We start from the raw sequence: 144,179 nt of genomic DNA on the forward strand, positions 1-144,179 counted from the left end.
GCCTGAACCCAATTTCTATTTTTCTTGGAGTCTTTAGATGCAGGAGCTTGTGCTTCCTCATCTTCAGACTGAGTATTTTGATCCTTCTTGGGCTCATATGCAAAATATTTCTCAATGGTCTTCCTCTTGTTTCTCTGCTTGCTCATTTTCCCAGCCTGGGCCTGGTTTTGCATTGCTCCTGATCTTTTGGGACACTTCCACAAATGTCTCAGTGTGAGGCTCTGTCCGCCCTCCTTGTCTGTGAATGACCATAAGTGCCCCCCTCTACAACGGGGCTGAGGTGGGGGGGGGCTTGCTGTTCTATGGGGGGGGCCTAGATTGCTATCAGGATCTGAATTTGGTCAGAGCCTCAGAGTTCTGTTTCATAGACAGAGGACAGAGCTCTGCAGTCTCTCCTCACTCCCCTCCCTCAGCTCAAGGCTCATGCCCTGGAGGCTCCTGTTTACCAGATCTGCCTGCTTCTGTTTCTGGATTGGGGCTGCTGAAAGACCAAGCTGCTAGCTGTGTGCCCTGTGGGCTGGACTCCACGTGCTCACTCTAGCAGATGTCCCCCGCTGTTCCCCCACTTTGTGCCCGGTGCTCCCTGGGGTGCAGCTCAGGAGACTCCCCCACTGCTGTGAGCTGCGGCTCCCAGCGTACTTGGTGCTGCCTCCAGGAGGCTGAAGTTCTTTTGCTCTGGCGGGCCACCCCTCTGGCAGTCCACCCCCTCCAACCCCAGGGGAGCAGAGCCTTTCTGCTCCTTTCTAGGTTACCTTGAGCAGGAGAATGGCCTCACTGGGTCCCTTTGTGGGTTCTGCCTCTCAAAAGTTTAGTTAGAGTCCTTAGTTTCAAGTTTTATCAGAGAGAGCCTAAGACTGGATCCATTCTTGTTGCCATCTTGGCTCTGCCCTCCAATTGATTTTTAAACTCCTTCCTTATTTCTTCAAGGAAGACTTTCTGTGCTGGAGAACAGATCATATTCTCCTCAGAGTCCCTAGTCTTTCTGAGTTAGTGTCTTTTCTTTCCAAAAATTTTTCTATGGACCCTCCTTTTCTCTGGCCTTTCTTCATTACCCTAAGACCTTGTGTTGGAGTGGGGTTGGTTCACAGAGGTTTTGTTGGGATCCCTAGAGGCTTTACTCACTGAATGTAATATATTCAGCTAGCCAGTAGTTGTTGCTAGAGGTTTCGCTCACTGGGTGTAATATCTCCAGATGGCCTGTAGGGGTTATAGAGTTTTTACTCCCTGAGTGTAATATCTCCAGATGGCCAGTAAGAGGTGCTGGTTCCTCTTTCTGAAGTGTCTGTGACCTTGATTGAGGCCCTCTCCCTTGACCTGGAGGGAGTGGTTGAAGCTGTTGAATACATTTGTCTTTCACCAATGGCGGGCTTTACCCTGAAGTGAAGTCAACACTCTCCTTATTCACTGTGGCTGTGGTTCTGCTGCTAGGCCTTAACCTGTGGCAATAGATGGGCTCTAATTGTGTTTGGTCTGGGAAATCACTTCAGCTGAATGTCTGAGTTCCTCCATACCAGAGGAGCCCAGCAATTGATGTCTGCAGCTCTCTTACACAAGAATTCTCCCTCCAGTCCTGCCCCAAAGCTCCAGGTAGTCAGTGCCACAACCAAAGTCTTTGCTCTCTAGTTGGCCTGAGCTCCCATGGCTGACCAAGTTCTAGCCCCACCACTGATCAAGGCAGTCCAGTTCTCAGGCCCTCAGTCTCCCAGGCTTCTGCCCTAGGCTAATCAGGCTATTCGGAGGCTAATCCAGGCTCCCAGTCTCTCCTGGTCCCTTGCTCCTGGCAGAGTCTGCCCTCTGGCGCTGGAATCACTCATGATCTCTGAAGACAGATCCTGAGGTGAATGTTCTTCACCTGGCTTTTATTTCTGGGTGTAGATCATGTTTCTGTTAAGAGGTTTCTTTAATATCATATATGCAAGAAGATCAAGAGACCTTTAGTGCTGTGTCGTTCTTCTCTCTACCATCTTAGCCTGAAGTCCCCAGGTTTTCCAATACTTTTAAAAATTTTCCTCTTTTGACCTCTTCCAATCTGATATGAGATAGAATCTCTTGGTTTCTCCAGGTTTTAATTTACATAACTATTAATGATTTATAACTTTTTCTATAGTTGAATGCTTAGGGTTTTTTTTTTGAAAACTGTTTTTGTCCTTTGACCATTTATTTTTTCATATTTCCATCTTAATCTTATAAATTCCATTCTGTTACTTAATATTTTCCCAGTTCGCTGTCCCCCTTATAACATTAGATTTGTTTGTACAACGGTTTTTATCAATTTTCTGCAATCAAAATTGTCATTTTATCCTGTCTGATCTCTATCTCTTCAGTCATTAACTCTTCCCATATACATTTGTCTGAAAACTAGCTTCTTCCTGATTTCTTTAATTTGTTTAAGATATGATCTTTTTTGTCATTTATTTGTTGAATCTAATAAACAACATTAATTTTAAAATTGAACCTTGTGTCGTTGAGCAGTTTTTTGGGGTCTAATTTCATCATCTGTAAAATGAAGACCATGAAAAATAATAGTTCTAATACTTTATGTTACAAAGCTCTATAATTCAATCTTCTAAGGTACTACAATAATGTGAAATGGAAAGAATACTGGATTTGAAGACAGATAATCTTGGTTCAAAATCTTGTTATGTTTCTTCTTGACAATTTGACCTTGATTAAGTCATTTGATTTCTCTAGGCTTCTGTTCTCTTATCTGAGATGACTAGATGTTATTATTTTGAAGGTTACTTTTAGTTTCATATTGTGATCACAAGAACTTCATTCTTCTGTGCTCCTGTGGTCGTATTCCATTCTTCATCCTTGGTTACCTTTCCAGCATATGTAGATAGCTTCCATGTACAATCCAATTATCTGACTATAATATGAAATCTCTTGAGTCTTTCAAAAGCTTTTCAGATGTCCAGCTGAGCTCTCAATTCTACATATCTTTGCTTGCTGACTTATTTTGATTAACAACCTGGCTCAGGAAAGAAGTGACAGCTGTCCAAAGAGAACTTAGCTAGTCCATTTGTTCCAGGAGCTATCAGCTGGTGAGACTAGGGCATGAAGAGTAATAGGGGCAGTAAGAAAGGATCAGCTTCTTTGCCTTTGCCCTTTCCAAGTTTTTCCATGTGAAAGTCTGGGAACAGCACTTCTACTCATATCAGACTAAATAAAAATTAAATGACTATGACTTCCATTTTTATGGAATAAAATTTAAACTCAGCTTAACTATAAAATGCTCCTCCAAATACCTCTGTCTATACTTCCAACATTTAAAAAATATTTTATATTCAACTTTCATTCTAACTTGATGTTCTACTCACTGTCCTTCTTAGATACTGTGATTGTTTCCATTTTTTCATTTTTGATTGTTTCATTGTCACTCCTTCAAATAAATATATAACTTTCATTCCCCTCACAAAAAAACTATCAAAAATCATACTAAACCTTGATTTCAATCTTAAAAATCCAAGTCAGTTGGCTAATTTACTACTAATTATTCAAGATCCTTATTCTTCATATTCTCCACAGCACCTTGTCTGATCAGTTCTCCTACCAATGCCTCAAGATGTCTCCCTCTCTATATTCCTATTGCATATATTGTCCATCCATACAACTCCATTGCAACTAACTTCATATTATGCTTATATCATGATGGATTTCAATATTAATTCTGTGAGAAATCAAGAACTAGAAAATACACAGGTACAGGAGATCAGAAAGAAACAATGAATAAAAGTAAAATTCAATAAAGCAGATAAAATGACCATACTATGCTTAAAACATTTACTTTAAGAAATATCATGAGACTCAGAAGAAATAATCTCTTTAAAATACTTCATTATCTTCAATCTTCTATGTTAAATATGTGCTAAAATAATTTAATATTATAATTAATTAATCACCAAGTATTAATTTGTGAGCCATTCTTTTCCTTCTATTTTTAATAATACTAAAAACCTGAAAAACTCAGTAATTCTCTGATGGGTATAATTGACTAAGGTAATGTTCTTTCAAGTTTCTACATGGGCAGGAACCCTTACTTTTGGTTTTCTCCTTAAACAAAAACCAGCCTCAGTCTTGGGGTATAACTCCTTGTTCTTTTCTTCTTCTCCTATGAGTTTGGGACTATGCAATTCATGAAGGAGAAAATAAGCCAGAGAGGATCAGATGAAAATAGCTTCTCCTAAGCAGAATTTTGGAGGCTGCTGTATCACATGATAAAGCCAAATTGTTCACAGGAAATGAAAACTTCTAGCCCACTTCCTCATTAAATGTTCACTAGCTTTGTGACCCATTTCCCTAAGTTTTTTCATCTGTAAAATGAATTGTTCAACTCAAGTTAGGGGAGTTCTCTGTAGGAAGGTAACAGCTGATTTAAGGTGTTCCAGAATCTCATTTAGTGTCTTTGGCTACCAAGAGAAACCATTGGCTATTAATTTATTGATTATTAGCTAGGTTAATTGATACATTAATTATTAATCAACTCAAAACTCTAAGGGGGTTTTATTTACAACAATGCTCCTTTCATGTTATTACAAGGACAAGATTATATATATATATATATATATATATATATATATATATATATATAATTGATAGTGGATAGTCAAATATCTATAGCGGATAGAGTATTGATCTCAAATTCAGGAAATCTAGTTTCAACTCTTCTTTTTTTTTAAGTTTTTGCAAGGCAATGGGGTTAAGTGATTTGCACAAGACCACACAGCTAGGTAATTATTAAGTGTCTGAGGCCAGATTTGAACTCAGGTACTAATGACTCCAGGGTCAGTGCTCTATCCACTGCATCACCTAGCTGCCCATCAACTCTTACTTCTAATATTTGCTACCGGCACTATGAAAATCAAGCCACATACTTGAACACAAACTTGATTTAACTGGTATTGGAAATGAAGTGAGTAATTGAAGTCTGGCACTTTCTCTTCATCTTAAGAAATAAAGATCAATTGCATAATGAGAGGCTCAAAAATCTTACCCATGTTCATACAACTAGTATTTATCAAAGGAGGGACTTTGACAAATAGTCCTGGATCTATACACTAAGCCATCTGTACATGTACATACCTTCATTCTTAAATACATACTCACACATACCATTACAAATATATAGATGTTGAAGAAGATTTGCCATCTACTTTCCTGATGTATTCTAAGAACCATGGACACCTTTCTTGCAATCAAAATCATCTGTCATCTAGATAGATAGAGATAGAGATAGAGATAGAGATAGAGATAGAGATAGAGATAGAGATAGAGATAGAGATAGAGATAGAGATGATAGAGATGTAGATATAGATGTACATGTAGATATAGATTAGATATAGATTAGATAAAGGTTAGATATAGATATAGATATATCTTATACTGCCTATTAGAATGTGAACTCCCTGATAATGGGGAATGTTTTACTTTTCTATTTTTAATCCAGTATTTAGAACAATGCTTTATGCATAGTGATTAATAAATGATTTGTTAATTTATTCATTCACAAATACATATAAGCATATGTGCATTTACAAATATACAATTGCATAGATGCAAATATATTCTAAAATTTTAATACATATATATTGTATATATTAAATATATGTGAATACAGTTAAGTTTTAATATTATGGATATCCATGTTTCTATTCTCTTATTGATACAGATCAGCACCTCTGTGAAACTTATAAAACATGATACTAGGGAATTTTGTGGGCACTGAATGCCATGAATAATAATGAATAGTAAGAACACATTATATAGCAAACATAATGTTTGACCATATCTGTAGGTGGGAGCAGATAAATCATGCTGGGTACATAGTAAGAGAATTAACCTAGAGGGGGAGGAGAAGGATGAGAAGAGAAACACACACACACACACACACACACACACACACACACACACACACACACACACACAGAGAGAGACAAAGAGAGACACAGAGAGAGAGAGAGAGAGAGAGAGAGAGAGAGAGACAGAGAGAGAGAGTGTAATGCTATAAATGAAAGAGTTCTTCATCTCAGTACAATCTCAGTCTAACATGGAACCTGTTATTTCTCTGTTGGTCTAAGCATCATTTCTAAAATTAGAGTTGGAATAGATGATCTTTAAAACATATTTCCATTCTAAAATTTATGAGGGGCAAATTTACATAAATTTGACTCTTGCTACTCTATTCTCTTCAAGAAATGTGTCTTGGTATCTTATTAATGGATTCATAGTCATGTCAATATTTTTAGGCATCTGCTAGTAACTATGACAAATGTTGAGAATACAGATTCCACATGAGGAGTTTACAGTTTAATAAGATCTCAAGACAATATGGAAATAAATGAACAATAAGTGCATGGAAAACACTTTTGAGGTCATATAGTTTGGCCACCAACATTTTACTGATTAAGACACTGAAACTCAAAAAAGTTAAGAAAAAAGAAACTCAGTTTTATACAGTTGGCAAGTAAACAGCTAGGTGGTATAGTGGATAGAGCATTGGAGCTGAAGTAAAGGAGACCTGAATTCAAATTCAAGCACAAGACACTATCTAGCTTTGTGACCCATTTTTCATCTGTAAGATGAATTCGAAAAAGAAATGCCAAACTAGTTCAGTATCTCTGCCAAGAAAACCCCAAATGGAGGCACAAATTGAACAGGACTTAAAACTATTAAAACAACAACAGTACATATTCATGCTAAGTTAAAAACCTAGTACTTCTATTTCTAAACTCGGCATTCTGTTCTAATTTTCCAGAAGTTTATGGTGGAATTCCTTACATCTTACTAAGAATAAATTTCAAGCTTATTTCAGTATGCGACCTGGCATTCCTTCCTTACTCTGCCTGGCTTCCGTTAGTGAAAGGAGCGAGCAATGGGGATATTAATAGCAGAAACAAGCACTCTTCCTGTTCAGCTATTTAAGGAAATGTTCAGCTGCAAGGTGTGCTGATTTATACAGCTTATCTTTGTCAAACCAGATAGAGAGTACAACTCCTCCCTCCCATTACAATCCCTGCTTAATGGATCTTTAACTGACTTTCATTTCATGATATAAAATTTACAAGAAAAAGGGGAGGGGGGGGATCTTTCTTGTTTCCAGGTGCTGCTGATCACATTTACCATGTGGTATGAATACTGTTAATTGAGTTCGTGGCCATAAATGCACCATAAACAAATTTAGAAGACTATCAAGTAATGTTAAAGGAGACCTGGGAAACACTTCTTGTCGACTTGCTGACCTTAAATAGCAATGTGAATAATACTTCATAGAAATTAGAAAAGTTGCCTATTCTTTTGTTCCCTATAATCTCAGAAAAAAGAGAGCTCATCATGAGATGGGCTTGCCAGAACACAACTACTAAACAGTAGAAAAATTAATACTAGTTTATGCTATTCAGATGACAAATTATATTGAACGCCAAAAAGAAAAATGTCAGAGATGGACCTAAACTTAAAATCAAAGACCAAAGAACAAAGATTTGGGGGATTGAGGTAGTCTTAGAACATATATTGTTAGATTTAGAATAAAATTTAGAACATAGAATATTAGAGTGGGCCTTAGTGTTTATCTTGTCTAATTATCTCATTTTACATCTAAAAAACCTCACATTTGCATAACATGATAAATTTATTTGCTTGGCAAATGAAGTTTGCAAAATGTCTTATTCCCCTACTATCAATATATTGTTATATTTACAGAAAAGGGAACTTAAAATACAGAGATGTAAAGCAATTTGCTCATATTAGACTTTGGAAATAAACTTTTGTCTTCACTCCAAGTAGAGTAGTAGCCCTCCTAAAGGACACAGAATTTTAAGTAAAATGCACCAAAATACAAAAGTTGTTAGTGGAACTCAGTTCCTTGGATTATCCATATAGACCAGAAAGGAACTTTTGAGGTAGCCTAGCTAGACATTTTAAATATGAGAAAAGAGGCTATTTGAGGTTAAATGACTTGTCCATGGGCAGATGTACAGGATGAGTCAGAAGTAAGATCAAAAGACAACTCCTCTTTCTCCAGAGCCAATAATACACCATACCCCAAGTTTCCTTCCCTCCCCCCCATCAATAGCAACACAATTTCTCTTTGTACTCTCACTGTTGACTCAGTACACTTACTCCTATACAAAGAGAATTCAGAAGAAGCAGAGGTTAATATGGAATTGGAATTATAAAGGAAAGTTTCTTGATGATAAGAATGAGGGGAAGAAATTGATACAACCCTCAAAGAATAGATGCGATTTATATAGACAGAGAAAGCCACAGAATATCCTGGATAGGGAGAATGGTTCGAGAGGAGAGAGATGAGTTATTCTATAACAAGCCAATTCTGTATTTTAGAAATCTTTTAAAATTTATAACATGGTGCAGTTGATAGGCCTTGGATTCAGGAAATTGAGTTCTATTTAATGGAAATGTGTAAAAGTTATTGACACAACAGTAGAGTTCATATAAATAAGAGTGCAGAATGGATTTAAGGAGATTGTGAAAGACCATTATGTCAACTGGATATTAGAAGACCTAAAGATTCAAGATGGATATATTTTAACATTTGAATATGGGCTATAGTATAGAGGGTCAGTGAAGTTTCTGAATCATGGAAGTGAGATTAAGAGATCGATGTTTTAAATTTGTAAGTTGACAGAATTCTCTATTATTGAAAAGAAACCTAGAGAGTCTCTCCTTTTAGATAATGAAGTTCCCAGATGGGAAAATGAACCATCATTGAGAACAGAGTTGTTTTCCAGGACTGAAAAATGCCATACTCTGGGCTTGAAGTAAGGCAAGGATGATGATTGACTTTCAGAAACACAGATGAAGAGGAGAAAAGCAGCACTCTTTTAAGTATATTTTACTGTGAACCATCCTTTGATTACTTTTTAAGTTTGAGAAAGGTGCTAGCTTCTGTCTCCTCAGTGAATAGAAAATGTGTAATTGCATTTTTTGTCAGTATTTTTCTGGGCTGTCTCCCCTGTCATCCAACCAGAAGCAACTTTTAGGAGAGGAAAGGCTGACTGTGAATCTCTGCCCCAGTAATTCTGAGCTACTTTTTCCTCCAAGAACTTGAATATTTATTGCTCTTCAACACTATTCATTTTGTTCTTCTTTCTTCTGTGAATCTGACAGATTTAAATTATAGGTACAAATAAAGGGATAGAACAAGACTGTCATTGCAATTTCCTTCTAGTTCTATCATTCTACATTGTAACATTGTATGTTCTACGGTTCCTTCTGTTGCAAAGGTTCTATATTCTAATGGCCTATATTACCAAGGAAGAATTCTTTTGTTTTCCACTCTGACATTCTAAATTCCAATATTGTATGTGACAAAGTTCCTTCTATCATTAATATTTTACATTCTAACAGTCTGTGTTACAAAGGAAGAGAGACATTTTCTTTTCAGTTCTAATATTCTCTATGTTAGGCTTTTTTTAATGTTTCTTTCAGTTTCAATTGATATGTTCTAAAGTTCCAATTAATAATGATTTTCTATGAACCTGTGATTTTATAATTCTATGAGATGTATTGGAGAATGGAGACAAGAATGTCTAGTGGATAGAGCTCTTGGTATTACTGTCATAATAGCCCAAATGATCTGTGATAAAATATATATACAAATTCCATCCAACATTAAAGAATATTACTTTATTTGAAAATATTTTGTATAATAAAAATGTAATTAATTTTTCCTTGTGTTATAATTTGGTGTACCATATCTAAAAACTTCTCATTTTTCTCTTGAATCACAAATTATTTATATATGAACACTAACTTCCAATGGAAATTGCAAATTTTTGGTCTCCTTTATCTTTTGTTAATTGATTTATCTTGAATTTTACAATTTTTCCCCTTAATCTTGCTTCCCTCCCCCCATCGCCCCATAGAAGTCAGTCTGTTAGTCTTTACATGTTTACATGGTATACATTGATCTAAGTTGAATGTGATGAGAGAGAAATCATATTCTTAGCCTCCTTTATCTTTTGAGCCATAGTTTCCTGAACCATATTTTCCTGAACCATATTTTCCCATCAATTTATTCATTTTGTCATCTTTCCAATGCCAGGCTTTGCATTGAAGTTACTGAGTATCAAAGAATAAGCTAACTAGGTTTGTTAGTAAATTTTTTCATTGAATTCTTCATAAATCACCTCACTTTCTTGTATTTTAGCACTGTTCTGCACATAACCATCAGATATTTTTATGATGATGGGGGTGGTGGGGGTGGGGGTGGTGTCTGAGTGTATATGTGTATCTACACATATTTTGAGCTCTGTAATGTGATATAACTGACTGTCCTATTAGATATTTTTTCTTATTGATTTCTGGTTTGTATGAAATAAAACCAACTTCTTTATTTACCTTTTTTTTTAGGTTTTTGCAAAGCAAACGGGGTTAAGTGGCTTGCCCAAGGCTACACAGCTAGGTAATTATTAAGTGTCTGAGTCCGGATTTGAACCGGTGAACTAGAAGGCCAGTGCTTTATCCACTACACCACCTAGCCGCCCCCTTTATTTACCTTTCAAAAGGGAATTGAGGAGGTCAACCTGATAAAATAAATGGTCTTTTAAGAAAAAGATCATTTTAACTAATTTCTTCATAGAAGATATTATAGTGCCTGGCTTAGAACTGATAGCTAAAACTGCTTCTTTAGTAATCCTTCTCTTCAAATGAAAATGTCTTGGATTTACTAGTTTAATTTATAGGTGATTATGTCAAAATTGTGTTAATTTAATTCTTTTTGTATAGACCAATTCCTTGGTCACTGGACAGTGACTTCATATTGTAGTACCATCAGCAAAGTTAGCATTTATAATGGACCTGAAAGACTTCTTCTTAGCATACTCTGTCCCCATGTATCCTATTCTACAATTGTTAGATGTTGAAAAAAAAGTCGCAAAGGATTGAAGGTCATTTTGCTTTTCTTTGATGATTTTCTTAGATCAAAGAATTCATCACCAAATGGCCAGCCAACTGGTACAGTATTTCTCTGCACTGAAATTAAGGTGGTCATCAGAAAACAGACAAAATTTATTCTTGAGTCCTTTTCAGTGGGATAAAACATGCAAAATTCTGTGTTCTGCTGGAATAGTCTTCAAGAAATTTTGGCAATAAAGCAAAACAAAATAAAGCAAAACAACCCTTCAGAATCTGATGAACACTTTATAAATATTATCTCTTATGTATCTCTTTCCATTAATCCTAATTCCTCCTACCAAAAATGTTTAATCTGTAAACATATTTATCAAAAATATATATGTATAATGCTAACCTGACTGCCACTGAGTGGAGGAGGGTGAGAAGGGAAGGTAGAAGGAAAATTTGTAACTCAAAAATATACATGTGAACATGGATGAAAAAATAAATAGATTATAAAATAATAATAAAAAAGAAACTTGGGCCACCTCAAGACACATGACACATCTGAGTGGGATTAAGTAAAAATCTACATGATTAAAAGAAAAAAGGAGGCAAATGCCTTAACCATTCCAGATTATTTTAGAGGATGAACCATAGCACTATTTTATATGGAAATAGTACAAAATTATGAATAAGTAGATCTGGGTTCTAATACCAATTTTACATTAGATTATTGTTTGAATTTGAGTTATTCATTTCATATCTCTGGGTTTCACTTGTCTCTTTTGTTAAATGCATGTTATGAAATTTACTTGCCTGAATTCATGGGAGTTTTATTAAATAAAGTTCAAAACAGATATGCTTTTGTAAAAACAATTTTTTGGTAGCCTTTGTAGTCTTATTATTGTATTCTATACTTTCCTTCAGCAGGGATTATTGGGATTCCTTCTTTTTTTTTTTTAAAGACCCACAGAATAAGGGCAGAACAGAGATGGCAGCATGAAGGCAGGAATTCCTGGAAACTCATTCCCCCAAAACTCCAAAAGACATCAAATTATGACCTAGCCAAAATTTAGAGGAACAGAACCCACATAAAGACTGAGTGATAAAATTTCCTAGTGCAAGACAGCTTAGAATTTCCTCGGGAAAGGTCTGTTCCACCGGGATCAAGGATTGGGAAAAAAACTACAGCACAGCCACAGAACAGCATAGCCAGCCAAGTACCTGGGTCTGCAGCAGAGGGGCAATTTACAGATCTCCTGGTCCAGGGATCATTGGGGACAGTCAGAAAGGGTGGTGTGAGAACCCTGTTGTGCCACAGTGAGTGCAGAGCAGAGTTCTGGCCTCAGAGCAGTCCTGCAGTGAAAACATGAAACAGCAATGAGCAGAGCCATCCAACACATTCAGAGCTCTCAGCCCATAGACCGTAAGGAGATTGGGAAAAACTGCAGAGTTCTTTCTGCTTTCCCTGGGACAGGACAAAGCTGTTTGCCCACACTCATATCTTAGTGGTAGTCTGGGCCCACACAACACCACTGTAGCTGAGCAGGGATCATCCTTCCAGCTTCTTGGCAGAGTGGAGGAACTGAACACAGGCAAGAGAGAGTCAGAGCCTATCATAAGACCTTAGAGGAATTAAAATCCCTGTGGGTTGTCCCAAAAAACCCCAAAGGCTTGAAAGTGCAGTAAGTCAGTCATAGGCTGAGGAAATGAACAAACAATAGAAAAAGAAGAATCTGACCATAGAAAATTACTTTGGTCACATGGGAGATAAAAATACATCCTCAAATGATGACAAAATTGAAGCTTCTATATCCAAAACCTCCAAGAGAAATAGAAAATGGGCTCAGGCTATGGATGAGCCCAAAAATGTCTCTGAAAAGCAATTAAGGAAGGTAAAGGAAAAATTGGGAGGAGAAATGCAGATAAATAATGAAAACCAAGTTAGCAGCATAGGGAAAGAAATACAAAAAATACTGAAGAAAATATGTTAAAACCAGTTTAGGACTAAAGGAAAAAACAACACAAAAGGCAAATGAAGAGAAGAATGTCTTAAAAAGTAGAAATGGCCAGTTGGAAAAGGAAATAAAAAAGTTCTCTGAAGAAAATAACTCCTTAAAATGCAGAATGTAACTAAAGGAAGTTGATGACTTTGAGAGAACTCAGGAAGAAGTAAAACTTTACAAAAAATTTAGAAGAAAATGTGAACTATCTCACTGGAAAAAACAAACAAACAAAAAACAACAGAAATTGAAAACAGATCCAGAAGAGATAATTCAAAAATTATTAGGCTCTCTGAAAGTCATGACCAGGAAAAGAGCCTAGACTTCATTTTTTCAAGAAACAATACAACAAAATTGACCTGAGATCTTAGAGAAAAGATAAAATAGAAATTGAGGGGATTCACTGATCACCTCCTGAAAGAGATCCCAAAAGAAAAACTTCCAAGAATATTATAGCCAAATACACACTCCCAAATCAAAGAGAAAATAATGAAAGCTTCCAGAAACAAACAATCCAACTACTGTGGCTCTAAAGTCAGGATTACGTAGGATCTGGAAGCATCTACATTAAGGGTTCATAAGGCTTGGAAAATGATATTCCAGAAGGGAAAAAAATCTTGGTTTACAACCAAGAATTAACTACCCAGAAAAACTGAACATCCTCTTTCAGGAAAAAGATGAATTTTCAATGAAACAGGGGACTTTCAAACTTCCTTGTTGAAACAACCAGAGCTGAACAGAAAGTTTGATCTCCAAGGACAGCACTCAGGGGAGCCATAGAGGAGGTGGACAAGAAGGAACTTTCTCATTTATAAGAGCAGTTAGTAGGGGCATATATAGGCAAGGAACAGGAAAGAGCTAAATATAATGGTATAATATAAAAGATGGAATCAATAGATGATAAAGGAAAGTACTGGCAGGAAAAGAAAGGAGAGGAAGAGAAAGGAGAATAAGAAGGGACTAAGATATTTCACATAAGAGTCAAGAAAAAGCTTTGCCAATGGAGTGTAATGGGAAAAAGACAAGGGGGAATCAATGAGTTTTCATTCTCATGAGAAATGACTCAGAGAGGAAAAAACATACACACTTAATAGGATGTAGAAATCTATCATAACCCAGTTAAAATGTTAGGAAAGTGTTAGGATAAGGGGGATTGGGATGAGGGAATGTGGGAGTAGGTGATAGAAGAGTAGAACAGAGGGAAGATATTGGGAGCCGGTACTCAGATACAATGCAGTTCTGAAAAGGGACAGGATGAAAGGAGAGAGAATGGAATAGTTGAGAGTGGGAAGGAACAGAGTGGAGGGAAATATAGTTAGTGATAGAAACTATGGTAAAATATTGAAGGAACTTCTCTGGTGGAGTTATGATGGAGAAGGCAACTCATCCCAAAGAAAGAGCTATTGGAATCAGAACACAGACTGAAGTATACTCCCCCCCATCACTATTCTTGAAGTTTCTCATCTTTGTTGGCATGGGGGAGGAGGGTTTATGATTACTCTCACTACAAGATTATTGTAACAATATGAAAACAAAAAAAAGTTAATAAATACCAAAAGACAATATCCAAGAAAAGAAAAGAAAGAACCATTGGATACTTGGATTTCTTCCCTCTTTCTATCTCCCTCCTCTTCTACTTTTGGTTAATATTTCTTTTTTTAATTTATTTTTTCACATGACTAAAATAGTCTTATTGTAAAAGTAAACAGAATCACCCTCACCACACACACTCAAAGAGAAACATAAAAAAATAAAATAAAATGAGAGAGGGGAAAAAAGTGTGCTTCAATCTGCATTTAGATACCATTAGCTTTTTCTTTGGGTGGGATAGCATTCTTTATCTTAAGTACATCAGAGGAATTGTTTCACTAATTTTTAATCACAGTTGCTATTGCTAGCTATATTTTCCTTCATCTTATTTCTCTTCATCCCCATTTATTCAGTTCTCCCTCTCATTTCACTCTGTCCCTCATCAAAAATATATTGTATCTATCTAGCCTCTCCCACAGTCTTTCCTCTCTCATCACCTAACACTACACTCCTACCCCTGTCACCTATCTCCCTACCCGTTGTCTCTTATTTTCCTCTAGCTTAAGATAGAATTCTATTCCGAATTGATTGTGCATGTTATATCCTCTCTGAGACGCTTCCAAAGAGAACGAAGGCTCACTCATTTCCCCTTATCTTCCCCCCTTTCCACTCCATTGCAAAAGTTGTCTCTTGCATATTTTTTATAAAATAATTTCACCCATTCCAACTCTCCTTTCCCTTTCTCCCAATACATTCTTTTCTTTCCCAATGATTCAATATTTATAATATATACCTTATATTCAACTCTCTCTGTCTTGTCTCTCCCTCTCTCTCTCTCTCTCTCTCTCTCTCTCTCTCTCTCTCTCTCCATATATATATATATATATATATATATATATATATATATATATATACATATTTATACATTCCTTCTAACTACCCTATTAAATCATCTTTCCATGCAGGGATATAAACAATTTAATATCACTAAGTCCCTCACAATTTTCCCTTCCCGTTCACCTTCACTATGCTTCACCTAGGTCCTATACTTGAAGATCAAACTTTCTGTTCAGTTCTAGTTGTTTTGAGGAAACTTTGAAAGTCCCTTATTTCACTGAATGTTCATTGTTTTCCCCTGAAAGAGTATGTTCAGTTTTGTTGATCCTTGGTTGCCTCCAAGTTGATGAATCTTGGTTGTAATCCAAGTTCTTTTGCATTCCAGAACATCATATTCCAAACAAATGTAGAAACTACTAAATTCTGTGTAATCCTGACTATAGCTTCACAATATTTGAATTGCCTTTTCTAACTGCTTGTAATATTTTGTCCTTGACTTGGTAGTTCTAGATTTTGGCTATAAAATTTCTAGTTTTGTTTTGGGATCACTTTCATAAGGTGATCAGTGGGTTGCTTCCATTTCTATTTTAAAATCTACTTCTAGGATATTAAGGCAATCTCTTTAAATTTCTTTAAAAATGAAATCTAGGCTCTTTTTCTGGTCATGACTTTCAGGGAGTCCAACAATTTTTAAATGATCTCTTCTGAATCTGTTTTCCAGGGCTGTTACTTTTCCAATGAGATATTTCACTTTTCCTTTTAGTTTTTCATTCTTTTGGTTTTGTTTTATTGTTTCTTGATTTCTCATAAAGTCATTAGTTTCCCTTAACTCCATTCTACATTTTAAGGAATTGATTTTTTCAAAGAACTTTTTTATCTCCTTTTCCATCTGGCATATCTGCTTTTCAAAGCTGTCTTCTCTTCATTGATCTTTTCGACTGCTTTTTCCCCTTTGCCATAAACTGGTTTTTAAGATATTGTTTTCTTTAGTATTTTTGTATCTCCTTCACCAAGCTGCTTTTTTGGTTTTCATTATTTTCCCACGTTGCTCTCATTTCTCTACCCAATTTTTCCTCTACCTCCCTTACGTGATTTTCAAAATCTTTTTTGAACTCTTTTATAGCCTGAGACCAACTTATATTTTTTGGAGACTTTGGATATAGAAGTTTTGACTTCATTATCTTCTGAATGTGTATTTTGATACTCTATAGGATCAAAGTAATTGTCTATTGTCATATTTCTTTTTTTTCTGTTGTTTGCTCATTTCTTTAGTCTGTGACTTGATTTTAGCTCTTTGTTTAGTTGGGGTTCTGCTTCCATGGTGGAGGATGCACTTTCACAAGTTGTTGAGGGTTTTTGCAGCTCTTTCTTGAACACTTCCCTGGGTACTCAATTCCTTCAAGGTCTTATGAGAGGCTCTGACTGCTTTCCTTGTCTATTCTCTGATCTGTGAATGACCACAAGCCTTCCCCTCTACCCTGGAACTGTGAGGAGGATCCCTACTCTACTATGCAGTAAAGCTTGCCTTTCTGAGATTGGGATCTGAATATAGGAGTCTTGCTTCAGTGATAACAAAGAGATCTCTATATTCTCCCCTGGACTCTGGACTCCCCCCAACACACACACACAGACACACACACACACACACACACACACACACACACACACACACATACACACCCTGTGCCCTCAGTGCTCTGGAAGCAGCTGCTGAGTGACTCCCTGCCAGGTGACTCCCCAGATCTGTTTCTGTTTCCCAGAGTTGGGGTCCTATGCTAAAGTCTGCAATGGAGTGGGCTGTGCTCACATTTTGGTGTGGCAGTTTTCCTGCTGACCTTCCAAGTTGTCTTGCCAATCCCTGGACTGAGAGATTTGGAAATTGCCCTCCATCCTGCCATAGATTTAGGTGCCCCTAGGGCCCAAGGTCTGCATGTACTGTTCTTACATGGCTATAGCCACTTTGTTCTGTCCAATATGACCTGGACTGGGCTGTGGCCCTTTCTAAGCCCACTGTAACATACCTTTCCTATGCAGATCTTCCAAGTTGTTTGGGTCTAGAAAATTGTTTCACTCAGTCTTTCTGTGGGTTCTGCTACTCTAGAATTTGATTAGAGTCACTGTTCAAAGGCATTTAGTTGTCTGGGGGAGAGATGCCAGGATTTCCTGTCTTCAGTACACTGCCCCCACCACTACCACCTTGGTCAATATTTCTTAAGAAAAATACATGTTGGACTACTTGTGCTGCATATATTTTGCAGGAAATAGTTTCTCAGTCTCACTGTTCTTATCTGAATGGAATCTCTCAGACTGTTTATCTGTTGCCTGGAAATATTTAACTGATAGGGAATAGATGATGAGTAGCAGTGAAAGAAAAACAATTTAGATAATTTAATGTAAAGTTAAACTAGATCCTGAGCCCCTTTGTGATTTAAGAGACCATCAAATTAAGCTCCTGGCTTTAGATAAGACCAGAGTTAGACTATCCATTGCATATCTTATTGTCCATTTTTTATAAGTCTCCATGGAAAGGATTTCCCTGATGATTTCTCTCTCCTCTTCTATATTCTTTCTATCTAGAATTCCTATCCAGAAAACCTATATTTGAATTTTGATTCTGTCAATTTACTTTGTGGAATTGCTTATCTTCTTTGGTACTCAATTCTCTTATTTTTAAGAAAAAGAGATTGGGCTATGTGATTTTTAATGTCTTCCATTTGTAACATTCTATGTATTGTGTTCCAAGGTCCTTTCCAGAACTTATATTTTTGAATGCTATTTCTAATGTTCTAAAGTTCCTTCCAGTTTTATCATTCTTTGCTCCAATAGCTAGCAAGCTATTTTCTAAAGTCTCTCTCATTATGTATCTTTAACTATAAGACTTTTTTGTATGTTTGTTTATTTTTTCCTAATGACAACCAGTTACTGACATTCAACCCTCCCTTTTGGGGATCTCTACCTAGAACCCATTTTGTCTCCTAAATCCTTTCTCTTTTCAGTTAATGTCCTTGAGATTTCTCAGAGAACAATGAAAAATAATGTGGTTGTATAAAGCTTTGAACAAAATGCATATGCTTTCTACTGGCAAAAATAAAACTTTTGCTAAACAGAGGCATCAAAATGTGAATACACAAAACACTCTCTTTCTCAATGTTAAGTCTCATAAAAGGTTAGTTCATGTCCTCAAGGAATCAATTCAGTCACTGTCCCCAATATGGATGTCCTTTAGGTTTTCACATTGGATGAATCTCATTTTATTATTATGTGTAACCAATAAAAACGTCCCAGGCATTCTGCTGGTAGGGGACAATATAAAAAAGGCAGCATCCTGGTAGATAAAAATCTTTCATTATATATGACTGCCATGGCCCACATTTTGCAATGGTGCAGTGTATTTGTGCGTTTTACACATGTGATGTGAATCATTTTAAAAGCCATAATTGCAACTCAGCGGACTCTAATAAATTTTCAATCTGTTTAGCTTTGTTTTCTGTTATGTGGTCAATTGTATCCACCATAGAGATTACTGGAATTCTGATCCTTTAACCTTTCAAGCAGGGTTCTGACTTTTAGTTAATATTTACTAGATTATTTTTTACTCGGATACTAGGAAACTTGAATGAGAAAATGATTTGAGAAAGTTAAGGGTAACACTTGCAGAGGTACATTAATAAAGCATTTCAATGGCCCATTAATCCAATAAATGTACCTTTAAGAAGTTTTCAATAAGTTTTGTAGAAGTGAAAGAGACATAAGAATACATAGCATTAGAGATAAAAGAGGTCTTAGAAAATAGATTGTGACAGAGAATGTCACAGCAGGAAGAAATATTAGTGATAACATAGTTTGAGAGGCAGTATAATAAAGTGAGAGAAATGGTCAGGAAGATATGAGTTCAAGGCTTACTTCTAACATTTACAAGTTATGTGACAATGGGCACATTATTTACCTTTTCTGAAAATCAATTTTCTTATCTGAAAATGGAAATCTGAATAAGTTTGATGTCCACTTTACATAGTTGGTGTCAAGCTCAATTGAGATTAAATTATTATATATGTGTATGTGTATTCATATAAGTATATATATAAACACACACATGCATGTTTATATTTATGTATGTATGTCCTCAAGAATGATAATACTGAGAGAGGGGAATCTGCATCAACTTAACCTGCCCCACCAGCTGCTGATTCCATCACTTCACAAATGTATCCTTATTCCTGGGATATTCTAGCCATGCCTGCCTCACCGCAGGAAAAAAAAAAAAGAAACATAGTTTTCTTTAGAGACAAAAGTATGTAATGGTGATCATCATGATAAAGTATATCAGAAGATTCTAAGTTCAGTAATGGACATACAAACTATAATTTGAACTACAAAGTACATGAAATAAGACATTAGCTCAACAACATACAAATACATCAGTGATGACCTCTCTATCTGAAAAAATATACGATTTTTGAATTTAAAACTATATGGTAAACTATCATTCCTAGAAACTAGATGGCATTTTCTTTCCCTTCCAAAATCCAGTTAGGCATACATGGCTATATATTCATGTGCTGCTGTTGCTGCTGCTGGTTTTTTGCTTGCTTATTTGTTTGTTAGTTTGTTTTATTAAGAACAGTGAATAAAAAATGAGGACAATGGGAGAAGAGCATGGTCATTCTCCAGAATTCAAACAAAGGAAAAGAAAGGGTAGTAGCAAAAGAAGAGAATGAGAAAATCTAAATTCTGCTCCTTGGTAAAATGGGAGATTAAAGGGTATAGGAGTAGGACATGAAGGCACTAGGTCTCATCATAAATCTAATAGACAAATGAGGATAGGTCAAAGGGGAAAAAACCCAGAAGTTCTACTTAAAACTTTTGGGAAAACTAGATCAAACTAGTCCTGTGTCTTTTTAACTGTAATAGCCAGGATCAGTTTGGAATAGTAGGAGTCTGACCTGATTAAGGGAAGAGAAGCTCCCTTCCTCCATCTGGTCTACATGCTGTGTTTATGTGTGTAGGGGGGAGGAGGGACCTCAGTTTTAGTTCTAGAGAACATTTGCTCCTCCTTCTTAATCTCATAATCCCATCCAAGGAATATTGCTACACTGGTAGAGAAAGGTAAGTGAAGTGTAGGTTCTTCAAACATCAGCTCCTGATTAGAATTATTTCATTCATCAAGAACTAGAAGAGAGAAGAGTTGCTCCAACTTTCCTACTGTCCTTATCTCAATTAGCATAGAATATCAGTAATCAATATATAAAGGAAAGTAGAGCTGGTATATAAATATAATTTTTTTGCTTTTGGTTTATCAATTATAATATTATCAAAGGAAATGGAGAGCTGAGGGCACTTATCCTAGTTTATGATTTGTTCATATTCACCAGGGAACATTCCACTATCCATACTATTTCTGCCTGATGGGAAAATTAATCCTACTGAGAGCATGAAGGTTTAAGATCACTCATGTACTCCTGACTCCAAGGCTGGTACTCTATCCACTGAACCACCTAACCTCTCCAACATTATTGTTTTTAAATTATTATTATTATTAGCTCTCTCCCATTTGATTTCCACTTCCAAGAAGTAGAAAACATATTTAATTGATTGAAACTTTATCTGGAAGAAAACAAACAACAACTATTGAATTGACAGAGACTTCTGCTGGAAATTTTCAGAGAAAGAAATTATTCCTAACCTTTTCTAAAATAATGATCATATTTATCATTTCTGAATGATCATGAGTTCCTAAATCATAGAATTTTATTGTTTCCACTGTTGTCTATAAACAGTATCATGCCTCACATTAAAAAATCTCTCTGAAACTCTGTCAAATAGGAAAATAATTCATCTATTTCTTATTCGGAACTATTAGCCCGTTATTTTTGCATTATATAGTAGTGGAAGAAGTAGCGATTGCTTCAACCCCAAGATGCACCACCTGTTTTCAATGTGATCTTGGCAAATAAAAGAGATAGATGAAACTTTCATTGAACTTTTATTACATGCCAGTTACTGCACCAAGACACTATTCATACAAATATAAACAAACCCAGATAGTGTCTTCCTTCAATGAACTTGCAATTAGGAAAGATACTATATAAAGGGGTTCTGAAAAGGTAGGCAGAAGTAGGGAAGTAGTGAGTTAAATTGGGAGGTCAATTAATATAGTTGATCCTCATCATGAAACCATGGTAGAGTGTACCATAAATTAAGAGAATGGAACCATAAGGTAAAGACTTTTTTCTTCAGAGTGGGAAGGCTGAGGTGGTGAGGTTGAGAAAGTAGAGAAGCCTGTAAAGCATGTCAGAAAAAAAGCATGATTTTCTAGAAAGAGAACTAGGTTTGGGCTCAGAGAACATTTGTTTGAATCTAGTTATGTTTATTACCTTGCCCTATCACATTTGGACAGGTCATCATACTTCTTTAGAATTCAACAAGTGATCTTATAAAAATTGAAGGGATTAAACTTAAGGAATTTGGAGATACCTTCAACCTCTTAAATTTATGATCCTAAGATTCCCACGTAATAGTGTTAGTGAGATGTTCTTCACTTATTATAAAATAAACTGATTTCTAGACTGATTATTGGAAAATATTTCCTACAAACACAACAAAGGAAGCAGCTGAGTCATAGTTTGATTTTCTCTTGCTCTCCATTGACCACTGTCATCAGACTCAGATGATTTAGGATCTAGTCTCAACTCTAGTACAACTTTTCCACTTCAGTATAAGTCTTTGTCTCTAGCTCAGGTCTCTTCCACTGACAGCACCAAATCACACTCCTTTTGTTTGTGATGACTTCATTTGCCAGAGGGATATTCAAGTTCTAAATATCCTAAAGAAGTTTTCTTCCTCCATTCCCCAAAGAGAAAGCTTATTTGCATAGATCCGTAGACAATATAGATGCACACATTCACTCCATCTTCAATTATTTACCCATCTAATTTACTACATCAGAAATGGAGAATAGTTTCAATAATAAAATGAAAATGTAGCTGCTTCTGAGTCATTCATTTAGTCATTATTATTCATAAGGGGCCCTAAAAGACATTGTAGTTGAACTAAGTTGCACAGTGATAGAAATAAGTCAGACAATCAATCCCTCATTTTTCACAATTCAGTCTTTTGATTGCAATTTTTAAAGTGTTGAGTCTCCACAAATAGGACTTGATGCACCTTTTTATATGCCTACACAGACATTAAACATCTATTGGTCCAGTAGATGTGTCTCTGTCTCTGTTTCTTTTTTTTCCCTCTGACTGTGTCTCTGGTTTCAGTTTTGTTTTAGTCTCTGGTTATCTATTTCTGTTACTGTCTTTGTCTCTGTTCTCTGTTTCTAGTTCTCTTTGCCTTTGCTTCTGTCTCTCTGTCTCCATCTCTCTGAATTTCTATTTCTCTTTCTTTCTCTCTCTCTCCCATAACCTCATCTCAAAAGAAGCCCCTTTTATAATATTACTCACCATTGTGAAACAGATTCTTCTTGGGGGATAACAAGTGAGAAAATACTTAACTATTAAGTCAGCCCTTCACTCTTTGGGAAACCTCTTAATTAAAATAGTATCCCTGAGAACCCTAGAGAAAGGGACACAAAGGCAGAAAAATGATTTCAAATATTAATCCCTTCTTTTCTATTTCCATCTTTATCATAGGTTACATAGAGCATGGGTCTAGTCTGCTAGCACACCACAGAGTAGCATTCTCATTGACATATCTATATCTATATGTCTGTACATATATATATCTAAGTATATATATATATATATATATATATATATATATATATACTGTAAATAATCATGTCTATATATGTATACATATATCCTTGTGAATATGTATATATGTATCCATATATTTGTGATAACTATTGTTTATAAGGAAAGTCTTAGGGACATAGGAAAGGGATTAGAGGGCAGTGACAGTGAAAGGGATATATTATATATATATATATATATATATATATATATATATATATAGAGAGAGAGAGAGAGAGAGAGAGAGAGAGAGAGAGAGAGAGAACATCAATGACTTAATATTAAAGACATACCACCATGGAAGATAATATATAATTTAGAATAAGTAACAGAAAAACCAACACTACTTTATTAATATTGTGTTTAATTATATATTTGCTAAACATATATGTAACACAAGTGGGTAACTTTATCTACAATTCTCATTTTTACTCTGCAAATTGAAATTTTCATGTTTGTTGATGTTTATTAAATTCATAAAAATACAAAAGAAACTGAGTCTGAGAAGTGAAGAAAGTTGATTAAATTTAGACATGTTGCTCAGTGTTTAGTATCAGAAAGACCTGATTTCAAATGAGACAGGATATGTCACTTTACCTCTATTTGCCTCAACTTCCTCTCTGGTAAAATGAGGATAATAAAATCTCAAGTCACCATGATTTTGACAGCAATCATAATATCAGACAATATTTATTAAACATTTCATAATCCTCCAAGCAATGTATTTTGATAAGCTTGTGTTTCAAAACTAAATTGAATTGGTCCAAAGTCCAAAGATCCCAATGTTATATTAATACCTCTCAGCCATCTTACTCAATTTCCCAGAATTATTGGATTTTTGAATTGGAAAGAATCTCAGTGATTTTCTACTCCAACTCATGCCTGAAAAATAATAATGTTTGTCCTTCATTCTTGGAGAAGACCATGACATCAAGGAGGTGAAGCCATGACAAGCATGTGAATTGGATTTTAGTGAGGGAGTACTATGTTATGTCACCAGGATCACTTTCACCTCCAGAGCCATCTAGGTCCAGTGACCAGATATGAATCAGGACTGGAGATAGCCCTGGACATGGGGCAATCAGGGATAAGTGATTTGCTAGTAAGTGTCAAGTGTCTGAGGTCAGATTTGAACTCCTGTCCTTTTGACTCCAAAGCCCTATCCACTGTACCAACTAACCACCTAAATCAGCAGCCGACCTGCTAAGTAGAAATACAACTTTCCCATTAATCCCTCCAATGGTGAGCAGCACATTATCTCCTATGGGAGTTAAGTCCCCATGGGAACAACTCAACTTGTTAGAATTTATTGTTTCCATCATGACTAATTTGTTTTCTACAAATTCTAGTTTTCTTCAAAGAATCCTCAAATGATATGAACTTTAAGGCTACCATTATCCTGTTTGTCCCTGTTGAGATATGCTCCTTCATATCAATATCCTATCTAAAATGTGTTATCCAGGAGAGAATGCAATATTCCAGCTTTGTTCTTCCCAGTGCAGAGCAGAGCCATGTGTCCTGAAAGTTGGGCCTCAACTAATTCAGTTCAAGATTACTTTCATAATTTTTTTATTAGAAAATTTCTGACTCATAATGGGCTATCAGGCTACTAAAAACCTTCAGATGACTTTTAGACAAGGTGGGGTCTAACTATACCTTCATCTTTCCAGGTACTATTACAATATAAAAAATACTCAAGTAATACATTTAGTCCCATCAGATATTTTCATTTAAATCTGGTAGAAAGTATTAGGTTGTCCTCTTCTTCTCATGTCCTGGATCAACCATTTAGTGTGACAGTCAGCTATCTTTCCTAACTTTGCATTGTCTTTCTCCTATGGATACTGCTGATACCTATGTCTAAGCCTTCAATAAAATTGTTAACCAGCACAGATCCAACAATAGCCATTTTCTGTAAGAAATAAAATACGATTACCTCCATTTTAACTATGAAGAACTTGGGACTAAGAGAGTACTAGAGATATAACCTGGAGCTATATATCTATCTTTCTGTCTTTCTGACTCTCTGTCTGCCTGTTTCTGTCCCTCTATCTATATATAGAGAGATATAGATATATACATATATATGTATATATATATATATATATATATCAGAGACTATATATATAGAGAGAGATTCAAGTATCAAATTCAAATCTATAACACACTTAATAGATGCATATAGGTGTGATATTTATATATCCACATGTAAATATCTGCATATATATATATATATATATGTTTATAGGTGCAGGTATAAATGTGTTTATGTGTACATTCTCATGTCTATAAATGTCTATGTTGGGTTGTGCTTATCTGGGTCAGAGAGGGAGAGAAAGTGACAAAGACATGGAGAGACAGGTGGTAAAAAAAAGAAGAAAGAGACACAGAGAGAGACATACAAATAGAAACAGAAAGGAACAATTTTGGATTTGGGGTCTGCCTGTCCCTACATTTCTATGTACAGGACAACATCTGTTGTATTATTGTGCTTTTCTGAAGAGACACACCTGCTTATGCACCCACCACAATATTTCAGGCTTGTGTCCAAGATTGTTTGGTGGGCCATACATGTCTGCATGTGCATCTATCTTCAGGCCTATGTGGATAGGATGACTCACTCTACCTGTTAAAGTGCAAAAGGAGCAAACATTAGTAAAACAGATAATACGCCTGACGGTGGTGATTCAACCAAAACAAGCACATCTGTTCAGCAGAGAGCAACCTGCCAGGTCTGCATCAGGGGAAAGGCAATTGTATAATAATATCATAAATGCAAAATACCTTCACCAGAATTGAATATCAAATTAAGTCCATCTCAGTTGGGGATATATTTATTAGTATTATATAAATTTGTATGTATGTATATGTTTGTGGTATGCATGTGGCTATGTATATTGCAATATATCTACCCATATGTGCATGTGTATATGAACATGCATAGGTACACTCATATACCCCCAATTTAGGTACATTTTATATATATATATATATATATATATATATATATATATATATGTATATATATGAACATATGTGCCTAATGCATTTTCAAATATATAAACAAACCTATAAATATTATGTCACAAGTATCATGATGCAACTTTAAGATTATACATATGCATGCACACATGTATGCATGTTTTTATAATATGTACGTGTCTATGCCTATCCCCAATTATATGGATTTGATTATACATACTTAGGCACATATATATATATATATATATATATGTATGAAAATTCTCATATATACTTGAAAATATATGAATACAAATATACATATATTCTTACAAATTATTCCATAATTTTATAAATAACTTTAAATTTTAATTTATGTATACACACACATCCATGCACATATACAGACTGCTATGTCTCTTTGTTTGCATCTATATATGTTCAGACTCTAAGTTCAAATCTCATCTCTGACACTCAGTAACAATTCTGAATCTCAGGTTCCTCATCTCTAAAATAATGCTGTTGAACCACGTGATTTTAAAAGTCTCTTCCAGATATAAATACTATGGTTCTTGGATGATATACACATAAACACATATGCATGTATATGTACAAATATATGTCCATAAAATATAAATACACAAATGTACATGTATGGGTATCTATATTTATCCTAATAAACATTTATAAAACAAAACATGATTAACTTACTTATGCACTATTATATTCATGTGTTATGCAAGACGTATAGGAATTGCATTTTATACATAAGATCCTAGACACATACATCTTCAGCTGAGGTAGATCTAATGTGTTTAAACTTGAGTGGCAGTATAGTGTGTAAATCAATTTCTGTATTTAGAATCTGATGAATAAGTGTCAAAGGTCAGTTCTGTTTACAACCCTTGTACCCTCAAGCAAATAATCATAATGACTAATAACTTGAATATATGACACTTTAGGATTTTCAAAACTGTTCTTAAATATTTTATTTAATCTTCACAAAGCCCCTAAAATTCGAAGCTATTATTACTACTGCTTTATAGATGAGGAAACATTCACAAAGAGGTTAAATTATTTGTCCAGTATCACTCAGCGAAGAAGTATGTGAAGCAGAATTTTAACTGAGATCTTCCTGACTCCAAGTCCAGTACTCTTGCTATCTTCTGCTCTGCCTCTCTGAACCTGTTTTTTCATTTGGAAAAATGAGACAGTCGGATTAGAGATAATCTAAATTTCTAAATTTAAAGCTGTAAATGTATATGAACCTAGTATTTTATAATCATACACATTTAGTGACTAATCTTTCACAAGATCTTGACTCACTAAATATTTTAGGGTTTCATTAGATTATAGACATCTTAGATTTAGCTCTCTTCACTCCACTCCATGTAAAATCCAGACAGATTGAATTACTCTATGCATCTATTTTGCCCTATATTTTCTTGTCTTCCTGACAGGTATCACGAGATGATTTATCATTTTAGAAATGTCCAACCTCTTCACTATCCCTTGTTACTCATTAAAAGCTTCAATAATGTATTTTACCCTGTATGAAAACTTTCATGATTCTTCCCTTCCCCACAACCCTCCATTCTCCATCTCAAAACTGCAGTTGAGTGTTCTCTATCCTAGAATCTCTGTAAACATTTTTCATACAAATATATTTTGCATTTATGGATTTTAGAAGAGAGAACTATCAAAGGCTTGTGTCTTCTAACTTGAACCATAGATCTTTGGGTTCATATCTCCCTTCTGGTATTAAAATTCTGAATGATAGGGACAACACATTGGTCATTTTGGAATCTCCAACATTGAGCACAAAGTTAAAGATATAGCAGGTGCTTAAAAATATTTGTTGAATTGAAATTCATGTTTAATCTAAGAGTAATATTTTATAGAACTGTGAAGAGCTAAACTGAGATTCTGGAAACATTATAGAATCATAAACTATTATAGAATACTATAGAATCATGAACTATTATAGATAGAATCTAATCCAAACTGCCCCTGCTTTCCAGTAAAGGGAACTGGGTATATACTTAGGACGGAATGCTAGAATGCAACATATGTGGCAACTAGGTGGTACAGTGGATATATCACTGGCCCTGGAGTCAGGAGGACCCGAGTTCAAAGCCAACCTCAGACATTTAATAATTGCCTAGCTGTGTGACCTTGGGCAAGTCACTTAACCCCCCTGCCTTGCAAAAATAAAAACAAATTAAAAACAAATAAAATGCAACTTGATCCAACATTCCCATTTGACAGATGGAAAAGGTGAGTTCTAGAAAAGGAAAATAACATGCAGCTTGTTCTAAATTCTTTTGATTGTAGATTCAGTGTTTCATCTTCTATATCACAATAACTAGCTACTATTGTTTTCCTTGACTCCTTTATTCTATGTGTTAAATCTTGGCATTTTTTTCATATTCATAGTGAAAGTACCAATAAATGCGCATCTTTAACAACATATGTTTTCATTTGATAATTATTTGGTAATTTTCTCTAATATTAGATATGACATGCTTCTTGCCTTCCTGGAAGTAGTAGTAGAAGTAGTAGTAGAGATTGCCTAATTATAGAAAGCTTAACGATCATTCTAGGGTCTACTATATCAATACTTGTTTGGGACAGGAGCCAGAAAGAGAAAGGTGGAAAAGGAGGTATGTTTTTGCATCTCCAGAAGGAGGTTGTCTCTGGTAAATCTAGAAAAATTAGTAATAAAAGAGAGAAAACATTACTTTTTTAAAACTAAACTCCATAGCTGGAATAATGTCCTGTAATGAGGCAAGAGAACTTCCTCTGAGGATTTTGAAACACTTTAGAGATGTCATTTCATTAATCCTCCCTCTGTTTGGGATTTGGCACCTGGGGTGTAATGTAATATGCAAAACAAATGTGTGACTCTTCATGATTTTCATGGATTGAAGTTTCCTCATGGACGTCAATATTCGTTGAGTAGTGGAAATAGCAATGCATTCTTATCCTATCACTGTGTGATATCAGGCTAGTGACTTTTTAGTTCTCTCCTCCATAAAATGAGAGTTGATTTTTAAATTACTTACAGGTAAAAATTCTAAGATGCTACTTAAAAATATGGAATAACCAACAACAGAAATTACGTTCTTTTTGCTGATCTTCTTTACTATGATCATTCATGAAGGAGAGTTTATCTGAAGTTGGATTGGATCTCAAACAAAATAAATCAATAAAAAGTATCCTGATAGCCATGGATGATGAAAACTGGAAATAACCTTAGATGTGATATAATTCTAGAACCCTCTAGCTCCAGAGCTGCAAAGGAATGTAAGGGTCATTTAATTCAACCATCACAATTTTATAGATGAGGAAACAGGTTAAATTAATCTCTAAATTATTCACCCAAGATCACATAAACAGTAATTACAGTGCAGGACTCCAGCATAGGACTTCAGAAAAAAAGTCCCATGCTCCCTTAAGCCATAATGGGATAACTCAATCTGGTCACTTAGTTAGACAAAGCACTAACTTTGGATTCAGAAGTTCTAGGTTGGAGTTCCTCATCTGCTATTTAGTACCTATGTGACCTTAAACAAGGCAATTATCTTACTTGTGCCTCAGTTTTGTTATTCATAAAATGAAATTCTAAGTTATATGACCTCTAAAGTCTTTTTGAGTTAATAATGTTATGATCCTGTCCAGTCTTATATGCTATTTGCCCTTCAAACAGCCTTCTTCTGTCCCATATATCCCCTTCTCTGTAAAGAAAATAATCAGACCCAATATATTTTCAAAACAAAACTGACTAGTTTATGTATCCTGTAAGTGGTTTAAACTATTTTAAAACTCTGAATTCTCAGTTTTTGAATTCTTGTTCCCGGACCTGACAAAGCTCTGCTCTGAGCCATCTCTTTCCTTTGTTTGGAAAAGTCAAAGTGAATTAATGGGAATGAAGCCCAAATGTTCCCCAATCATTTGCATTTAAATTGTCCAAATGGTGTGTGGTGAGAGCTATTTGATGTCCAAGAAGCCTTTGGAGCCTTTTAAACTTAAAAGCAGGAGGTCAGAGTTAGCCAGCAGTGAGGAAATCTCCGTGTTAAGTGGCAGGGTCTGACTCTGTTCCAAATTCTGAGTCTCAGAAGTCCATTCTAGTTTGAAGGATGGAGGAGGGGAGTCCTTGACTAGTTTACCTCATGGAGAAAGGTAAAGGCTAGTCTATGTAGGGATATTTGAAGTATTGGTTTCTTGAAGTCATTTGATCTACCCACCCCCTCCAGCTGAATTAATGTCTTGCAGGAAAAGAAAATAAATAAGAGAATGAAAGAAATGCAGTAACTCTTCTGAAATTATCTCACTTCTCCTTTGGTCAAGTCCTATTGAAACTGCACAATCTCAAATACACTTTTATGAAAACCCCGATTTGGCCACTACCCATAAAGACTAGATTTTCTTATTCCAATTTTACCCTTCAAGCTTGATTCAACTTAACCTGGACTACCCTTCCTGTGTTCTAAAAAACTGGTCATGATGCTCAATCCTGATTTGTATTTAATCTTTTATCATATGGCATAATTATACCTATAACCAACTCTGACTACATGCTCCAACTGTGACTTTAAATATTGATTCCTATTATTAACCCATCTACCCTACTTTTTAAAAATTAATTAATTTTTTCATTCAGATGCACAAGTATATTTTTAATTTACAAAACCCATATACCATACTTTGAGCTCTTATCCTATCACCACTTATCCCTCACTAATTCCCAAAATATGGATTTTTCTCATCATCTTCAATTTATATTTCTGCTTTTATGCTGCTAAATGCTGTTGGAGGAAGTTACATAAGTATGCTGACTGGGTTCATTACAAATTTGAGTCATGTATTCTCAATTGAGCACCCACTGTTGCATATCATTTCTATCTGCCTATCTGCCTTTACCATCTTTTCTTAACTTTCTCTTCTCTCCTCAATTCAAATAAATCACCTTCTCCAACCTTGATCTCAGAAGAAGCTTGAGAAATACTGCAGAGAGAAAAAAAAAATGAGACTCCCTCTCTTTTCCCCCCAATTACTCTTTGTCCTCTCATTTTGTCCTTTTCAGTTTCAGTCTGAGGGATTTTCCTTTGCAATGCAAATATTCATATCTCTATTTGTGCCCTTGATCTTAAATCCTCCTTTTTTTCATTGCAGCTTTGATTACTCCTGCCCTCTTTCTGATTTTCCATTTCTCCTTATCCACATATTTCTTCTCTAGTGTCTAACAAGTCATGCAGATCTCCCATCTAAAACACACATATACACATATACACATACACACAACTATGTAAAAATAAAACCCTTTATTATCTACCATACCCTTATCTCATATATTATCTCCCTATCACAGTCAAATTCATAAAAATAACTTCCTCATATTATCTGTATTCATTGAATCTGTTGTCTCATCTAGAACTCACTTTTCCATACCTTTTTTTTAGCTATATTTCCTTTTTGAAACTGCTCTTTGTGAGGTTACCAAGGATTTCCTAATTGCCAATTATTAGAGTCTTTTCTCAGTTCTTCTCCTTCCCAAAATGTCTGTGGCTTTTAACACTGATTACTAGCCATTTCTCATAAAAATCCTGCTTTTTTGCCATTTTATTTTTTTTCTTCCTACCTATCTGGTCATGTCTTCACAATCTTCTCTAGAGGATAATCATTTTAGTCCAATTCCTATGTATAATTTAAGCCCAGACTTCTCTCCTGAAACTTCTCTTCAGTCTCTACATTTTTTTTCTCTTGGTTATCTCATCATATCTTTTTATACTAAATACTGAACTCATCTCTCTTCACTATCTCCAAATAGATATCACATAAGAACTTAATACTCAACATGTTCAAAACAGAACTGATGTTCTGTTGCTCAGTATCTTTCCTACTCTCTCTAACTTCTTTGTTTCTGTTGAGGACACTACAAATTTTTTCCAATCACCCATGATGGCTGTGTAAATTATCTTTAACATTTCCCTCTCCTTTACTTCTCACATTCAATAGTTGCCAAGTCTTATCAATTATATCTTCATAACATCTTTTAATTTGTCCTTTTCTCTCCACTTTTATGGCTACTACATAGATTAATTCTTCAACACCTCTGACCAGGATGATTCCAATGACCTGCTTCTAGATGGTGTTGCTAATGAATCCTTAGGTTCCAAAGTAGTATCACTATCTACTTGTTCGATCAAGTCTCTCTTCTATACAGGAAGTTTCAGTGGCCCTCTCTTATTCTATTTGCATTCTTAAGAACTTCACAATCTGCCTGCTGATTGGTTTGTCTACCACAAGTCTCTCTCTAGTCCTTCTGTTTAGGTGTCAAAATGATGCTTCTATATTCCAGTTCTGACAACATGAGAGATAATAAATTTCATTACCTGCCTTATAATATATAGAATCAACTATGAAATCTTATTTTTGACATCCAAAGCACATCATAACCTACAATCTTTTCTTCCACTTTCCCAATTTTACAGTATTTTTACACTTTTCACCCCTTGCCCCCAAAATTCTATGATCCTATGACACTGACCTCTTTTTCATTATTTTTTCCATAAATATATTTTATTTTTCTCCATTACATATAAAAACAATTTTAACATTTATTTTTAAAGCTTTGTGTTCCAAATTCTCTGTTTTTCCTGCCCCACCCCCCTCATTGAGAAAGCAATTTGATATATTGATGTATAAATATATAGTAATACAAAACATTTTGATAATAGTTACATATTGGAATGAAACAGATGGCCCACAAAAAGAAAGCACAAGAAAAATAAAGTTAAAAAAAGTATGCCTCAATCTAGCTTCAGACACCATCAACTCTTTCTCTGGAGATGGATAGCATTCTTCAGCACAAGTCCTTCAGAATTACCTTGGATCACAGTATGACTGAGAAAATCTAAATCATTCACAGCTGATCATTCAACAATATTGCAGTTATTTTTACACAGTAAATTTCACTTTGCATCAGTACATGTAAGTCTTTCCAGGTTTTTCTTTTTTTTTAATTTTTTAAAAAAAATATTTAAGGCAATGGGGTTAAAGTGATTTGTCCAAGGTCACAAAGCTAGGTAATTATTAAGTGTTTGAGGCCGAATTTGAACTAAGGTCCTTCTGACTCCAGGACTGGTGTCTATCCACTATGCCACCTAACTCTTCCTTTCTAGGTTATTCTGAGAGCTACTTGCTCATGATTTCTTTTAGTAGAATAGCATCCCTTCATAATTATAAACCACAATTTGTTCAGGCATTCCCTAACTGATGGGTATTCTCTCAAGTTTCAATATTTTAACAGCAGTAAGAGATGCTATAAATATCCTTAACCATATATAGGTCCTTTTCTTATTGTTTTCCATCTCTTTTGGAATACATATCTGGTAGTGACATTGCTAGGTCAAATGTGGTAGGTATGGTTTTATAGCTCTTTGGGCATAGTTTCAAATTGCTTTACAGAATAGTTGATTCAATTCACAAATCCAGCAGCAATATATTAACATCTCATTTTCCCTACATTAACTCCAATATTTATCATTTTCCTTTTATTTCCTATTATCCAATCTAATAGGTGTAAGGTAGTACCTAAGAATTGTTTTAATTTGAATTTCTCCTCTCCATAATGTGTTAGAACTTTTTTTAATATAGCTATAGATAGTATTTATAATCTCATCTGAAAATTGTTCAGTTCTTTTGATTATTTATCAATTGGGAAATACTTCTTATTTTTATCAATTTACTCAATTCTCTATATGAAAACGAAGGCCTTAATCAGAAAAAATAATTTCAATTTTTTTACAGTTACAATTCCTAATTGTATTTACTTCCTAACATTTCACCACCTCCATTTATTCTATTCTCTCTCTCTCTCTCCTTTCAGCCTATACTTCAGCAAATGTGCTTTGCTTTGAAAAGCCCCTTCCCAATATACCCTCCCTACCATCATCCACCTTTCACTTATCCCCATCCCCTTCTACTTTCCTGTAGTGTAAGATAGAGTTCTATACAAAAATGAGTGCATTAGTATTTCTTTGAGATATTTATGATGAGAATAAGCTTCACTCAGTCCCCTCACCTCCCCAACTTCCACTTAGCAATAAATTTTTTTCTTGCCTCTTTTATGTGAAATAATTTACCCCATTCAACTGCCCCCTTTTCCTTTATTCCAGTATATTCCTCTCTCACCCCTTAATTTTAATTTTTATTTAGATTCCATTCCTTTATATTCAACTCACACCTATGTCCTCTGTCTGTACATACACTTCTAATTTCCCTAAAAATGGAAAAAATTCCTAAGTCATCACTATAATTTTCCAACAGGAATTTGAACCATTCAAGAACATTAAGACCCTTCTGATTTCCCCTTCCTATTTACCTTTTTATGCTTCCATTGAGTGATATATTTGAATATCAAGTTTTCTATTTAGCTCTTCACTTTTCATCAGGAAAGTTTGAAAGACCCCTATTTCATTGAATGTCCTCTTTTCCCTCTGAAAGAGAATGTTCAATTTTGATGGACAGTTGATTTTTGGTTGTAATCAAAGTTCTTTTACCTTTTGAAATATCATATTCTAAGTCCTATGATCCCTTGATGAAAATGATGCTAAATCTTATATTATATTGACTGAGGTTCCATGATAATTAAATTGTTTCTTTCTGACTGCTTGCAATATTCTCTCCTTGACCTGGGAGCTCTTGAATTTTGCTATAATATTCCTGGGAGTTTTAATTTTGGGATCTCTTTCAAAAGATGACCAATGAACACTTTTAATTTTGAGTTTACCATGTGGTGCTACAATATCAGGGCAACTTTTCTTGATCATTTCTTGAAGGATGATACCAAAGTTCCATTGTTTTGAATCATGACTTTCAGGTAGTCAAATCATTTTTAAATTCTCTTTCCTGAATCTATTTCACAGATGAGTTGTTTTTCCAATGAGATTTTTCATGTTATCTTTTCTCCCCCCCCCCCCCAATATTTGGGCCTCATTTTATCACTTCTTGATTCCTCATAAAATCACTAGCTTCCATTTGTCCAATTGTAATTTTAAAGGAATGATTTTCTTCAGTTACCTTTTGCACTTTCTTTTTCATTGGATCAATTCTATTTCTTTAAGGATTTGTTTTTCTTCAGTGAATTTCTGGTCCTCTTTTCCATTTGACCTATTATGCTTTTAAAGGCAATTGTCTTCTCCTTGGCTTCATGTTACTTTTTTGCTATTTGGCCTAGTCTGGTTTTTAAAGTGTTATTTTCATCAGTATAACTTTGTGTCTCATTTACTAAGATGTTGACTAGCTTTTCAGGATTTTTTTTTGCATCACTGTCATTTCTATTCCCCATTTTTCCTCTACCTCTCTTACTTGATTTTTAAAATTCTTTTTGAGCTCTACAATGTCCTGAGATTAATTCATATTTTTCTTGGAGACTTTAGATAAAGGAATTTTAATTTTATTATCTTCTGAGTGTGTGTTTTTAATTTCCTTGTCACCAAGGTTTTTATGATCAGGGTTGTGCTTTTATTTCTGTTTCCTCATTTTCCAAACTATGATTTGATTTTAACTCTTTGTTGAAGTAGAAGTTGGCTTCCAGGGTGTAGGGTGCACTCTCCCAAGCTTCTGAGGCTTTGCACAGCTATTTTCAGAGATCATTCTTGGGACATGCATGTTTTCAATTTTCCCAAGTTTGCATGATCTAAAGAGGGGTTTTTACTGTTCTTCTGAACTGTGTTCTTCTCTGTGAGTGAATACAAACATTCTTCTCTTCTCTGGAACTGTTATAAGGATTGTTGTTGCCCTGCAGCAGCAAGCTCTGGTTTGTTACTGCTACTCCTCATCCTGAGCCTGTCACCCAGGACTGAAAATCAGATCTGACTAAGGGCAAAGCAATAGGTTCTGCTTTGGTGCTAACAAAGAGACCCCTGCATTCTCCACCCAACCTCCTTATTTATAGGGCTGAAAATTCAGGAAACAATTACTGCCACTATTGACTCAGTGGCTCCCATGGCCTACTTCCAGTTTGCTGGGATTAGGACTATGCTGGTGTGACCTGTGATTGACTCTACTGGACTATGCTCTACTCTTACCTAGATGAGATATACCTTTCCTGTCAACCATATAGGTTGTCTTTAGTATCTGTGGGTTGAGAGGTCTGAAAATTATCATGGGTTGCTACTGATTCAGTCACCCAGCTGCCTCCTACTAATTTGATGGGGGCCTATCTACCCTGGTATGGCCTGTACTGTACTTTCCTCCTTTCTCACCTTATTGTAACAGAGCTTTTTTGGTCAATATTCTAAATTGACTTGGATTGGAAAAAAATATTTTACTCCTTTTTGTTGGTTCTTCTACTCTAGAATTTTTAAAATGTTTTTGGAGGGGTTTGGAAGAGAGCTTGGTGAGTTCCTGCCTTTATTCCATCATCTTGGTTTCAACTCCACCCCCCCCCTCCCAATGGTGTCTTTCTTTTTCCGTGAAATTGACAATCAATTTCCAAAATCCTGCCATTTTTGTTAGTAACCCCACATGCTAAGAGTGTTCTCCTTTCTCATCTCTGTCTCTTGGCCCTTCAGGCCCCAGGTGTAATCCTATCTTTTACATAAAGATTTCCCCAGTTCCCTTAATTATAGTACCTTTCTTCTCTTGATAATTTTTAATTTTTTTCTGGTATAGTTTATTTTATTTTCCATTTCGTCTCTCCCATTAGATTGAACTCCAAAAGGCATATGGTATTTTACCTTTGTATTTCCAATGTTTAGCACAATGCCTGGCCCATGGTAAGCTCCTCATAAATGTTTATAGAAAGATTGACTGTTTCATCCATGTCTTCTCCTCCTTTAGAAAAAGGTACAAATGCTCCTATCATTAGCCTGCTTAACAACTCTCCCCATTGTCCAAATCACTTGAAGCATTTTTATAGTAAATCTCTCCTCATTCACTCACTCTCTTCTATTTTGATTTTGCAATTTGACTTCTGATCTAATCTTTAAACTGAAACTGGTCTGTCCAAAATTTTCAATGACATAATCGCCAACTCTAATGGCCTTTCCTCAATCTTCATTCTTTTTTTAAATTTTAATTTCTTTTTTAATTTACTTATTTATTTTCATCCATTTGTACATGCATAACTCCATGTTATAAAATTTCCCTCCCCCTCCCTTCCTACCCCTCTCCCCTCAGCAGAGAATAGTCAGGTTAGCATTTTGTATACATATTTTAAATATATTTTCAAATTAATAATTTTTGGCATGAGGAATTAGGATTAAGGGAAAGAGATGAATAAGAGATAATTTTTATAAAGTATTCATCATATTCTAAAGGTTTTTTATGTGTTTTGTTTCATTTTGTTTTTCTTCCTCTAGTTGGGGATGATATAGTCCATAACCAGTCAAATACAGTTGTCCTAGCTCTCTGGACTGCCAAGAGGAGTTGCTTCCATCAAGGTTGTTCATTTCATAAAGTTCTTGATGTGTACATTGTTCTCCTGGCTCTACTCCCTTTGCTCATCATCAGATCCCATAAGTCATTCTATGATTCTCTAGAGTCCAACCATTTATGGTTTCTTATAGAACAATAATATTCCATAGTATTCTTGTACCATAACTTTTTTTTGCCATTCCCCAATTGATAGGAATTCCCTCAATGTCCAATTCTTTGCCACTAAAAAAGAGCTGCTATGAATATCTGGTAACATGTAAGAGTTTTCCAAATTTTTACACTTTCTTCTGGATGTAGACCTAGAATTGGATTTGCTGGGTCAATGGATATGAAGAATTTTATTGCTTTTTTGGGCATAGCTCCATATTGCTCTCCAGAAAGGTTGGATCTGTTCACAACTCTTCCAGCAATGCATCAATGTCCCAATCTTCCACAACCTCTGCAATATTGATCATCTTCCCTTTTTCTCATCTGGGCTAATCCAATAAGTGTGAGATGATACCTCTTGTTTTAATTTGCATTTCTCTAATCAACAGTGATTTGCAGCATTTTTTCATATGCTTATATATAGCTTTAATTTCTTCATTTGAAAACTGTCTGTTCATTTCCTTTGACCATTTATCAATTAGGGAAATTCCACATTATTTTTTATTTATTTGCTGTATTTTTGAATATTAAGCTCTTTTCTTGCTGGACAAATTACTTCTCTCATATATATGCCTTATTCTCTCCTCCCTCAAATCTTAGTTCAGGTCTTCAATACCTCTCACTTTGACTATCTAATTGTTATTTTCCTGCCTCATCTTTCCTAATTCCAATATATTCTCCAGAATTTTGGCAAAATAATTTTCCTAAAGCTGAGATCTGACCATGTTATCTTCATATACCAAATAGCTCCTTATTACCACCATTATCTATTAAAGTTCCTTGGTTTAGTATTTAGGAAATTTTTTCTAGTCCTTTCTGCCCCAATCTACTTTTCCCTTTCCATAAATGGTCTGTCCTAGCCACAGAGGTTTCCTTGATTTGTTCACACACGACACTCTATCACTCATCTCTTTGTCATTACGTTGTCTTTTCCCTATCCCTGGAATGATTTTCCTAATCTCTTCCCCCTCTTGGTATCTATGATTTCCTTCAAGACTTACCTCAAATGCCACTTTCTGCTACAGATATTTTCTGATCATGTCCCCTAGAGTCTTGCTCTCTAAGGATGTCTCCTTTCTTCCCCTTTCAATATGTTCTATGTACCAATAGTATTCATGCTGTTTTCCCCATTAGGATGTACCCTTCCTTAGGGGAATTGACTATTTTCAACTTACATTGGATAGTCAGTGCTTATTGTAGTTCTTGGCATACATTAAATGCTTGTTGATTGTTTGATTGATAGTCAAATTATTGCAAAAGGCAGAGACACAAGAGACTTTTGCTAACTTGCCAGAAGAAACACTTTTTATTTACTTATTTATTCCTAACAAAGAACCAATTTTGGAAATTGCTTGGTAAATTTTAATTATTAACGAATGTAATAAAAATATTTATAAGAGAACAACCATGAAGTAAATGAACACTCAGATTAATTAGCATTTAATTATAAGACATTGCAAGAGCATTCTGAATGGGATCCTATGTCTTGGAAAGCAAATTGGGGGTGAGAGAAAAGCAGAGTTTAGAGCCATAGTTTTAAAGTAAGACACATAACCAAACCCTTTCATTTTCTAGATAAGAAAATGCAGAGGCATAAAATGACTTTTTTAAGGTCATGAAATAAGTAAAAATCAGAAATATCATTCAAACCTGTTTTCTGACACCAAATCCAAGAGTCTTTTTACTTCACAATATTTTAAGGCAAACCATGAAATTTTTAATGCTTTCTCACGTGTTCTAGAGCAAGACTTCTCACAAGGAAAAGAAATACTTTCCTCCTTAATTAATTCCCAGTCAAATAAATCCTTACATGGACTCATTGTGTTGCCAAAGTTGAGCCCCCCAAATGCTTCTTTTTTCCCTTGGTTCAACTCAATCATAATTAACTGTTTGGTAAGATTCCTTCATACTATAAGGTCTGAGGATTCTAAATGCCCCATTAAAGAGGATCATAAAGTATAACAAAATTGTTGAATTTCATAGCTCCAAGTTTAACCCTTTTTTTCTTTTCTGTTTTTTCCTGATATTTATATCCATCTCAGTCTCTGGGTCTCTGTATTGCCTTTCCTAAAAACAAAATTCTCAGACTAGGTCTTATGTCTAGAGTTCTAAGATATAATTTAGCTTTAGCTTTCTGTATTCAAAGTTCCTTCCAAGCATCTTGAAATTGTTCTGTTGCCTTTGACTCAGCAATTCCAATTCTAAGACTATCTAGAAGAAATTGTAAAATATGGAATAAGTCCTACATGTTCTAAAATATTCATTGCAGCCCTTTTTGTAGTGGCAAAGAATTGGAAATTGAGGGAATGCCCATCAATTGGGGAATGGCTAAACAAGTTATGGTACATGAATACTATGGAATATTATTGTTCTATAAGAAACAATAAATGGTTGAACTCTAGAAAAGAATGGAATGACTTATGGGATCTGATGATGAGCAAAGGGAATAGAGCCAAGAGAACAATGTATACATCAACATTATGAGATGAACAACCTTGATGGAAGCAACTCTTCTTGGTTGTCCAGAGAGCTAAGACAACCGTATTTAACAGATTATGGACTATATTATCCCCAACCAGAGGAAGAAAATCAAAACAAAACAAAATACACAGAAAAATATTAATAATCTGATGAACACTTTATAAAAATTATTTCTTATGTATCTCTTTCCCTTAATCCTAATTCCACATACCAAAAGCTACTAATTTGTAAATCTGTTTAACAAAATATGTATGTAAAATGCTAACCTGACTGTTTCCAATTGAGGGGAGGGGGGTGAGAAGGGAGAGTGGAGGGAAACTTTGTTACTTGGAAATATACATGTACAAATGGATGAAAATAAATTAAAAGAAAAAAGACAAAAAAGAAAAGAAAGTGTCCTGTTTGGTGTTAGATAAGTTGTAGTTTTATCTACAAAATGAAACATTCAGATTAGATGACCTCTGAGGTCATTCCCAGCTATGAACTCATGAGGCCTATGTTATCTTCATATAAGCCCCCTTACATTAATTTTAGGCATCCCTCTTTTCCATTGGACAAATCTGGGTTTCACAGTGGAGACTCAGTATTATTTCTCCTTTCAAATAGTATAAAACTCATAGCTTGTATATTCAGCTTTGTTCCCATCGAATGACATTGAAAATTTTAGAAGATATGTGATGGTCCTTGACCAAGAGCATTAAGATTCTAAATGACACTGACATGGCCCATAAATCACCCAATGATGGAGACCCAAGAAATATGACAGTATGAGTGGGATACTTTAGGAGTGATATAGCCTGACTTCCCCTCCAAGAATTTCAGTTCAAACATAGGACCATGTGGCAAGTAGAATGGGTGTGCTCTAATCCTATAGTAAGCTGGGAGGGAAGGAGAGATAGGGTGACATACTAAGAACTGGGCACAATTACCATTCCTAGGCCATTTTTTTCCTTATAAACAGAGCCAAAAGTACAATTGTAACTACCCAATCTTGCAGGTGAGCTAAACTGGTCTGGTTGAATATTTTTTGTGTTCATGTATACCTCTCCCTCTCTCTTGGTCCTTCCCTCATTCTCCCACTCCTTCCCTCTCCCTCCTTCTCCCCCCCCCATTAGAAGAAGAAGAAAAAGATGAAAAGAATCAACAATATATAACACTTGAAAGTTTGCAGAACACTTTTTAAATTTTTTTTTATTTTTTTAGAGGTAGGCCCTGATTTTTTACATATGAGGAAAAGGAGGCAACATGAGGTTAAATAATATTACTAGGCTTATACAGCTTTTAACTCTCTAAGACAAAATATGAAATAACAGATTTCCGATTCAAGGTTCAGAGTTCTATACATTAAAAGACCTAATTGATGGAAAGAATCCTGGACCTGACATCAGAATATGACCTAGCTCAACTACTTTCTGCAAATGTGACCTTAAACAAGACATATCTACAAGCTTTCTATCTATAGAGACTTCCAGTCTCTCCACATAGAGAGATCTCCAATCTCTGTGTATATAGAGACTTCCAATAAAAGAGTGAAAATCATTTTTACATGACTTACCGCATAGGACTATTGTGATGATGACATGGTATAAATTTTATAACTATTTTGAAAACAACAATATCCTACAAACATGTGTTATTTATTTGTTGATCCTTCATTAGCTACTCAGTTTCACTGATTAAACCTCCCCTTTGTTATTGTTGTAGTTGTTCATTGGGATCTTTGTAACTCTTTAATTAGTCAAATGTTTTGAAATCTAAAATGCCTTTTGTTGTTACCCTTTTTCTTTATTTCCCTGTCTGATACTACAGTAGAAGTCATCATCATTCCTGCTTAGAAAGGTATCTTATTTTTAAAGTATTATGGACAAGCATCATTAGAATTAAGATGAGATAGATACTTGCTGAGGGCTAAAGTTACCCCAAGGGAAAGAGACATTTATGATCTGGCATATGTTGATCATTTTCTCCTGTGCTGTTAATGGTAGGGGGATGTTGGGTATAATTCACAATTAATTGTGCCCAACAGTTCAATAATAATTCAGAGGATAAAAGTGGTGCACAGGATTCACTGTTTATATTGCTGTTGGCTTGACAATAAGGCAGACAGAGACTGAATTTCACTCTTCTACTCAGAGCAGTTATTTTATTTTCCTATGTATTTTTTCATTCTTGACTTTTAAGTATCTGCTTTGAATTAAAAAAGTCAGAATTCAAAAGTACATTGGAACACAATGTTTGAGCTGGATGGAACTTTTGATCAAAGAAAAACAGAGATGGAAAGGAACATCCAGCCCAAAATATTGGAGATGGAAGGACAGAGAATGTTAAAATTTAGAACATAAGAGATGTTCTTTAAAAAGGAAAATTTGATGATTTCTCAGTGACTGGCACATAGTAGGTTCTTAATAAATATTTGATGATTTGATTTGAATTGATTATTGTTAAAATCTAGATTTAGAAGGTCCTTTGCCCAAAGTCAAACACTGAGCTAGTGATAGTGTAAGAATTAAAATTCTTTTTACATTTTAAAATTAATTCTTGTAAAATAAATCTATTAATATATCTCTGGGTTTTAAGAGTCTCTCCCTTTAATTTAGGAGATACACTAGGCTTTACCTGGCATGGAAAGTTTTTATTAAATAGTATTATGTCAAAAATCTAAGAATGGATATGATCTAGGAAAATAAGGAGTAACTACAAGGAGGTCCAATTAGTTAATCTTTCCCTTCTTTCCCCTCCTTTTCCAATTGCCAAGTTGAGAAGCTGGAGGATGATTTGAAAAGGATGGACAGAATTAGTATCTGAAGTGGTTGATAGACTTGTGACTGACATCATTTATGCTGTGTTCAGATCACAAAGAGGGGAAGAGCTCACTCAGCAGTTTCAGTGAAACCACTAACACAGCCAGAAATGCAGGATAGTACATTGCTCAAATAGCAATGCCTCTTAGAAACAAAATCTATGGGGGCTTAGATTGCCCTCTTGTTAGAAGGTTACAAAAGAACTTGTGCTTAGGTACCTGGCTTCCTTAAATTGAAGCAAAGTCCCTAAAATGCACCCATCATGGGAAGGGAGTGCATATCAGTATTTTGGGGCACTAAGGGAAAGATCTTTTAGAAAAAATATTAAATTCCATATCTATAGGGCTTGCAACATTGTCAAACATAGTACATCCAAATTTCCATGCAATGTTCTTTTTGCATGGGATGTAAAACTGAGAGGTATGCTAACTCACATGGGAAGTAGGAATAAGGGGGAAGGATTATGAAAATGACTCCAGGCAATAATGGACAAGTGGGACAGAATTGTGAGTTAGGAAGTGCATTAGTCTTGAAGTATTTAAAGTTTGCATTCAGGTCCTGATTTGGTGGTATCTTTAAGTCTCATTTTCTTCAGCTGTAAAATACTATTAATAATCATTTCATTACCTATCTCATATGGAAGGTAAAGCAAATCAATTGGTAAAGGCTATGCAAATATCACTTCCTCTTTTTTATCATTGGTAAGACCTGGCTTTAATAACAAAAACAGTTTAAAATTACTGTTATTTCTGCCATACATTTCTAAATATGGTTCTAAGCACCTCCCTCATGAAAGACTAGGATATAAAATGTTAAGTGGATAAATCAAGACAGTTGGAACCAGGAGATCTTACTTTGGTCCCTACTTGTAAGGTTAAATTATGTCTGCAAGAGGAATCCCTTTATCATTCTGAACCTCACTTCCATCATTTGTAAAAATGGGTATTACTTTTACCTAATTCATTGTGCTATGTGGAATCAAATGCAGTGAAGAATGTGAACATTCTAAATTACTATAAGCTGCTATTAGATTGCAAATTCTCCTTCAACACATTATCATTATTGGGGGAATATACCTAGATTCTCAAAGGCTATATCAGTTAAGTATAATATCCCATATCTGACATATCTCATAACTCTTGAAAAATAATTAGTAATGAATTGAGAAATGGATTCTGTGTGTAGGCTATGTCAAAACAGAATAACTAAACTCAGAGACAAGTCCAAAAGGTTTACTTTCTAGGTGATGATATTTTGGGGGTGGCAGTATTCTCCATGGCAATTTACAAAGTTCTACATCATTATGGAAGATTTTTTTTCTATCTATATTTTTGAAAGAAAGTACCTATATTAATGAAACAACAAGTCTCTTGAAATATTGCTATAATAATCATGTGATGCTAGACTTTATTGTTAGACAAGACTTTAGAGGTAAGGTAATCACAAAATCACATGACATAGTTGGAAAGTACTTCTGAGGTCATTAAATCCATCTCCAAACCAAAACAATCCCTACAACATACCTGACAAGATTATCTAGTCTTTCCTTGAAGACCTTTGGTGTAGCAGTATTTATGATGTTCTGAATGTAGCCCAATCTCTGCTTTAACAGATCAATGATGTAATTCAAATTGCTACCATGAAGGAGCAAAGTGTCATGAATACAAAGATAAAACAAATAAGTAATCAAACAAAAATAGAAAGAAAGAAACAATCCCTGATTTTAGATTTTGCATTTTGTTGACAGGAATATATAAAATATATTCAAAATTTATAATCTTTTCACTTTGGAAATTGCCTACAATAATGAATACTGCAAACTTTCCATGCCTTTTCAAACTAGTCTGTCCATATACATCCATAAGTAAATCACAGGGGAACCAATATGAAGGGATTTAATTACATCTGGGATTCATAATGTTTCTAATGTGATGATGATGATGATGATGTTTGTCTTTTTTCTCAAAGAAAAACATGCTATCAAGGAGGTGATGCAATAACAAGCATGTGGACTGAATCTGAATGAGGGGGTGCTGTGTTAAATCACCAGTCTCACTTTCTGCTCCAGAGTCATCTGGGTTCAGGGGACTAGATATGAATCAGGACAACAAAACAAGGCAATCAAGGGTAAATGACTTGACCAAGGTCACTTAACTAATGTGTCAAGTGCTTGAGCCTGGATTCAAATTGCTGTCCTCCTGATTCCATGGGCAGTGCTCTATTCACTGCATCACTTAGCTACTCCTCCCTGATACCATGAGGAAAGAGATGAAACTCTCAAATTGTCAATCTTGTCACCCTAGTCACATAAAAATGTCATTTCCTCTTCTTAACATATACTTCCTTTTTTATTGTTTTTTTTTTCTTTTGAATGCCATTGCTGCTATATATTGCAGTCTGTTCAGACCCACAATACACCTCTATGTCGTCTTGAAATTAATTTTCACTTCTTAGGCATCTGGTACATGTCAAGTCTCAACTTTATAACACACAAAAAAATGAACTTTTGTTTCTGTTAGAAACTTGGAATCCTTGAAGGAGTTTTGTAATTTCCTGAAGACAATTAAGGTCACTTTTTTCTTCCTTTTAATTTATTTTTTGTTTATATTCTTACAACCAGTCAGGTTCAACTTGTTAATTTGGGTTAGTTAGCTCAGAATTAAATACCACTTCATGGGAAAATATCTATAGGCTACTATGAAAGGCAGCTATGTGGACCAGTAGATAGAGCACTGCCATTGGAGTCAGGAGGATGGAAGTTCAAATCCAATCTCAGAAATTTGACACTTACTAGCTATGTAAATCACTTAGCACTAATTGTCTCACATCCAGGGTCATCTCTAGTTATACTGATGCATATCTGATCATTGGATGCAGATGGCTCTGGAAGAGAAAGTGAGGCAGGTGAGCTAGCACAGTACCCCTTTACTCAATGCCAATTCATGTGCATGATATGGCATGATCTCCCTGATGTCACAGGTCAAAAGAAGGTCAAAATGTCATCACAAGCTACTATCAACTGCAGGCCATTAATTGGCAAATTGACGATCTAAATGTTTTTTCCCCAGATCAGATCAAATCCTGTTGAGCTGGTTCAAAAAACTTTTAGAAGTTTCTGCAAGATTTTGAATCTTTCTTGATTCAATCAGTTACATTTTTTTCCATCAATAGAAGCATCTAAATACCTTGTCAACCACAGGGAATGCCTCTTCAACTTAATGATCAAAGAGTCATTGAATGAGGTAATTTCTGTTGAAGATAATCTTGCAGATAGTATTTTGCTCTAATGAACAGTTCATCATGAACAAAAGAATAATAACCAGAAAAAAGATCTTTATCTATATATTCTTACATCAATTCGTTGTTACTGTTCTTGTTCTGTCATTTTCAGTCATATCTAGCATTTGACAAAGATAGTTGAGCAGTTTGCCATTTCTGTATGTAGTTCATTTAATAGATGAGGAACTGAGGCAAACAGGATTAAATGATTTGTCCAAAGAAACACAGTTGGAAGTAACTGAAGCTGGAGCTGAACTTAGTGAGATGAATCTTCCTGATTCCAAATCCAAGGCTCTATTACACCATGTACCTAAGCTTTTTAAAGTAATTAGAGATCTCAAAAACCTGAACAATTGTAAAATGGTGTTTGTAAACACATTCTCTGATTATACTACTCTCATTAAGGAGTCCATGGATACATGAATTGATTTTTTTATTTTATAAATTGGAAGATAGAGATGTAAGTCCTAGTTTTAGATTTTTTCTCAGTCACTTCTTTTTATTATTAATAAGGATTGATTTCCCCACACACAGCTTTGGTGTCTCCTCTTCCTTTACATGCATTATGAAGTAGTACAACAATATTCTTACACTTTTGCCACTTCCACCCCCTATTTCCTTCATGTATATACTATCTATTCTGTCTATTTTTCCTTAGTCACATTTCTATCTTTTTAATAAACTTTCTCCTATCTTTTATGGTGAAAACATTTCATTACAAACATTTTTGCAGATCTTTTCCATTTTTCAACTCTTTACTGTCTAGTCATTTTTATCTTCCAGTGTTCCTTGTTTTGTTGAATACCATGCCAAATAGTTTCCTTCACTCTATATCTAAATTAGAAGTAGAGTGGTTATTACCCCACATGGAAGCATTGGCCTGATCCATTTACACCCTGGTGATGCCCAAGATATTCAAGTGAACTTCTGACCCTCTTTAGATCTGCTGGGCTAAGAATTGCAAAAAACTCACAAAATCAATGATCCCTAATGTTCCCAGTAGCAGGAATCATACATGTGTCACACCATGCCCCAAGTTTTCTTTATAGTCCTTTACTTTGCTTCTATCAGTCTTCTGAAGCAATGGTACTGATAATCATTTATCAACTTCAACTGTTTGGTTTAACAACATTTTAATTTTAAACCAGTATTGTGTTTGACCATCATCTATCTCTATTTGGAAAATGCCTAGTGTTTGCTAATTAAAGTGCTTTTTAGACTCTTTTCATCTCGCTTTTATGATAACTGATTTATACTGGTGCAACTGCTGTATGGAAAGATTATAAGCTATTTTGATCTACTATCCATATTTTATTATCTATATTTTATTATCAATTACTTATCAATTACTCACTCAAGAATGAGTTGTTTCAATTACTTATCTTTTTTTTATTCTTATTCATTTTCCTTCTCTTAACTACTTATAATTTCTGGAATCTAAGAAGTTAGTGCCATAACTATACCCAGAAATCTGATTCAGAGACAGCTGCCACATTAATAACACTACTTCTTGTCTCTTAAATGTAATTCCTCACTATGTCCAAAACCTACCAATTTCTCTCCTTTTTTTTAGTTTTGCAAAGCAATGGAGTTAAGTAATTTGCCCAAGATCACACAGCTAGGTAATGTTTAAGTATTGGAGGCTAGATTTAAACTCAGGTCTTCCTGTCTCCAGGGCCTGTGGTCTATCCACTATGCCACCTAGCTGGCCCCTTTTTTTTTTTAAAGAATTCATGATATAAAGTTATGAGATTTCTGTACTGCCTATTTGTCTTTGGTTTTTCTCTCATTTCTCCTTCTTGATCCATGATTTCTCATATATATTTCTCAGCATACCCACATCTATTTACCTAGTGGTATTGAATTTGCCCAAATATAATTTTGGGGGTCCAATCAGGATCTCATATCAAGTTGTAAAATATCTTTAATTTTCTACCACTGTAATCAGTACTGGTTCCTAAATTACAATTGTTTTCATGGTGGTCAAAAATACTTTTCATGAGCATTATAATATGAGATAAAACTGTCCTTGAAATGATGTTCATTAATTTATTGAGGCATATAATAATGTTATCTTTACAAACTTATTTCATCCTGAATTGTAACTGTGCCTCATGTTCCTAATTATCTACAATTTCTGATTTTGTTCATAGTGAGAATGTCAAGTTTGATATGAATCACAGTTTTAGACCCTTTATATACTTTGATATGACAGCAAATTAAGAATGAGATTCTAGTCTAGTAAACAACAAATAGTTATAATTCTAGAAGAGTTAAACTACATCAATAATGAAATAAAAAGATAAATACAATGTAATTTTCTTGCAGCTGAACTAAATACTAGTGAGATTTGAGGGGAGAATTTCAAAAGTCACCTAAAGAATACAATGTTTGACTTGAACGTTGAAGGAAATAAAATTTTCCAATAAGTGTCACTAACAAATAAATGCATTAAGGGGCAGTTAGGTGGTGCAGTGAATAGAGCACCAGCCTTGGAGTCAGAAGTAACTGAGTTCAAATCCAGCTTCAGCCACTTAATAATTACCTAGCTCTGTGGCCTTGTGAAAGCCACTTAACTCCATTTGCCTTGCAAAAGTCTAAAAAAAGAATCAAATAAGTGCATTCGAAGCATAGGGTAGATCATGTGCAAAGAGAATTGACTTAGGTAATGTTATACACATTTTAAATAGCATTACAGCATTGGACACAAATCATTTAACTCCTTCACATTTTCCTGAAGTTACAGAGAAATAGGTGTTCCGTTTTTTCCTCTATTCCCTTCATCTGAAATTTAAAACATAGAAAACTAGATTTGAGGTTTTTACATTTTAGTTTCTACCCTTGTTCTGCTGTTTCCCCTCCTCTGTTTAATTTTACACTATTCCCTTTGCTATAGATGAGAATTGAGGTCTCCAAATAGATATTGATACTTATTGAAAAGTGAATGAATTCACATAAGCCTCGGATTTTAAAGTGCTCAGGATTTATTATAGAAAGCTTACAAAATATACAGATTAAAACTTCTAGAAAAGCAGTAGGCACTTTGAGGACAGGCTAAGAAAAATTTGAGAGAGACAGAGAGAGAGAGAGACAGAGAGAGAGAGAGAGAGAGAGAGAGAGAGAGAGAGAGAGAGAGAGAGTTACAGACAGCCATAAAAGCTGGCTTAGTCCAACTACATGGCATTTCACAGTCCACCAGTACTGCTTGAGTCTGAAGCACATGGTCTAAGAAAGAAAGAAAGAGAGAGCCATTCCTACAAGGTGGAAGGTAGAGTCAAGAAGCTGTAAGAAGTTTAGGCATTTTTTAAATGCAATTCTCTAGTGGCTTGGACAAAAGTTGGCACTTGGGGTGCAATCTAGCACTTTTCTCAGGTATTCTTCATTTATTCATTCATTCATTCATTCATTCATTTATTTATTTTCATCCATTTGTTCATGTATATTTCCAAGTTACAAAGTTTCCCTCCACCCTCCCTTCCCATGTCCCTCCCCTCATCTGGGAACAGTCAGGTTAACATTTTACATATAGATTTTGTTAAACATATTTACAAATTAGTAATTTTTGGCATGAAGAATTAAGATTAAGGAAAAGAGATACATAAGAGATGATTTTTATAATGGGTTCATCAGATTTTTCAGTTTCTTTCTGTGTGTTTTGTTTTGTTTTGTTTTGTTTTTGTTCCTCTGGTTGGGGATAATATGGTCCATAATCTTTCAAATAATGGTTGTCCTAGCTCTCTGAACTGTTGAGATGAATTGCTTCCATCAAGATTGTTCATCTCATAATGTTGATGTGTTAATTATTCTCTTGGAACTACTTCCTTCTCTCAGCATCAGATCCCATAAGTCATTCCATGGTTCTTTAGAGTCTGACCATTTATTGTTTCTCATAGAGCAATGATATTCCATAGTATTCATATACCATTCCTTGTTTAGCCATTCCCCAAATAATGGACATACCCTCAACTTCAAATTCTTTGCCACTACAAAAAGGGATGCCATGAATAATTTGGAACATGTAGAACTTTTTCCATTTTTAGTATTTATTCTAGATATAGTCCTAGAATTGCAATTCCTGGGTCAAAGGGTATGAACAGTTTTGGGTTTTTTTTGCTCTTTAGACATAGTTCCATATTGCTCCCCAGAATGGTTGGATCCATTGGCAACTCCACCAGCAATGCATCAGGGTCCCAATCATCCCACAACCTCTCCAACATTGATCATCTTCCCTTTTTCTCATCTGGCCTAATCTAATAGGAGTGAGATGATATCTCATTGTTGTCTAATCAATAGTGATTTGGGGCATTATTTCAAACACTTATATATAAATATATATATATATATATATATATGTATATATATATATATATATCGATATATATCTTTAATTTCTTCTTTTGAAAACTGTTGGTTCATATCCTTTAACCACTTATCAATTGGGGAATGACTTGCAACCTTATGAATTTGATGCAATTCTCCATATATTTTAAAAATGAGACCTTTATCAGAACTTCTGGTTGTGAAGATTGTTTCCCAGCTTTTTGCTTCTCTTCTAATTTCGTCAGTATTGCTTTTATTAGTGCAAACCCTTTTTAAATTATTATAGTCAAAATCATTCATTTTTCAGTTTATAGTGTTCTCTAATTTTTGTTTGGTCATAAATTTATCTCTTTTCCATAGATCAGATAGATAGAATATTTTTTGGTGTATTGATTTATCTATGGTATTGCTCTTTATGTCTAAAGGTAGTCTTCTAATAAGCAAGTTTTGTACAGGTCTTCCTGTCTCAAGGGAGATGACATTTAAGTTCAACATGTCATTTCCTGTCATGCCAGCATTAGTGGGAAAGGACAGGTTTCTAGAAACCAGAAACTGGGGGAAGGGGGAAGTTGAAGGAAGGGAAAAATCCAAGGCTGCTCTCATTCTGGAATGGAGTCACTTTGAATGACAGAATTTCTCCAGATAGGTACAAATAACATTTTTCCTTCCACAAAATTTGTTCCCAAATCACATCTTCCCTGCATCACCTTCTCCTATGACCTTTAGTTTCATCTTCTAAAAGTTAGGATCATGGATTCTATGACCTCTAAGCTCTCTTGCAATCCCATCTTTAGGATGCTATGAATATATACCTAGTCTTTCTCTTCACAACAATCATATTGTGAACCCAAAAGGCTAAGCCAGACAGAAACATGAAGTAGGGGAAGGACTAAATTTTCTCTAACTGGTCTCCCCCAAAGCATGCAGTGTTCCAAATGATCTCCAAGGGTAATAAGCTTGGTTTGCTTTAGGGTCTCTAATAGCAAGCTTAAGTTGATTTTTTTTTAGGTTTTTGCAAGGCAAAAGGGGTTAAGTGGCTTGCCCAAAGCCACACAGCTAGGTTTAAGTTGATTTTCTTTGCCAGTAGGCCTCCCAAAGGGGTTGTAAACTTCAATACTTAGCATTGTTCTTGCCCAGAAGCTGTCTGACTCTCTATGGAGTCCTTATTCTGATCAACAAGTATACAGTTCCAGTTTTGTATGTTAATTGATAACCTGTTTTTTTTTAATTTATTACTGTTTCCTTTGCAAATTATTTGAGTTATTGCATTGTTATTGAGAGAGTGAGGAAACCAGTGGCAAATACTCATAATTAAGGCAGTAGACCTCAAAATGAGGACAGAGAGATAATTGCAGAAACTTTTTAACAAAATACTGTTTGGCTTTAGGGTTCTAAGAAAAGCAAATCAAAACCACTTTTAAAAACCTGGTATTGTGTTTTTCTCTTGATACTTTAGCTTAATTGTCCCTGTATAAATAAGAAGGACTGAGAAAAGACCCCAAAGAATTATGATCATCCCCCAACAGGAACTATATAATCATATTGAAGCCAATGGCTACTTGGGTTCCATTCTGCCTAAGAGGAATCATTATTCACACTAGGAAAGCATGGGTGGAAATAAAACAAAAAAATTATTAAAAAGGTTACAAGACATAGGAAGGGCTAGAGAGAAAGAGAGAAAGAAAGAGATAAAAGAACATCTAAGCAACCTTCCCTTTGCCATGTTCAGAGAAGACTGAACCAACCCTGAACCAGGATCCTACCCAGGTTTTTGTCTTGCCTCTCATCAGAGGGCAAAAGGTGAACTCCCTTCCTCTATATTGGACCCAGAAGTAGTTGGAGGTTAAATCCCAAGGAGATCAGGATACAAATTTTACTTTAAAAAATGAATCAGTGGTACCTTAAGAATTAGGAGGGTCTCCACCCCAAGCAGCTTTTAATATTGTAATTGTTTCTGTTACAATCATAATTCTCTACTTCAAGTCAATTTATATCTCAAGAGTCAATTCACAACTCCACCCAAATTATTTCTGTTACATTCAAATTCTCTTCATCTTCCCTTGCATCATCATGACTTTCCCTTAGTTAACCACTTTGCAAAGGGTTATTTTCCTAATAACAACAACAAAAATATTTACTCTGAGGAGTGAAACAAAAAATAATATTGCAGTAAGGATTTGCATGCAAAATGATTCTTTTAATCATGATTTAGAATTTGGTGCATAAACTATACCTCAGGAGAACAGAGTACTAAAGAGGGTGCTTGGTCCTCCTTGTGATATGAGAGTCAGGTCTTTAAGAACTAATCCATTATCCCTAATGGATAGACTCTTTGGGTTGGTTCAGGGGAAGCTATTCAATTCCTTCATGATGCAGTTTATTTTGCTCTAAAATGGTCAAGAACATATATTTCGGTAATGAGCTTTGGGATTGGGTGTAGAAAGTAGGTAAGTAAATTTCATGATTACAATACTAACAGTTTTCATTTCATAGGATATAAGAGTATTAACTGTTTAAGATAACCTCTTCTAATCTCTTCAGCTGAAAGAACAGGAAAATGAGATTTAGACATGGGAATTCCCATTTCAGTTCACATAGTGAGTCATTGACAGTATTCTGTCTCAAATTCTTGAATGTGTCTAAGGTTGATAGAGGATACCTTCAGACTGTTGTGGGAGAAATTGGTGTCACCATTATAAAGATGAGAGTTGGCAGGAAGATTTGAAAAACTCACACTGGCCCTGGAAGTAGAGAGTTCAAGATTTTTGTTTTACATACCTACAAATTTTAGATCAAACCTTTTTTGTTTTTTCTGGACAGACAGTAAGCTGCTTGATGAAAGGGTGAATAACCAACATGTAGGCAAGGTACCTGAAGGAAAGAGTGAAAGGAAAGCAGCCAGAAGAGCTGGCTGGACTAATTCTCAAACCAGTCCAGTGTCCACAAGGAGAGTTTAGCCTAGACTTTTAGTCTTGCCCACTCCCTGGACACAGAAGAGTTAGGAGAATTTAGGGAAAGGGGAAATTCCACATCCTCTCTAAGTGATTAAAGTGCAGGAAAGCCTGGGAATTGGAGGGGGAAGGGGGGATGAATTGAAGTTGCTTTTTTCTTGGTGAATTTGCACTTAACAATGGAGTTACATTGAACAATAGGAGGCAATTTACATTTGATTAGGGGTCATTCAGTCCTCAGAAAATATCAGACAGGCACAAATTACATTTTCTTAATATTAAAAACTAGACAGATATTTCTCCTTCTACAAGTCAAATGCCATGTCAAGAAAGATTTCTCAACACAAACTCAACTAATACCATAAAAGTGATTCCCAATTAAAAGAGTGATTCAAAGATAGCTAGGACACACAAAACACAAAAGAGAAGAATACACATTGCCCTACCTTGGTTATTTTTCCAAGGGTCATTGTACCAAGAGAGACATAGAAATGCCCATTTGGAAGAGAGCTGTTCCTAATCCCAGGTTTGAAACCACTGTCTTCCCACACATGGGAAGGTCATCTGGTTCTTAATCTCTCTGTGAAATTAGTCAAAACAATGACAAGATTCTAGAAAGTTGCTCAGCTTATTGGTGCTGGTAAGAACCAGGAAAGTCAACTGATTTCCATAAGTCACAAATATAGCAAGTAGCACATTTCGGGTTTGAAACCATGATCTCTGACTTTAACAGCAGAGTGTTTGACACTGTATGATGTCATCCAGGTCTAATGATTTCTGTAGGACTTAAGTTTTGGAAATATTTTCACAACTTTTATCTTAGTCTAATCTAGGAAATGGAGCTACTGAACAATTTTAACCCCATTTTACTGATGAAATAACAGGCACAGAGAATCTAAATGTGACATTGTTGATATCAAGGTCAAAACTCTTCACTCATGAACATGCAAAGTTTTGAATGAATGATTAGCATCAGAACAGACAATTTACCTAATGGGTCATGGCAAATGCCTTCTACCTTGTTAAACACATGCATGCATATTATAAATATATATATATATATATATATATGCATATATATTACATTTGGTGAATTAATTTATACTATTTTAGAAATATATTGCAGTGGCTTAACTCAACATGTGGGGGAAAAAATCTCAAAAATTACAAATTTTATTCAATTAGAATAAATTTAAATATGTATTAAATACTTGCTTTATACAAGGCACTGTGCCAGGTGCTGGAGATAAAAAGATGAAAAGTGATACTGTCTTTGCCACAAGACATTTAAAATAAAATAGGAAGGAAATAACATAGGGAAAGTTAATATAAGAAGGCCAACATACGGTACTTTGGCCAATATCAGTATAAGTGAGGAGATAAACCACCATTGGGGGAAATAAAGAAGCAAAAGTATGCAATTTCCCAAATAATAATTCTTCTCAAAGATCATAGAATCAATAACTATAAGGGAATCTTAGAGAAGATCAAACCAACAATGTCATTTCACAAGTAAGAAAATTAAGACCTCAGACAGTTAAACATGAAAAACCTTGGAGGGAATTTCCAAAGTCACACATACAATAAATAGCTTAGGTTCATAGGTCTGGTGCTGGAAAAGACCTAAGATGTCACCTAAACCAACCCTCTTATTTTATAAAAATGGAAACTGATGCCCAGGAATATTGAATGAAGCACCTAAGATCCCAAATTAGTAGTTTCAGAGATGAATCTTTATCTGAGATTCTTTTTTTCAAGACTGTTTCATTTTTTTCTTTATACTATTTTGTGAATTGTTCATCTATAACATACTGAAGTAGAAATTGAAGTTTTAAGAGTCAGAAGACAAGGATTCAAATTTTTTGACTGGTACATATTATCTCCATGACATGGAAAAAATCTGCTTAAGTTCTCTCAGGCTTCATTTCTTTATTAAATGTGAATACCAAACCCTGACTTGTCTTTCTTTCAATATCTGTGTGAGGATCAAATCAGATTAATTATGTTAAGAGCATTGTAAACCATGAAACACTATATAAAAAATAGATAATTATTATTATGAACAACCCTTTCCCAGATAACTCAAAGATCACTGAAGTATATTCCATAGCAGATATGACCAAAGTTGAACACCCAGACTGTCCAAATAACATGATAATCTACTAGATGACCTGACATGGGTGTGTATTTTGTTTTTTTACTGATAATAACAATGATGGTGTTAACTCATAAAAATGAGACTTGTTACTATTAAACTTTAGAAAGTTTTTAGAGATAAATATATGTATATAGCTATTCTAGAGGTAAATAAACATATATATTCTCAATATAAATATAGATATAGAGAGATATTATATATATATATATATATATATACATATATATACATATATTTGTGGTTGGACAGATAGCTTGATAGATGGCAGATAGATATTTCCTACTTCTGTCCAATTCTCCTCCCCATCTTGAATTTCTTCTCAATTATCCAGAATGAGTCAGGTATGGTAGGCGGTGCCTAGCATCTTTGCTATCGAAAAAAACAAAACTAGTAAATTACTTGAGCACAGGAATTTTGAGCAACACCAGGACTAGAATCAATTGGGTCTTTACTAAATGTGATGCCAATATTGTGAGCCCCCTGGAACACGTGACCTACAGGTTGTCCAAGATGAAGCTAACCAGTCCAGGTCAGAAAAAGCAGTTCCAAACTCCTATGCCCATCTGTATTTCCACAAATGGCTACTGAATGGATTCTTCAGAAGGCCACTGAGCTTCTAGCAAGGACAAGATAAGTGATCTAATATCCCTCCTTGAGTTGATGAGAGTAAAGTTCAAGCAATACCAACTGAAGGGACCTAGTCTCAAAAAAAAATATCCGAGACAAAAACACATTGTATTAATGAATTAGTACAAATACTTATTTGACTTTGAGTATTACTACTGCCACTACTAGAATCCTCATCTTCCTCTGACTAGTACTACTTCAACTATGAACAACGAAAACTAATAGTTATTTAACTTTTACTATTTGTTAATTACAGGACTAAGTGTTTTACAATTATTATTTCACTTGATCCTCAGAACAATCTGAGTATACAAACAAAATCAATCAAATAACAAAAATTTGTATATAGTGTCATGGATTGAAATATATTGAAAGATTAAGAAAAGTCATTTCATTGGTATGCCAATAAAATATAGAAAAACATATACCAACCTTTAAGAAAGGAAGTAGTCAAATAATAGCTTACTAGCAGTATGATTTACTTTGTGTCTTCATAGGGTCAGTGATTGAAGAGCAATTAACAGTAAATGTGGTAAGAAAAAGTGAAAAAATACAGTTTAATATTCACTGTTTTCTCTAAATTAACAACAGTAATTCACATCTATTTTTGTACATTGATCTTCAAATTGCTATCCTCCCATCATTGTGAGGTTAGCTTTAAAAAATGTACTAACTGTTCCCATTTTAAAATTATAAAATCAAAGCACATAATGCAACTTTTCTGGAGTTATATAATTGTAGAACACATAAGAACTATTACATGTATACGAAGGCCATATGAAATAAACCCTGAAGAATGATTCAGATGTTCTGCATCGCAGTCCTGATTATGAGCTGTATGAAATTGTATGGTCATGTTACATCTTTCATCCATCATTTATTCATTCAAAAACATTTATTAGTTGGTTTCTATTTAAGAATTATCATGCTAAAGATTAGAAGTAATGAAATTATAAAACTCTTGTCCTAAACTTCATTGAACTTACTGTCTAGAAGGGGAAAGAAAACACATAGATAATAATAGCTATTGTATAATTGTAAAAAAGAACATACATAGTTACATAGATTTAAAGTTTAAATAGACCTGAGAGACCATCTACACCAAAGTCCTCATTTTATAAGTGAAGAAACTGACATTTAAGGAGGTTAAGTAACATACCCAAAGTTGAATGGGTTGCTCATATATGGGATATGAATCAATACTTTCTGATTCTTCTTTCTGATTTTTCCTTTTAATAGACTGTCTCACATAGGAAACTGCCAATGACTACATAACGGAAGTAGCACTCTTATTATTAAGCTAAAATTCAACTAGGTTGGAAGGGCATTTCAGGAATAGGAAAAACAAAACCCTAAGTATTGAAATGGAGGTGGAAATGCAAAGCATGTTCTTAGGAAGAGAAGAACCCTCTGGGGCTGGAGTTGAGTACATGGGAAGACCCTTGCTTCCCAATTCTTTCATCTGTAAAATGGGTATATTAACATATGCCCTGCTTATCTCCAGACACTGCTGTGAGAATTGAATATAGTAATAAGTGTGAGAAACTGTAAGTTGTAAAATTTAAAATCCACTATTCAGGGATTCTCAACTAGTTTTCATCCTCCATCAACATCAACTACAAAAAAGATGTTGTGAATTACCCACAGGGTAATTGAATATGCTACTCATAATGTTTTTGACAGTAATTTACTGCTCAAGGTACTATTAAAGAATTTTTTACAAAAACTCCTTGGACAATTCTTGTAATCTCAATAACACCTTCAAGAGACAGGAAAGAGAAAATATTAATAAATAATTTAGTCATAAATTACAATGTTTTGGATTGATTTTGGCAATAGCCTTGTGGAGGAAATGGGCCCTCAAAACCCGGAAGCCCATCTGGAATATAAGCAGAAGCAATAACCTATTGGCTTTCAAACATGTACCTAAACTCCTTGAATGGTTTTTCTCTCACTGGCCATATACTCTCCTAATGGTTTGCAGTGCAGGCTACTCTCTTGGGACTGGGTTATAAACACAAGCCCTCCTATTAATTTCAAATGATGCATTTCTATCTACAGCTATGGATAAAAGCGATCAATGCCAACTGCATGTTTTATTGGACCTCCTATGAAATGAATCTGGAGAGAGACAGCCAGTGGGATGGAGTCGACATGCAGATGAGATTTGTAAGTGAGGACATATTGATTATTTCCATCTCAATTCAGGCAGTAATTCCACCCAACGCTGCTTCCCCTGTTTCACCTCATTATTTATGCCATAAAAACACTATCTCAATGATAATAACAGGCTTCATTTACAAGCCAGGGCATAAAGCATCCTGTAGAAGATTTCAGGAGGTGGATGAAGAGGAGAGAGAGAGAGATTTAACAAGTCCTAGAGAGGCCACAAACTTTGAAGGCACATATTTTATTCCAAGGCACATGTTTTATTCCTTCAGGTAAGAAAATTGACAAGCAGGGGTTAGATTGTGAAACTCTATATTAATAACTCCCAGTTAGGATAAGAGTTGATTGATAGCTCACTTAGAACTTGCTCTACACAGAGAACTCTCACATTGATATTTGATTCTGCCCCTTTCCTCTCCACAGGACTGCCTCCTTTCAGATGCCATAGATATGCTTCTGAGGCCCTCACATGCCCCCACAAACCACCACCCTTGAGTTGTTACTTTAGTGGAATAGTCAAGAGATTGAATGATGCTTATAGATCAAATTAAGAAGAGAAGAAGAAGAAGAAGAAGAACAAGAAGAAGAACAAGAACAAGAACAAGAGCAAGAACAAGAACAAGAAGAATAGAAGAAGAGGAAGAGGAGGAAGAGGAGGAGGAGGAGGAGGTGGAGTAGGAGGAGAAAGCAGCAAAATTAGAATAAGACAATTTTAAAAGCTTGTATTACAGGGACCTAAACTTTTGCTACAGGTAAGTGGGGTTATTTTTTTTGTTTTTGTTGTTGTGTTTTTGTTTTGTTTTATTTTAGTTTTGTGGTCAGAAGACACAAAGCTAAACTTTGCACAATAAATCATAGGAGATACAGAGTGAACCCTCCCAATGAACTGAGGAAAGGGAAGATATTCTTGCATATGTCTGATTGCCGAAGAATTACCAAGAATTACTTCACTGAGTACTAGTTAGATCTGGTCATTCAGATACTAAATAAGTGCATTGAATTCTAATATGTTAGAGCTGGAAGTAATGTCAGAAAATATCTAGTCTAACATATTCAATTTACAAATTAAAAAACTGGGGCTCCTGTAAAAACAATACCTTTTTTCAACTCTTTAAAATTTTTATTATTGAACAATCTTTTAAAATGTCAGTTACACAATCTCTTTCCTCCTGATCTTCACTGGGAATACAAACAATATATCACTTATACTAACGAAATAATGTAAAACATATTTACATAATAGACATTTTTATTAAATCAAGGAAAAATTAAGGTGAAAGTATTATATTTTAATTTATATCTAGAATTCATCAGGTTTCTTTCTGAATGGCAAAAGAATTATTTTATCTTGGGTGTTTTGGAATTGTTTTGGCTAATTGTATTGATCATTGTAGCCCAGTCTTTCATAGTTGATCATTACAACATAGCTATTACTGTGCACAGTGATTTCCTAGTACACATTTCACTTTTTATTAGTTTATGTAAGTCTTAGGAATTTTTTATGAAACAATTCCTTTCATCATTTCCACAACACAATAGTACTCCATCACAATCATATATTAGAACTTGTTCAACCATTCCTCAATTGATGATACTCCCTTCAATTTCCAATTCTTTACACCCTAAAAAGAGCTGCTATAAATAATTTTGTACAAATATTCCCTTCCTTTTTTTTTGATATCTTTGTATTTCATACCCAGTAATGCTATTGCTGGGTTAAAGAGTATGTACAGATTTTCATCCCCTTGTCCTAATTTCAAATTATCATTCAAAATGATTGTACCAATTCATTATTCAACGAATAATTCATTAATTTAACAATCATTCCCTCCATAATTTGTCATTTATAATAGCTATGAGGTGGTATCTCAGATTTGTCTTAGTTGCCTTTCCCTAATCAATAGTGATATAGGGCATTATTTTTAATATGAACCTACTGATATCACTGATTTCTTCTTCTAAACCTGGCTGTTTATACACTTTGTCTATCAATTGGAAAATGATTTCTTATTATATTTTTATATTATATTTTATATTATATTTTATATCTTAATATTTTTTTATAAATATGACTCAGTTTTGTATTGAGTATAAAGTTGAGAAATAAGGTCTTTATTAGAGAAACATTCTTTATATTATTTCATTGACTATGGTACCTTTTAGGAAAATTTGTCCCTTTTAATTAGGTCTATTTTTTTGCTTTTGCTTAGTCTGAGATAATAATTGCTACCCCTGCCTTTCCTTTAGTTAAGTAGAAGCAAATTAAATTCTGATGTAGCCTTTTATTTTAACTCTGTGTCTTTCTATTTCAAATGTGTCTCTTGTTAAATACCTACAGTTTGATTCTAGTTTGTAATATAGTCTGCTATCCATTTCCACTTTACATATGATTACATTCCAGTCATATTCACATTTATGACTAATTTCCTCCATCCCATTTTCTTGGGGGTTTTTTGCTCTTAATTTTTATCCTCTCCCTCCTCACAAATATATTTTGTATCTATCTACAACCTTGCTAAATCTATACTATGTCTTAACTTCCCCTTTTTCTTATCCCTCTCTTCTTATTTTCTTATTTGTGAAATTATTTTTCTATGCATAACTGTCTTTGAATATATACTTCCCTCTTTGAACCAGTTCTGATGAGAGTGAGGTTCAAGTATTGCCCCCTATCCCTGCCCCCATTTTCTCCTGCATTATGAAGGTTCTTTCTGGGTGCATTTTTTTATGTGATTTTTTTTCTCCCATTTTAACTTTCTCTTCCCCCTTCTCTCATTGATTCCCTCTTTCTTACTCCTTCATTCTATGGAGATTATTCCAAAATAATTGACTCTCATCTATGTCTGCTATCTAGGTAAACTCCTTTTTGCTGTTGTAATAATGATAAAATTCTTTGCAGTTACAAGTATCATCTTCCCATTTAGACAGAGGAAGTTAAAAGCTTTTAAAAACTATTTATTTATTTATGTTATCCATATGCACATGTATATTTTTAAGTTAGAAAATTTCCTTCCACCCTTCCTTACCACACCCCACTCCTTAGTGGCAAACAGATTAGCATTAAAAGTACATATTTTGGGTAAACATGTTTACAGATTAGTCACTTTTGGTACAAGGAATTAGGATTAAGGGTAAGAGATAATTTTTATTGTGTTCATCAGATCCTGAAGGGTTGTTTTTTCTTTTTTCTTTTTCTTTTTGTTTTGTTTTTCTTCCTCTGGATGGAGATAACATTGTCCACAGCTAGGTTGTTTTAGCTCTCTGAACTGCTGAGAAGAATTGCTTCCATTAAGGTGGAACATCTCAAATGGTTTTTGTTAATGTGTAAATTGTTCTCTTGGTTCTGCTCCCTTTGCTAAACATCAGATGCTGTAAGTCATTCCATGCTTCTCTAGAGACCAGCAATTTATGGTTTCTTATTGAACAATAATATTCCATAGTATTCATGTACGATAATTTGTTTAAGCATTTCTCAATTGCATCCCCTCAGTTTACAATTCTTTGCCACTAAAAAAAGAGCTACTATGAATATTTTGGAACATATGGGACTTTTCCCATTTTTTATAATTTCTTCTGGATATAGAACTAGAATTGGAATTACTAGGTCAAAGGGTATGAACAGTTTTATTGCTCTTTGGGCATACATAGTTCCATCTTAGTCTCCAGGATCTCTGAATCCATTCACAACTCCAGCAAAAATGCATCAATTTCCCAATCCTCACACAATCTCTCCAACATTAATCATTTTCCCTTTTTCTCATCTTGGCCAATCTGAGAGGTGTGAGTTGGTCAATCTGATAGGTATGAGGAATTTAAACTTTATAGAGACCCTTATTATTATTCTTTAAGGTTTACCTCTTTTTACATTTCTTGAGTCTTCTGTTTAAATCTCAAATTTTCTATTCAATTTTGGTCTTTTCATCAGGGATGTTTGAAAATCCTCTATGTAGTTAAATATTAATTTTCCCCTGAAAGATTATGCTCAATTTTTCTGGATAGATATTCTTGATTGTAATGCTATTTTTCCTTCTAGAATTTTATATTCCAAGTTCTTTTAATAAGGAAACCACTAAAGTTTTGGTGATCCTAACAAAATATTTAAATTTTTCTTATTGGATACTTGAAGTATTTTTTCTTTGACCTGTAAGCTCTGGAATCTGACAATAATATTCCTAGGAGATTTCATTTTGAAGTTTCTTTAAATAGGGTATTGGTGTATTCATTCAATTTCTATTTTACCCTTTTTGCATAACATTCAGGATGGTTTTCCTTGATAATTTCTTGAAATTTGATGTCTAGATTCTTTTTTTTTATTATGGCTTTTAGGTAGCCCAATAATTCCTAAATTGTCTCTTCTGAACATATTTTTCAGGTCAGTTTTTTCAATAAACTACTTCACATTTCCTCCTCATTTTTTTTATTCTTTTCACTCTTTTATCGTTTCTTGATATCTCATAGTATCTTTAGCTTCTATTTGTTTTATACTAAATTTTAAGGATTTATTTTTCTTTAGTGCAATTTTGTACCTTTTTTTCTATTTAGTCAATTTTGCGTTTTAAGGTCTTTTTTGTTAACTTTTATGCCTCTTTTATCATTAAGCTAAGTAAGAATTTTAGATGCTGTTTTCTTCAGTACTTTTTATGCCTCTTTTTACAAAGTTGTTAATTCTCTTCTCATAAATTTCTTGTATCATTCTCATTCCCCTTCAATATTCCCCCTACTACTCATCTCTTTAACTCATCTAGAAATTATTAATGAAATCTGTTCTAATTAGAATTTCTCTTTAAGGCTTTGATGGTAGAGGTTTTCATACTATTGTATGCTTCTGATTTTGTCTTGATCTCACTGTCACCAAAGTAACTTTTTCTAATTATATTATTTTGTTATTGTTATTTATTCATTTTCCTAGTCTATCTCTTGATTTTGAATTTTATGCTACTGTTGGGTTATATTTACATGGTGTGGGGAGTTATTGTTCCAAGTATCAAACTTTTTCATGCCGCAGTTTTCCTGCTGCTTCCAAGGAGATAAAATCTGGGAAGATGTGTGGTCACTGTTCTCTTGATCTGAATTCTTGTCTTCACCCAGGAGGAATCTCTAGTCTCCTGCAGCCACTAGCTCCCCTTTTCTTCCTTGGGACTAAAAGTAAGTTTCCTGCTCCTTTGTTACTGACAAGAATCACTTTTCTGTGTAATAGGAGGACTCAGAACCCCACAGGAGCATTGGAGTTACTAATCAGTACCAGGTGTAACTAGTACTACTTAAGTGTCCCTTGTAATCTCACCATTCTTAATCCTGTAAAGTCTCTGGGTTGAGAGCCCCTGAAGCTACTGCTACTGCTACTGCTGTTACTATTGTAGCTGCTACTGCATATTTAGTCTCCAGACTAAATGGTGACATCCCAGAGACACAAAATTTTCTTGCTGAACTAAGTTTCTTTTTGTTTTAATTTTATTTTTACATTTATTTTCTTCCATTTGTACATGTATATTTCCAAATTAGAAAATTACTACACCCTCCTTTCCCATTCCCCCCTCCCCTCAGTTGGGAACAGTCAGGTTAGCATTTCACATAGATATTTTGTTAAACATATTTACAAATTATTAGCTTTTGGCATGAGGAATTAGGATTAAGGGAAAGAGATACATAAGAGATGAACTCATAAGTGTTCATCAGATTATTATTTTTTCTCTGTATTTGTTTTGTTTTGTATTTCATCCTCTAGTTGGGAATAATATGGTCCATAATCTATCAAATATGGCTGTTCTAGCTCTCTGGACAGCCAAGAAGAGTTACTTCCATCAACATTGTTCATCTCATAAAATTGTTGATATGTACATTTTTCTCTTGGCTCCACTCCTTTTGCTCAGCATCAGATCCTGTAAGTCATTCCATGCTTCTTTTGAATCTGATCATGTATTGTTTCCTATAGAACAATAATATTCCATAGTATTTATGTACCATGCCTTGTTAGCCATTCCTCAATTGATGGGTATTCCCTCAATTTTCAATTCTTTGCCACTACAAAAAGGGCTGCTATGAATATTGTGGAACATGTAGCATTTTTTCCATTTTTTTTATAATTTCGTCTAGATATAGACCTAGAATTGTAATTGCTGAGTCAAAGGGTATGAAAAGTTTTATTGTTCTTTGGACATAGTTCCATATTGCTCTCCAGAAAGTTTGGATCTGTTCACAACTCCACCAGAAATTGATCAAAGTCCTAATCCTCCTACAACCTCTCCAACATTGATCATCTTCCCTTTTTTCTCATCTGGTCTAATCTAAAAGGTGTGAGATGATACCTCATTGTTGTTTTAATTTGCATTTGTCTAATCAATAGGGATTTGGAACATTTTTTCATATGCTTATATATAGTTTTAATTTCTTCATTTGAAAACTGCTCATTTCCTTTGTTCATTTATCAATTAAAGAATAACTCATGACCTTGTAAATTTAATGCAATTCCCTATATATTTTAGAAATGGGACCTTTATCAGAAATTCCTGGTTGTGAAGATTGTTTCCAAGCTTTCTGCTTTTCTTCTAATTCTGGCAGCATTGATTTTATTAGTACAAAAACTTTTTAATTTAATGTAGTCAAAATCATTCATTCCTTCATTTATAATGTGCTCTAATTCTTGTTTGGTCATAAATTTATCCTTTTTTTTTTCCATAGATCAGATAGACTGAATATTTTTTGGTCTATTAATTTATCCATGATATTGCTCTTTATGTCTGAACCCTGTCCCCATTTTGACCTTATTTTGGTATAATGTGTAAGATGTGGATCTATGCCTAGTTTTTGCCATACTATTTTCCAGTTTACCCAACATTTTTTGTCAAATAGTAAGTTGTTATCCCAGAGGCTTATGTCTTTGGGTTTGTTGTTGTTTACCGGGATTTCTTTTGATCCTATCCTAATCCACTGATCCATTACTCTATTTCTTAACCAGTACCAGGCAGTTCTGATGACTGCCACATTATAGTATAGTTTTAGATCTGGTAGAGCTAGGCCACCTTCCTTTATATTTTTTTAACATGAGTTCCCTTGCTATTCTTGCCCTTTGCCCTTTTGTTACTCCAGATGATTGTTATTATTTTTTCTTAGCTCAGTAAAGTATTTATATGGTAGTTTGATTGGTGTGGCACTGAATAAGTAATTTAATTTGGGTAGAAATGTCATTTTTATTATATTAACTCAATGTAACCATGAACATTTGACATTTTTCCAGTTATTAAATATGAATTTATTTGGTTGAGGAGAGCTTTATAATTATACTCATATAGTTTCTGTGTTTGTCTTGGGAGGTAGATTCCCAGGTATTTAATGTTATCCACAGTTATTTTATTTTTTCTCTTTCTTTTTTTTTGAGTTTTAACATTTTATTTGTTTTCCATTTATATACAATAATAATAAGTACCCATCATTTTTTGCAAGGCTCTGATTTCTACAATTTCCACCCCCCCCCCCCTTCCCTCCCCTCCCCTAGGCTGTCTGACAGTCTCTACATTGTTTCCATTCCACACATTGATGTAAATTGAATGTTATAAGAGTAAACATAAGAATAAACATACCCCCCCCAAAGAAGATGGGAAACCTCAAAAATAGAGAGGAAAAAAAAGTACTCTCTGGGGTGAGTTGCTTTCTTTACCATAAGTCTACCAGAGAAGTTGCTTCAATATTTTTCCCTCAGTTGCTATTATTAGCTGTACCTCCACTTTATTGCTCCCCCCTCTCTTTATTCTATTCTCTCTCTCCTTTCATCCTGGCCCTGTCCAATAGTGTATTACACCTGAGTACCCTCTCCCTTGATTTTTCCTCTCTTCTATCACCTATTCCCCCCTCCCTTCCCCCTATTCCCCCTCATCCCTTCCCTTTTCTCCCATACTTCTCCAGGGCAAAACAGATTTCCTCACCCTATTAAGTGTGCATGTCATTTCCTCCCTGAGCCATTTCAGATAAGAATGAAGGCTCACTCATTCCCCCTTGCCTCCCTGGCTCCCCTCCATTGAAATAGCTTTTTTTTTTTTTTATTCTAATGTGAAATCTCTCAGCTTCTTCTTCATCTCCTTTTCCTTCCTCCCACTACTTTCCCCCACTGTCCACTGACTCTATCCCTTTACCACATCATACCCTTATATTCCACTCCTTCCTATGTGCTATCTCTATATGCTCCTTCTAACAGCTCTTATAAATGAGAAAGTTCATATGAGTTATCAGTATCTTCTTCCCATGCAGAAATACAAACAGTTCAACATCATCAAGTTACTCATAGTTAGCTCCTCTCTTCCACTCCCGCTATGGTTCACTGGCGTCCTGAACTTGGAGATCAAACTTTCTCTTCAGCTCTGGTCATCTCGTTAGGAAAGTTTAAATGACCCCTGTTTCATTGAAAATCCATCTCTTCCCCTGAAAAAGAATGTTCAGTTGTGCTGGGTAGTTGATTCTCAGTTGTAAACCAAGATCTTTTGCCTTCCATAATATCCTATTCCAGTCCCTATGAGCTCTTAATGTAGATGCTGCCATATCCTGTGTAATCCTGACTATGAAGCCTCGGTAGTTGAATAGTCTGTTTCTGGCAGATTTTAGAATTTTCTTGATTTGGGAGTTTTGGAATTTGGCTATAATATTCCTGGAAGTTTTTCTTTTGGGATCCCTTTCAGGGAGTCACCAGTGAATTCTATCAATTTCTATTTTACTCTCAGCTTCTGGAATCTCAGGGCAATTTTGCTATATTATTTCTTGAAAAATGAAGTCTAGGCTCTTCTCCTGGTCATGGCTTTCAGACAGTCCAATAATTTTTAAATTATTTCTTCTGGATCTGTTTTCAAGGTCGGTTGTTTTTCCAATGAGATATTTCACATATTCTTCTAATTTTTGGCTTTTTTGGAAGAGTTTCATTTCTTCCTGCTTTCTTACAAAGTTATCAGCTTCCTTTAGTTCCACTTTGCATTTGAAAGAGTTATTTTCTTCAGAGAGCTTTTCTATCTCCTTTTCCAGCTGGCCAATTATGCTTTTTAAGGCATTCTTCTCCTCATTTGCCTTTTGTTTTGCTTCTTCCATCAGGCCTAAACTGTTTTTTTAACATATTATTTTCTTCAGTATTTTTTGGTATATCTTTCACCGAACTTTTGATTTGGTTTCTATGATTTTTCTACATCGCTCTCATTTCTCCTGCCATTTTTTCCTACATCTCCCTTAATTGCTTTTCAAAGTCTTTTTTTGAGCTCATCTACAGTCTGAGCCCATTTTTTATTTCTCTGGGAGGTTTTGGATATGGAAGCTTAGATTTTGTCATCACCTGAGTTATGTGTTTTGATCTTCCTTAGGACTGAAGTAATTCTCTATAGTCAGAGCCTTCTTTTTCTGTTGTTTACTCATTTCCTCAATCTAAGACTAATTTGCAACACTTCCAAGGCTTTGGGGTTGATTTTCCTTTGAAAAACCCCACTACCCCACTGGGACCTTTATTCCTCCAAGGTCTTATGCTCTCTAGCCTGTGCTTTGATATGTAGAAGACCACAGCACTACCCTCCACCCTGAGGCTATAAGGTGGGATCCAGCTATCTTAGTATGGAAGCTCAAACTACAACCTGGGTCTGAGTGTAGGCAAACAGGAGAATCCTACCCCTGGGAGAGCAGAGAGATCTCTGCAGACTTCCCTTACTGGCTCTGGTGATGCAGGCTGATTTCTCCCAATTCTCACTGCAGTTCTGCAATCAGTGCTCCTCACTCCATGCTCACCCAGGTGCAGCAGAGTTCAGGCTGTTGCAGGTGATCTCTGGGCTGTGCCAGGCTGGACAGCTTGGTGTCTTTTTTTCGAACCTCCGTCCTGGTGAAGCACCTCTTTCCCGCAGAACTTCTTAGTTATCTTGAACTGGAAAAATGTATCACTCAGTCTTTCTGTGGGTTCTGCCCCTCTAAATTTTGGCTAGAGCCATCTTTGGTTTTTTGGGGGTTTGGGAGTTGGAATTGTTGGGAAATGCTGCCTTCACACTGCCATCTTAGCTTCGCCTACCTATAGTTATTTTAAATTCAATTTCTTTTTCTATCTCTGGTTCTTGGGCTTTGTTGTTCATACATAGAAATGCTGATGACTTATGTGTGTTTATTTTATATCCTGCTACTTTGCTGAATTTCTTAATTGTTTCAAGGAGTTTTTTAGATGACTTTCTTGGGTTCTCTAGATATACTATCATATCATCTGCAAAGAGTGAAAGTTTTGCTTCCTCATTGCCTATTCTGATTCCTTCAATTTCTTTTTATACTCTTATTGCCACTGCTAGAATTTCTAATACTATACTGAACTGTAATGGTGATGGTAGGTATCCTTGTTTTACCCTTTATTTATCGGCAATCCTCCAAGTTTATTCCCACTAAATATGATGTTTGTTGATAGTGTTAGATACTATTTATTATTTTAAGGAAAACTCCATTTATTCCTATATTTCTAGTGTTTTTAATAAGAATGGATGTTGTATTTTATCAAAGGCCTTTTCAGTATCTATTGAGATAAACATATGGTTTCTGTTGATTTACTATTGATATGTTTAATTATGTTGAGTGTTTTCCTAATGTTAAACCAACCCTGCCTGCCTGGTGTAAATCCAACCTGATCATGGTGTATTATCCTGGTAATAACTTGCTGTAGTCTCATTACTAAAATTTTATTTAAGATTTTTGCATCAATATTCATTCAGGAAATTGATCTATAATTTTCTTTGTCTGTTTTGGTTCTTCCTGGTTTAGTTATAAGCACCATGTTGGTGTCTTAAAAGGAGTTTGGTAGAACTCCTTACTCTCCTTTTCTTAAAATAGTTTTTGTAGAATAGGAAATAATTATTCCTTAAATGTTTGGTAGAATTCATTTGTAAATCCATCTGGACATGAAGACTTTTTCTTAGGAAGTTTATTGATGGTTTCTTCAATTTCTATTCATGAAATCGTGTTATTTATGTAATTTATTTCCTCTTCTGTTAATCTGGGCAGTTTGTATTTTTGAAATATTCATCCATTTCACTCGAGTTATTAAATTTATTGGCATGCAATTTTGCAAAGTATCTTCTAACTATCTCTTTAACTTCCTCCTCATTGGTAGTTAGTTCATCCTTTTCATTTTTGATACTAGTTATTTGTTTTTTTCTTTCCCTTTTTAAAATCAGATTAACCAGAGGTTTGTCTATTTTACTGTTTTTTTCATAAAACCAACTCTTAGATTTATTTATGAGATCAAATTTTTTTTTGCTTTCTATTTTATTAATCTCTCCCTTGATTCTCAGAATTTCTAGTTTATTATTTAATTGGGAATATTTAATTTGTTCTTTTTTCTAGCTTTTTTAGTTGCATACCCAATGCATTGATCTCCTCTTTCTCTATTTTATTTTTATAGGCAGTTAGAGCAATAATGTTTCCCCTCAAACTGCCTTGGCTGCATACCATAAATTTTAGTATGATGTCTCATTATTATCATTTCCTTGGATATAATTATTGATTACTTATATAATTTACTGTTTGATCCACCCATTATTTAATATAAAATTATTTAATATCCAATTAATTCTTGATTTGTCTTTCCCTGGTCCTTTATTACATGTAATTTTTATTGCATCAGGATCTGAGAAGTGTATATTTATTATTTCTGCCTTTCTGCATTTGATTTTAAGGTTTTTGTGCCCTGATACATGCTCAGTTTTGGTGAAGGTGTCATGTACTGCCAAGAAAAAGGTATATTCTTTTCTATCCCCATTAATTTTTCTCCAGAGGCCTATCATATCTAAGTTTTCTAACATTTCATTCACCTTCATAACTTCCTTCTTGTTTATTTTGTTAGATTTATCTAATTCTGAGAGATGGAGATTATTATTAATGGTTTGCTGTCTATTTCTCCTTGTAATTCACTCAACCTTTCCTCTAGGAATCTGGAAACTATTCCACTAGGTGCATACATGTTTAGTAATGATATATTTCCATTTTCAATGATGCCTTTTAAGAAGATGCATTTTCCTTCCTTATCCCTTTTAATAAGATTGATTTTTGCTTTTACTTTGTCTGAGAAAAGAATCGCTACCCAAGATTTTTTTTTTTACTTCATTTGAGGCATAATGTATTTTGTTCCAGCCTTTTACCTTTACCCTTTGTGCATCATTCTACTTCCAATGTGTTTCTTGTAAAGAGTGTATTGTAGGATTCTGGTTTTTAATACATTCTGCTATCCATTTCCATTTTATGGGAGAATTTATCCCATTCACCTTTACAGTTAAGACTACTAATTATGTATTTCCCTCTATACTATCTTTATCCATTTATATTTTTCTCTTTCCTTTTCTCTTATTCCTCCTCACCAAAATTTTACTACCTTTCCCCTTTGATCTATATTTTTTAAAAAAAATTAAATTCAGTTTATTTTTACTTACACCCTCCCTTCCCTTTTTCCAGTCCTCCCCTTCCCTTCTGACTAAGTTATATTTTTAAACCCAAGTGGGAATATATCTTTTTTCCTCACTGGGTCAAATGAATTGAATAGAATTTACACAGGATTCAGAGTCTCCCTTCTTTCCCTCTAAAATTATAAATCTTTGTGCCTCTTCCCTTGGTGCTCTAATCTGCTTCATAAACTCCTGTTGTTATCAAGATATCATCACAGATTATTTACTTGATTGTTTGATAAACAGCATTGAGTCAAATTGTATGAAATTATAATTATATTCATTTTTTACTTTACCCCCTTTTAAAGCATCTTTCAAGGACACACAATCTTCTTCACAAGCCAAAATATTCTCTGAAGTCATATAATTTCTTGAACTATTTGTGCCCCTCTCCCCTGGCCTATTTTCTTTCCAATTTTACCTCCCCCTTCTATATTCAGGATACTTAACACTTTGTTAAGTGAAGCAGCCTGATCTGATTAACTGAAAGTATCTAGAAGACCTATAAGCACTTGTAGGCCCTGGAGGTCTCACTGAGAACTTTACAAATGATTCTAAAGTAATAGAGACACTGCCTCAGGTCCTTGCTGCCTATGATCAACCTCATTAGATAAGGTGCTTAGCACCTTGTGATTATAGCCAGTCAGAGTATAATGAGATAGTTAAGTTAAAGTTGAGGCTCCTACATTTTTCCATGGGTTTTTATCTCAAACAGTGAGGTGATCTTGGACCTCTTCAATTGAGAGACAAGACCCAATTAAACCTATATCCCTTAGGTTCATTCTCTTCAATTGTATTCTACCCCCTAATTATTCTTAGAGAAGTAAGTTCTAATGACTTAAAATTGCTGTATCTTTCCTTTTAGGGACCATCATTTGTTTAAAACAGTTTTCCTTTTCTGACCCTTTTTTCATTTACATTTTTTATATAACTCTTCAGTCATATAATTGGCAATTGAACTCTCTGTTCAGTTCTGGTCTTTGTGTGAGGAAATTGTGGAAATCCTATATTTCACTGAACATCAGTCTTTTTCCCCTGACAATATATGTTGAATTTTGAAGGGTAGCACATTCTGGGTTGTAATTCCAGGTCCATAACTCTCCAAGATGTATTATTCCAGTTCTTCTGATCATTCAATGTTGAGGCTGATAGGTCCTGTGTTAGTGTGATTGTGTTCCCTTTGTATTTGAATTGTTTTCTTTTTGCTGTTTGCAAAATACTCTCTTTTATTTGAGGGTTCTGAAATTTGGCTATTACACCCCTTAGAGTTTTTTATCCTGGGGTTTCTTTCTGGAGTTCTGTGGATTCTTTTGATTGTTATATTGTCATCTTGTTCTAGTAGATTGGGGTAGTTTTTCCTCATAATTTTCCCCATGATGTGTTCCAGGTTCTTCTGTTGGTCCAGGCTTTCTAGTAGTCCAATGATTTGTAGATTGTCTTTTCTAAATCTGTTTCCAAGATTATTCATTTTCCCTAGAAGGTACTTTACATTCCCTTCAGTTTTTTCAGTCTTTTTATTTTGTTTGATGAAATCTTGTAGTCTTGTAGATTCACTGGTTTCTAACTGTTCAATTCTAATTTTTAGGATTTTATTTTCTTCAATTACCTTTTGTGTTTCCTTTTTAAAGGTGTTGAATTTTCTGCTCAACTTGTCACAATTTTCCTACTTGACTTTCATTTGTTTTTTTTTACATTTTTTCTTCTTCCTGTCTTCTTTGGTTTTTAAATTCTTTTTAAAGTTCTTCGATGAGCCTTTGTGTTTGAGTCCAATTTACTATTTTGACTATTTTGATACTTCTCCTGTGAGCGATGTTTCACAGCTTTCTTCTTCAGTCATGGCATTGCTGTCATCTTTATATCCGAAATATTTTTCTAGAGTGAGCACTCTTTTACCTTTTTTGCTCATCTATGTTTTTATAGTTCTCCTCCTGGGGTATATTGAGTATAGATCCAAGCTTTTATTTTGCTGGGGCTGAGGTCTGATCCCTGGCTTGTTGTTGGCAAGATGTTGCCTAAGTCCATGCCTTGCCTTTGTTGAGTTTTTTCCCCACCTTTATTTCCAGGTTCTGACTTAAGAGAGGATTGTTCCCTACCCAGTCCTGTCTTTTATCCCGGTGTTTCTGGGTTCAGATTTTGTTTGAGGTTGGGATCCTCCCTGATGGCTTGCTATCCATCTGCAGGACGCTATGAAGCTGTCAGCACCTAGATTGCATTGTGACTAAAAGCCTCTTGCTGGCTTTCCCCACTTTCTTGCCTCCTGGACTTTTCTTCCCCTTTCCCCCACAAAGAGAAAGATCTTCACTGAAGATCCTCCACAGTGTCTGCAGTTGAAAACTTCTTTGAATATTCTCTTTTTCTTGGTTGGATCTGTAATGTGAATGTCAGAGTAGAGACTTCATGTATCTGATAGGGAAAGGCTCAGGGAGCTTGTTAGTTATGTCACCATTTTACTCCACCCTGGAAGACTTTATCCCTGTCCTTCATTCTTGATGAAGCCTAAGTTTCTTAAGATAGAATGATGACTCACCTTGTCCTAATGTTGATTGTCAGTCCAAAACTTGATTTCAGGGACATTATTATTATTTGGAAGGAAGTACTGAGAGAGTTCAGCTGGATTGCTTTGGCAAAATATTATAAATGAGAATCAGAGTTCACATTGTTCCTACTATGTTCATAGGGATTGTGATGATGATGATGATGATGGCAACTAACTTTATATAGCACTTTTAGCCAAGCTCTATGCTAAGTACTTTACATTTATAATCTCATTTGATCCTTACAACTCTGTGAGGTAGGTGTTATTATTTCCATGTAACTGAGAAGGAATCTGAGACAGAAGATAGGCGACTCCAACAGATGCAAACAGATAGCAAGTATCTGAGTCTAGCTTTGAATTCAGTTCATCCAGTCTCTAGGCCCAGCACTCAATCCACTATGCCACCTAGCTAATTCAAAAGACAATTAATTTGACTTTTCCTGTTACAAATTTAGAAATTCTAGACACATTTAATGTCATATTTTCAAAGGACTTTAACACCTAGAAAATTATAATAGCACTTCAGATTCATTAATGAATTGAAAGATTATGTTAAACAGTATATGTATGAATGAATGAATAAGATTACCTTGTCTTACTCCATGATTTTACTCATAAAGAAATTGATGCCTAGAAACTGATTTTTCTGAGGTCATTCTTTTATTCTTTTCTTCAAAGTCAAGCAAGGCATTATTTGTATGGGAAATACTTGAACTTATACTCTAAATTTTAGTGACACCTTTCTCATTATGTCTCCCATAAAACACTTCCTTCTCTCTGGACATTTTCACCAGCTGTCTCCAATGCCTAATGTCCTCTGCCTCCTCAACTCCAGTTATTTGCTTCTCTGGATCCCTTCAAGTCCCTATTAAAATTCCTTCTTCTACAAAAGAATACTAGTATACTGACTTAAAAACTAGTAAATGATGAGTATCCAAGATGTACAGATGAGATAGGCCTGACTGGGATTTCTTAGAGTAGCAGAATTGTGGTTGAGGCAACATAGAATTGTGGGAAGCCATGAATAACTTTAAGTCTTCCTCTTTCCCCTTGTGGGTGCTGATGTAGTAATGATGTGAAGAATGACTAAAAACAGCACTGGGGCTGTGTTATTAATTGGAGACACAGACAACAGAGTTGAAGAAGAACCATTAGGTTATTATGTAGCCTTTTCCCTGAAGGCTAGGTCTCCAGTGGTTCCCCATAGTATATTTTGTGTGCTGTATAAGTTAATGATCTCACTTTAATCAGCAACAACTTCCCCCCCCAAAAAAAATAAAATAGCATCAAGAAGGCACAAAATAAAAATGCTGTCATTACATGCAAATTCTCCTTAGACACATGTAAGCTAACGAAACTGATGGTATCCCTATCCACAATACACAATGATACTTTGCTATAATGGCCCTCAAAACTGTGGGAACAATGTTACTAAAGTGTGCTGAGCCACTAATTCAGGACACTGAGAAAAGAGTTTGGTTGAGAGTGGTTTTTCTTCCATATGCCTTTCACAGAAGCAATGAAAAAAAAGAGTCAAATGCTTGGGAATGCACATTTCACCTCCTGTCAACTCATTAGGACCATGAAAACCAGAGCTTGGACATTTTCACCAAATCCCTGAACACTAGAATTAGAGATTTTCTTCAAGTTCAAACAGAATGCTTTAGGAATACATAAGGTCTTTACCAGCTTGATGAAGTGAAACAGGCATAGATTGAGTCACAGCTCAGGGCTCTCTCCCAGAATTGGATTCAAATTTACTACATGACCTCAGATGTTATTTCTTCTCTTCTGGGCTTCAGTTTCATCATCTGTAAAATGAATCAGTTGGACTAGATGATCTCCAAGGCCTATTTCAACTTGAACATTCTATATATTTTAGATTACTTCCAAAGTTAACATTCTGTATAAATGTTAAATTTTTGTAATGTCTCTATCTGCTCTGCCATTGTACATCCACCATTCAAAATTTCAAAGTCCCTTCTAGCACTAATAGTCCATATTCTAATGACTCAACTCATACTTATATTCTCTTATCTCTATAAGGAGAAGAAAATACATGGAATCCTTATCCCAAGGGGGAATGCGAAAGAAAAGGGCAGACTCCAAATATAAACATGATCAAGTCAACTATAGATAAATTCAAGGATGACATAAAACCTGAAATTTAGAAATATCTGAGGTACACTAAGTTCAAACTACACTACCAAATTTTTTTTAATTCATCTGATGCTATATATTACTACAATCCTCCTAGAATTATTCTTCATCACTAGTCTCTGCTTTTTTTCTATCACAGTAGAGAGGACACAGGATAGAGAGTTTGAAGATCTCAGTGTGAGTTCTGATCCTGCTCTCTCTTAGCAGCTATACCACATTTTGGTAGTCCTTTAAATCACCTGGAACTCATATGTAAAATATTATTGAATGTTTAATAGTATATTTAAGAATATATATATTCTTTTTAATTAATTTATACATTTGACAGTCATGAATGGCATAAACTTAAAATAACAGTTAATTTAATGATGTCCTAGATAAAGGATTAAAAAAACATTTATGACATGTCAGAACATAAAGCCAAATCTAATAAGATGAAATTTATTAAGGATAAATGTGTAGTCTTATACTTGTGTTCATAAAATAAACTTCACAATACCAAGATGAGAGAAGTATTGTGATTAATTTGTCTGAAAAAAGTACTGGACTTTTGCTCAAAATTGTGATATAACAGTTAAAAATCAAATATGAAGTGGAACTTTTTTACAGCTTCCATCCAGGGCCCTTTTTTCTTCTTCCTCTTTTCTATTTCACTTGGTAATTTCATCATTTTTTGCAGATTTAATTACCATTTCTGTGCTATGATTCTCAAAAGTATCTATCCTGGTCTAATCTCTTTTCTGACCTTCAATCTCACATCTCCAAACTGCTTCTTAGACATCTCAAAATGGATGTTCAATAAACATCTTCAGCTCATCATGTTGAAAACTGACATTATCTTTCCCTTAATATACTCTTCCTCTCCTAATTTCCCTATTACTTTCAAAGACATCTCCATCATTCCAATCCCTCAAATCAGGTGCCCGCCTCATCTCCTCACTGATCCATCCCCGATTCACCAATTCCATTCTGTTGCAATATCACCTTTGCCAAATTTCTCAAATACGCTCTCTTTTCTGATAAAGGTATTATCCTGGTACAGTCCCTAATCAATTCATGTGTGAACTATTGCAATAGCCTGCTAGTCCATATCTCAAGATTTTCCCTTCTCCAATCCATCCTTCATTCAGTCACCAAAGTAATTTTTTTCCCTAAAGCACGAATCAAAAAATGCTATTTCCCCCTATTCAATAAAATGTGATGCCATTTTGAGATCTCTAGAATCAAATACAGAATTCCCTGGCATACCAAGCTTTTTGAGACCTAAATCTACCCCCCCCCCACATTCTTCCTTTCCAATGTTAATTTATCCCTTAATCCTTTCTACTTATTCATTGATTCCAGTGATATTGACTTCCTTGCTGCTCCTCAAACAAGATATTCCATCTCTCAGTTTCAGGCATTTTCTCTGACTCTTCCCCATGATTAACTTAGTTTGTCTCTTTATCTCTGAATACTGTCCTCCCTGACTTTTTTCAAGTCCCAACTGAACTTCCATCTTCTACAAAAAGTTTTTCTTTTCCCCAGTCACTTTTAATGATTTTTCTTTTAATATTTTCTCTTTCCTCCCTGTACATAGCTTCTTTGTACATATTTGTTTACTTGTTGTCTCCTTTGTAAATTTTGAGCTCCTTAAGAATGGGAATTGGCTCTTGCCACTTTTTGTATCTCTGATGTTTATCATAGTGTCTTTCACAAAGTAAGTGCTTAAAGAATGTTTATTGGGGAGGCTAGGTGGCCAGTGGATAGAGCACAGGCCCTGTAGTCAGGAGTACCTGAGTTCAGATCCCCTCTCAGACACTTAATAATTTCCTAGCTGTGTGGTCTTGGGCAAGCCACTTAACCCCATTGACTTGCAAAAAGGGCTAAAATAACAAAAAGAATGTGTATTGATGGAGTGATTGAATTAAAGGATCTATTGCTTCCAAGAATGACCATCACTACTCAATTACTTTTCCCCCTCACCCTTCTTTCACTGATGAGTTCTACAAAGGACTTATGTTTTGAGCAGAACCAGAATGGCCTTTCTTCACTACCCCACCAGTACCCTACTTGGGCTTTTCTTTTTGCTTCTCTTTTTTTAAAGTGTCCTTTATATATGTCTTCTCCTATAAGAATATAAGCTCCTTGAGTCAAAGGTATTACCTTTCTTTTTGCTTGTATGTATATTTTCAGCCCCTACCACAATATCTGGCAAATAGTAGCATGGTAACCACTTAATAATTTCTTGTTGCTTTGATTTGCTAGTCCCAGGTGGTTTTTTTAATCTGGATTGATATTATGTTTGATTTGAAGCACATATTGCTGTTGTTGTTATTTGTCCTTTGTTCTAGGAAAAAGACCATGGCATCACCAGCCTTACTTTCTCCTCCAGAGCCATCTGGGTCCAGTGGCCATATGTAATTCAGGATGAATGGAAATGACCATGGATGAGAGGCAATCAGGTTTAAGTGACTTGCCCAAGATCACACAGTTAATGCAAATAAAATTATGTGCATGTTAATATTTAATTCTAAAGGAAATTATAGATTCACTGAGGGCAGGTATTATACTTCATAGCCCTCTGTCCAGAGTTAGGTACATAATAGGTCTGTAAAATTATGTTTTATTGACAGTTGTAACCCTTGAGAAGGTCTTGAAGATGAGTCAGCCTAGGGGGTTGAATCTAATGGTTGCACTGGTTCTGGGAAGGATCTGTGTTCAAAAAGTCATCAGAAAGTTAACTAAAGATCAAGATTATTGAATCCTTGTCCTAGAGTTCAGAAAATTTACTCACTATCCTATTTGGTCCTAACTCTAGGTACAAGAGAAAGTCAGGTACACAGGCCCCTGTTATTACTATGAATAATGAAGAGGAATAGAGATTCCCTCAGAACACCTTTGTCCAATATGAACATCGAGTAAGATACAAATCTCCAGACATTCACCATAAGGGTTTAAATTTGAGGAAAATAGATAACATTAATCTCAATTTCACTTCATGAAGAATGTACTATGTTGCTAGTAATATACTAAAAATCTTTCAATTCTGTGTTCCCCATAATCATATCTATTATGTAAAATATAGCTGACAGTTTTAAAGATTTATTTATCATTTAAAGATCATTTATCATTTATTTATCATTTAAAGATAATGCATGTGTACACACAGGCTGTCACCCACAAACACACATACATACACACACACACACACACACACACACACAGATATGTAATCTCCATAATGACCTTGGATCAGATATGGTTAATGACCTGAACTAGAGTCTTAGGCCATGAATTCTCATAGCTTGATATTAACCCCCATGAAATGTACCTTGATTGTCACTTGCTTACACAACATAGAAATTATTGTTATGATGCAACAATAGACAACAGAAGGAAAAGTCCAAATGGTTATTTAATTTAAATCAGAAAAATGTAAATTTTATCTTCTTTGATGATGTTTATTACATAGCTCTTTCCATTCCATTATAACAGGTTTGAATTTATGATTTGAGAAGATAAAAAAAATACCTTTGAAACCCAAAAAAAATGAAAAACAAAAAAATCACGAACCTGAGAATCAACAAATTTGATCCTTTTTGACCCTGGAATAAAATTGCTATGTGATTTAGGACAAATCACTTAATCATTTTATATTTCAGTATGCTTATCTATAAAAAAAATAGAAATACCTAAATCATTTCTAATCTTTCCCACCCACCTCTAAAATTCTAACATCTATGGTTCTGACAAGTCCTAGTACTTGATGAAATAAAGACCTTTTCTCCAAATCTAATATCTATATACAGTGTCTTAATAGATTTAGTGTTGTTTAAAACTTTAATATTATTGTTATTAAATGATATGTTTCAAACAATATATGATTCTGTAGCTATTATAGCTGTTAACTTTCAAAACCATACTCACTATTGGGAAACCCTGTATTATATGATATCAAATACATTATTTGAATTGTCCTAACCTTACCACAGATTTGAACTTTATAATGTCATTTATCCACTACCAAATAATCCAAGAAAAGTGAACTGCTCTTCACAGTATTTCTAAAATACATAAAATGTACATATATATATATATATATATATATATATATATATATATATAATTTTTATTACTTCTATGGCTGTCATTCTCATATTTGTTGGAGTTGAGATAGAAATATTTTGTTATAATTATATTTTTATTCTTTCATTATAATGTTTTTCAAAACAGAAATGGCACTAGAAGATACTATGTCTAACTTCTACATATTGCCGCTTAAGACTTGCAAAGTAGTTTACATTTATCAATTTATTTCATATTCAGAATCATCCTATGAGATAGATATTTTTTATTATCTTTATCTTCCAGATAAGGAAGAAATTATTATATTTGATGTGAAATCCAAATTTGTAGCCCTGATTCCAAGATCAATTATCTTTGCCAGTTAGTTGACAAGAATATTGAGATATAACATCTCTGACTTTACTTAAAGTTTTCTTCATATAATTTTACTTATAAGATAGGAGTAAAAGAATGACATGATCCTTATTCTATCTATTGTATGTAGTTTTGCCAGAATTCTTTATTTTTAAACACTTTACATTCCATTTTTCTCAAAGAATCTAAATATTTGGTATGCAGATATTTGTTAATATGTTGTTCTGGAGTTTTCATGGTTAATTTTGAGCAGTTATTGCTAATGATTCAATTATTGATACTAATGTATTCCAGTATGTTTTGTTGATTACATTCTTGAAGCTATTAAATGCATATAATATCATGATTTGCTATATATTGATTTATGAAAGAATATGTTTATACTATATACTATATATATATATCCTAATATAATATATAATCGTAGCTAGCATCCTAGCATTTTCTATGTTGATTTTACCTCCCCCCTAGATATTTGTATCCTACAATGATGGAATCTATATAATATAGTGTACTGGAAATAGTATTGGGTATGGAGTCAGAAGAGTGTGAGCTAAAATCCCGTTTAAGCCATTTACAAGTTCTTCAAATCTGGGCATGACACTTAACCTCTCTATAATTCTGTTTCCAAATTAATACAAAGACAACAATGCAAATAATAATAATTCCTACCTAGCAGGATTGTTGTTAGAATAAAATTTGAAATGAAATTGTGATATAAATTACTCTGTAAGCTTTAAAGTGCTTTATAAATGCTAATTATGCTTTAAAGATAATGATTATGAGAATGATGATGGTGATGGTGATGATGATAATGATGATGATCATGCATGGTACTGTAGGTGAGTGATCCTTTAAGTGAGTCATTCATTTGTTTGAATCACAAAACTGCTTCTGAGTAAAGAATTTACTATATTCATTTCTCTAGAGTATCAATCTGTTTAGAATTCTAAGAAGTGGTTACTGAAGTTATGTTTGACACAGATATCTGAAACAACTGTTTCTTATTTGGATTTGACAAACTCCATAATACTGGACTGAATGAAGAATGCAAGATACTTCAACAATTGCAAAGTTTAACTGACAAATTAGAGAACTCAGATTAATTATTCACTAAATATGGAAGTCAAAATTAATCATTAATTATGGGTCAAATGTATTTTACCTAATAACAGATATAAGATGAGAAATTGGTTAATAGTTATAAGTAAGATATCATAATTCCTAGAGAGAATCTAGAAAATGAACACTCAAAATTAGGAATATAGAGATGAAAGGACATATTTCAAAACTGTGGAGGAGAGGAGAGGGGAGGGGAGGGCCAGGGAAGAGAAGAGACAGAGGTGCTCCATTCATTGTTACCTGGAGTTGACTCTTGCGAACGCTAGGTTAAAAGTCATCATCTTTTCCTCCAAAGATCATAGCAACCTATGAAAATTGCAGACTAAAGACAGAGAAAGAGGTTGGAAGAATAGAGAATCAGAGAACTCAACTAACGAATAAATCAATTTGCCTGAGATATCCAACAAACTGTTTATCAAATACATCGTGACTTAGCTTAGTAGTGTAAGCTGCATTTACCAAGGAACTTTTATGGGCAATCTTTTTTTAGAAAGATTTTATTTATTTTGAGTTTTACAAGTTTTTCTCTCATTCTTGCTCCCACACACCCACAGAAGGCATTCTGTTAGTCTTTACATTGTTTCCATGGTATACATTGATCTCAGTTGAATGTGATGAGAGAGAAATCATATCCTTTAGGAAGGAAAAATAAAGTATAAGAGATAACAAAATTACATAATAAGATAATGGGTTTTTTTTCCCCTAAATTGAAGATAATAGTCTTTGGTCTTTGTTCAAACTCCACAATTCTTTCTCTGGATACAGATAGTATTCTCCATTGCAGATAGCCCCAAATTGTCCCTGGTTGTTGCACTGATAGAATGAGCAAGTCCATCAAGGTTGATCATCATCCCCATGTTGCTGTTAGTGTGTACAATGTTCTTCTGGTTCTGCTCATCTCACTCAGCATCGGTTCATGCAAACCTTTCCAGGATTCTCTGAATTCCCATCCCTCCTGGTTTCTAACAGAACAATAGTTTTCCATGGCATACATATACCACAGTTTTTTAAGCCGTTCCCCAATTGAAGGGCAATCACTTAATTTCCAAATCTTTACCACCACAAACAGGCTGCTATGAATATTTTCGTACAATTGATGTTTTTATCCTTTCTTCATAATCTCTTCAGGGTACAGAACTGGTAGTGGTATTGCTGGATCAAAGGGTACATATGCACTATGGCCAATCCTGAAGGGTGAAAGAGGACAGTCCATAGTAAATATTTAACGAATCATTGGTGACTGACTACTTTCATTTGAAGAGTCTTAATTTTAAAACAACTAAACTATCATCTATTCTATGATCTTATCATCAGTGTATTTTCATAAACTCTGCAAAACTATTTCCTTGATTTCTCTAAATGTTGAAATTCTACCATCTAAGTCACAGCTGGGGAACCATCTGCTCTGTGAACATTCCTATATTGTCCCTGCATTTTCATTTTCTTCTGAATGAAAGTTAGAATATAGACACCAAGTAAGATCAACCTGCCTGTGCCCAATAATAAATACTTCTATGAGTTTTAAAATATTAAATGGGTAGACCCTTGCCATTCATCAGTGGAAAAGTTTCTGTCCCCTTGACTGAAAGCATGCGTGTGTTTATGTGTGTGTGTGTGTGTGTGTGTGTGTGTGTGTGTCTGTGTGTATAGATATATAATCTATGATAAATACATTTCCATGTTAATTATGTTGTAAAAGAAGAATCAATTCAAAAAGAAAAAAAAGCACAAGCCTGAATAAAACCTAATCAAATATAAAACAATTTTTTAGGCTTTTGCAAGGCAAATGGGGTTAAGTGACTTGCCAAGGCCACACAGCTAGGTAATTATTATGTGTCTGAGGCTGGATTTGAACTCAGGTTCTCCTGACTCCAGGGCTTTTGCTCTATCCATTGTGCTACCTAACTGCCCCTAAAACAAATTTTAATAATTGAAAATAGTAAACTTTGGTGTATATTCAGACTCTCCATAATTCCTTTCCTGAATGTGTATGACATTTTCCATCATAAATCTTTTAGAATTAACTTTGACTATAATAATGCTGAGATGAGTAAGTCCATCATAACTGATCATCTCACAATGTTTCTATTAATGTGTATGATGTTCTTCTGGGTTTGCCCACTTCACTTGATAACAGCTCAAGGAAGGCTTTTCTGAAGTCCATTCACTCATGGTTTCTTACAGAGCAATAGTATTCCATCACATACATATAACATAATTCTGTCAACCATTCCCAATTAATGAACATACATCAATTTCTAACTGTTTTTTTGTCACTATGAAAATAGCACTTATAATTATTTTTGTACATATGAGTTTATCACCATTTCTTGTGATTTCTCTGTGATAGAGACTTAGTAGTGGTATTGCTGGATCAAAGGGTATGTACAATTTTATTGCCCTTTGGACATATCTCTAAATTGCTCTTCGGAAAGGTTGGATCAGTTCCCAACTCCACCAACAGTGCATTTTTGTACCAGTTTTCCAACTTGCCCTCAATATTCTTTTTTGTCATATAGGCCAATCTGCATTTCTCCAATCAAAATTGATTTAGAGCATTTTTTTGCAAGGCAATGGGGTTAAGTGGCTTGCCCAAGGCCACGCAGCTAGGTAATTATTAAGTGTCTGAGGCCAGATTTGAACTCAGGTACTCCTGACTCCAGGGCCAGTGCTCTATCCACTGCCCTAGAGCACCACCACCACCTAGCTGCCCTAAAGCATTTTTCATACAGCTATAGATCCCTTTAATTTCTTCATCTGAGAATTGCCTGTCCATATCATTTGATCATTTATCATTTGGAAAATCACTTGTATTCTTATAAATTTGATTCAGTTTTCTATATATTTTAGAAATGAGTCTTTTAACAGAAGTTATAACTGCAAAAGAGTTGTAAAAATTCCAAATTTACTGTATTTATTTTAATCTTGGTTACATTGTGTTTTGTTTATGCAAAAACTTAAAATTAAAAATAATCAAAATGATTTGATTTGATTTGGTTTTTATAATATTCTCTATCTCCTCCTTGGTTTTATAATCTCCTAATCTTCCCATAGATCTGAAGATAAATTATTCTTTGTTCTCCTAACTGGCTTATGATATCACGTTTTATGTCTAAATTCTGTATCCATTTTGATCTTATCTTGATATAGAGTATGAGATGTTGGTCTATGCCTAGTTTTCCAGTTTTCCTAGCAGGATTTTGTCAAAGAATGATTTCTTATCTGAGATGTGGGAGTCTTTGGATTCATTAGTCACTACTCATTTACTGCTGTTTCTTTATTATGCAATCAATTCCACTGATCCATCACTATTTTCTTTAGCTAGTACAAAACAGTTTTGATGACTTATACTTTAAAATATTATTTTAGATTTGTAATGTCTAGGACAACTCCCTTTATATTTTTATTAATTACCTTGATATTCTTAAACTTTTGTTCTTTCATATGAATTTTGTTATTATTTTTTCTAGCTCAATAAAATAATTTTGATAGCTTGATTGGTATGACTCTAAATATGTAATTTAATTTAGGTAGAATTTTCATTTTTATTATCATGACCATGAGCAACTGACTTTTGTACAATTGTTGCGATCAATAATAAGTGTTTTGTAATTTTTTTCATATTGTTTTCATATAGTAATTGTTTTCATTGTTTCTTCGTCTTGGCAGATAGACTCCCACATATTTTATGTTGCCTTCAGTTACTTTAAATGGAATTCAATTTTTTATCTCCAGGTGATGCACTATGTTGAGAATATATAGAAATATTGATGATTTTTATGGATTTATTTATATCCTGCTACTTTGCTGTAGTTGCTAATTGTTTCAAATAATTTTAGTTGATTTTATAGTAAGTATACCATCCATCATATCATCTGCAAAGAGTGAGATTATTGTTAACCCATTGTCTATTCTAATTCCTTCAATTTCTTTGTTATCTCTTAGTGCTAAAGTTAAACTTTCTAATACAACCTTTAATAAGTGGTGATAACAGTCATACTTGTTTCACCCCTTATTTTACTGGGAATGATTGTAGCTTATCCTTATTAAACATAATACTTGCTGATGATTTTAGAAAGATACTGTTCATCATTTTAAGAAAATCTCCATTTATTTTTACGATCAGGAGTGTTTAATAATAGGAAAGGGTGCTGTATTTTTATCAAAAGCTTTTCCAGCATATATTGAAATAATAATAATATTATTTCTGTTCATTTCCTTATGATCACTTATGGTGTTAGTGAATCAACCCTGCATTCCTACCTGAGCAGAGGGTGCTATCCTCAGAACAATACTTACTAAAATTGTTTTGCTGATATTTGATTTAAAAATTTTGCATGAATATTCATTAGGGGAAATAAGTTATAATTTTCTTTCTTTGCTTTGACTCTTCCTGGTTTAGGTATCAGTATAATATTGGTGTCTCAGAAGGAATTTAGCAGAACTACTTCATCTATTTTATATAGATTTTATATAGGTTTATATAGAACTGAATTAATTATTTACTGATGTTTGGTGGAATTTACTTGTAAATCCATCTGACCCTGAAGATTTTTTTCTTAGAGAGTTCATTGATGGCTTGTTCAATTTCTTTTTCCAAAATGGAACTTTTTATTTTTCCCTGCTGTTAATCTGGGCAATTTTTATTTTAAAAATATTCTTCCATTTCAGTTAGATTATCAATTTTTTGGCATATAGTTGGGTAAAATACCACTGAATTGTTACTTTAATTCCCTCCTCATTTCATACTGGTAATTTGATTTTCTTCTTTCTTATTTCAATCAAAATATACAAATGTTTGCCTATTTCATTTCTTTAAAAAAACCAGTACTTAGTTTTATTTATTAATGCAATAGTTTTCTTGTTTTCAAATTTATTAATTCTTCTTGATTTTTCTGAATTTCTAATTTTATATTTAATTGATTTAATCTATTTTAATTTAATTTAATTTATTTTTAATTAATTAATTAATTAATTTAATTTAATTAATTTATATTCTAATTTTATATTTAATTGAAGATCTTTTTCTAGCTTTTTAACTTATATGCTCAATATGTTGATTTCTTCTTTCTCTACTTTATTCATGTAAGTTTAGAGATATAAAATTTTCCCTAATAATTGCTGTGAATGTATCCCACAAGGTTTAGTATATTCTCATTATTGTCATTGTTTTATATAAAATTATCATTTCTAATATTTGTTATTTGATCTGCTCATTTTTAAAAATTATGCAATTTAGTTTTTAATTAATTTTTGGTCTATCTTTTTCATGGCCTTCATGGCATGTGATTTATTGTATCATGATCTGAACATGAAGCATTTCACATTTCTATCCTTATACATTTGATTGTGAAGTTCTTAATGCCCCAATACATGACTAATTTTTGTGTAGGTTCCATGAACCACTGAAAAAAAAAAGATATATTCCTTTCTATATCCATTTAATTTTCTCCAGAGGTCTATCATATATATGTATGTATATATATATATATATATATATACATACATATTTTTTCTAAAATTCTATTCACCTCCTTAACATCCTTCTTGTCTATTTTGTGCTTAGATTTATCTAATTCTGAGATAAGGATGTTGAGATCCCTCAATGGTATAAATTTGCTGTAGATCTCTTTCTATTTCTTTTATCTTCTCCACTAAGAATTTTGATGCTATATCATTTGATGCATACATGTTTAAAATTGAAATTACTTCATGGTTTATGTTACCTTATAGGAAAATGCAGGGTTTTTTTCCTTATCCCTTTTAATAAGATGTAGTTTTGCTTTTGCTTTGTCTGAGATAAATATTGCTACCCCTGCTTTTTTCACTTCAGCTGAAGCATAATATATTCTGCCCCACCCTTTATTACCTTTACTCAGTAACTTTCTCTTTGTTTCAAATGTGTTTCTTATAACCAACATATGAATGCTGGTTTCCACCCCCCATCAAAAACTAATCCCTAAGGAAGACTCTGATTAACTATATTAGTTTGAATGGTAAGCAATCTGTTTTCCAACTATCTGGTTAAATTATATAAGCATCCTAATGACTGCTAGGAACTGAACTGGAAGTCAATCATCTGATTCCAATTCCAGTATTCTTTGCATTATTGAGGGGGAGATTCCCAAGGGAAGTTGCAATGGAAGTCTTATTTTAAATGATTAGTGAAAGACTTTGACCTTCATTAAAAATATTTTAGAGTTCAACAAAATGTAGGCAGAGAGAATGGAGGATATTTCTATTACTTCTGAAATCACCAAACCATGCCACTGAACAGGAAGTAGAGAAAGGAATTGGTAACAGAGAAAGGAAATCAGGGGATAGAATGAAATTTAAACAGTCAAAAAGTAATACATCTCCCAATACAATATAGCCTAGTCCTGACTTTTCTGATATATTATGCCTTCCAAGTGTCATGTGGGTAACTTTCCTCAACTCAGCTGTAGCCATCAAAGGGAGAAAATGTGACTTAATAGAAATGTGCCCAGTATGCAAAAAAATAATTTGTGTGTGTGTTTGTGTGTGTGTGTGTGTGTATGTGTGTGTGTGTGTGTGTGTGTGTGTGTGTTGGGGTAGAAGAGAAACATAATCATAATACAAGTCTTTGTTTTTTACATCTCCCGGCCAACTGATGTTCCTTTAATGGGAAGGTAGAACCACAAGGTCTGCTATACCAGCAGCCATGTTGGAAGTGCTGGCTTATATCCAAATATAGCTCTTTTCTGGGAGGAAAGTTTGTCCAATAACTCCACGAAACACTTTTGCCCCTTCATTTAGTAGGCAAGAAACCCTTGGAGTTGTGCAAAGGATGGGGAAGTCTGGGGTAAGGGTGAAGGTGAGGAGGACACTACAGAGCTAGTTAAGGATAATGTTCTTTACTGGGAGATGTCCTATATAGCTCTAATTTAGTCTTCTCTGCTTGAGGGTGTATATTCCTGGAAAACATAGTTCTATAGTAAAAATCATGTTTTTTCCAATTAACATTACAAAATTGGGTTTTTTTTTGGGGAAAAGGAACTAGGAGGGAAAGAAAATTTTTGCCCAAAGCACAATAAAATTATAACCAATAAACCAGATATCTAGTCCTAACTCTGAACTGATCAGTCTTGTACATATAACTTCACAAAAGGGAAAGCGTTCTAGATTTGTCATAAGAGGACCTGGGTTCAGGCCCCAACTCTGCCACTCTGTCACCCAGTCCAAGTATGTCACTCAGTCTCTTTTGAGCTCAATTTCTTCCTTTCTAAAATGAGCATGGAGCTATATCAGGGATTCCAAAATATTTTTGCCATGTACCCCTTTGAAAATTTGGTAAAATTTAGGGGCCCATTTGTTTGGAGAGGCAGTGAGAGAAATCTACTACTGCAGAATATGGGATCAATGGCCTCAGAAAAGCACTACAGTGAGAATCTGCAGTGGGAATTGGGGAAGCTAGCCTGCACTTCCAGTGCACAGCCCACAAGTGGTAAAGGGGACAGGGGAGATTGCAGAAATCTCTCTGCTCTCCCTGGGCAGGACTCTGCTGTTTGTTCACACTCAGATTGAGTTTGCAGTTTGGGCTTCCATACAAAGAGAGCTGAGTAGGGACACTTCTTACAGCTCCAGAGCAGAGGGGAGGGCCAGCGGTAATCTACATAACAAAGCACAGGCAAGAGAGCATAAGACCTGGGAGTAATAAAGGTCCAAGTGGACTGTCCCAAAAAACCCAAAGTGCAGTAAATGAGTCTTAGGCTGCGAAAATGAGCAAACAAAAGAAAAAGAAGAATCTGACCATAGAAAATTACTTTAGTCCCATGGAAGATTCAGAAGATGACAAATTCTGTATCCAAAGCCTCTAAGAGAAATAGAAAATGAGCTCAGGCTATGAATGAGATCAAAAAAGACTTTGAAAAGCAATTAAGGGAGGTGGAGGAAAAATTGGGATGATAGATGAGAGTGATTCAGATAAATCATGAAAACCAAATCAGCAGCTTGGTGAAAGAAATAAAAAAAAAATCCAAATTGGAAATGAGGAGAAGAATGCTTTTAAAAAGTAGGATTGACCAACTGGAAAATGAGAGAAGAAAGATCTCTGAAGAAAATAACTCCTTCAAATGCAGAATAGAACTCAGAAGTGGGGAAAAATCAGGAAGAAATAAAACTCTTCCAAAAAAGTCAAAATTCGGAAGAAAATGTGAATTATCTCATTGGAAAACAACAGACCTCGAAAACAGATCCAGAAGCAATAATTTAAAAATTATTGGGCTGCCTGAAAGTTACAACCAGGAAAAGAGCCAAGACTTCATTTTTCAAAAAATATTACAGAGAAATTGCCCTGAGATTCTAGAAAAAGAGGGTAAAATAGAAATTGAGGGAATTCACTTATCACCTCTCGAAAGAGGTCCCCCCCGAAAAATTTCCAGGAATATTATAGCCAAATTCCCAAACTCCCAAGTCAAAGAGAAAATACTAAAATCTGCCAGAAATAAACAATTCAACTACTGTGGCTCTATAGTCAGGATTACACATATGATCTTACAGCATCTACCTTAAGGGGTTGTAGGGACTGGAATATGATATTCCTGAAGGCAAAAGATCTTGGTTTACAAGCAAGAATCAACTACCCAGCATGAATGAACATCCTCTTTCAGGTGAAAAGATGGACTTTCAATGAAACAGGGGATTTTTAGACTTTCCTGCTGAAACAATCAGATCTGAACAGAAAGGCTGATCTTCAGTTACAGGACTCCAGTTAACCATAGAGGGGACGGATGAGAACTATGAGGTCTTAATGATGTTGAACTGTCTGTATGGCTGCATGGGAAAAAGATACTGATAACTCAAATGAACTTTCTCTTTTATCAGAGCTGTTAGAAGGTGCATATATAGACTGGAAGGACTGGAATATAGTAAAATGATGGAGTCAATGGGTAATAAAGGAAATTACAGGGAGGAAGAGAAAGGAGAGGAATAAGGGGCTAAAATATGTCACATAAGAGTCAAGGAAAAAGCCTTTTTTAATGGAGTGGAACAGGGGAAGGCAAGGGTGAATGAGTGAGCCTTCATTCTCATCAGAAATGGCTAAGACAGGAAATAATGTACACACTTAATAGGATAGAGAAATCTATATTAGCCTAGAAAAAATGAGAAGAAAGGGATGGGATAAAGGTGAAGGGAAGAGGGAATAGGTGATACAAGAGTGGGAAGATTGTGGGAGACAGTACTCAGATACAATTAACTTTTGGACTGGGACAGGATGAAAGGAGCGAGAGAATAGAATAAATGAGAGTGGGGAGGAATAGAGTGGAGGGAAAGACAGTTAATAGCAACTATGGGAAAAAGCAGCTTCTCTGGTGATCTTATTATGAAGAAGCCAACTAACACCAGAGACAGAGCCATTGGAATCTGAACATAGACTGAAGTACATTTTTTTCTCTCTTACTATTCTTGAGATTTCTCATCTTCTTGGGGGAGGAGGGGGGTTTATGTTTACTCATATAACAAGATTATTGTTATAATATAAAATAAATAAACCAAAAACAAAGAAAAAAGTTGTCTTGTGTACTAAATTTTGCTAGCTCTAATATTTTATTTTTTCCTTAAGGCTGTTTTTTTCCTCTCAACACATTCAATTTTGGGCAATTCGTATTATGGAAACAATGTAAGGATTATCAGATTGCCTTCAATGGGGGGATACAGGGGAAGGGAGAGAGGCTGAAAGAAAAAGTGAAAAACTCAAAACCTTACCAAAAACTATAGGTAGAAACTGCTATTGTATATAATTGTAAAACATAAAATATTTATTTTATTTTTAATAAATAAATAAACATGTTGATATGTATTGAAGGAAAGAGAAGACATTGTAGCACACATAAGAAAAGAATTTAAGTTCAGGAAGAAACAAACAAATGAGCAGAGGATTTTATGGAATTCTAAGATGAGAGAACAATGATCCTTTTAAAAAATTCATCTTTAGATAAAAGTTCCTTATTCTGTTGACTCTGAATGTTCAAAAACATATTTTAATTGCTATATTTCAAAATAATTAATTTTAATCTTTTGCATTAAAGAATATTTTTCTGAAAAGTTGTCCAGTCATTTCAATGGATTGCCAAATGGGTCCAGGATACACAAAAAACTAAGACTCCCTGATTTTAGTAAATAACAAAAATAATGATAATGAGGTAACTTTCTCAAGCACAATCTATTGGTATGTGTGTATGGGTTGGGGTGGGGAGGGGTTGGTGACAACATATAAGGTAAATGAGAGCTATGATAATATCATGTACTGATACCACTCTGGTCATTTTGAAGATCTAACAAGTACACAAGAATGTTGATTAACTAGTAATGCTTCAGTGAAGATGGTGCTGATAAGTAAAGTAGGCAAACTTCATGATTGCATCACACAGGTTGAAGACATTAATCACTTATCTGATAGTACCATGATCTGTAAGTCATTTTTTTTTAAATAGAAGTATGTCACCAACTATAGGCAGGGTTTCTACTGCCTTTTGTCAACAATGCTCTCAACTTTGTGTCAAACAATATTTGCTTATAAATGCAGAGCAAAAACAACAACAAAAAAAATCTTTGTGCCTAAACCTAGATTAAATGAAATAAGAAATGAAAATGAACCAAACTTGAATTCTCAACAAACAAAAGTAGGAGGATAATTCTTTACTTATTACTAAGTATAAAACTGTACCTATTAATGAAAAAAGATAACAAAAATGTTACCCAAGTCTGAAACGATTTTGGAAAAGAGATGTGTCCTTGAACTGAAATTTTGAAAATGAATGCTTTAAAAAAAATTTCTCATGAATCCAACTAGTAGCTCAATTATAACAAAATGGAATAATTGAAGGTGACTAGGACAGTATTTGCTTTAATCAAATAGATTCTCCCTCACCAGTTAACAAAGTATAAAAGCATTTTAAGACTTACACATGGCACTGTATGTGACAAGCATTACCATGATAAGAAGCAAAGGAATAATTACGGAACTTTCAAGAAATACTCTTAGGGACAAATGTAAAACACCAGCTTGGTAGAATGACTTCAGAAAATCATTAAAGCTATATATAAAGGTATTCAAAGATTATATCAATATCCACACAATTCATAAAATAGAAAATTTGAACATCATATAGCCCAATTAAAGACAAAAGTAAAAGAAACATTTTGAAATATACTTGAAAAGTCAAAGCAAAACAGAAATTCTATATTCTTTTGATGATTAATTAAATACAAAAGTTGAATTTTAGGTTGACAAAGAATCAATGAATTGAAAAGAACCAAATAATCAATTCAGCATTGCCTGAACTCACAGTGATGCTGGGAAGACTGAGGCTGATAGATATTTTGAGATCAGATAAACTATGCTGGTAGTGTGTCCTCACTAAGTCTGTTCTCATTATAGTGAAGCTCATAGCAGGAGGAGAAGCAGCACTAGATTATATAAAGAAGGGAGAATTGACCCGGATCAGAAAAGATGCAGATGCAAACAAAAACACTACAACCGAGGTTAAAAGGAATGTAGTAAGTTGGGAAACAATTTTTACAACTACTTTTTATGACAAAGGACTAATTTTTAAAATATATAGAGAGAGCTTAGTCATATTTGCACAAAAATAAGTCATTCCTCAATTGATAAATGGTCAAAATTATAAATAGACAGTAGACAGTTGCAGCAAGGTTTCACAGTCAGGAGGACCTGAGTTCAAATCCAGCTTCAGATATTTAATAATTACCTAGCTGTGGGTACATATTCATACATACATACATATACATATATGTATATATGTATATGTACATACATATGTGTATATATATATATATATATATATATATATATATATATATAGGTAGACAGTCAATTTTCAGGCAAAGAAATCAAATCTATCTATAGTCACATGCAAAATTGCTCTAAATCATTATTTATTAGAGAAATGAAAATTAAAACATCTCTGAGGTACCAGCTCACAACTCTAAGACTGGCCAATATGACTAGAAAGGAAAACGATCAATGTTGGAAGGGATGTAGGAAAATTGACACACTAATACACTGTGCAAACTTGTAAATTGATCCAACTTTTTGGAGAGCAATTTGAAATTTTCCCATAAGTAATAAAAATATGTATACCCTTTAATCCAGCAATACCACTAATGTATCTGTATCCTGAAGAGATCAAGAGAAAAACAGGACAATCCCACATATAGAAAAATATACATAGAAGCTCTTTCTGTAGTAGGGATAAAATTGGAAATTGAGGGAATATCCATTAATTGAGGAATGGCTAAACAAATTGTAGTATATATGAGTAATGGAACACTACTTTTTTATAAGAAATCATGAGGGATGGCAGTTCAGAAAAAAAGAATTGATACTGAGTGAAATAAACAAAAGAACATTATATACACTATCAGCAACATGGGATGATGATCCACCATGATGGACTCGTTCATTTCAGCAGTATACTAATCACAGAAAATTTTAAAAAGACTTTAGTTGGAAAATATGATCCATATCCAGAAAAGTATCTGTAAAGTTTAAAGGAAAACCAAAGGTTTTTAAAGTTGTCTTATGTATTAATATCATTTGTCTTCTTGATTTTTTTCTTTCTTCCATTTGGATCTCATAGTTCTCTCACACAATGCTCAATATTGGTGTATGTTTAGCATAGTTATGAATGTAAAATTTATATTAGATTGCTTTCTGTCAGGAGGAGGGGGAGGGAAGTGAAGGAGGGAAAAATTGTAAAATTCAAAATCATGCAAAAAAAAAGATTGGTTAAAAAGTACCATTGCATGTAGTTGGAAACACAAATAAATAAAATATTTTTTAAAAATCAGTTAAGTCAATGCTGTCATGTTAAGCATTAGTAGGATGGGGCTTATTGGTAGTTTTTTAACTTTTAACCTGAAAATAATAGGGAGATCCAGTAGATAAAAAATCAAATAATTTATAAAGAGGTTTCAGAAATGAAGAGATCATGATGTTAAGCAAATCAGCAAAGAATAGAGATGTAGAAAAATTCTGATGAGCTATATCATTACAAGAAGTTCAATCCAAAACAGAAGTTGGATTGATGCCAAAATTTCATGTGTGTGAACCATGTGAAGGAAAAAAGAATTTTAAAGGGAAGTTACTGAAACTTTTATGTCTCTACAAAACTGGAGAGATTTATAGAAATCATTTACAATTATTGGCTCAAATTATTCAAAGTATCGATGAATAAGTTACTTGCCAAATATCACACACACATACATACACACACAGTTTGATAGAGATGTCTGTGTGTATGTGCATCCCCAATAATTCAGAATCAAGAATAATTCTGATAATGTGGCATTTTAATGAAATCTGTTTAAGTCCATCATAATTCACTGTGTTCTTTCCCAAAGAGGATCAAGTATAGTTTCCATATTAAATAAGCAGTTGAAAAAATTATCTTATCAAATGATGTATGACATATGAATTATATACATATATATTTGTATATTCCTTATGTTTTCATTTCTTCAAGTACTGTGCAGAATCTCAGTATTACGTTGTAGGATCCTAAAGGGAAAAAAAAATCAGATCTTTAGTTAAACATCTTGATTACAAATCAGAATATCAAATCTGGCTTGAAACCCTAGCTTTGTAAAACTGGGAGATCTGTTAAATTTTCACTAAAACAGAGCAAAAACAATAACAAAAAGCCCACAAGACAATATGATTTCATTGTGTAGTGGTATGGATATGTTTGTTAATAGACAGACTTATTATTAGGATCCACTGAAAAACAAACCAAATATTTTAGTTTTGTGGAATCTTTCTCCAATGATATGGAAATATTATTTGGGCCAAACATATTTAAAGATTTTAATATATATCAAAGAAAGGTAGAAAGAACATATTTGAAGCTTGGATTTAGAAGTCACATTAGAACAATAGAGGAAGTTGAAACTTGAAAACATATTGCTTTGCTCTAAGCAAGACAGAGCAAACCAAAACAATAAGAATAGCATTCAAGATTCAAAGCTGAATAGGAAGATTATTTTAAAGCAATAAACCTCTGCACAATAACAATCTTTGCATATTCTTTTAGCTTTTGAAAAGGAACACTCAAAATATGGGTAGTAAAATTTTGAACAAATTACTAGTGGAATCATTCATTTTGATTTTGCTTTCTTTTTAGATAACATGGTCATATATATGCTGTAATGAAATGATGGTAATCATTATCCTGAACAGATAATACCAGTATAAATTAGTGTCTAGTTAGTTCATTTTTAATTGAATGCTTGGTTTTTGTTCCATTCTTTGTTTTCTTTAGGAATGCTTTAATTTTTTTATCAAAATGTATATTACACCAAAGAAATATGTGAAAGTTATAGCTTTTAATGTTAAAGACATTGCAAGAACTGTTGGTAAAAAAAAAAAAGCCAAGGTTTTCATTTGTGCTTAATATTCACTATAAAAGAAGATCAATCACCAGAATGTTCAAAGGAAAATGACAAGAACACCAAACTATTGCTATAAAATAACATTTAATCTATGGGCAGGGGGTGGGGGGAAGACATTCACAGGGATCTAGCATCTAGGGAAAAGTGTTACTGATTCCTCTATATAATGTAATAGTCTACTTAAAGTTGAAAGAAGAGTGAAAAGATCAGTAAAAGAGGGGAAAATAACACTGCTCTTTATTATTCTCAAGAAAAAATACTGGTCATGGACAAGATGATAAAAGAATGGAAAAGTGAAGATTAAAAAATTTAATTTTTCATTGAAAATTACAGGAATTCTATTGTCAGAAGAAGTTAAGGTAGGCAGAGGTCTCTTCATGAAACTGTCAAAAATCTGCTCTCCACTAAATGGATTGAAGAATATTTTACTTCCATTTTGCCTACAAATCTTGTCTTCACTGAAGGCATTATGAACTCTGATAAATATATTGACATATTGAAAAGCAAATTGCTCCAGAATTTCAGAAATTTTCAAATGGAAATTGAAGACAGTAACAAACTTGCCCTATTGTCACATGTCATGATAAGAAAGATTCTGAGTTTGTTGTTATTGTTGCTTTTTATACTTGTTTTTCAAATAATGGAATTAACTATATATCAATGATTTAGGAATTCACTGGCTTTAAACTTTACTGAAAAACCTATGAATTATAATCAAGCCTAAATCATAAGAAATGGACTATCCTTCAAACTACCTAATTGGGATAGTTTCATGTTGAAGAATTAAAGATGTGTAGATATTTTATAAATGTAATGAAAAAATCATTTAAAATGAATAATTAAAATTTTCAGATTATATAATGAAGTTTTTTGATGCATAAAAATTCTTTAGTGATGATTTTCTATTAAAAATTTAATAATTGTACTTTAAGTAATTTAAACAGAATTTAATACTAAAGAAAATATTTTGAATAAAATATGGGGTAAAGGCCACGGCTCACTTGAGCTCTCCCCCCCAAGTTCCTATAAATTCTTTTAAATAATGACTCTAAACAAATTCTAGAGAAACAGAATCCACAAAAAGAATGAAATGAAACAACTCTGCTTTCCAAGACAATTTGGAAGTTCAGGAAAGGTTTGTTACATCAGGGTGATAGAGCATTTCAGTTCATCTCAGGTTATGTCAGCAGAACCATTGACCCAGCAAACCAGGAGCAGGCCTTGGGATACATTGATTCTGCAGGTGGAAGCAGTTACTTCCAGAGCCCTCAGGCCACAGATTGTAAGGGTGTTGAACAATTTGTCAGGAGATTGCAGGGGCTTCTTTACTAGCACTAAAGTATGGCTCTGTTGCTTTGACTCTACTCAGATCTGGGTGACAATCCTGGGCAACAGGCCCAGGGCAAAGAGGAACAGCAGCACAGCAGAGCTTGTGGCCAGTTGAATAGGAACCCTCCACATAGTTTAGGGAAGAAAAGAGTGTATTCGGGCGCTTGTTAGATTTTAGCAACTTGGAGGAACTGAGAGTTCCAAAAATATCTCTGAAAACAGATATTAAAAAAACCCTGAAGCTTGGGACAGTGTACTCTCAACTCTGGAAGCAGAGCTCCACTTAACAAAATTCAAAGTCAAGAAACAGGATGGGAAAATGAGAAAACAGAAAAAAATTCTGATGATCTAAATTTACTGTGGTGACAAGGCCAAAACATATACTCCAAAGAAAAGTTAAAAGCCCTAAACACAACACTTTGAGGATTAATATGAAGTGATCTCAGGGGTTGGAAGAGGTCAAAAAAGATTCTGAAAATCAAGAAAAGAGAGGTAGCAGAAAAGTTGGGAGTAGAAATGAGGGTGATGGGTCAGAGCGGACATCTTGTGGCTGTATCGTGCGTGAGCCCCCGTGGGGCCGGGGAGGCACCAGCTGCCGCGCGGGGAGGAGGCCGAGGCCGCAGCTTCAGGGAGGCCCCGGCCCCTCTGCGCCTGTGTCCGGCGGAGCCGGTGAGAGAAGAGCGATCCCCTCCTCGCTGCCCACCGAGAGCTCCGTCGGACGGGAAGAAGCACGCACCATGCCGCTGAAACGGATCAACAAGGAACTTAGCGATTTGGCCCATGACTCTCCGGCACAGTGTTCTGCAGGTCCAGTTGGGGATGACATGTTTCATTGGCAAGCCACAATGATGGGACCTAATGACAGCCCATATCAAGGCGGTGTATTCTTTTTGACAATTCATTTCCCTACCGACTACCCCTTCAAACCACCTAAGGTTGCATTTACAACAAGAATTTATCATCCAAACATTAACAGTAATGGCAACATTTGTCTCGATATTCTAAGATCACAGTGATCTCCTGCTTTAACTATTTCTAAAGTTCTTTTATCCATTTGTTCACTGCTATGTGATCCAAACCCAGATGACCCCTTAGTGCCAGAGATTGCACGGATCTATAAAACAGACAGAGGCAAGTACAACAGAATATCTCGAGAATGGACTCAGAAGTATGCCATGTGATGCTACCTTAAAGTCAGAATAACCTGCATTATAGCTGGAATAAACTTTAAATTACTGTTCCTTTATTGATTTTCTTATCCAGCTGCTCCCCTATCAGACCTCATCTTTTTTTAATTTTATTTTTTGTTTACCTCCCTCCATTCATGCACATGCTCGTCTGAGAAGACAGTTCTTCCAGCTTTGGACAATAACTGCTTTTAGAAACTGTAGTTACAAGAGAACAATTGCCCAAGATTCAAAATTTTTTTTAAAAAATGGAGCATGTGTATTATGTGGCCAATGTCTTCACTCTAACTTGGTTATGAGACTAAAACTATTCCTCACTGCTCTAACAGATGCTTGAAGATACCATCTGAGGGGGAGGGAGATGGATGCTCAATTGCCATATCAAAGGAAGCAGCATTACTGTAGTAGCATCCATCTTGTTTAAGCCTTCCATTGTTAGAGATTTGAGGTTTCATGATATACTTTATGCTCATAACTGATATGGTTGGAGAATTGGTACTGAATTTATAGCATCAGCAGAATAGAAAACGTGATGTATTTTATGCATGTCAATAAAGGAATGACCTGTTCTTGTTCTACAGAGAATGGAAATTGGAAGTCAAACACCCCAAAATAGGGTCTTGAACTTTTTTGTAATTTTCATTTAAATTTTGTTAGGAGGCTCTTGGAGCTATTAGTTAATTTATCTTCCAATACACTGTTTAATATAGCACTGAATAAATGATGCAAGTTGTCCATGGATGAGTGATCAACTAATAGCTCTGCTAGTAATTGATTTATTTTTCTTCAATAAAGTTGCATAAACCAGTGGGGGAAAAAAAGAAATGAGGGTGATACAAGAAAACCATGGAAAATAAATCATTGAAAATAAACCAGTTTGGTAAAAGCAACACAAGAATTAAGGGAAAAATAACACCTTAAAAACAGATTAGACCACATGTGAAAGAGGTATAAAAAAGGTACAAAAGGCAATGAGGAGAAGAATGATTTTTTTACATTTGGTCAAAGGAAAAAAAATAGAGTAAAATAATTAACCAAAGGAAAAAACATTTCCTTAAAAAGTAAAATTGATTAAAAGGAAAAATAGTAAAATTGGACAAATTTTAAAAAAGCAAAGAAAAAAAGAAAAATTTAGAAACCAATGTGAAATATATCATTGGAAAAACAACTCACTTAGATCCAGGAAAGATCATTTGAAAATTAGTGGACTAGAAGAAATCCATGATCAAAAACAAAAAAGAGCCTAGATGTCATAATTCAAAAAATTATCAAAGAAAACTGACCTGATCTTCTAGAAGCGTAGGATAAAATAGAAATTGAAAGACTATAACTATTATCTCCAAAAACAGATTCTCAAATCAAAACTTCTCAGAATATAATAATCACATTCCAAAGCTTTTAGGTCAAGGAGAAAATATTGCAAGTGTCCCCCATGTTGTGATTAGGGTACACAGTGTTTTTCTGGTTCTGCTTATCTCACTCAGCATCAGTTCATGCAAATCCCTCAATGCTTCCCTGAATTCCCATCTCTGCTGTGTTCTAATAGAACAATAGTGTTCCATGTCATGAATATACCACAGTTTGCTAAACAATTCCTTAATTGAAGGACATTTAGTTGATTTCCATTTCTTTGCCACCACAAAAGGGGCTGCTATGAATATTTTTTTATACAAGTGATGTTTTTACCCTTTTCATCATCTCTTCAGGGTATAGACCCAGTAATGGTATTACTGGATCAAAGGGTATGCACATTTTTGTTGCCCTTTAGGCATAGTTCCAAATTACTCTCCAGAAAGGTTGGATGAGTTCACAGCTCCACCAACAATGTAATAGTGTTCCAGATTTCCCACAACCCTTCCAACATTGATCATTGTCTTTTCAGGTCATATTGACCAGTCTGAGAGGTGTGAAGTGGTACCTCAGAAAAGCTTTAATTTGCATTTCTCCAGTAAGGAATGATGTAGAGCAATTTTTCATATGACTCTGGATTGCTTTGATCTCCTCGTCTTTAAATTGCCTTTGCATATCCTTTGTCCATTTGTCAATTGGGGAATGGCTTTTTTTTTTTTAAATTGACTCAGTTCTCTGCATATTTTAGAAATAAATGCTTTGTCAGAAATATTAGTTGTAAAGATTGTTTCTCAGTTTACTACATTTCTTTTGATCTTGGTTACAGTGGTTTTGTCTTTGCAAAAGCTTTTTAGTTTAATGTAATCAAAATCATCTAGTTTGTTTTAGTGATGGTCTTGATCTCTTTCTTAGTCATAAACTCTTCCCTTTCCAAAGATCTGACAGGTAGTCCTTGATTTTCTAGTTTGCTTATAATATTGTATTTTATGTGTAAATCCTGTATCCATTTGGGTATTATCTTGGTATAGGGTGTGAGGTGTTGATCTAATCCAAGTTTCATTCATACTAATTTCCAATTTTCCCAGCAGTTTTTATCAAAGAGAGAGAGTTTTTATCCCAATAGCTGGACTCTGGGTTTATCAAACAGCAGGTTAATAGAATTATTTCCTACTACTGCACCTAGTCTATTCCACTGATCTGCCATTCTATTTCTTAGCCAATACCAGACAGTTTTGATGACTGATGCTTTATAATAATTTTAGGTCTGGTAGGGCTAAGCCACCTTCTTTTGCACTTTTTTTCCTTGAATCACTCGAAATTCTTGACTTTTTATTTCTCCATATGGATTTACTTACAAGTTTTTATAACTTATTAAGGTAATTTTTTGGAAGTTTGATTGGTAGGGCACTAAACAATTAGTTTAGTTTTGGTAGAATTGTCATTTTTATTATATTAGCTTAATCTACCATGAGCATTTACTCAGTTATTTAAATCTGCACCCAGACTCACCCATGACTAAGAAGAGAAATCCTGAGGTAGATGTTCTTTCTCCTGGCTTTTCTTTCTGGGTTTTTTTGATAAGATTTCTGTTAAGGGGTTTGTTTCATATGATAGGGAAATATCAGAAGATTTTAGAACTGTGCCTGTCTTCTTTCTGCCATCTTGGCTGGAAGTCACAATATGCTTTTTAATAGAGTTTTTATTGCTTCATTTGAAAATTGCTTGTTCAAAGCCACTGAACATTTTTCAGTTGAGGAATGACTTGTGATGTTATAAATTTGATTTTATTCTGTATATATTTTAAAAAGAAGAACTACATCAAAGATCCCTAGCTGTGAAAATTATTTCCCAGCTTTTTTTCTTCTAATTATGATTGTATTAGGTTTATTAATGCAAAAAATAATTAAATATAATAAAATTCATCCATTTTGCTATATAAATGGACTCTATTTTTTGTGTGGTCATAAATTACTCCCTTTTCCATAGATCTGACCAAGTATTTCTTGATGTGTTAATTGTTCTATACTACTACCCTTTCTTTCTAAATCCTGTTTTGATCTTATTTTGGTATAGGGTATGAGATGTGGGTCTCTGGCTTTTGTTTACACCATATTATTTTCCAGTTTTCCCAGCAGATTTTGTCTACTAGAGGCTTCTTATGCCAGAAATGTCTTTGGGTTTGGTGAACTATAGATTACTGTAGTGATTTCTACTGCTTCTCTTGAATGTATCCCAATCCACCAATCCACTACTCTCTTTCCTAACAAGTATCAGGAGATTTTGATGCTACCCTTCAATAGTATAGTTTTTGATCTGGTAGAGCTAGGTGACTTTCCTTTGCTTTCTTTGAATCAGTTGTCTGGATATTCTTGAACTTTGTTGCTCTAGATGAATTTTTTTTACTGTTTTTTTAGCTCTGTAAAATACGTTTTTCATAGTTTGATGGGTACAGCAGTGAATGAATTCAATTTGGGAAGAATTGCCATTTTTATAATATTTGCTTAACTGAAACATGTTTTTTTACAACTGTATAGATATGACTTTATTTGTGAAAAAGTGTTTTGTAATTTTGTTCATACAGTGTCTGACTTTGTCTTGGGATGTATGGCCTCTTGCATTTTATGTTGTCTTCAATTACTTAAATGGAATTTTCCTAACTATCTCTTACCAATAGGCTTTGATGTTCATCTATGATGACAATTTTCATTGGTTTATTTTATATCCTGATAATCTGGTGAAGTTGTTAATTGTTTCAAGTAGTTTTTAAGACAATTTTCTATGATTCTCTAGATATACCATCATATCTTCTGCAAAGAGCAAAAGTTTTGCTTCCTCCTCATCAATTTTAATTCCTTCATTTTTTTTCCTTCTCTTATAGTTAAAGTTAAAATTTCCAATACTATATTAAATAATAATGGTGGCAATCGACATCCTTGTTTCACTCTTTATCTTAATAGAAATAATCCTAGTTTATCCCCCTTGTATATAATGTTTCCTGATGGTTTTATATAGATACTGTTTATTATTTTGAGGAAAACTTAATTCATCTCTATACTCTCTAATGTTTTATATAAATTTATTTATTTTCATCCACATGTACATGTATATTTTTACCTTACAAAATTTCCTTTCACTCTCCCTTCCCAGCCCACTACCCTCAGTGTTTGTATTAGCATTGTACATACATATTTTGATAAACATGTTTACAGATTAGAAATTTTCAGTATAAGGAATTAGAATTAATGGTAAGAGATATATAAGAGATAAATTTTATAAAATATTCATCAGAATCTGAAGGGTTGGGGTATTTTAGTGTGTTTCATTTTAGTTTGCATTTCTTCCTCTGGAGATGGATATGAGAGTCCATAGCCAGTCTAATACAGTTGTCCTAGCTCTCTGAACTGCTAATAGTGGCTACTTGCTTCAAGGTTGTGCATCTTAGAATATTGTTGTCAATATAGACATTATTCTCTTGGTTCTAGTCTCTTTGTTCAGCATCAGATCTCATAAGTCATCCCATGCCACTTTAGAGTCCAACTACTTATGGTTTCTTATAGAATGATAGTATTCTAAAGAATTCATGTACTACAACTTGTTTAACTATTCCCCAATTCATGGACATCCCCTGAATTTCCAATTCTTTGATACTACAAAAAGGTCTGCTATGAATATTTTGGAACAAGTAGGACTTTTCCCTTTTTTATTTCTTTTAGATATTGAGCTAGAAATGGAATTTCTGGGGCAAAGGGTATGAACAGTTTATTGCTCTTTGAGTATAGTTCTATATTGTTCTCCAGAAAGGTTGAATCCATTTACAACTCCACCAGCAATGCATCAGTGTCCCAATCCTTCCACAACCTCTCCAGCATTGATCATTTTCCCTTTTTCTCATCTTGGCCAATGTGATCATGTGAAGTGATATCTCAGAGTTGTTTTATTTTGTATTTCTCCAATCAATAAGAATTTGGAGTATTTTTTCATGTGCATATATATATATATATATATATGTATATGTATATGTATATGTAGCTTTAATTTCTTCATTTGAAAACTGACTGTGCATATCCTTTGAACATTTATCAATTGGGGAATCTCTAGTGTTTTTAATAGGAATGAATGTTGTATTTTGTCAAAGGATTTTTCAACATCTATTGATATAATCATGATTTCTGTTTATTTTCTTATTTATATGTTCAATTATGCTGTATGTTTTTTCTAATATTACAGCATCTCTAACAGCCTGGGATAAATCCTACTTAATCATGGTGTATTATCCTAGTAATAATTTTTCATCAGTCTTCATTAGGGGGATTGGTCTATAATTTCTTTTGTATTTTTTTGTTCTTCCTGATTTAGGTACCATCATCATATTGGTGTCATAAAAGGAGTTTGGCAGAACTCCTCCTAATTTTGTTTTTATTAAAGATTTTATTTATTTTGAGTTTTACATTTTTTCCCCTAATCTTACTTCTCTCCCCCCATGCCCCACCCCCACAGAAAGCAGTTTGTCAGTCTTTATATTTTTTCCATGGTAAACATTGATCTAAATTGAGTGTGATGAAGGGGCAGCTAGGTGGTGTAGTAGATAAAGCACTGGCCTTGGAGTCTGGAGTACCTGGGTTCAAATCCAGTCTCAGACACTTAATAATTACCCAGCTGTGTGGCCTTGGGCAAGCCACTTAACCCCATTTGCCTTGCAAAAAACTAAAAAATAAATAAATAAACAAACAAATAAATTGAGTGTGATGAGAGAGAAATGATATCCTTAAGGAAGAAACATAAAGTATAAGAGATAGTAAGATCAGACAATAAGATATCAGGGTTGTTTATTTTTTTCTAAATTTAAGGTAATAGTCCTTGGTCTTTGTTCAAACTCCACAGTTCTTTCTCTGAATACAGATGGTATTCTCCATTGTAGACAGCCCCAAATTGTCCCAGATTGTTGTACTGATGGAATGAGCAAGTCCATCAAGGTTGATCATTGCCCCCATGGTGCTGTTTGGGTGTATAGTGTTTTTTCTGGTTCTGCTCATCTCACTCAGCATCAGTTCATGCAAATCCCTCCAGGCTTCCCTGAAATCCCATTCCTCCTGGTTTCTGATAGAACAATAGTGTTCCATACATATACCACAGTTTGCTAAGCCATTCCCCAATTGAAAGACATTTACTTGATTTCCAATTCTTTGCCACCACAAACAGGGCTGCTATGAATATTTTTGTACAAGTGATGTTATTACCCTTTTTCATCATCTCTTCAGGGTATAGACCAAGGAGTGGTATGCTGGATCAAAGGTTATGCACATTTTTGTTTTACAAATAATGTTTTTTATACATTAATAAAATATTCTTGTTTAAGAGTAAACAAAATACCCCCTCCCCCCAAAAATATAGACTCACTTGAGCGATAAAGTAAAGGGGAGAGAAAAAAATTAAAATTAAAATTAAAAAATAATAGTAATAATTGTAGGTATGGCCAGGTGGCTCAATGGACAGAGCACCAGCCCTGGAGCCAGGAGCACCTGAGCCTACATCAGGCTCCATACACCCAACAATCACCCAGCCATGTGACATGTAAGCCACCCCAACCACACTGCCCTGCAAAAACCAATAAAAAGAAAGAAAAGACCCAAAATAAAACAAAATAGTAATTATAGTAGGGGTGGCTGGGTGGCAGACAGAGCATTGGCCCTTGATGCAGGAGCACTGAGGTCCAAATCCGGCCTCAGACACCCAATGATAACCCTGCTATTATACAGCCCCAAACAGGCCACCCAGCCCCATTTGCCCTGCACCCACCCCAAAATAATAATAATAAAAACTGTGCTTGAATCTTTGTTCCAACACCAACAACTCTATTGCGGGTGGATCAAATTCTTTATGATAATTCCATGGCAAAATTTACTTCCATATTTTTCCACCATTGCCATTGCTGATCACAACTCCCTCCTTTTGGATTTCTCCACTACCATGTACTATATCTTCTCTCTCCTTTCACTCTGACTCTGCTGTAGGTTAGCTGAGTGGCACAGCAGACAGATCCCTGGTCCTGGGGCCAAGAGGCCCCAAGCACCCCTACCACACCTTAGGCCCAGAATGCACCTGGCCCTATGGTCCCAGACAGGCAATCCAATCCCAGACCCTTGCAAGAAGTAAAAAAAGAAACTGTGATATATCTGACCACTCTCCCCCCATGGTCCATCCTCTCCTCCATCACTCACATCCCCTCTTCCCCCTGTCCCCTCCCTCTCCTTCTTACTCCAGATGTCTGTACTCCATTGAGTATATATGCTGTTTCCTCTCCTTGCCACCTCAGATGAGAGCAAAGATTCCGTCATCCCCCCTTTCTTCCCCCCTTCCATATCATTGCAATAGTTCATTGTAATAAAGAAAAATGTTACATGAAATATCTTGGCCTATACCCCCTGTCTTTTTTCTTCCTCCCATTACATTTCCCTTTTTCTATTGACTCCATTTTTACACCACATTATCTTCAAATTCAACTTTCTCCTGTGCTTCAACTATAAAACCTCATTCTACTTACTCTATTAACTGAGAAGTTCATATGAGTATTATCAGTGTCATTTTTTCTGTGCAGTAATACATGCAGTTAATCATCATTAAGTCCCTCATATTTTCCCCTTCTCCCCCAATCTCTATGCTTCACCTGAGTCCTATATTTGAAGATTAAACCTTCTGTTCAGCTCCGGCCATTCCAACAGGAAGATTTGAAATTCACCTGGTTCATTGAAAGTCTATCTTTTTCCCTGGAAGAGGACATTCATTTTTTTTTTAGTTTTTTATTTTGTAAGGCAATGGGGTTAAGTGGCTTGCCACAAAGCCAGGTAATTATTAAGTGCCTGAGGCAGCATTTGAACTTAGGTATTCCTGACTCCAAGGCCAGTGCTCTATCCACTGTGCCACCTAGCCGCCCCGAGGACATTCATTTTTGCTGGGTAGTTGATTCTCACTTGCATTCCAAGTTGTTTTGCCTTCTGGTATATTATATTCCAAGCCCTATGAGCTTTTAATGTAGTTGCTACTAAGTCCTGTGTGATCCTGACTGCAGCTCCGCAATATTTGAACTGTGTCCTTCTGGCTGCTTATAATATTTTCTCTTTGATTTGGGAGTTCTGGAAATTGGCTATAATATTCCTAGGGGTTGGTTTTGGGGATCTCTCTCTCTGTGGGGGGGATTGGCAGATTCTCTCCATTTCTATTTTTCCCCTCTGCTTCTAGGATATCAGGGCAATTTTCCAGTAGTAATTCTTTGAATATGATGTCAAGGCTCTTTTCTTGATAATGACTTTCATGTATTCCAATAATTTTTAAATTACCTTTCCTAAGTCTGTTTTCCATATCAGTTGTTTTTTTCAATGAGATGTTTCACATTTTCTTCTAATTTTTCATTCTTTTGCTTTTGAAGTATTTAGTCCTGATTTCTCATAAATTCAGCAATCTCCCTGGCTTCTATTCTTTGTCTGAAGGATTTATTTTCCTCAGAGAGCTTACTTATCCCTTTTTCCATCTGGCCAATTCTGCTTTTTAAGGCATTGTTCTTCTCAATAACTTTTTGAACTGTTTTATCCATTTGACCTAAGCTGGTTTTTAGCATGCTATTTTCTTCAGTATTTTTTTGGATTTCCTTGACTTAGCTGCTGACTACATTTTCATACTTTTCCTGCATCTCTCTCATTTATTTTCCCAGTTTTTCCTCTAACTCCCTCATTTGATTTTCAAAGTCTTTTTTTGAGCTCTGTCATGGCCTGAGTCCAATTTCTGTTTTTCTTGGAGTCTTTAGATGCAGGAGCTTGTGCTTCCTCATCTTCAGACAAAGTATTTTGATCCTTCTTGGGCTCATATGCAAAATATTTCTCAATGGTGTTCCTCTTTTTCTCTGCTTGCTTATTTTCCCAGCCTAAGCCTGTTTTAGGGTGCTTCCTGAGCTTTTGGGACATTCCCACAAGGGTCTCAGAGTGTGAGGCTCTTTCCTCCCTCCTGGTCTGTGAATGACCATATGAGCCCCCCTCTGCTATGGGGCTGAGGTGGTGGGGCCCCCTGCTGTTCTAAGGGGGGGGCCTAGACTTTGATCAGGGTCTGAATGTGTTCAGAGCCCCACAGTCCTTTTCCAGGGGCAGAGGACAGAGCTCTGCAGTCTCTCTCTCTTCACTCCCCTCCCTAGGTTAAATGGGCTCATGCCCTCAGGGCTCCTGCTTACCAGCTCCAACTGCTTCTGTCTCCTGGAACTGTGCTGGCCAAGCTTTCAGGGCTGGGCTTCACATGCTCGCTCTGGCAGATGTCCCCACTGTTTCCCTAATTTGTGCCTAGTGTTCCCCTGGAGTGTAGCTCAGGAAACTCCCTCTCTGCTGTGGGGGGGGGGTGTCTCCTAGTGCCCTGGGGCTGCCTCTGTGAGGCTGAAGTTCTTTTGCTCTGGTAGGTCACCCCTCTGGCAGGCTGCCCCTCCAACCTCGGGAGCAGAGCTTTTCTGATCTTTTCCAGGTTGCCTTGAATGGGAGAACTGCCTCACTGGGTCCCCCTTGGGTTCTGTCTCTCAACAATTTAGTTAAAGTTGTTAGTTTCGAAGATTTATGAGAGAGTACCTAAGACACGATCTGCTCTTGTAGCCATCTTGACTCCCTCCTAATTTTTAAAATAGTTTATGTAGAATCAGAAATAATTTTTCCTTTAATGTTTGGTAGAATTTACTTGTAAATTCATCTGGACCTGGAGATTTTTTCTTAGGGAATTTGTTGATGGTATCTTCAATTCTTTTTTCTAAGATATAGTTATTCAAATATATTATTTCCTCTTCTGGTAATCCAGATAATTTATATTTTTGTAAATATTCATCCATTTCACTCAGCTTGTCAAATTTATTGGCATTCAGTTGGACAAAATAACTCTCATTTAAATTATTAATTCCTTCTCTGTTAGTGAGTTCACCCTTTTCATTTTGAATCCCGGAAAGTTGGTATTCTTTCTTTTGTTAAATCAGATTAACCAAAGTCTTTATCTATTTTATTGGTCTTATCATAAAACCAAATCTTAGTTTTATTTAAAGAACAATGGTTTTCTTGTTTTCAATTTTATTAATCACTTCTTTAATTTTCAGAGTTTCTATTTTGATATTTAATTGGGGATTTTAATTTGTTCTTTTTCTAGTTTTTTTTTTTTTTGTTGCATACTCAATTCATTGGTCTCTTCTTTCTCTGTTTTATACATACTGGCATTTAGAGATTTAAAATTTCTCCTAAAAACTGATTTGGTTGTATCTCACAAATTTTGGTATGATGTCTCATTGTTTTCATTTATTTGGATGAAATAGTTAAATATTTCTATGATTTGTTTTTTATTCCACTTTTTCATTAAATTATATTATTTAGTTTCAAAATAATTTTTGACTTATGTTTTCAAGGTCCATAAGCATGTATAATTTTTACAGCATTATAGCTGAAAACATGCATTTATTATTTTTGTCTTTCTATATTTGAGTGTAAGTTGTTTTTATGCCATAGGACATGGGAAAAGGGTATATTCTTTACTATTCCCATTCAGTTTTCTCTAGAGATTTATCATATCTAAGTTTTCTATGATTTTATTTGGCTTCTTAACTTCTTTCTTGTTTATTATATTGTTAATATTTGACAGGGGGAGGTTGAGGTCCCCCACTATTTTAGTTTTCTGTCTGTTTCTTGTTGTAATGCATTAAGCTTTTTCTGTAAGAATTTGCACACTATACCACTTGGTGCATTTTTTTTAATAGTGCTATACATTCATTGCCTATTCTACCTTTTAAGAAGATGTAGTTTCTTTCCTCAAACCTTTTAATGAGATCAATATCTGCTTTAGATTTATCTGAGGTCAGAATTGCTACTCACTTCTGCTGAAGAATAATGTATTTTGCTCAAATCTTTTACCTTTAAATTGTGTTTGTTCTCCTGCTTTAAATGTGTTTCTTATAAACAACATTTTGTAGGATTCTGGTTTTTCCCCACTTATACTTTCTTCTTGCCTTTCCTCTTTTTCTCACTCACCAATGTTTTGCTCCTTTTTCCCTTTAATTTTACTCTTACTTTTAACATCACTGTCTCTTTGTTCAGTTCCTTCTTCCCATTTCTTTCCCTTTCTTCTTAGTTCTCTGTAGGGTATATTAGAATTTTTAAACTATTTGGGAAAGTGTGTCATTCCCTCTCTGAGTAAAATTGGATGAGTAGGATTTACTCACTATTTACACTCTTCATTTCCATCTATTGAAATAGATCTTTGTGCCTCTATCCCTGATATTATTTTTCCACTAATGGCTAGCCTTCTCATAGTATAGGTCTTCTTTTTATGGTTTTATTTTATCTATCCTTAGAGAAGTACTATTTTCAAAGGTTGATTGATATTATTGATTGATAAGTAGTTTTATCTCATAGCCACTAAGTACCCTTCCCTCATTTGTCTCATTAGAAATTTACTTTTCAAGACTCATAAATGACATCAAATTTTATACACCCACCCCCGTTTTTTACCCTTTATAAACCCAAGCACAATCCTCATGGGCCAAAGCATCATACAGTGCCAAATCATGTCATGAATCATTTATAATCCTCCAAGCACACTCCTTCCAATTATAGCTAAAGCATCAAGCAAATCAAGATCTCTTCATTATGTTTTCATGTCCAGTCTCTCTTAGTTTACTCTTTCATCTATCTTTATAGTACTTCGACCATAGCCCTACAACCCTCCCTAATCAAAGTATTGAGTACATCTTTCCCTCTGTCCCTTTAGCACCCCAATTATGGTTCTTAGACCCTAGTTAACTAAAGTATAGCTTAATACATGATGACTCATACTATATTTATATCTTTTTTAAGTATGATCCCACCCTCCCTTATTGTACTTTAACCTTACTTAACTAAGGTATGTTGTAAAGTAAGATCACTATAGATTTAATTATATATAGAACTTCTAAGTATTCTAAGTATTGGAACACCCTGCAGGACTCATTTAGGAACTTTAAAGCTGATTGTAAGGCAAGTGAGTCACTGGCCTAGAACAACCAAACATAATATGCCCTCATCAGAGAAGGTATTGATCTCTATGAACAAGTCAAAATTAAAATAATTCAATGGAAAAATGAGATATAAATTTAGAATAAACATCACAGCTCACCTGGCCTATTTGTGCCCAACCTGTGGTATATCATTCTTTGTTCCTACTGGCCTGATCAGCCTCAGTCTGACATAGTGAAATTTGTCTCAAACACCAATCATATCCATATCCTGTAAATACAATCATTTCAACTATATTCAATTCTTTAACTATCCTAACAGAAATACAATTTTCAAGATATACAAATGTTATCTTTCCTTGTAGGAATGCATATAATCTTATATTTTTGACTAGAATTTGTTTTTCTCTCCCCCTCCCTTTCCATTTACATTTTCATGCATCTCTCGAGTCTTGTATTTGAAGATCAAAATTTCTATTGAGTTCAGTGCTAAAATTTTAGAAATTCCTAATTTCATTGAAAATCCATCTTTCCCCTGACAGAACATGCTGAATTTTTCAGGGTAGGAAATTCCTGATTGTAATCCAAGGTCCTTTGCACTCTAAAATATCATATACCAAGCACTCTGATACTTTAATGTTCAAGCTGGTAAGTCTTGTGTAATTTTGATTACATGTTCGTTGTATTTAAAGTTGTTTTTATTTGAATACTTGCTGTATTTTCTCCTCTATTTGAGAATCATGGAATTTGGCTATGATACTCTTTGGTGATTGGGGTATCTTTTTTGAAGGTGTCCTCCATATTATTCCAAGGACTCTTTTTGTTCTTTCTTTTTTAAATTAAAGATTTTTATTTATTTTGAGTTTTACAATTTTTCCCCAATCTTATTCCCCTCCCCCTGCCCCCCCACAGAAAACAATTTGTCAGTCTTTACTTTGTTTCCATGTTGTACATTGATCCAGATTCAGTGTGATGAGAAAGAAATCATATCCCTAAAGAAGAAACATAAAGTATAAGAGATAAAAAGATCAGACAATAAGATAACAGTTTTTTTCCTAAATTAAAGGGAATAGTCCTTGAACTTTGTTCAAACTTCATGGTTCTTCAGTTGGATATAGATGGTATTCTACATTGCAGACAGCCCCAAATTGTCCCTGATGGTTGCATTGATGGAATAAGCATGTCCATCAAGGTTAATCATCACCCCCATTTTGCTGTTAGGGTGCACAGTGTTTTTCTGGTTCTGCTCATCTCACTCATTATCAGTTCATGCAAATCACTCCAGGCTTCCCTGAAATCCTCCTTCCTGGTTTCTAATAGAACAGTAGTGTCCCATGACATACATATACCACTGTTTGCTAAGCCATTACCCAAATTGAAGGACATTTACTTGATTTCCAATTCTTTGCCACCACAAACATGACTGCTATGAGTATTTTTGTACAAGTGATGTTTTTACCCTTTTTCATCATCTCTTCAAGGCATATACCCAGGAGTGGTACTGTTGGATCAAAGGGTATGCACATTTTTGTTGCTTTTTGGGCGTAGTTCCAAATGACTGTCCAGAAAGTTTGGAGGAGTTCACAGCTCCACTAAAAATGTAATAGTGCCCTAGATTTTCCACAACCATTCCAACAATGATCCTTATCCTTTCTGGTCATATTGGCCAGTCTGAGATGTATGAGGTTATACCTCAGGGAAGCTTTAATTTTCATTTTGGTGATAAGGAATGATTTAGAGCAATTTTTCATAATACTATGGATTGGTTTGATTTCTTTATCTGTACATTGCCTTTGCATATCCTTTGACCATTTGACAAATGGGGAATGGCTTTTTGCTAAGAAATATGACTCAGTTCTCTGTATATTTTGGAAATGAGGCCTTTGTCAGAAACATTAGTTGTAAAGATTTTTTCCTAGTTTTCTACATTTCTTTTGGTCTTGGTAGCAGTGGTTTTATCTGTGCAAAAGCTTTTTAATTTGATGTAATTGAAATCATCTAGGTTTTTTTAGTGATGTTCTCCAACTCTGCCTTAGTCATAAACTGCTCCCCTTTCCATAGATCTGACACGTAAACTAGTCCTTGATCTTCTAATTTTCTTACTGTATTTTTTTATGTCTAAATCCTGTATTCACTTGCATCTTATCTTGGAATAGCATGTGAGGTGTTGATCTAATCTAAGTTTCTCCCATACTAACTTTCAATTTTCCTAGCAGTTTTTATCAAAGAGTGAGTTTTTACCCCAATAGCTGGACTCTTTGGGTTTATCAACTAGCAGGTTATTATAACCGTTTCCTATTATTGCACCTAGTCTATTCCACTGGTCCATCACACTATTTCTTAGCTAATACCAGACAATTCTGATGACTGATGCTTTATAATATAATTTTAGATTGGGGAGGGCTAAGCCCCCTTCTTTTGAACTTTTTTCATTAAATCCCTGGAAATTCTTGGCTTTTCATTACTCCAAATGAATTTACTTATAACTTTTTCTACCTGATTAAAGTAATTTTTTTGGAATTTTGATTGATAGAGCACTAAACAGATAATTTACTTTTGATATAATTGTCAGTTTTATTATATTAGCTCTACCTATCCATGAGCAGTTGATGTTTACCCAATTATTTAAGTCTGATTTAATTTGTGTGAGAAGTGTTTTATAATTGTTTTCAAAAAGTTTCTGAGTCTGCCTTGGCAAATAGACTCCCAGGTATTTTGTATTTTTTGAGGTGACTTTGAATGGGATTTCTCTTTCTTGCCCTTCCTGCTATATCTTGCTAGTCATATATAGAAAGGTTGTGGATTTATGAGGTTTTATTTTATATCCTGCAATTTTGCTAAAATTGCTAATTGTTTCAAATAGTTTTTAGATGATTTCTTATAATTCTCTAGATATGCCATCATGTCATCTGCAAAGAGTGAGTTTTGTCTCTTCCCAATTCTAATTCCTTCAATTCCTTTTCTTCTCTAATTGTTGAAGTTAACATTTCAAACTTGATATTGAATAATAGTAGTGATAATGGGCATCATTTTTTCACCCCTTATCTTATGTGGAAAGCCTCAATCCTATCCCCTTTGCATACAATGCTTGTTGATGGTTTCAGATAGATACTACTTATCATTCTAAGGAAGAAACAATTTATTCCTTACCTCTGCAGTGTTTTTTATTAAAATGGGTGCTGTATCTTATCAAAATCTTTTTCAGCATGTATTGATATAATCATACAATTTCTGATATGTTTTTGTTGATATAATTGATGATACTAACAATTTTTCTATTATCGAACTAACCCTACATTCCTGGGATAAATCACACAAGATCATAATGTACTATCCCAGTGATAACTTGTAATAATTTTGCTATGATTTTATTTAAGATTTTTGCATCTATATTCATCAGGGAAATAAGTCTATAGATTTCTTTCTCTGTTTTAACTCTTCTGGTTTGGGTATGAGTACCATATTGGTTTCATTCCCTTATTTTTCCTAAGTGTTTACATAAAATTGGATCTATTTGTTCTTTAAATGTTTTGTAGAATTCACTTGTGAATCCATCATGCCCTGGAAATTTTTTTTCTTAGGGAGTTCAATGATGGATTATTGAGTTTCTTTTTTCTGAGATAGGGTTTTTTAGGTATTTAATTTCCTCTTCAGTTAATCTGAGCAAATTATATTTTTGTAAATTTTCATCCATTTCACTTAGATCATCAAATTTATTGGCATAGAATTGGGCAATATAATTTTGAATTATTATTTTAATTTCTTCCTCACTGGTGGTGAGTTCACCTTTTTCATTTAGGATACTAGCAATTTTGTTTTATTCTTTCTTTTGTCAGATCAGATTAACCAGAGATTTATCAATTTTATTTTTTTTTATAAAACAAACTCTTGATTTTATTTATTAATTCAATAGTTTTTTGCTTTCAATTTTATTAATTTCTCATTTAATTTTTAGAATTTCTAATTTGGCATTTAATTGGGGATTTTTAATTTCTTCTTTCTCTAATTTTATTAGATGCATATTTAGTTCATTGATTTTCTCTTTCTTTAATTTATTCATGTAAGCATTTAAAAATATAATATATCCCCTGACAACTGCTTTGAGTGAATCCCATAGGTTTTGCATGTTGTTTCATTATTGTCATTATCTAGGATAAAATGATTATTTTTTTTATAATTTGTTTTTTGATCCACTCATTCATTAAAATGAGTTTATTCAATTTCCAATTGGTTCTGTGTCTATATCTCTCTGGCCCAATTTTGCATGACTTTTATTTATTTATTTATTTATTCATTCACTTACTTGTTTGTTTGTTTATTATATTCTATTTACTTTTGCCTTTCTGCAGTTGATCACTATGTTTTTATGTCCTAGTACATGGCCAATTTTTTATAAATGCCATGTAGTGCAGAGAAAAAGGTATATCCTTTCTAGCCCCATTCAATGTCTTCCATAAGTCTACCACATCTAGATTTTCTAACAATCTATTTACCTCCTTAACTTTGTTCTTGTTTATTTTATGATTCAATTTATCTAGATCTAAGAGCAGGAGGTTGACGTCTCCCACTAGTAGAGTTTTACTGTCTATGTCTTCCTGTATTTCTTTCAGCTTCTCCTCTAAGAATTTGGATGCTATTCCATCGGGTGCTTATATATTTAGTATTGAAATCACTTTATTGTCTATGGTAACTTTTAGGAGTATATAGTTTCCTTCCTTATCTCTTTTAACACTATTTTCGCAGCTGCTTTGTCTGAGATAAGGATTGCTACCCCTGCTTTTGTCACTGTGCTGAAGCAAATTATATTTTGCTCCAACATTTTACCTTAAGTGTATATGTATCTCTCTGCTTGAAATGAGCTTCTTGGAAGCAGCATATTGTAGGATTCTAGTTTTTAATCCACGCTGCTATTCACTTATGTTTTAAGGGAGAGTTCATCCCATTCACATTCAAAGTTATAATTACTAATTCTTTATTGCCCTCCATGCTATCTTCCCTCTGTTTGTATTTTTTCCCTTCCCCCATCCATATTCCCAAGTATTTTGTTTCTGAATACCACCCCCTTCAGTGTGTTTGCCTACCTATATCCACCCCCTCCCCTTTCTTTCCCCTTTCCCTTTTTCCCTTTCCCTTCCCTTCCTTTTGTTAATTCCCCTTTCCCCCTCTCCTCCCTTTCTCCGTCCCCCCTCCCATTTCCCCCTTTTTAATACTTGAAAGATTAGATTTTTTTTTAAGTTAACTGAATATGTGTATAAGTTGACTTTATGACAAGTCTGATGAAAAGAAGTTTGCGGTGTTTCTCATCTTCTCCCCTGTTGCCCTCTATTCCATAGGTATTTTGTCCCTCTTAGTGTAATGAGATTTACCCCATTCAATCACCTCCTTCCTCCCATCTCCTTCCTGTCTCCCTTTTTTAAGGAAATACTGTTTTTTAAAATCATTCTAGCTGAGTCATAGAAAATTCTGAGTATCTGTCACTTCTAGCTAAGTACATTCTATCTAATAGAGTAAAAATTCTTGAGAGTTATTAGAGTCTTTCTCACAAGTAGGTTTATAGCCAATTTCATCCCATTGGATAGCAGTCTCATAGATAAATCATGGGTGTCCATCACTTCTGGTTAAGTATATTCTCTTTGTTAGAGTTAAATTCTCAAGAGTTATGAGAATCATTGTTCCCAGTGCTGGGATATAGCCAGTTTCAACTTATTGGAGAGCGGTTTTTTTTTCTTTACCTCACCCTTTTTTTTTTTACCTTTTCATGTGTCTCTTAAGCCTCCTGTTTGATATCCAAATTTTCTATTTAGCTCTTGTTTTTTCATCAGGAATTTTTGGAATTCTTCCATTTTGTTACATATCCATCTTTTCCCCTGAAAAAGAAGGCTAAGCTTTGTGGGATATTGGATTCTTGGCTGCATTCCAAGCTCCCTTGCTCTTTGGAATATCTTGTTCCAGGACCTTCAATCCCTTAATGTTGATAAAGCAAGGTCCTGCATAATTCTTACTGTGGCTCCTTGATATTGAAATTGTTTCTTTCTGGCTGCTTTCAGGAATTTCTCTTTTATCTGATAGTTCTGGAATTTAGCCACAACATTCCTTGGTGATTTCATTTTAGGATCTCTTTCTGGAGAGAATTGATGTATTCTTTCAATAACTACTTTGCGCTCTGCTTCCATGATATAATCAGGGCAATTTTCCATCACTAGATTTTCCTCTTCAATGTTTTCAGGAAATCCAATAATTCTAAGGTTGCCCCTCCTCGATCTATTCTGGAGGTCAGTGGTTTTGTTGATGAGATATTTTACATTTTCTTCTATTTTTTATATTTTTATATTTTTTTAACAGGATCTTGCTTTCTCATGAACTCATTAATTTCCATAGACTCCATTTTTTTTTTTTTCAGTGAGGAGCTTTCTTCATTTACCTTTTGCAATTCCTTTTCCAACTGGTCAATCTTACTTTTGAAATAGCCTTCCATTTGATCAATTGAGGTTCTGAGAGAATTATTTTCTTTTTTTATTTGCCCAGTTGAGGATCTGAGAGAATTATTCTCATTTTCTATTTGTCCAATTGATGATCTGCGAGATTTAGTCTCATTTTGCATTTGACCAATTGTATTTTCCCATGATTTGTTTTCTTGTTGCTAGGTGTTAATTGTCTCTCCCAAATTTTCCAATTAATTTCTAAAATCCTTTCTTATTTATTCAAGGGAGTCTTTCTCTGAAGGAGACAAGATCATGTTCTCCCCAGAGGCTCTAGGTCTCTCTGAGTTAGGGTCTTTTCCTTCCAAGAATTTTTCTATAGCTCCATCTTTCCGCTGACCTTTCTTCATTTTGCTAAGACTTTGAGTTGGGGAGGGGTTGCTTTATAGAGGTTTGGTGTTGAGTTCTCTAGATGCTTTACTCACTGAGTGCAATTTATCCAACTGGCCAGTAGGAGGTACTAGTTGCTTTCTCTGGAGTGTCTGTGATCTTGATTGAGGCCTACTCCCTTAGCCTGAAGGGAGCTATTGAAGCTGTTAAATCCTTTTTGGCTCTACTCTGGAGTGAGGTCATCCCTCTCCCTAATGTCACCTGGGCTGGTTCTTCTGCTCACACACCTGTGCTTGGGACAAAAGTAGTCTCTAATTTTGTTTGTTCTGGAAAGAGGCCTCAGCTGCAATGGAGGAGTAGACTCAGAGTTCCTCAGATCGGAGGAGCCCAGGGATGGTGACCTCAGCTCTCCTGAAGTGAAACTCTCCCCTCAGCCCTGTCGGCAAGTTCCAAAGTGTCAGTGCCAACTCCAATGCCTGTACTCCCTAGTAGACCCAAGCTCCAGCAGTCTAGCCCCCCCTCTGATCAAGCAGGTTTGCCACTCGGGTCCTCAGTCTCTTGGGGCTTCTGCTGCTAATCAGGCTGATCCACAGTTGATCTGCCTTTGTGCCCAGACTCACCCAAGGCTGTGGTAGATAAATCCTTAGGTAGATGTTCTTTCTCCTGGCTTTTCTTTCTGGGTTTTGTGGGTGTGGAATTCTGTTAATAGGTTTGTTTCAAATCATAGATAGGGAAAGATCTAGAGACTTTAGAACTGTACCTGTCTTCACTGCGCCATCTTGGCTGGAAGTCGCAAGAACTTTTTTTCTTCTTTGTCTAATATATTAAAGTAATTCTCCATGATTATTTCCTGAAAGACATTTTACCAATAATTCATAGATTATCTCACCAAGATATATTTTCCAGGTAGTTTGTTTTTCTGAAAAGGTACTTTTACATTTTTGTTCAGATTTTTTAGCCTTTTGATTCTTGATGTCTCATAGTATCATTAGCTTCTTTTTGTCCAACTCCATGTTTTAGGCTTTTATTGTCTTCCATTTGCTTTTGTATTTCTATTTCCAATTTGTTAATTACACTTTTAAATAAGTAGTTTTCCTTTATCGGTTGGTTAATTTTAAAATTTTGATTAGCTGAATTACCTTTCCAAATGATCAATTACTCTTAGATGAGTTTCCTTCCTTTTCCAGTTGCTCAATTTTATTTTTTATTGAATTACATTTTTTTCATTTTGTTATTTTTTCCTTTTGTTTTTAGGTTTTTTCAAAGCAAATGGGGTTAAGTGGCTTGCCCAAGACCACACAGTTAGGTAATTATTAATTGTCTGAGACTGGTTTGAACTCAGGTACTCCTGACTCCAGGGCCAGTGCTCTATCCACTGGGCCACCTAGCCATCCCCAATTATTTTTCTTTTTAAAGGAGATGATTTCTTTGTTCATTTTTTCATAAATTTCCAGTGAGGCTCTCATTTCTTTTTTTTTTCTTTTTTCTTCTTTCTCTCTTCTTTGTTTTTTTAAAAACATCTTTAGCTTCTTCAATTGCATTTAGGTCCAATTCATAAACTATTTTGATTCTTCCCATGTAGGTAATTTGTCACTGCTTTCTTCTTCTGAGGTAGCATTTTTTATTATCTACACAGTAACTTTCCATGGTCAGTATTGTTTTTCATTTTTTTTGTTCACTTTGATAGTTGAGCTCTGTTCCTGGCATTTAGGGAGTCTATACTGAGCTTTTGGGGTTGAAATTGTGATCTTGTCCCTAGCTTTTCACTTTCCAAGAGGTTTCCTATACAGACAGATATTGCCTATGTAGAGATTTGTTTCCTCCTTTATGTTCAGTTTCTTCCTATGCAGTTTTTTTTGTTTTTAACCCAATCCTGTCTGTTATTCTAATATTTCCAGGGTTCAGAATTTGTCTAGGGAAGGGTCTTTTGCTGATGATCTGCTAACTAGCTGGATTAACATTTGCACTGCTGACTAAACTGCCAGGACCTGGTCTAGGCTATGGACTTGGGCTGAAATATGATTAAAAGCCTCCTGCTGACTTTCTCGCTCTTCAGTCTAACAGGGCTTCATTTCCCCCTGTTTCCTTGTAAAGTCAGACCTTCATTGAAGATCCTCCACAATTTCTACAGTTGAAAACTTATTTTGTTATTTTTTTTGGTGGATGTGTAAATTTAATGTTTCTGTGTAGAGACTTCATTACCATTGGGAAAAATCTCTTGGAGCATGCTAACTTCATGACATAGTCTTGACACCATGAATAAGAAACATTGGTGCATTATTGGAGGAGTTGTAAAATGATTTGACTATTCTGTAGAGCAATTTGGAACTATGTCCAAATCACTTTAAAACCATGCCTACCTTTTTGGTCTAGTAGTGCCCCTATTTTGTCTATAATTCATAAGTGATGAATTACATAAAGAAAAGAACCAATATGTATAGGATTATGTTTAGCAGCTTCTTTCTGGTGGTTGGGAGCTGGAGATTGAAGGAGTGCCCATCAATTGGGGAATGGCTGAATGAATTGCTGTGAATGACCTATCCTTTCTCAGCAATGCTGTGACCCTAGAGAACTCTGAAGGGATTATGATAAAAAATAATATCCATCCTATACAGAGAACTGATGGTATCTGAGTACATGTTGAAGGATATTTTTTCCTTATTGTTTTTCTTATGGTGTCTCTTATTTGGGAGTGTAGAAGGTTATATTTTCTTTTACCTTACTATTGTGTTACTGTTTTTTATGACTATGTATTTTTAACCTTTATAAAGTAACTTGTTTCTCCAGGATTAGGAGTGGAGTTGAAGGAAGAGAAATAATGTGGAATTCAAAGATTTAGAAGTGAATGTTGAAATTACTTATGCATGTAATTGGGGGAAAATAAAACAAAATAACAATATTTCCATATTAAAATATCAGGTTCACACCAGATCAAAATGTAGTGAAGAAATATCTAATAAAATATATAAAAATATAAGAGAACAATAAAAAATAAAAATCTCAAAAAGAATGTTTTAAACCAAATAAGAGGAAGAATAAAAATGGTGAAAAGAAATGAAAGACATGCAAGATAATTATTAAAAAAATGGCTGTAGAAACTACCCCTTTAAAATTTAAATTAACCAACTGAAAAGAAAGCCAATTCATCACAAAGTAATATTAATCAACTCTAAAATGAAAAATGAAGCTAAATGAGGAAAATGAAATCCTAAAAATTTGAATTGGACAAATGGAAACTGAAAATGCCTTGAGACACTTGAATTCCATTAATCAGAAGCAAAAGATTTAAAACAATAAAAGAAAATGTTTACTACTTCTTAGGAATAATGACTGACCTGGAAAATAAATCCAGAGCTAATCTATCAATTATTGGTTTACCTGAGTGTCTTAATCAAAAAAAAAAGAGCCTGGACATATATTTTTCAGGAAATTATCATGGAAAAAGAACATAATATCCAAAACAACAAGACAAGATAGTCCTTGAAAAACCCCATCAGTCACCTCCAGAAAAATATCCCAAAATTAAAAGAAATGCTGTACCCAAATTTCAGATTTCTTGGCTAAAGGAAAAAATAATACAAGTATCCAAAAAAAGAAACAATTTAAATATCAAGAAAGCACAATCAGGATTATGAAGGGCTTATCAAATTCAAAGTTAAAGGATAAGAGGACCTGGATTATTATATTCTAGATGTCAAAGTACCTTGGATTATAACCAGGAATCAACCGCAAAATTCAGCATATTCTTTCAGGGAAATACTGATATTCCATAAAATAGAGGACTTTCAAAATTATCTGATGAAAAGACCATTACTAAATAGAAAATTTGATCTTCAAATACAAAATACAAGAGATACATTAAAAATTTAACAGAAAGGAGAAAAATTAGCCAATAAAACTGAACTGTATACATCCTTATACAGGAAGACAAGACCAGTAATTTGTGAATTGTATTTCTCTTAGGATAGTTAAAAGAAACATGCTTATAAAGACAGTATGGGTATAAATTTTTCAAGAAAGTAATGATTATTTAACTATTAATTTAGCTCATGAGGATTATATCTCTTTTGGGATGTTTGAAGGGAATGTTCTTAGAGAATGTAGGTATGAATCATGAAGTAATTTTGCTTAGCACATGAGTATTTTATTTCTATAGTGGTTACTTGAAAACAGGGTGTGATTTTAATTTGATGATATTTATGGTTCTTGAGAATTATATTTCTTTAGGGACAGTTGAAGAGAATATACTTAGACAGAGCCTGTGGGTATGCATTGACTATCAGGTAATTATGTGGATAATTCAGTCAATCAATCAATAAATAAATCAGTTCTTGAGAGTTGTCCTTTTATCAGGACAGATAAAAGGAGTAAATCTTGATAGAGGTTGTGGGTGTAAGACAAGTTTAAAATAATTAAGACATGAAGGATTTTAGCAGAATATTTCAAGGCATTAGTGAAATAATAATGCAACAGGAAAATGCTCAAATACTTGTTATAGTAGAGGGAAAGAAGGGATAGTATGAACACTAAATCTTATTTTCAACAGATTTGACCAAAAAAGCAACTTACATTGTCAATTAGGTTAAAATATTTATCGACTCCCAACAGGGAAATAGAAGTGGGGGGGGGGAGAATGGTAAAGAAGGGACTGATTAAAAGAAGTTGGCAGTAAATACTATGGTGAAATCAAAATTAAAGGAAAAGTTGAAAGGAAAGTAAAAGGGTAAAGGGAGAAGGAAAGGGAAAAAGGCTTCTGGAAAGAAGGGCTGATCAATGGGCAGCAGTCAGAAACAAAACAATATTGAGGAAGGATAAGGGGAAAGGAAAGAGAAAAGTACAAATGGGGAAGATAATAGGGAGATAAATAGAGTTAGTAACCATAACTATAGATATGAATGGAATAAACCCATAAAACAAAAGTAAATTGTAGCATGGTTTCAAAAGAAGAATTTTACAATATATTGTTTAAAAGAAACACATTTGAAAGAGATACATACAAAGCAGAGGTAAAAGACTGAAGCACAATATATTATGCTTCAGCTTAATTTTAAAAATTCATGGGTAGCAATATTGATCTCAGACAAAGCAAAGACAAAAATAGATCTCATGAAAAGTGATAAGGAAAGAAACTATATCTTCTTAAAAATTATCATAGGCAATGAAATAATAGGAAAAATATATGCTCCAAGAGGTGGAAAAGAAATTTCACAGATTACGGAAACATAGAGAGTATAACTATAATAGCAGAGGACCTCAACCTCCCTCTCTCAGAATTAGATAACTCTAAACATAAAATAAACAACATGGAAGTTAAGAAGCTGAATAGAATTATAGGAAACTTAGATTATAATAGACCTCTTGAGAAAATTGTATGGGGATATAAATGAATATACTTTTTCATTACACTACATGGCACCTACACAAAATTGATCATGTATTAGGAAATAAAAGCTCACAATCAAATAAAGAAAGGAAGAAAGTTGAAATGCTGATTTTTTCAGATCATTATACAACCAAAATCACATGTAATGAAGAGTCATGGAAAGATAAATTAAAATTAGTTGGAAAATAATTAATCATATAGTAATGAATGAGTGGATCAAACAACAAACCATAGAAATAATTATCAATTTTATCCAAGACAATGAAAACAATTAAACATCATACCAAAACTTATGGGACACAGCCAAATCAGTTATTGGGGATATGTTATATCTCTAAATGCTTATTTGAATAAAAAAGGGACAATGAATTAGGTATGCAACTAAAAATGTTAAGAAAAGTCCAAATTCAAAATTATCATTTAAAGATCAAATTAGAAGTTCTGAAAATCAAAGGAGATATTAATAAAGTCACCAAAGTAGCAGGATATAAAATATTTGGGAATCTACCTCATATGACAAACCCAGAAACTATATGGCCACAATTATAAAAGTCAGATCTAAAGAATTGGAAAAATATCAATTATGCATAGTTAGACCAAGCTAATATAATAAAAATGATAATACTACCTAAATTAAATTTTTTAATGTCATACCAATCAGACCATCAAAAACTATTTTACAGAGTGAGAAAAATGTAGTAACAAATTCATCCGGAGCATAAAACGTTAAGAATATCAAGGGAATTCATGAAGGGAATTCATTCTCAAAGAAGACTATGACATCAGGGGAGGTGATGCCATGACAAGCACATTACTTGGACTGGAGTGAGGGAATGCTGTGTTAAGTCACCAGCCTCACTTTCTCCTCCCCTCCATAGCCATCTTGGTCTTGTGACCAGATATGAATCAGTACTACTGGAGATCGCCCTTATTATCTATATAAGGGATTCACAGTTAAGTGACTTACCAATGTTCACAAAGCTAGTAAATGTCAAATATCTGAGACTGAAATTGAAATTCCATTCTCCTACTCCAAGTCCAGTACTCTATCCTTTTCACTACCTAGCTAGCAAATTGTTCCACAAGAAATTTAATGAAAAAAATGCAGAGGAAAGTGGCCTAGCTCTACCAGATCTAAAACTATTTTATAAAGAGGCAGTCATCAGAACTGTCTGGTACTTGCTAAAAAATAGAGAAGTCCATCAATGTATTAGCATAAGTACAAAAACAGTAGTAAATGATTATAGTATATCTACTGTTTCATAAACATGACACTAACTTCTGGAATAAGAACTCTAATAAGAATTCTAATAAGAAAAACTACTAGGAAAACTGGACAATAGTATCATAAAAATCAATCATAGACCTACATCTTCATAGCCTATACAAAAATAAGATCTAAATGAGTCCAATATTTATACATATAGGGCAATACCATAGACCAATTAATAGGGGAAGAAATAGTCTATCTTTAGATCATATGAAGAGAGAATTTTATGACCAAACAAGAGATAAAGAATATTATAAATTGCTAAATGGATGATTTTGATTAAATAAATCTAATAAGGTTTTGTACAAATAAAACCAATACAGTCAAAATTAGAAGAAATGCAGAAAACTGAGAAAAAATTTTCACACCTATTTCTCTGTTTGATAGTGTTTCTGGTAAAGGCCTCAATTCTGATTGATATACATGTACAATTTTATATATATATATATATATATATATATATATATACACACATATACACAATTCAATATATACACATGTACATCCAGATATAGACAAATCTAACATGTATACATATATTTGTATATATGCACGTACATATAATACACACACACATATACAATTGTAATATACATATATGTATACTCACTAAGAGAGAGAGAGGGAGACTTAACCAAATTTATAAGAATACAAGTCATTCTTGAACTGATAAATGACCAAAGGATATGAATAGTTTTCAAATGAAGAAATTAGCTATTTATAATCATATATAAAAATTCTGCAAATTATTATTGATTAGAGAAATGCAAATTAAAATAAATCTGAGGTACAGCCTCAAGCATAATGAATTGGTTAAGAAGACAAAAAAGAAAACTGATTAATATTGAAGAGGATATGGGAAAATTGGGGCACTAATGTACTATTTTTGGAGTTGTGAACTCTGAAAAGCAATACTGAACCATTCACAAAGGTCAATAAAACTCTGCATAGCCTTGATCCAGCAATACTACTACTAGGTCAGTATTCAAAAGAGATCATAAAAAATGTGGTAAATGCCCCACATGTTCAAAAATATTTTAGCAGTTCTTTGTCTTGTGGAAAATTATTGGAAATTGAGAGGATGTGCAACAATTGAGGAATGCTTATACAAGCTATGGTGTTTGATTGTTATGGACCATTATTGTTCTGTAAGAAATCATGATGGGTCAGATTTTAGAAAAATATAGGAAGTTTTCCATGAACTGAAACTGAGGTACAAGACCAGAAAAAAGAAAACATTGTACCTTAAGTTCTCTCTGTATTTGAGAAAGAGAGACACTTTCTAATAAAATTATATCCTAGTTTTCTGATTTGCATCTATTCTTGGAAACACAGGTTTTTGTTTGTCTAAATGTTTTGAATAGAAAATAATCAAAATGATCTATCTTAAATTTCAAATAGCTTTTCACTTCTTTTTAAAATTTCTTTTTATTTTAATTTATTTTTCTAAGTATATACAAAAGTAATTTTCAATCTTCATCCATTTGGAAGTTTATGATTTCCAGTTTTCTTATTTTTTCACTTTTAAAGTTGAAATGTTTATCTATATATGAACAACAAAGCCCAATAGCAAGAGATAGAAAGATAAATTCTATTTAAAGTAACTACAGACAACATTAAATGCATGAGAATCTACCTCCCAGAATAAACCAAGAAATTGGATGAACAAAATTATAAAGCACTTCTCACTCAAATGAAGTCAAATTTAAATAATTGGGGGAAAAGTCAAATGCTCATGGTTCGGTCAAGTAATATAATCAAATTGACAATTCAATCCAATTTAAATTATTTATTCATTGCCACACCAATCAAACTACCAAATAACTTCATTATCAAACTAGGCAAAATAATAACAAAATTCATCCAGAGCATTAGAAGGGCAAGAATATCAAGGGAACTGATGAAAAGAAATATAAAAGAAGGTGGCCTAGCTCTACCAGATCTATAAAGTGACAGTCATTAAAATTGCCTGGTACTGGTTAGAAAATAGAGAAATGGATCAGTGGATTAATATGGGATTGAAAGAAACCACTGTAAATGACTTTAGCAATCTACTGTTGGACAAACCAAAAGACCTCAGTTTCTGGGACAAAAACTCACTCAACAAAAATTGTTGGGAAAACTGAAAAGTAGCATAGCAAAAACTTGGCATAGATACACATGTCATACCCTATACTAAAATCAGGTCAAAATGGGTACAGGATTTAGACATTAAGAGTGATACTATAGAAAAATTAATAGACTAAGAAATATCTATCTGTCTGACCTATAGAAAGAGGATTAAATTTATGACCAAACAGGAATTAGAGTACATTATAAACTGCAAAAATAAATAATTTTGACTCTATTAAATTAAAAAAAATAATATTTACACTGATAAAATCAATGCTTCCAAACTTAGAAGGAAAACAGAAAGCTGGAAAACAATCTTCACAATAGGAGTTCTGATAAAGGTCTCATTTCTAAAATATATAGAGAATTGCATCAAATTTATAAGGTTACAACTCATTCCTCAATTGATAAATAATCAAAAGATATGAATAGTTTTTGAATTAAGAAATTAAAGATAAATATAATCATATGAAAAACTATTCCAAATCTTTATTGATTAGAGAAATGCAAATTATAACAGCTATGAGGTATCAAATCAAACCCATCATATTGGCCAAGATGAGAAAAAGGGAAAACAATCAGTGTTGCAAAGGTTGTGGGAGGAGTGGGACAAAAATGCACTCCTGGTGGAATTGTGAATGGATCCAACCATTCTGGAAAGCAATATAGAGCTATACCCAAAGAACAATAAAAATATTCATTCTCTTTGACTCAGCAATTCCAATTCTATCCCTATATCCAGAAGAAATCATAAAAAATAGGAAATATCTTAAATGTTCTAAAATATTCATAGCAGCTCTTTGTGTTGTGACAAAAATATTGGAAATTGAGAGGATTCCGAACAATTGATTAATGCCTAACAAGTTATAGTATATCATTGTTATGGACAATTATTTTTCTTTAAGAAATAATGAGGGGTCAGATTATAGAAAACATGTTACATATTAACCACAACATTATAAATTTGACTTAATTTCTCTCTGTATTTGAGAAAGACACGTGCTATAAAGATTGTATCCCAGCTTTCTGATTCACATCTAATCTTGTGTATATCAGTTTTGTTTGGCCAAAAGTTTTGAATTTAAAATTTGGAACATTATTATTCTATAAGAAACCATAAATTTTCTGACTCTAGAGAAGCATGGAATAAGTAACAGGATCTGATGCTGAGTGAGGGGAGCAGAACCAAGAGAACATTAACAATAATATCATGAGATAATGACCCTTGATGGAAGCAGTTCGGAGGCCTAGGACAACTGTATTAGAACAGCTATGGATAAAGTTATTCCCATCCAGAGGAATTAAAAAACCCTTCAGAATCTGATGAACACTTTATAAAAATGATTTCTTATGTATCTCTTTCCTTTACTCCTAATTCCTCATACCAAAAATAAATGTTTATTAAAAATATGTATATTATAATATGAACCTGACTGTTTGCTGCTGAGGGGAGTTGGGTGGGAAGGGAAGGTAGAAGGAAATTTTGCAACTTAAAGATTTACATGTGCATATGGATGAAGAATTTTAAAAAAATTTTACATGTGTAAAAATAGTTGCATTTATTTGTTTTTTTTCAACAAATAGCAATGGTAGTTTTCACAAACCACTTAGTATTTTTTGCAATTTTGAATTTTACATTTTTCTCCCATCCTTTGCTTCCTTCTCCCCTTTCCCTGACAGAAAGCAAACTAATATAGGCTCTACATGTACAATTATGTTAAACATAGGTCCATATTAATCATGTTGTGAAAGAACCAAATTCAAATGGAAAAATAACATTAGAGAGAAAAAACATTATATATATATATATATATATATATATATATATATATATATATATATATGACAACTTTTAAAAATTGAAGATAGTAAGCTTTGGTCTGCATTTAAACTCCACTCTTTCCTCTGCCTTTTTGTCAGTTAATTTTACATTCTTTGTTTTTTTTCCCTTTTGTTCTATATCATTTTTCAAAGCCATATGTTATGGATAAATATGATTTTACATGATAGTCCATGCATAACTCATATAAAAGTTGCTTCCATTTTTAAGAAAAGGAAAGAGGAGAGAGGGATTGAGGGAGAATAATTTGGAATCCAAAAACCTTATAAAAATTAAATCTAAAATTTTCTTGCCTTGGAATTGGAAAAGAATCAAATTTTATGAAAAATAAAAAAATAGGTGGAAGCAACCCCTCTCAGCAGTGGAAGCAACCCCTCTCAGTGTCCAGATAGCTAAGACAACTGTATTCGACAAATTATAGACTATATTATCCTCAACTAGAAGAAGAAAAACAAAACAAAAAAAAGGCACAGAAAAAAGCACCCCTTCTAAATCTGATGAATACTTTATAAAATTTATCTCTTATATCTTTTCCTTAATCCTAATTCCTCATTCCCCAAATTGCTAATTTGTAAATATGTTTAAGAAAACATGTATATAAAATGCTAATCTGACTGTTCACTGCTGAGCAGAGTGGGGTGGGAAAAGAGGGTAGAGGGAAACTTGGAAATCTACATGTACAAATGGATGAAAATGAAAAAAAAGCCAAAAATATAATAAGGAAGGGTAATAAAACACTTAACCTTTAAAAAAATGAAAGGTGGGGCAGCTAGGTGGCATAGTGGATAAAGCACTGGCCTTGGAGTCAGGAGTACCTGGGTTCAAATATGGTCTCAGACACTTAATAATTACCTAGCTGTGTGGCCTTGGGCAAGCCGCTTAACCCCATTTGCCTTGCAAAAACCTAAAAAAAAATAAATAACATTAAAAAAAAAGTTAAACAAATGAAAGGAGCAGAACCAGGAGAGCATTGATCACAATACCAGCAATATTTTTTGATAATCAAATGAGAATAGTGAAGCAATGCTCATCATTACAATGTTCGAAGTAGTATTAGAATGCAGATTGACATATGTGTTTTTTTTATCTTGAGTTTGTTTTTATCTATGTTTTATTTCACAGCTTGATTTACATGAAAATGCATTTTGTATGAGTACACATCTTTAACCTATGGCAATTTTTTGTTCTTTTCATTGGAGGGATGGGGGAGAGACTAGAGGGAGACAGAGAGAGAGAGAGAGAGAGAGAGAGAGAGAGAGAGAGAGAGAGAGAGAGAGAGAGATTTTGGAACTCAAAATATGAAAAAATATTAAATTCATTTTTATATCTAAGTGGGGAAAGTATATTAATTAAAAATAAATTATAAAACATTCTACAGATTTGATCTATTGCATTTTGTAATTAGTTTTATTTAAATAATTTACTCCTTTACAAGAGATCTCAGAAGCAAAATAATATATTGCTTTGTAATATTAAAACTAAAATATATAAAATTGAAAAAAACTAAAAATACAATGAACCTGGAAGAGGTAAAAGTCAACTCCCTTATCCTCTCTATAAAAATAATTGTCCTTAAAGAATTTTTTGTAAATTTATCAAAATAGAGATTACTTGTCCTCAATCCTTAAAAAGTAGTCATCTTGACCACTTGTGGATTAATCTACAGAAAATTAAATATAAGAAATTGAGCAGAAAAGTTATTTGTCCTTGCACTTTTCTGTCTGAACAGAAGTGAGACAGATAGTAAGAAAAAGAATGCAATAGTGGCAGCAGGAATCACTGTCATTGTCATCTTATTGTTGGATGTGATGGTTGTTTGAGTTGCAGTAGTAGTAGAAAAAGGAGATTGACATATCCTAGGACCATTTCTTTCTGAATGAATCTAAATGAAAACTATAAGAAGCATAAGACAATGACATATTGATGATGTTAGTGATAATGCTGATAATGATAATCATATCAAAGCAACTTGATGATGCTGTTTATAAAGCAATGTTTCAGAAATGATGAAGACCAGGATCAAAAATCAGATACTTACTAGCTGTGTGATCTTGGGCAAATTGTTTAATTTCTGCTTCCTCTGTTTCTTCAAGTGTAGGAGAAAAATAATTATTACATGCCAATGTTCTTATTAAAAGAAAAATACCTTAATTGTTGTGATGATCAAATAATATCATCTTTGTAAAGTGTTTAGAATGATGATTAGTACATAGTAAGTTCCAAATACATTTTAGCTGTGATTATGATGATGACCATAATTATTATTTAGGTATGATATAAAAAATCTTCAAAAATAGCAGTCTCTTTATTTTTAATACTACAACATTCAGAATTAGTGTTTTTGAAGTATCTTTCTAAAGACAGCACCTAAAAATCATCAACATCATAAACAACAAAAATGGCATCATCATTATCATTATCAATTCTTATTATTTTAAATAAGATTCAGATAGAAGTGGTCCTGGACAAGTATTGCTATTACCATTGCCAATACCACCACTTTATTCTTGATATCTTTCTTAGTAGGATTTATAATGAAGAAATTATTAAAAACTCAGTGGACTGTGTAGAGGGAGATGAAATTTATTTATATTAATTAGAATAATATAGTTATAGTAATTTTTATAAATGATGAATTTGTATACATTTTCATATAAAGTAATTGTGTTGTTCATTGTGCTTAATCTTTATTTTTTAAAAGAATTTATTTATTTCGAGTTTTACAATTTTTCCCCTAATCTTACTTCCCTCTCCCTGCCCCCACAGAAGGCATTTTACAAGTCTTTAGGTTGTTTCCATGGTATACATTGATCCAAATTGAATGTGATGAGAGAAAAATCATATCCCAAGGAAGAAACATAAAGTATAAGAGATAGCAAGATCAGATAATAAGCTATCAGGTTTTTTTTCCTAAATTAAAGTTAATAGTCCTTGGTCTTTGTTCAAACTCCACAGTTCTTTCTCTGGATACAGATGGTATTCTCCATTGCAGACAGCCCCAAATTGTCCCTGATTTTTGCACTGATGGAATGAGCATTAATCTTTATTTTTACAAAAGATCTTTACTAGAGTGTGGGGCACTTTCTAAATCCTTGTACTATAAAAATGGAACCCATTAATACAACTTAAAAAAATAGCATTAATAATCATGGTAATTATTGTGTAATACATTAGTAAATTGATTAAATTTGGATTTCTATAGTTAACTTATTTAATTAGAGTCCAAGTAAAGGTTTAATAATAGACTGCTTTTATTGTTGTACATGGATTGTTGTACTTTACTCATATTATACCATTTGATTTTATATACATAACCCTGAAAATTTAGTGATCCAATAATAGTTACCTCATTTTATAATGAATATACTAATTTGTCTAGTCTTTGGTTTGCCTAAGACAATGCCATTTAATCAGAGAGTATTTACATCTAGATTATTTAACTCCTAGTTCATTGTATTCATTCTTCCAAAATGTTCTGAAATCCATCTTTTATGGCATTAAAATTCTGTGATTTTATGATTGGCTGTTGGAAATGAATACAGTATCAAATCACTTGGGAAACTTTCTTACGTGCATGGCCTTTTACTGGCCTGGATGGAAGAAGTTATGCCCGCATCAGTGCTGATTAATCCATGCCCTGAATATCAGCTGCCTCAAACAGGACTCACTGTAACTTTAAATATTGATAACCAGGCTCATATATCACAGGCTAGGAGGATGACAGTTTCAGTGCATAATGGCTAAAGCTTTCTACAATAATCAGATATTCAATAATTCATGAAAATATATCCCCCAAAATCAAATTGGAAGCTATTTTGTGTAATATATTATTTAAAATTCAATATTATTATGCACACAAATTCTGCTCAGCCAGCGAAGGACCATTTCAAAATGTGATTATGTGTGGACTCTATTTAAAAGTGACAATTTTGCTTTTCATTTGTTTAACAGCTTAAACGGAGGTGTTCAACTGGAACTAAGTCATCTGACAATGAAGTCAGGACTGCCACAAGTAACTTTGGGATGGGGAGGCGGAGGAAGTTGACATTATGAGCTGAAAATGCTGAAAAAGGTAAGTTTGCAGAAATATATGCACTTGGAAGAAGTTTTTCCGGGATGTAGCAGTCCTTCCCCAAATTTTCTTTCTAAAATCTTAGTCAGCTTTTACAAATGTAGAAGATCTTACCACTTCTGAATATTAGAATCATGGAAAGCTTTAGAAGAGATCTTAGAATTACAGATTAAGAAAATAAGGTACATCACAATAAAGTGAAGTTCTCAGGGACCCACTTTCAGTAAATGTGTTGAAGCAAAATTGGAACTTAGGTCATCTTTACTCTAGGACTCTATCTGTCCCATTTAGCTGCCAAAAGTTAACAACAGTGAAGGAGAATAATGAATTACTGATATCCAGAAAACTAGAGAACACAGAATCTAAGAAAGGAACTAGTAGTCTAAAAATGACCTCAGATTTCTGAATACAAATGCACAAAATAATGGTAGCACATATGATATACTAGAGATTTTAATTCAAGGAAGGAGGAAATTTGACTTCATAGCTACCACTGAGACTTAGTGGGATGAGAAACATGACTAGAATATAGCTGTAGGGATTTACTTTATTCAAAAGAAAGAAAATATGTATAAAATTAATAGGAATAAGTTATGTGTTATGAATATTAAATTTATGCTATTTTACTGATACCTTTTGTTTTTCCATCACATTTATTTTTAATATAAGCCCTTTCTCTCCAATACCCAGTGAATCATTACCCATAACAAAAATTAAGACAAAAAGATTAAAAAGTATGAAGTTTGGTAAATTTTACTAGCATATAAACCATGTCTGAAAGCATATGTAATAACCCACATCCTTTACCTATGCAAATATTTGAAGGAAGTTCACTTTTCATTGTTGCAGTCATTGTGTATATTATTTTCCAGTTTTTACTTCACTTAACTCTGCTTCAGTTCACAAAGATCACCCCAGATTTGTTTAAATTCTTCATATTTGCTCTTTATTAAATTATATATTATTTCCTTACATTTACATTTCATATACCAAAAAGATACACTCAGGTGAGATAATTGAAAAACCAAAAGGGAAATCATCTGGGGCAGCTAGGTGATGCAGTGAATAGAGAATAGAGCACTGGCCCTAGAGTCAGGAGTACTTGAGTTCAAATCCAACCTCAGACATTTAATAGTTACTTAGCTGTGTGGCCTTGGGCAAGCCACTTAATCCCATTTGCCTTGCGAAATCCTAGAAAAAAAGGAGAAATCATCATGATACTGTGGATCCACCACTGGAAGAGACTTTGTTGGATATCCAACCTAATTCTTGCACTTTTATCTTTTTCAGAAATCTAATGTCAAATGAATGAAATTAACTTTCCTTAAGTTACACCAGTACTAAGAGGGCAGAGCCTGAACACAGTTCTTCTGGCTGCAAATTCAGATTTCTTTTCTCTATTCCTACCTGCCTCTTGCTCATCAGAAAACAATTAGGAAAAGATCAAAAGAAACAGAAAGCTAATAGTTTTTTATCTTTGTAATGTCTTAGAAACCATCTCAATAGAAAGGAGAAAGAGATAAAACAATATGAGAATCAATTCAGTAAAATGAGAAGACTGCTTTTTTTGTATGTGGAAAGATCTTGATTATTGAGCTATTTTTTTAAGAATTATCCATTTGCCCAAAGTCAGGCAAGTAATATATTGTGGACTTATCTTAATGATCAATTCATCCTTCAAATAGTAGAAGAATCAATAAGGAGAATTTTTTTAAATAAAATTTTATTAGTATCATTTGGTTTTGAATTGACTAGATTTTCTCTGTAATGTTTCAACTCCTATTTCAGAAAAAAAATTTCTTACAAAAAATACATTTTAAGAGAAAAAGAGGAGTAAAGCAAAGCAATCAGTTTCAGTGCAAATGCTTCATAAAAATCTGATGCAATATACAATGTTTCACATTAATTAGCTATCCCCACAAACACACATAGCTACAAGAAAGATAGTAGTTGTGTCATTATATAATTCTTCCTTAGAACCCAATTTATTCTTTATTCTTTTTCAACATTGCTTTTGTTATTTTTTATGGTGATTATTCTACTATTTGTATTATGGTGGTCATTGTGTCTACTTGGCTCTACATATTTTATTTAACATCAGGATAAGGCAGTCTTTGAATGTTTCTCTCTATGTATCATGTTCATCATTTCACACAGCACAATAGCAAACCACTGTATTTATGTAGTAATAGGTTTAAACAACTGTCTGATAGATAAATGACTAAATTATTTCTAGTTCTTAGTTACACAAAAAGCTATAAATGTTTTTGCCTTTTTTGAAAATTTTCTTTTCACCAATGCTTGGGATATATGCCTAGCAATGAAATTTATGAGTCAAAAGTTATGAGTATTTGAGCCACTTTGTTTGCCCAATACAAAGTTACTTTCACGAATGATTGTATTAGTTCCCAGTTCTACCAACAAAACAATAATTGGCTGCCTGTGTTTCTACAGAATATCAAGAGAGAAAGAAAGAAAGAAAGAAAGAAAGAAAGAAAGAAAGAAAGAAAGAAAGAAAGAAAGAAAGAAAGAAAGAAAGAAGGGAGGGAAGGGAAAGGAAGGGAAGGGAAGGGAAGGAATGAAGGAAGGAAGGAACGAAGGAAGGGAGGAAGAAAGAAAGGAAGGAAAGAAGGAAGCAAGGAAGGGGAAATAAAGAAATAGAAGAACGAAGAGAGATAGGAAGGAAGGAGAGTAAATAAAGAAAGAAAGCATAAAAATATATTTCTGTAGATGTGATGGCAGAGAATCTGAACAATAAAAAGAGTGTTAATCACATATTATTTAAATCTTTAACAATAATTGACTTACCTATTGGGATGATAAAATATAATATGTTTGATTAGGCTTAAGAAATATTCACACCATTGGGGGATGGGGTGCTATCAGTTTTAGCATTTTCACTATAAATGAAGTCAAAAGACTAACAGTTCAGGATAAAGAAAATGATACCTCATAAGATCTTCTTGAAGAGTGATATAAAGGAGATGCTCTATATCCTTTTTTATCCAACAATAATAAATAGAATTTTATTTGATATTGGCCATTTCCTATTGTATGTACCAAATAAACATTCCTGATAATGTAATGAAAAATATCAATTTATATTCAAAGATCTTTTGCAAAGTAAAAACAATTCTCAGAAAAAACTATTAAGATCTTCCAAATTAAATTAACATATGATTGGATAGATGGTGGCCTCAGTGAAAAAGAGTGTGTGGTATAGTTTAAAAAAAATTTTAGGGGGGCAGAACCAAATTGGCCAAGAGAAGAAGGAACTTTAAAGCCTTTTATCAAAACCAAAGTTAATCAAACATCTAAACTGATTCTGGAGTGATAAGAGCCTCAAAAGAACTGATTGGAATATTTTTCCTTACAGGAATATCCCAAGTGGATGGTGAGTGTGACCAGGAACAGGGTGCAGAGTTCAGGACAGCAAGCAGAAATCAATGCAGATGGGGTGCAGATGGGGTGCAGATGGGGCCAACCATAAGGTCTTAATCTTAGTGGTATCCACTGGTAGTTTGGAAAAGCAAACTAATGACTCAGCTGGTCAGGAGCTTTGCCCCACAGATACCTTAGATCCCCATTCAGTCTGCAAGACTGGGTTGGATGGCCAACCCAGTGTATAAACAATGGGCATTATCACCATCTTTATATTTTGGGCCTCTGCTCCAACATAAGAAGTTTGGGAAAGCACACAGAAACAAACCTCAAAATGAGTAAGAAAACTCAAAGAAATTTTGGGACTATAGAATGCTACCTTGGGCGTGAAGACAGGCAAAATATCTCAGAAGATAACAGAAAACTGATACATGTGAAGCCACAGAGCAGAATATGCTTTGAACATTAATTGATATACAGCTCAAAAAGACTTATTTGAAGAGCTCAAAGGGCATTTTAAAAATGAAGTAGAAAAACTTGGAAAAGAAATGTAAGAGAAATTTTATATCTTGCAAAAGGAAGTGCAGAAATGGACTAAAGAAAATTAATCATTTAAAAATAGAATTAGGCATATTAAAACAGGCACAAAAATCATTCAAAAATATAATTGAGCAAAGGGAAAGACAATAGAATTGACAAAATGGAAAAGTAGACACAAAAACTAACTGAAGAGAATAATTCCTTGCAGATTACAATTGGGAAAGTGAAGGCTGATGACTCTATGAGACATCAATATTCAGTTAAACAAGGAGAGGAGCATAGGAGAGTCTATGTTTTCAGGGAGGATTACAAAAAGTTCATGAAATGATTTGGCATTTCATGGTGTTTGGCTCATGAGGATTAAGTGACCATGGAGGGAACATGAAAAGTTTTTAAGGTATAAAGTGATTATAATGTGATGCAATTTATGACTCTTGAGAAGGATATTTCTAATGAGACAGAAGAGGGGATGGTGCTTAGTGACTATGAAGTAATGCTGTTCATCAAGGATGTAAGCAAAAAATTAATCAATTTTTGATTGATGGTACTTTGATTTACAATACTTCTATCAAGTCAGATAAAAGGAGTATAATTTGATAAAAACTGATGTAAGTACAAGACAGGATTAAAATAATAAAAACATAAAAAGAAGAAAGCTGGCATCATTAGGTAAATACCACCAAGTGAAGAGACACAAAGACATATTATATTATAGTAAAAGGAAAGAAGGGAATGTGTGATGACTGAGTAAACCCTTTTGAATAGATTTGACCCAGAGAAGGAATGAGGTATATTAATAATTGGGTTAAAATATATATCCTACTTTACAGGAAAGTTAAGGGGGGAGAAAGAAAAGGGAAGGAGGGATTGGTAAAACAAAAGGATCAGGTATAAGTGAAAATAAACTGAAAGTTAAAATTTAAAGGGGGAAAGGGAATAAAGCATTAATGAGGAGGAATAAGAGGAAAGAAAAAGTACAAATGAGGGAAGATAGCATGGAGGGAAATACAAAAGTGGCACTCATCAAAACTGCCTGCTACTGATTAAGAAAAGGAGTAGTGGTAATTTTGGTGAAGATGGCAGAGAGAAGACAGGCACAAATCTTCCTCTCATCAGATTTGGCTTAAAGTTAACTTACATAAACACTTACTGAAGTTTAGAAACTTATCTTACCTTTCAGTTATTAAAAGGTAAAAGGAGGAGGGGAGGACAAGGAGAGGGAGAAAAAGGGGAACTAACATAAGGAAAGGAGGGAAGAAGGGGAAAAGGGAAAAGGGAAAGAAAGGGGAGGGGGTGATATAAGAGGGCAAACACATTGAAGGGGTGGTATTCATATAAAAATTGGGGGAATATGGATAAAGGGGGAAAAGGGCTAAACAAAAACAGAGTGAAGAGAGCATGGAGGTTAATAAAGAGTTAGTAATTATAACTTTGAATGTGAATGGGATGAACTCTCCATTAAAACAGAAGTGAATAGCAAAGTACATTAAAAACCAGAATCCTACAATATGCTGCTTACAAGAAACTCATTTGAAGCAGAGAGCTACATATAGAGTAAAGGTAAAAGTTGGGCGAAAAATATATTTTGAATCAGCTGAAGTGAAAAAAGCAGGGGTAGCAATCCTTATCTCAGACAAAGAATTTGCATAAAATAGATAGCCTTAAAAGAGATAAGGAAGGAAACTATAACTTCCTAAAAGGTACCATAGATAATAAAGTGATTTCAATACTAAATATGAATGGACCCAATGGTATAGCATCCAAATTCTTAGAACAGAAGGTGAAAGAGCTACATGAAGACACAGAAAGCAAAATTCTACTGGTGGGAGACCGCAAATTCCCATTATCAGATTTAGACAAATCTAACCATAAAATAAACAAAAAGGAATTTAAGGAGATAAAGAGATTGTTGGAAAAGTTAAATATGATAAATTTATGGAGGAAACTGATTGGGGACAGGAAGGTATATACTTTTTTTTCTGCAGTACATGGAATTTACACAAAAATTGATCATATACTGGGGTATAAAAACCTAACGATCAACTTCAGAAAGGCAGAAATAGTGAATACATTTTTCTCAGATCATAATGCAATAAAAATCATATGCAGTACTGGACCAGGGAGATACAGATCCAAAACTAACTGGAAACTAAATAACATCATTTTAAAGAATTAGTGGATTAACCAACAAATTTTTAGAAAGAATTATTTCATCTTAGATAATTACAATAATGAAACAACATACCAAAGCCTATAGGATTCACTCAAGGCAGCTGTCAGAGGATATATTACATCTTTAAATGCTTACATGAATAAATTAGAGAAAAAGGAAATCAATGAACTAAAAATGAAACTAAACCCCAATTCAATACCAAATTAGAAATTCTAAAAATTAAAGAAGAAATTAATAAAATTGAAAGCAAGAAAACTATTGAACTTATTAATTAAACCAAGAGCAGGTTTTATGAAAAAGCCAACAAAATTGATATACCTCTGGTCAATTTGATGAAAAAAAAAGAAAGAAGAAAACCATATTGCAAGTATCATAAATGAATAAGTTGCACTCACCACCAATGAGGAAGAAATTAAAGTAAATTAAAGTAAAAATTCGGGATTGTTTTGTCCAACTGTCTGTCAATAAATTTGACAAACTAAGTGAAATGGACAAAAAATTTACAAAAATACGTTTCCCAGATTAAATGAAGAAGAAATTTAAAAAAATAACCCTATCTCAGAAAAAGATATTCAACAAGCCATTACTGAATCGCCTAAGAAAAAATCTTCAGGGCCAGATGGATTCATAAGTGAATTTTATCAAACATTTAGGGAACAATTGGTTCCAATTCTATGTAAACTCTTTGGAAGAAATAGATGAAGACATAATTCTACCTAATTCTTTCTATGACATCTATATGTTCTTTATACCTAAACCAAGAACAGTTAAAATAGAGAAAGAAAATTATAGTTCTATCTCCCTGATGAATATAAATGCAAAAATCTTAAATAAAATCTTGGCAAAACAATTACAACAAGTTATCACTATGATACTACATTATGATCAAGTAGGATTTATCCCAGCAATGCAGGGTTGGTTCAATATTAGGAAAACTGTAAGTATAATTAATTATATCAATCCCTATCAGAATTGTATGATCATATCAATAAATGCTGAAAAAGATTTTGATAAAATACAGCACCCATTCCTCATATAAACACTAGAGAGTTTAGGAATAAATGGTTTGCTCCTTAGAATAATAAGCAGTATCTATCTGAAACTATCAACAAGCATTACATGCAACGGGGATAGGCTTGAGGTATTCCCAATAAGATCTTGGGTGAAACAAGGATGTCCATTATCACCACTACTATTCAATATCATATCAGAAAGGTTAACCTCAGCAATAAGAGAAGAAAAAGAAATTGAAGGAATTAGAATAGAGGAGAAAATATAACTCTCACTCCTTGCAGATGACATAATGGTATACTGAGACAATCCCCAAAAATCATCTAAAAAACTACTAGAAATAATTAGCAAATTTAGCAAAGTATCAGGATATAAGATAAATATTCATAAATCCTCAACATTTCTATATATGACTAGCAAGATGAAGCAGAAAGAGCTAGAAAGAGAAATCCCATTCAAAGTAACCTCAGACACAATAAACAACCTAGGAGTCTACCTGCCAATGCAGACTCAAAAACTTTTTGAAAATGATTCCAAAGCTCTTCTCACACAAATAAAATCAGAATTAAATACCTGGGCAAACATCAACTGTTGATAGATAGGTAGAGCTGATATAATAAAAATGACATTTCTACCAAAATTAAACTACTTGTTTAGCTCCCTACTAATCAAAATTCCAAAAAAATTATTAATGAATTAGAAAATGTATATAAATTTATATGGAAAAATAAAAAGTCAAGAATTTCCAGGGATTCATTGAAAAAAAAGTGTAAAAGATGGTTGCTTAGTCTTATCAGATCTAAAATTATATTATAAAGCATCGGTCCTCAAAACTGTCTGGTATTGTCAAGGAATAGATTTGTGGATCAGTGCAATAGACTAGGTGCAATAGCAGGAAATGATTATAGTAATCCGCTAATTGTTAAATCCAAAGAGTCCAGCTATTGGGATAAAAAGTCTTTCTTTGATAAAAAATACTGTTGGGAAAATTGGAAGTTAATATGGAAGAAACTTAGATTAGACCAATTCCTCATACCCTGTACCAAGATAAGATCCAAATGTATACAGGATTTAGATATAAAAAACAATATTATAAGCAAACTAGAAGATCAAGGAGTAGTTTTCCTGTCAGATTTATGGAAAGGAAAGTAGTTTATGACCAAGGAACATATGGAGAACCTCTTTACAAACAAGCTAGATAATTTTGATTACATTAAATTAAAAAATTTTGCACAGATGAAACCACTGTAACCAAGATCAAAAGAAATGTAGTAATTTGTGGAATACTTTCTTAACTAGTATTTCTGACAAAGGACTCATTTCTAAAATATACAGAGAACTGAGTCAAATTTTGAAAATAAAAAAAAGACAAGTCTTTTTTTCCAAATGACAGATGGTCAAAGTATATGCAATGGAATGATGAGGAAATCAAAGCAATTCATAGTCATATGAAAAAATTCTTTAAATCATTACTTGTTAGAGAAATGTAAATTAAAGCATCTCTGAGATATCACCTCACACCTCTCAGACTCACCAGTATGACCAGAAAGGAGTACAGACACTTTGGAAGGCATGTGGGAAATCTGGGACACTAATACATTGTTGGTGGAGCTGTGGACTCATCCAACATTTATGGAGAGCAATCTGGAATTTTGCCCAAAGGGCAACAAAGATGTGCATAGCCTTTGATCCAGTAATACCACTACTCGGTCTATACCCTGAAGAGATTATGAAAAAGAGTAAAAACATCACTTGTCCAAACATATTCATAGCAGCCCTGTTTGTGTTAGCAAAAAATTGGAAACTTAGTGAATGTCCTTCAACTGTGGAATGGCTTAACAAACTGTGGTATATGCATGCCATGAATACTCTTATTCTATTAGAAACCGGGAGGAATGGGAATTTAGGGAAGCCTGGAAGCATTTTCATGAACTGATACTGAGCAAGATGAGCCAAACCAGAAAAACATTTTACACCCTAACAGCAACATTCAACTGAGATCAATGTATACCTTGAAAACAATGTACAGACTAACAGACTGCCTTCTGTGGGGGGGTGGGGGGATGGAGACAAGAATGGGGGGAAATTTTTATAACTCAAGATTAATAAAATCTTTCTAAAGAAAAAAGAAAAGGAGTATGAGTTCAGTGGATTGGTCCCTTTTTTTTCGCAAGGCAGTGAAGCTAAGTGACTTGCCCAAGGTCAGACAGCTGAATATTTATTATGTCTGAGACTAGATTTGAACTCATGTCCTCCTGACTCTAGGTTCAGTGCTATATCCATTGTACCACCCAGGTTCTCCTGGATCAGTGGACTGGGTTGGGTTCAAAAGAAACAGTAGTAAGTGACTATAGTAATTTACTATTTGTCAAACCCAATGATATTTGCTTCTGGGATAAGTACTCCCTATTGACAAAAATTCTTGGGGAAAAAAGGAAAATGTTATGGCAAAACCTTGACATAGATCCACATCTCACTCCCTAAACCAAAATAAGGTTAAAATGGGTACAGTATTTTGACATAAATTGTGACACCCTAAACCATTTAACAGGTCAAGGATTATCCTCTCTCGGATCTATGGAACGGGGAGAGATATGGGAGTAAGCAAGAAATGGAGTACGATGTAAATGCAAAATGGATGATTTTGACTACATTAAATTAAAAAAAGTTTTGTACTAAGTAAATCAATGCTGCCAAAATTAGATGGAAAACAGAAAGCTGGGATATAATTTTCACAGTTGGGGGTTTAAATACAAGTCTCATTTCTGAAATTTATAGAGATTTGCATCAAATTCATAAGATTACATGTCATTCTCTAATGTTAAAAGGATATGAAAAATATTCAAATGAAGAAGAAAAAAATCACATACAATTGTATGAAAAAAATTCTCTAAATCATTACTGATTTGAGAAAAGCAAATTAAAAGGATGATGAGGTACCATCTTACACATATCAGATTGCCCAGATATCCTAGAACTACAGAAGAACATAGCCATTGACAGAATCCTCAATTACCTCCTGAAAGAAATTCAAAACGAAAGTGACAAGGAATATTGTGGCAAAATCCAGAATTGTTAGATGAAAGAGACAATCCTGAATGTAGACAGAAAAGAGCAAGGATCCACAATCAGTATTATGGAGGCCTTGGTAGCAACAACATTACAAGATCCAAGGACATAGAATATGACACTCTGAAGGAAAAATGAGATTGGGTTACAACCAAGAATCAATAACCTGCAAAGTTGAGCATACTCTTTGAGAGGAAATTATGAACATTTAACAAAATAGATGATTTTCACATTTTCTGGATAAAAAAACAACAGGTGAACAGGAAATTCAATGACATGAGATTCAAGAGATACATTAAAAGATAAATAAGTGAAAAGAAAAATAAAAATTAAATTGGTCAAATTCTTACATGTGAAAATGATAATTATAACTCTTAGGAACTCTATTTCTCTTAGAGAGAATAAACTAACACAGAAGTTATGGGGATAAGGTGTTTTTAATGGAATATTTAAAAAAACATATGACAGTAAAAATAAAGGATTTTGCTGGGACCAGAGGATGAGGGAGGCAGAATCGTGTACATTACATGACTTTGCGAGGTAGAGTCAGGATGGTAGAGTATAGGTAGGAGGTCACTTGAGCTGTCTCCCAAACTACTCAAAAAAGGCCTGAGCACAAAATCTTTAAAAAGACAAGAAATCTAGACAACTTGAAAGATCATTGGGAAAGGTCTGCTTTACCAGGGTGAAAGAGAGAGAGAGAGAGAGAGAGAGAGAGAGAGAGAGAGAGAGAGAGAGAGAGAGAGACAGGGAGCCACACCAAAGGGAACAATCCTGGTCATCTAGGAATAAGAAGCTGTGTGACAGGATTAATGGTTGCAGTGGTGGTTTCCAGACCTCTCAGTTCAGAGGTTTCTAAGGACAATTTGAAAGGTAAGCAGGAAACTCTGCCACAATAGGGTCATATTTGAGCACAGTATAATGAAAGCCTCAGCAGCATAGTTCTGACCTCAGAAGTACAGGAGCAGGCCTCAGTAGTGACTGAATCAATAGCCACAGTTCCAAAGACATTAAGGGAGTGAGAAGGAGATTACAGCTATTCCTGAATCAAGACTCCTTTGCTTTGTTCATACTCAGATAGGGTTCTCAATATGGAGACCTGTCCCAGGAAGAGGAACAGAAGCACAAATAAAGTTTACTGTTGTAGCAGAGCAGGCACTCTCCTCAAAGTTGCAGGGCAGAAAGGTGTGTTTGGGGTGACTCACAGACCAGAGCACAAACAAGAAGAGTAGTCATAAGCTCTCATAAGATCCCTGAAGAACTGAAAACTTGCAGGTCCCTGGAAGTATTTCTGAAAACAGCTACAAACATCTTCACATCTTCTTGGGATAGTGCATCCTTCATCCTGGAATTAGAGTCCAACATTAACAAAGAGTGAAAATCAAGTCAAAGGCTGGGGAAATGAGCAAGGAACAGAAGAAAAAATCCAACTATATATAGTTATTTTGGTCACATGGAAGATAAAAATAACACTCAGAAAAAGATAACAAAGTCAAAGTTTCTACATCCAAAGCCCAAGAAAAATATGACTTTGGCTGAGAATCTGGAAGAGCTTAAAAATAATTTTTAAAACCAAGTAAGACTGGTAGAGAAAAAATTTAGAAGAGAAATGAGAGGGAAGCCAGAAGATCATGAAAAGTGAGTCAGTAGCTTGGGGAAGGCCATCCCCCAAAAAAATACTAAAGAACATTATGTCTTAAAAACAAGTCTTGGTAAAATGGAAACAAAGGAGGTCCAAAAAAGGCAATGAAGAGAGGAATGTCTTAAAAATCTAATATGGTAAAATGAAAAATGATATATAAAAATTCAATGAAGAAAATAATTTCTTAAAATAAGTAGAATGTAGCAAAGGGAAGCTGATGACTGTGAGAAATCAAGCACCAATAAGATAAAAAACCAAAAGAATAAAAATCTAGAAGAAAATGTCTCAATGGAAAAACAACTGACCAGGAAAACAGATCCAAGAGGGATAATTTAAAATTGAGCTACCTAAAAATGGGACAAGACATCATTTTCATGAAAGTATCAAGGAAAACTGCTTTGTTATTCTAGAAGCAGAAGGCAAAATAGAAATTGAAAGAATTCACCAATCAGCTCCTGAAAGATCCCCAAATGAAACCTCCCAGGAATATTATAGTCAAATTCAGAGCTCTCAAGTTAGGGAGAATATATATTGCATGGAGCCAGAAAGAAGAAATTCAATTATCATGGAGTTACAGTCACAATAACAGAAGCTTTAACAACTTCCACCTGA

At 34.1% G+C, this 144,179-nt stretch overlaps 1 pseudogene; it reads left to right on the plus strand.

Moving 5' to 3' along the window:
* Window positions 1-97,472: 97,472 nt before the first annotated feature.
* Window positions 97,473-97,975, plus strand: LOC141517537 (ubiquitin-conjugating enzyme E2 D3 pseudogene; annotated as a pseudogene).
* Window positions 97,976-144,179: the final 46,204 nt, after the last annotated feature.

This window comes from Macrotis lagotis, chromosome 1 (genome assembly GCF_037893015.1).
Source record: "Macrotis lagotis isolate mMagLag1 chromosome 1, bilby.v1.9.chrom.fasta, whole genome shotgun sequence".
NCBI classification, from domain to species: domain Eukaryota; kingdom Metazoa; phylum Chordata; class Mammalia; order Peramelemorphia; family Peramelidae; genus Macrotis; species Macrotis lagotis.